At 40.2% G+C, this 117,553-nt stretch overlaps 1 protein-coding gene across 8 annotated transcripts; it reads right to left on the reverse strand.

Moving 5' to 3' along the window:
* Positions 1-3,823: 3,823 nt before the first annotated feature.
* PIK3CB (phosphatidylinositol-4,5-bisphosphate 3-kinase catalytic subunit beta) lies at positions 3,824-95,589 on the reverse strand. Of its 8 annotated transcripts, XM_065074382.1 has the most exons (26): positions 95,437-95,478; positions 92,169-92,388; positions 75,644-75,821; positions 52,989-53,108; positions 39,074-39,259; positions 37,987-38,212; positions 36,190-36,413; positions 33,279-33,461; positions 32,849-33,019; positions 31,877-31,954; positions 30,437-30,688; positions 29,745-29,841; positions 28,927-29,057; positions 25,570-25,623; positions 23,438-23,626; positions 21,757-21,878; positions 19,549-19,692; positions 17,795-17,894; positions 15,264-15,442; positions 14,544-14,653; positions 14,146-14,224; positions 9,226-9,393; positions 8,620-8,743; positions 7,427-7,572; positions 5,781-5,913; positions 3,824-5,354 (listed from the first exon to the last, which is right to left on the reverse strand). In XM_065074382.1, the coding sequence occupies exons 5-26, from the start codon at positions 39,224-39,226 to the stop codon at positions 5,217-5,219; spliced, it is 3,201 nt and encodes a 1,066-aa protein (XP_064930454.1). In that variant the 5' UTR covers positions 39,227-39,259; positions 52,989-53,108; positions 75,644-75,821; positions 92,169-92,388; positions 95,437-95,478; the 3' UTR covers positions 3,824-5,216. The 8 variants fall into 8 exon arrangements, with proteins under 8 accessions (XP_064930454.1, XP_064930451.1, XP_064930450.1 ...); XM_065074379.1 differs by lacking the exon at positions 92,169-92,388 and having other exon boundaries at positions 52,989-53,109; positions 75,649-75,821; positions 95,437-95,589; XM_065074378.1 differs by lacking the exon at positions 92,169-92,388 and having other exon boundaries at positions 95,437-95,589.
* Positions 95,590-117,553: the final 21,964 nt, after the last annotated feature.

Genomic DNA, 117,553 nt, shown 5'->3' on the forward strand with positions numbered 1-117,553 from the left:
GTTTCACATTGACATTAAGAGTTATTTTTTTAAGCCAAGCAGACAGAACACAGGCTGGGAAGTTTGGACCTTTGGTTCATCACTCTTCCTAAGTTCCCAAGCCATTAGTCCATAAGGGAAAGGACTCTGTCCTTCCCACTCCCCTTTTGGAGCTGTTACATTTTTGTTCCACTGCATGTTTGGTAAGGGGACTGGAATCCAGATTTTTTTTTTTCCTGTCCCTAGGGAGTACTTTAACTGGGCTATATCATTCATTCTTGTGTTGTGTGGCCCCCCTGCCCCCATGGAAAAGTTTCAACAAGAGGAATTCAGAGCCATGTATACAGCATTCCCACAATCCAGAGTATCCTGAGCAATACTGCTCAGCTCCTTTTCTGATATGTCAAATGAACACTCAATGCTCCTTATGCAAAGGAGCTAAAGAGACAGTTTCAGAAACTAACTGAGCTGCTTTGCCCACGTCATACAGGTGGTGAGATCACAAATGCACATCCAGAGAATGCTCAAAGGGCAAAGCCTGTTAAGAAAGGTATGTAGGAGAAAACATTAGGTAGGATTCACAAACAGAAATCATGTTTCCATGGTGCTCGATTGTCACTTCCCCTCATTTGCTTCATAAAAGCCAAACAATACCCAGCAAATCAGAATTAACCTTTTACATGTTCTAGAGGTGACATAACAAGTAAAGTTCTATCAGCATCTAACTGGCAGAGTTTCCCTTCGGGTTTGCAGACAGACAGTAAGTTCCTCATGCGGGCTGTTAGGCTGGAAAGGCATCCCAGTAACAGTAGTATGCAAGTCCAGCTCACTGAAGGAAATAGCTTTTGTTGGTTTTTTCTCCTCTCTTCACCAACAGTTAATGCCATTTTGCTAGGCTGTTTGAAGAACAGCTAGTAATATGAGTAGGGTAAATAAATTCCTTGGTCAGCATCGGCAGAAGCACATATCCTCTTCTTGATCAGTCATGAAGTCATGCTTGGAAAGAATAACCACAATATTTTTATTATGCAATGAGGTAGCATGAGCAGCATGGCACTCAAGTTTTCTCAGTACCCTTAACTGGTAAAATTACTGCACCATTCCTGGTTTGGCTACTGAACTCTGCTTCAGAGATCTGCTTGGGACCATGTATTACCAAGACCACATTTGTTCTTTCTGCACGCTCAGGTTTACATGAAAGAGTCCCCAGTGGCCCCATGGAAACATTAGAGAAATCCAGCTCTGCTGACTCCCCCACCCCTGCACTAGCAGACACCTGTGCTAAGCGACCCGCGTGGGCAGGAGGTTGTGCGTGGTTCCCACGGATGTCGTCAGAGGAAGCTTTCACATCCACGCCATCCAAACCAATTTTCTAAGGACAGGCAAAGCTAGTTTTTTGAACTGACCTGTCAAACATATGAAAGATCAGCAATCCCGATGTCTACTTAATCACTTGAGATTTTACAATTGTGATCTTACTGTGACTGACTTGCAAATCTATTCCACTTACAGAAATAATTTCATTACTCACCCAGACTATATCCAACGGTCAGTGGCAAACAGACATGCCTCAAACAAAACGGTTCTGCACTGGAAACAGCAGTCAGTGTGGTATTGTGGCCAGGCAATAAACTCACTACTTTGAGCATAGTCTGACTTTTATCTTGTGAGCCAGGCCAGAATGAGGCACATTTGTCTATAAAAAAAATTCAACAGCCACGTGTAAATTGTGAGGTCCACCAGCAATACAGCATTGCCATCTCATGTGGCAGCACCTGCTAAAATTTGCATTCATCAAGACAGCTCTACTACTTCATCTCTTGACAGTATTAAGTCAGACAACTTATTTTAAAAGTTATTTTAAGAAAACTTGCCAAAACTGGAATGCATTATCTGAGTACAACAGTTTCAGATTTTAAAGCCAGCTCAGACATGTAATTATATTAATACAATATACTGTGAAAGAATAATAGAAATACTGATCACATACATAGAAGATTTAGGCTTGAAACTATTCCTAAAGAATAAAGCTATGGTCATAGCCTGACATATTAGTTATTAAGAGCCTGTACTACTAAATTATCTGATTTCAATAGCTCCAGGAAATTAAAGAGGAATATTGGACTATTAGATGTATGAATAGGCTCTGTCATTTGCTAGGATGTGAATGACTTAACAAATCAACGCACCACTGTCAATAAAACCAATAAAAGCACAAAAGGGAATGAAAGCAACTCCACTGGTGAGGCGCAAATCCCTGTGAGCTCCTTCTATGAAAATCAAATACAGGTTAAGCAAGAGTGTAAAAGTTGCAGCTGTCACCTTTTGTCACAAATCAAATGATACAAGGTAAAGAAAACAAACCCATCAACTAATCATGCAAGCAAAAAAAACCTCATCAGAACAAAAGTGTACAATATACACATCCTATACATACCCTATTTCAGTTGTTGTTTTTAAAGCAGTCTGCATATCTTTTCCCCTGTCAGATACAAGGCAGGTCTTGAGAAGCGGAGCTGGTTTAAGTAATTTTTCCAGTGGAAATGTGTAGACCAGATTAGAAGTCAACTTAGAGAAAAGTAATTAACATGAGACCATCTGAACTGCAGGTGTTTTATACTAAAGTTGTAGCTTATGTTTCTACAGTTGCATAAAATAATATCCTTTCCAAAGCTTCTACACTGTTATGAACAAAATCTTTAAACTCACATATTATAATCTGACCATTTGATGCCTTCTGAATTCTGCAAATGGTCTAAAATAATGGCTCAGAAGAAGAAAAAAATATGATCCCACTCAACCCAAATTAACCTACCATTACTTCAGGAGGTAAGTACAGAAATAATGGACTGACGTGACAAAATTCCACTGTTCTCCTCTTGGATGACAAAATGGGGATGACAGACTGCCTCTCCTACTTTTCACAGAGTGGTTTATTTATTTATGTACTTATTTATTTTGTGAATGAGAATCTGTGTGCCACCAGCTGTAGCATGGATGACAGAAACCCTGGGAAAGTGGTTATCTATTTGCTAATACAATTCAGCAAAACAATACTCCTCTCAAAACTTAACATGAAGGTATCCCAAAATTAACCTGGGTTACCTTATAAACACAGCTCCACACAAGATTCACCTGCAGAGGTCAGCCTGGAAAAGCACTTTTGTGACGTGTGCTATCCTCTCAGCTAACAGAAGACCAAGTTCAATTTCATGAGGAAAATGAATTCTTTTCTTTTGCTGCCAAACACAGAAATACACCATTTAACAAGCCTCTAACTTTCTGTCCTGATTCTTGCTAATAAATTGCAAAGAGTAAATGTAGTGAAGGTAAAGAAAACCAAATACAACATATCCCATTAAAGGGCTATAAACCAACACAAATACTGAGCAGAAGCAGTATTTTCTAATCATCTCTGAGTACTAGCGCTTTTAAAGAAGATGGCAAGGAAATCACCTTGCCTATCTCAAATACTTTTGCAGCCTGCATTAAAGTGACATCCAAAAAACAGAAAATCACATTACAAACCATCTTTACTCTGTGCAGTATCCCAGTGGTAACTGAGGGAAGGTGTTTATGCATCTGCAGATCAGTGCTACTTTCTCCATTTTGTTGATGGGAATCTAAGGCACCCACTGGAATGACTTGTTGAAAGCCTCAGAAGTCTGGGGTGGAACATGGAAGAGACTTGCCTTTTTAGCTACGGACATAAACATTAGCCTAAATGGTGAGGAGAAGAGAACCAAACCACAACATAAAATGCTGTTCTGCGTCCAGACAGGTTCTTGGCCTTTAAAAGAAACAACAAAACACCCAAACAAAACCAAAAAATAATACATCACTCTCAACAAAGTAAAACCACCTTTAATTAAATTCCTACAGAAAACAACATTTCTATGCAAAACAACTGTTTAGTCAAAAAGTAAATATATATAAGTTTAATTCTCTTTCAAATGTCAACAAGAATTGAGCCACCAGTGTTCCTTGGAGAACAAGCAGTAGTTAAAGTCTATCTTGCTGATGTTCAGAAACAGTACGTTACACCTTTTATCAGCAGTTCCCTATTGCACGTAACAAATTTGCTCTCCATTTAAGCACCTAAAAGCCTGGTACCTCACTAAATAAATTAAAACTAATCCAGTTTCTTCAGCAACCATCTTCAACATATATATCTTCGTAAAGCAACATTACCGCAAGCTTTTAATAAATACGGAAAGAAAAGATTAATGACTTCTTATTGGTGTTTTACGGAATGATCTTTTCCCATAAACACTTGCTTTTCCAAACATTTGTGGGTTTTGGTACATATGCTCTAAAAATCACTATGTGTGGTATATTTAATGAAAATTTTCCATACATAAGTCAGTACATTTGCATGGCACAACTAATCTAAGATACGCATTTCCATGTAAGGCTTCTTGCTGAACCTGAAATAAATGTGCCCCTTAAGGAGCTGAAACCAAAGCCCCAGAAGCCCAATGGGAGACCATCCACCAGCGAGGGATTCTCAGACGTGTTCGGAATTGGCCTAACTTTCCTCTTACTGAAGGGCTGCTTCTGTGTGCGTTGTGTCAGAGGAACAAAATTGCACAACCCTGAACATCTGGACACTGCATCATTTTCAAAGGTCCATCCCCCTGCCCCACCTCTCACCCCTCTCCATCTTACGGATACCTGCTCTTCTTTTGGCAGCAGTATAAGACATGAAGCAGCTTCCTGTAATACAATGATACTGTGGTTGCTATTTACAGTAGAATTAATGCATCTGTGCCAGTAGGGCAGAGTTCTTACGAAAAATATACACAATATGGTAATTTTTAGCCAGATTAGGATATAAAAAACCAATTTCCTCTTCAAGTCCCAACTTTAAACAAACACCAGTTCTGTCAGAGGTCTTCAAACCTCCTGAGTATGTTAGGGCACATTACCCCAACGTATAAAATCAAATATTTACACCTCCTTAAAGTACCAAAGAATTTTTAAAACTGCCTAGTAGCTCTCAGCGTGCAAAGTCAGCAGGAACTGATTATCCAGGATGTTCGCTATTTGTAGAGACAGTCTTGGAATCAAGCATTCAGAAGCAGAGTGCAAAAGACTCGGGAATTATTTCAGCACATTTGTTTTTGTTGTTTTGTTTTCTTTCTTGTTTAACGTAAGTTTTGTTGGTCCACGCTACAGGTCCCCTTTAGAAACACTTATCAAGGTAACACTCAGCTTAGTGCAAATGCAAGAATCTTCTAGGATCTGTAATCTTTTCGAACAGTGTGAGCCATCCAGTTCACTTTAGTAGTCCAACTTTCCCGGAGTGCTTCATCAAACTTTTGCTTAAATTGTTTTAGTGCTTCTTCTTCACTCTTCCCTAAGGCGAGAGAGTCCTAAGAAGACAGGAAAACAAGTACTGTCAGGAATTTTAAAAACCACAGTTAAAGCCTCCTTCACCTTTCAACACAAACCACATTGTGTTTGTTTTGACACTTTTTCACTGATTATTCATTAAGCAGTAAATTAGTGGTATTTTCTGCGGTTAAAGATAAAACTAAAGAATTAAGCAAATAATTTTCACCTTTACAGGTCTATGCTTGTGCAAGAGCCAAGACAGAAAACACCCCTGAAATGACTACACTTAAGATGCAGGGATGCTGAGCTCCTTATAGAATGGCTGAGAAGAATGTATACTCATAGTTTCCTTTCACTGTGTGGCAATCTTGAGAGAAATAGGAAACAAAATGTATTCATCTAGAAATCAAAACTCACATACTGGAAAAATGTTAAGTCCCACTGAGCTGTACATCTTACTTTACCTTGAGATACTGGATGTCCTTGACAGAGGTTAGTTCTGGAAGCCCTGCAGTTAACATCAGTGCAAAGAGTGTGATAAATAGGTTTCCATGTTTTCGCAGAATCAAGTATGCTTCTTCACAATACTGGCGGAACCTTCATGTTCAACCACAATGCCCATGCAATGAAGACAACACATGAGAACTTACACTGTTGACGAATATACATAACGATTTCAAAAAAATTGGCCTAACACACATATCCTAGGAACACGGTAACAGAAAGGACAGAGATGTCTACAGAACCTCCAATACATTCTGACAAAAATACCCCATGCCTCTCCAACAAGCCCTTAAAACATTGGTACAAGAGACCAAAAGCTATAAAAAAAAAAATTAAAAAGCATAGTCTTCAGAAAAAGCAAAAAATGCCAAAGGTAATGCCAGTGTTTGACCTTCCTGAGAATTCAGTAGGTGAAATGCCCTGCTGATCCTATATAGTGGACCTATGGTGGAAACAGAACTTCTGTAGCAGTCCCTGCCAATCCAGCCTGTCTGTACAGTAATTCCTTCCTGCAAGTGTGGTCAAAATTGAGCTGTCAGATCTGTCACAAAGACCCCTCGTGCAGACACTTGAGAACTTGCTCAACATTCCCAAATGTGCCACTGTGCAGTGTTCAATCTGGAAGATGGGAAGACCCCTTTGGACTAAGATGACAATTTATACTTCAAAGAATAAATCTCTTCTGAGGCATTTTTCAACAGAAAATGGAATCCTACTGCTATTTAAAGTATTCCATATTCCAGAGCTCTTGCAATAGCACAGTCACTTAACAGTCTTTGCTTAATGGTTTTAAAAATGGAGCTACAGGTTAATTTGCTCACTCTCCAGGAGAGTCATGTTCGCTGGCAGGTGCTTTCCATTCTTCTAGACCCATCACTACAAACATATGCACAGCTGCTTCTACCAGAAGAAGCCAGATTTGTCAAGCCATATGCAGGTACTTAATTTCATGCCTGCCAAAAACTTCTTCCTGTGAAAACTGATAGCAAAGTGAGAGGAAAACATCCAGAATGCCCATTCTGTCAATTGGTGAGAATGATAAATAAATATATCTCAACAGGTAGGATCACAGGATCACACAGGGTAGTTTTCCCTTGTCATGTGCTTTCATGTTCCACCATAGCTCTCTAACCCAAGATGGGAACACGCATGCAACAGTGCTGGATTCTGAGCAGATGGCCGTAGATGCCAGAGCATCTAAGGCCAGGACTGGTCAGCACACCGAGTGTACATGGATGGACAGGAAGGGCAGAAGGGAGCCTGTTTCTAAGTCCAGTGCTTCATCTCACTTGAACAACAGTCTGTGGAAACCCTCCCTAGTGCCCAGTGCTGCTGAAGGTAAAAAGATGAGCCCAGAAGAATCTGCCATCTCCTGCCCAAGATCAAAAGGTAGTGTAGCTTTCTACTGCAGAGCTGTAGTTTCTGAGGTATGAAGTAATGTGTATATATATTCTAGCTTAGGTAGAGTAATAAATAACATTGTAAATGCATGTTAGCACACCTTCATACAAGTGAGCAAACCAAACCCAGACAGGTTCTTGGTGTGCTGGGAATTATCACCAGAGATCATCTCAGTTACAAATTAAGAAATTGAAGTAATACTCACCGACCAAATTTCTCAATGTTCCCTGTTTTTCCTTGTTGAATAACGTGAATGAAATCATAGGTGAGTATGAAAGGTACCCGTTCCCTTTTAATTCCAAACTTGGACTTGAAGTTTCCAAGAATATGCCCAAAATCTATATGAAAGAGCTAAAAAAGCAGAAGTGAAAATTAATTTCTCCAGTTAAATATTTCCCTTATACCTCTACAAAATGCTGGTATCAAGAACAGTTAACTCATAACGCTATTCTCCATGGCCCATGGTTTCAATCCTTTGGAAGTATTTAAATAAATCTTGAAATGTTTTAAAACTAAAACCAGCAATAACATCCACGCTGTTACAAGAGACAACTGCTACAAATCAGTGTGCAAAACATTATCTCAGATCTAAGCTTCTAGTGTCTGCCAATAGACACCTTGTTGGTAATATCAGATAGAGAAATGAGCCCAGCAATGAGCCCATGAGGCTCAACATCATAATATCCAAGGGCTTTCTACATAAAGTCAGGAGCAAAGCTAGTAGAACTTAAATTAATCTCAAGGAATCTGTGACAGTTCTCCTGTTGTAGAATCAAAGATAAGGGCGTTTCAGCTTTCTTCTAGTAGGTAAAAACTTAAAAGAATACTGCAAATATCTGTAAAACTCTCACTTTTATAACCCTTGCTACTTTTATAGTCAGAATAACGTAAATAAAATCAGACAAGTTACAGTGGAAAGTACCAATTAAACAGGAAAAAACATTCTAAGAGTTTGCCAAGGTTCTAGATTTTGAGGCTTCTGGTCACAGCATTATGCTGGTACTGAGTTCTGGACAGAAAATTTCTGCAGGAGGGACTGCAGAGACTAACTTCAGAAAGCTATACTGCTCAAAACTGCAATTCCTGTATTTTTAATGAAGGTCTTTTGCAAGATACTCTAAGACTACTTTCATTCAATGAATCGAAACTATTAGCAGGCTTTTGGATGTTCCAAAGTTGTCTAGAACAGCCTCACTTGATACAGAATTGCGGACTAAACAAGCATTGGTCAGTCCTTTCACTCTTCTTACATTTCCTTTCTTTGAAGCTCTCATCAATTCTCACTAAACATAGACAGCAGTTCTAACAATGCGTGGATTTCGTTTTGCCGAGGCATTGAAGAAATTAACGTTTCTTAAGATAATTCTTGGACAACAGATACACAGAAGAGATTTTTACCTGCCCATTTTTTCTGACCATGATATTATCACTGTGTCTGTCACCAATTCCTAACACATAAGTAGCTACACAGTAGCCAGCACAAGAGAGAGTAAATTCTTCAATGGCTCGATCCAAGTCATCCCTAGAAGCACAAAGACAAATAATGTTAGTGCATACTACTGCTATTTTATGTCATACCTTGACCTCAAAAAAGGATTTTTGCTTGTTTAAACCAGAAGCCCATTAAGATGTTGTAAAACTGTACATATTTGAAAGAAAATACTATAAAAAATAGCTATGGAGAACAGCAGAAGTGCAAATATTATGAAAGGCAACAACACCAAGACTTGAGCCCCATGTAGTTTTCTTGCGTTTGTTTGTTTTGCCAAATCTTGTATGACTTACTCAACAACATGCAGTCAAAATGCTGCAAATCCCAGAATTTCAGCTGGATTGATGTCTGAATTGCAAAAGCATCATGAATCTGAGTCAGAATTCATCACACTAGAAAAATAAGTAGCAACAAACCTGCCAGAAGAGCCACACATCCCTCAACATTGAAATAGAAACTTACAGGAATTTTGTAGCTTACACAATGGATGAGAAGATAACTGTAGAAATTACCCTAAATTGTACTCCTTCAGCCAGTTTAAGAGAGCATCCTTGTTGAAGGCAGCAGCAGCAGCAACGTTGCTACTATTTAACTGAATGTCAGCAATGGTTTCTGAACTAGAAACAGCCTCAATAAGGCCAGAGTGATCTCCAGTTGCTAAACACCCATACGGCAATATCCTGAAACAAAACACAGATTCATGTTCAAACCAAAAATAGTAAGACTGTTTCATTAGTGTATCAATATTTTGAGCAGGTTCAATACTCAGCATTAACTTGAACATTAAACTCTTGAAGATTAACATACAGATATTGCTTGCAAAGTTAAAATACCAGCAATACATTTAAAACATTTTTTCCTATTACATACATATATGTTAAAAAAGAAATTATAAGCAGCCCTAATTTTTCCCTTTTACTAGGGAACACATTTACTTGTAATTTTATAGGAGAAACCATAGAGGGAGCCCTTTGTTTTCATTTGTTAATTTACTGGCTAAACCGAGTTACTCTCATGTTCATTCAACACCACATTATTTGCTTACATGGAAAAGAGGATCTTATCCTTTTTCCTCATTCTTCCTATTTCAACTTAACAATGCTAGGAATAAATTTAAATATAAACATACTATAATGTTTTCCAACTCTTACTAATTTTAAGCATAGAAACCTAATGAAAAACAAGAATACATCTTTTAACCTGCCTGATGTGTAAGAATATACCTGTGCATTCATATACTATGCTTGGCAAAAATATCTACGACATTATCATTGCATTAAAATAAGACAGTTGAAGATATGAATCAAGGACAGATGTGCCTATATAGATAAGTGTATTTTTCCAGAATGTTTCCCCACTCCAAATGCTTGAAATGCTAAATGGAATGGCAACTTAGATGGAAGTTCAACCTATGCTATGGAAACATAAAGGAAACTCTTCAAAGGCATTGCACCACAAACGGACACATCTGTTCTCATGCTGGGCATCTTGTGCCAGGAATATTGTCTCAATTCTTGTCGTGGATCCATGTATAAAAGAACAGATGCCCATGCAAACATAACTGCAGTACACAAAATGTACAGACTAGCAGCCACTAACTTACAAAGCTGTATAAAAAATTGCAGGACATATTAACATACTTGTGTGTGTGTACGTGTGTATATATAGAAAGAAAAAACATTGCTGGTGGAGTTGTCGTCAGTATTTATGTATAAAACAGATACTAAGCTTGACTGGTACAAAGCAGAACCCCATCTCTTAACTGACATAGTCTATTATCCCAAGCCATGGAAGAAAAATAAAATTCTGGATGAAATCAGTTGAAACTCCTTGGCATAACAGCTATTAGATAACCGAGCAGTTTCTCTACCTCAGTAATAACACACAACTCAAGTGGCACAAGTAGTAGTAACTATAGAGTTGGAGACTCTTCTCTAACGGCATCAAAGTGAACTGAAAACCAGATTCAAGAGGTATTTAGAGAACACCCAACTTCAAAACAAAAAAAGAAGTGCAGATTTGGAACCTTCTTCCCGTTTCTATTCTAATCTACTTCCCAGTTAAAACCTCAACTCTAGACCAAGAGGGTTCTCACAATGAACAGATGGGTGTCTGTAATTACTGAACAGCAGCGTTCATGATACAAGGAAGCACTGCCCATCCTTATCACGACACGACAAATGTAAGCCAAATATTGCCAGGTTAAAGTGCACGCTGGCCTTCCTCCACGGCATTTCAACCCACCTTCCTTGCAGCCTAACTGGGCACATGTCCAACAACTTCCCCTTCAAAAGCAAGCAATGATGAAAGCCTTCAGCCCCTTGAGGACTCTGTGCTTACAACTGGAGGAAAAAACATCCTTGTCAGAGAGACAGTTTGACAGGAGTCAAGTTAGGGACAAATCCTCTGGGCCCTTTCCATCCCATCCTGGTCTTTCTAACTTCAACATCTGTCAGCAGGATATGTATGCTCCCTGCTTTTAATGCCAGTAAAGACCACAGACAGATCAATACAGCAATCCTGGGCAGGACAGAAAATTTTCTTCTTCACTCCATTTAATTCTGTTTTTTATTTCAAAAGGTTAATTCTCCAGGGCAGTATCCTTCCAAATACAACACCGAGTTATAGTAATTTATCAACACATCCTCTGTGACTTTGGGTCCAATGGTTTAAAAATAATGACATTCTTTAGCCTTGTTACAAATACATTTTTCAGTATGTTTGTGAACTCTGATTTCATTCATATTCAGGCGCTTAACATCAGACTTCACACACATCAAGGACGGTAAAAATTAAAACTCACTATAAATAGGCAGTGAAATGAAAGAGTAGTTTCGAGAACTCCCTCTATCTGTCCAAAATGTAACCAAGTACCAAATACTTTTATGACAATTTACCACAGCAAAGGTCACTTGATATAGGTCAAACTCCTCAAGCTTAGGTTTTTATCTTGCTCTGTTATGTCATTAGTTTCTCCCTTAACGCAATTCCAATGCTGTAACATAGATAAAGCAGCAGAAATACTTTCTGACACAAGCATTACCCTCCTAAGAGATGCAACACTGCAGAGCCCACAGCATGCTTGGGAAGACAAGTGTTACGCTCCTCTGCTGTGACATGCGTTTGTAATTTTTAAACATTCCTCACAGAAATAATAGAAAGTTATGTCATCTACTATCAGCATGCCCATACATAAGACTTCAGATGTAGAATTTTTTAAAGCAAAATAACTTGTAGGTTTGTAACTCTGAAAGTCTCATTTTGTCATTCTGCAGATGCAACCTGATGTCCGAGGCAAACTGACTCTGAGCCAGACGGTTCTAAATGACAGAGCGGTGTTCGTCTGGTGTGACCATCTTTGCTGTGTAATGGTTGAGTCTGGACTGAGAAGCAGATGCACTTCACAGGTGAAGTTTTGTTCAGCTGTGCACTCACAGCCCGTCCAGTGCCAGCCCAGGCTGAAGGACCACTGCAGCACACTGCTGCATCCTCCCGCCTACACATATTTATTTTTCTGATACAGACCCTGGCCTTCTTGTGGTATTTTGTCAGAATGCACACACAAGAACCTCGAAAACAAAACACATCATGGGTGAAAGAGGCCAGTTTACCCATGAGACAAATTAGTTGACAGTTAAACAAATCAACAAACCAACCAACCTTTCTCCTTCTTCAGCTTTAGAGATCTCAAACCCACACATTTCATGTTCCTCTCAAGAGCTGACAATCCCATCAGGAATATCGTGCTTGCTTCAGACACAGACTGGGCTAAGATTTCATTGGAAATTACTACTGAATAACTGACTGTGGATTGCAGTGCAATTATAAAGAAGCTGTTCCTACCCCAAGCTCCTTGATGGCAGCACATTGGTTGCCACTTGATCCACATTTCTTAGAAGCTGTACAATTTGCTTGTGGCAACATATTATCAATTGGAAGAGAGAGGCAAACAGCAAGTGCTTCTGCTCTTACACTGGTTAAAGAGGTGCAAAGCCCTGCTTCTACCTGAATGGAATTATCGGACTTTCTGTAGTGGAAAAAGTTGAAGAGTGCAAAATCCATCATGCACCCACAAAAGGAAAAAGAGAAGCAACAACTTCAGGGAAACTAAAGCCTCAAAGGACGATAGAGGCCAAGAAGAAAAGACTCCAGTATGAAGTATTTTTCAGGAAAGCAGTTCTGTTTGACACTACTTTTTCTCCTGACACCATGGCTCTTATCCAAGCAAAAGGAAGCAAACCATCAAGTCCTGACTCATGAACAAGGCAACAGAACCCATTACTGCTGCTGCTAATTCATCGCTTTTGGGAGTTCCTCCTCTTGAGAGATGCGTAGAATGCAAACATGGAGATCACAAGGTCTTACCCTCTTAGTTTCATCCTCATGCTCCAGGCATTCAGAGTACTGTTTCTGTCCAATTCTGTTTTCAATTAAGGCCATTTCAGAGCCTTCCCTTGGCAACTGTCTAGCTAATGTCCCTTTGATAGACTTAGGATTGTAACCCTGCCTCAATCCCAGAATTTTATTTTATAATCATAAGTATGAGAGGACGAACGGAAGGAAGATGCTCTCAGTTAGGTAAACAAATGGAAGAGGCCAATTCTAGAACTTCAATTCTCACTAGGAACTTCCTCTTTTTTTTTCTTCTGAGACTTTTAAGAAAAGTCTTGGACATCAGAGCTACTTTTTGGTTTTCCTTTGTCAGGTTAAAAAATGCTTTAGTCAGGAAAAGCATATTTGATAACTCCTAATCACTATTCCTGTTCGCTAGGCACAGTGTGTGGCCCAGGCTGGAACCACAAACTAAGCTTCTGGGAAGGCAGCAACCAAAGAATGCCTCATCTGGGATTCCACAGCTGCCAGCAGTTGTCCTTGCTCTTAAATACTGGATCAGTCTCCTCACAGTCTATTTATAATTACATAAATTATCAAAAGTTTCCTCAGTGTTCAACTTAACACACACTCAGCCACCTCGCTGCAAACATACACTTCCAGAAACAATTTATAATTCACATTCCTACATTAACCCATACTTCACTCAAAGGAATCTTTCCATAAGCAGCATAAGTAACAAGTTTATAATTTTACTTATCTGTGTGGGCTTAGATAAATGACATGAGATATGGTGCACAAGGAAAAATATTCTGCTTGATAATAAACAAAAATTGCAAAGTTTCACTTCTTCACTCACACTTCCATTATTTCTTTTAATGGCTAAATTCTTTTGTAATGTGGGTCATCAAGGGAATGAACTGCTAAGAGAAACCATCTAAGTAGTTAAGGTAACCTTGGCTGTGACAAGTGAAACCTTTGGCTAGCGATATAGATCTTTAAACAGTGGGACAGTGGGAAAGGTACTTAAAAAACAAGAAAGCTTTACTGCTAAAAGTTGACTCTCCATCCAAATAAACTAGCCCTGAAGAGATCTTTACCGGAGATCCAGACCAGCTTCTTTCCAAAGTATGTCCATCAAACGCAAAATCTGGAGTGTCAACATGTCCTGTCGAAGATCTATAACGAGAGGTTGAAACAGCTGCTTCAGTTTCTCAGTGTGTTGTAGGCAAACTTTCTAATGTTTATACGACCTTCAGGAAAAGGTATCTAAAAATACTCATCAAGTTTAAGGGTTGAAGTGGGATTAACCATAATTTTATCATCATGACTGATAAAGTCTATACTTTGAAACCCAGTCAGTGGAAGATGCTTAATTTCTTTATCGATGTTAGAATAAACAACATTTATATTACGGCAATACAGAGCAACAGAGCTCCAGTGCAAGTGCGGGACTGAAGAAGGAAAAGGAAAAATCAAAAATTTTAGCACTTCTTACCATCACCGTTTTTAAAGATGATCCCTACAAGATCTCCTCCAAACATTTTATTATTGTACACTATCCATAAAGGCTTCATTTTAGAATCCATATATCTACACTTCTCAACACTAGAAAAAACACAACAAAAGTTTTAGTCAAGTAAGAGCAATTCAACTGAAAAGGTCTAAACATTGTTCAAAACACAACAGCACACATAGCCTTCCAGTTTGGAAACACCTGAATGTTCTCTCTGCTTTCATTCTGCTACTATGCTGGGAGCACTTACCTGTTATAGATGCCATGTACTGGATACTGTGATTGGCATATGCATATCTAATGTTTAAATTGACCACACACATTTTCAGAGAAAATAGTTTTATATCCTATCTCACAAATTATTTTACTTTATGTTTAAATGCTGCTTAAAGTTTTAATGGGTTTTGCGCTTTTGTTATAAATAGGAACAATCTAATTAACTTTTGGACTTATATTTAAATGTGTTTAGCTATGGTAATGCATTGACTAAGAAAACAAAGTTTCACAGTGGTTTACAAAAATTTTCTAACTTAGCTCAGAAAGATTCTCAACAGACCTTCTCTGTCTATAGAACAAACTCCCTGTGACAGTATATGTCTGCTGAAAATACAGACAAAGGAAGTTAAAATACAGACATGCTTCTGCTTTACTGTTTCCATGCAAAAGCTACGGTGAAATTTTATTCACTCATTCTTAACTTACTGTAGTTCCGAAAGTATAACAGAAGGATTCAGAGGAGACTGGAGGTCAGAAAGCGCTTCTCTGTAAGCATTTTGTTTCAAACATGTATGCATTGCATCTTTTCCTTTTGCTTTGCTTTGTTTCATGGCATTCAGCTTAATTAGACTGTTTAAAGTCTTCATTTTGTTAAGGGCTTCCACCTGAAAGAGGTATTTTATTTTTAAAAGTTATTGCTCTGATTTTACATGTAACACAATGTAAAATCCAGGTTCAAAACAAAACAGTAATGAATAATTCTCGACTTTTAAAAAATGAAAGTAATAGATGGCAATTAAGGTGGCATTCCCAAAAAAAACATTAGAACAGCATTTTTCTAAGTCACTCAAGTCTCCTAAGCTGAGAGTCACTTTTTAAAGCAGAAGTTAACATTTCCAAGAAAAGGAATGAGGCATTGCAATGTATGAAAAGTTTACACAAATTTCTTCTTCAAAATACAATTTTCATCCACTAATTCAACAAAGCACATAACACAGGTGCCTCTACCCATACTGAAGTCAACAGAAACGCTGAGTGCTTCATATCTCTAACAAAATCAAACATTACTTGAGATGAGCTGTGGATGCAGATAGTTCATTGTACCCATTCAGTATGACCACTTGCACACAATTTCCACTACATAACTATGTATGTGGAAATACACACATAAGAGCAGAGTCTTAAATGTTTGTTCATTAAAATCCTGCTCAAGTTAAGCATAAGGTAAATACTCTAATCAAAGTGTTCAAAATCATCATCTCATCTAAGCAATATTGTTACCTTAAAAATGTGTAAAACTGCAAGGCAAATATTTGCAATCAATACAGGTAGGTTTAACCCTTTTTCCTCCTCCTCTTCCTTTGTAAAGTTTTCTACTGGTACATAATTTCTAAGAAAACAGGTAAACTAGTGAGGTAAATACACATAACACTAAGAGAAAAAAGCCCTTTGGTAACAAACCTAGATCGCACATACAACCAATGTAATTTCTACATTACATCTAAACAACTTGTTAACTCAATATAGCACAGTTGATACAACAACCAGCTCTATTCACACTAGCTACATTTAACATGCTCAGTAATACACGTATTCTCTAGCAAACTGCACCAATTTAATAACTACATAATTTGATTTCTATACAAGGAAGCTTCAGTCTAACTTAAAAGGTGCTGAGTCAAAACTTACCACTTCTACAGACAGACTGAGCCCTGTCAGGCAGGATGCTGTGGAAATTGTACGCAGTTTGATTATAAAATTGAGGCAATGGAGACCTGCCAGGTCAGCCATCTGTCAAAACCAAGTGCTCTGCTTATCCACTATTCTAGGAGCTGTACAAATATCAGCAACAAGGGAACAAAATGGAACCTGTGTTGTACAAACAGGAACTTTTTGAAGTATTTCTACTTTGAATTTCTTCCGTGTTTGCACAGTTGGGATTTTTTTTGCCCCTTCTTTGATTGTACTGACATTTGTTTCCTGTGAAGTGCTCAAAAACTTTACTGACCTAAGGTCTATTGCTTAAAGCATTTCATCACCTAATCTTTTTACGATTTTGGTAATACTAACAAGCACTCATGTAAAGACAGCCTTTTCAATGCCCTGTGAACTGCAGTAATAAAGAGCACAACAGTACGTTCCTGTTCCACGTGCCTCTCAAAGCACAGTTTCAAGGTAGACAGCAGCAAAACTGTTAGATATAACACTCATCAGACAAGTACCTACCGAGTTAGGCTTTGTGCCCTGATACAGCAAATACATTAGTTCCAGAGAGAGATCATTTTTCAAAGATTTCTATGGTCGCAATCTAAATTAACTTGCTGAAACTGCTTTAGAGACTTCAAACATGATTTGAGAGTATCTCAATGATCTGCTGATACACTTGTTGGTGTATTTAAAACAAAAGCTCTCACATTTTAAAAGCAAACACCTTATTTTTTTTCCCCCCCAGTAAATGGCACACCTATATTAATGCTAAAAGGAGTGTTTGGTTGCTTCAACACCTCTGTCACCAGGGAGTACTACCATTATATTACCATTTCAGGGTTTTCTGCATCATCTTTTAACAAAAGCAAAGCTGCAGAAAGCTGTTGTTCTGGACTCACCTACATAAAGTTTAGATAGAAAGGAAATAGTTTCTACTGAACAAGCTACCCTTACTGGGGAAAAAACGTCGCAAGTTTTAAGTGCGCACAAACCCTTCTTCAGTTAATAATCTACTACTGTTCTATCCCAAATCCGTGCACACTGCTGAAAGTATCTCGCACATGTCAAACACCACGAAAGCAGCTGCCAACCTCCGCGGCCCCGCAGCGCTACCTGCTTTCTGTGCCAGGGAGCACATGCAGCCATTCAGCCCTTCTCTTCCTCTCTTTCACCGAGGCTTCCTTCTCTTCCCCATTCCCGAACAGACAGGCTTTGTCAAGGTAACCAAATATGCCACATAGGAGCAATGGAGTAAGTATCTGAGTTACAAGCAAGGAGAAGCCAGATTCAAGGAGAAGGGAAGTCTGTACCTGTTTAGCAAGCACTTTCATGTGAGCAACACTTCCTCGGCAGTAAGCTTCAAGTATCAAACCGAACTGTACTGAAACGGCAGGTATGTGAACCTCTGACCTAAACGAAGAAAAGACCATAGCATTTACAGATTAGCAATCTTCAAGTTATTAAAATAAAATTTTAAACCAAAACAGAACGAAACAAAAACCAAACACCAAAACACCTCATGGTCATGTAAATAAAAAGGCAGATTTCTTAAGAAATAACAGAACACTTATGTGCTGAAAACTATGAGGACTGGCTGGTTTCAACACATGCCACTCGTTTCAAGATCTAGAACTGTTCTAGAGGCAGTAATGTTAAGAGGTAGCAACTGTATATTTGTTTTCAGGAACCCCTTTTATTCATGAAAGTAGTACTGATAAATCATGGAAGATACTGATGGTCAGGGCTGATGATAAATCATGTGTTCTCAAATCTTCGTAAGTGAAAAGCCTAAACTTGCCTGAGGGGGAACACTTTGAAACAAACCACTGAATCTTATACCAGAGCAAATTATCCTCCAAAACATTTTCATATAGTACTTGCAGGTGTACAGTCTTGCACCTGGGCAGGAACAACCCCAGGTTCCAGTATAAGTTAGGCAACAACCTGTTAGAGAGCAGCATAGGGGAAAGGCACCTGGGGGTCCTGGTGGACAACAGGATGACCATGAGCCAGCACTGGGCCCTTGTGGCCAGGAAGGCCAATGGTACCTGGGGTGGGTTAGAAGGGGGTGGTCAGTAGGTCAGAGAGGTTCTCCTGCCCCTCTGCTCTGCCCTGGGGAGACCACATCTGGAATATTGTGTCCAGTTGTGGCCCCTCAGTTCCAGAAGGACAGGGAACTGCTGGAGAGGGTCCAGCGTAGGGCAACGAAGATGATTAAGGGAGTGGAGCATCTCCCGTGTGAGGAAAGGCTGAGGGAGCTGGGGCTCTGGAGCTTGGAGGAGTCTGAGGGGTGACTTCATTGATGTTTTTAAATAGTGTCAGGAGGATGGAGCCAGGCTCTTCTCGGTGACAACCAATGACAGGACAAGGGGTAATGGGTTCAAACTGGAACACAAGAAGTTCCACTTAAATATGAGAAGAAACTTCTTCTCAGTGAGAGTGCCAGAGCACTGGAACAGGCTGTCCAGGGGGGTTGTGGAGTATCCTTCTCTGGAGACATTCAAAACCTGACTGGACACCTTCCTGTGCACCCTCAGCTGGGTGTTCCTGCTCCAGCAGGGCGATTCGACTAGATGATCTTTCGAGGTCCCTTCCAATCCCTAACATTCTGTGATTCTGCGAATCTAACCTATAGTACATTCTGCAAGGTTTCTGCCATTCACAGAACTGGTCATCAAAAGTAACAAAAACACATAGAACTGCTTCTGTTTTCTGTTAATACTCTCAACAATAATAGAAATTTTTTCCAACTGTGAGGTATAAATATTGTACCTTTACTGCACACATAGCCAAAACAAACAATACAACTTTATATACAAGCCTAACTTATCAGACAGAGCTGAATGCATTTTGGAATAGTTTTCGTCAAACAGTAGATTACAAACCACCATAATATATTTTTAATTACAGGCTTGTTCTCATCTATAAATGCCAAATTTAAAGAAACAAAGAGGACTTGTAGGAGATTACAATAATGGCTCATTTAGAAAAATTCTCAAGAAATCATATTTAAAAGTCCAAACAGGCTCAGCAGTTTCAGAAAGACATAAGGGAAAACTCCTACCTTAGATGCCAAAACAACATCTGTCCTATTCTCCTGTTAGCGAGTGCTCTCTCTAATAGAAATCTGGAGAGTGCACAATCAAGAAAAGGTTCATATTTCAGGACTTGCACAAGTTGAAGAAGATACTGAGAGAGCTCTTCATCACTAGAATGAGATACATAAAAAGCAGTTAGTAGCAGAGTAACTAGATCAATGATATTCCAGAAATTCAGATGCATATGGCAAATCCAACGCTGTCAGATTTGTTTCAATAGCAAGAATGTCCCCCAGTTTTTCAGTCGCACGGAAGACAATAAAACACAACTTAATGCAACTGTTTGATTGATCAGTTCATCAGTAAGTTATACCTCTAACAGAATTTTATGGCCCTCAAACACATAGAGCAAAAACCTGGTGTTCTGCCATAAGCTTTTACAAGACCGAGATCTGAGGCTTGTGCTAGGTTAAGCATCTGGGACATTAATTATTTCAGACTGGACATTGTCTCCCCCTGACTGAGGAGCTGGACCTTCGGAACCACATAAAGAACCACTGTAACCCACAAGTTAGCAGCAGTGGGCACAGGCAAGGAATAATTGCATATAACCATCAAAGTCACTCAGCTTACAAATGAGGAGGAGAGTATTCATTCCAGTCAATGCAATTCAATTAACATGTCTTTAAAAGTTACTACCTGTCAGTTAACAGGTGTTACTTTATTAAGATACACCTACAAAGAGATCCATTTAGCCAAAATATTTTGTTTTGGGCTTGTTCAGTTTAGGGTTTTTTTGCTTTTGTTCATTTGTTTTAATCATACCAACAACTTGAAGGTTTTTAGAGGATAAGGAAAAAGCACATCATCTTTAAGAAACCAAACAGTGCCCAAATTAGTCCTACTTCGTAAGTGCAAATTTAAGTATTTAGCCACAGTTCATAAATATACCTTTGAAAAGCTCTATGCTAATGAACTATTTCAAGTATTATTGACATAATAAAAATAATTCCAATAATTATTTATAAAATCCTGTATTCCCCCTCCCCCAAAAAACCAATTATGTTACTCTAAAACAAATGTGAATGTTCCTTGGCTAATTACATTTGAGTATCTTTTATCCTATAAAAGGCCCGCAGAATTCAAATTCTCTGCAAAGATGGAAGGAAAAGAGCAGAAATTCTTCTGTCAGTCCCTTGAAGATTCCAGAGATGCACATAGTGAATTATTTCATTCTCTCCATCCTACTCTGAAAAGCTTCAGTAACTTGCTAAAAAAGTTCAATTATGCTGTGTTGTATTCATTTTTGCCTATTTTTTTAATATCAGCTAATAAAATCACCTTTAGGTTACGGTTTTTACCAGCTGCCTTCAGCAGACTTTTTAAAGAAGCTGAAAATTGATTTTTGACAGCCAACTGAACACACTTTTGTTTCAGAGCCAGAACTAAGAATTCTGGAAATAATTCCAGATGTAACAACTCAGTATTATCAGGATAGCCCAGCAGCTAAATTGCTTGTTTGCATTTGAAAGAAGTCAAAATATTCCTTCTTTTTTTTTTTTTTAAGCCCAGAAGGCTGGCCTTGGCCATTAAAAAAATAAATCATTAAGCTATTCACCACAGAGAATTTAGAATTCAAGGACAGGAAATACGCACTAATGCTGCAAATGATAATGCTATAAAATCTTGCCCTAGGTTACAGTGAAGAGCAAAATTACATGAGAGAAAGAAAGAACTGCAGATAGCAAAAGCTACTGTGAAGAACAAATAAAACAGTAACTATTTTTGGTTTTGTTGTTTGTTTGTTTGTTGTACTATGTGCTAGAACTTACATTTCTTCTAAATAACATCGCAAACACCTGACAGAGTGTGAGGTGCCTGGACGGCTATTTTCATAGTATTTGATTACTGTAATATTTTCTGCCTTTGTTATTAAGAAGTTCTCACGCTATCTTGCTCTCCCTTTGTCCGAGAGAGTGGTGAACACACAACCCTCTTTGGGACAAAGGTTCTCTTAGCTACATGGAAAATAATAATCATTGAATACAAGATATCAGAATAAGAAGGTTTTATTTGGCTGCCAACGTGCTTATCTAGAAATTACACTGCTTTATTTGGCCATCTATTGATGGCAGGCAATGTGTTTAAATCTTTCCTCTTTTCTCCGTAAACAAAGAGAATACAGTTTTTCACCCCAGAAATCCTTGCACGGTGAAGTAATACAACATACTCACCTCATTTGCTTTAAACAACCCACTGCATATTCTCTGACGTACTGGTCTGGATAATTGAAATCCAAGAGCTCTAACGCTTCTCTAGGCAGCAGCTTGGGCCATATCTGAAGGAGAGCCTGAAGCTGTTTTAAAAAGAAGACTGTTAGGTTACAAGTAAAGTAACTATTTAAGAAAGCAGATGGGTATAACCGCCTATAAAACATTCACACTGCTAACAGAAGGAGGCTAGAAACTGCTCATAAGTGGGGCGAGAACAGGAAGGAGAGAAAGAATTCTGGGAAAAAATGGGCCCACTTTTAATTAAATTTCTTACCCTTCAAAATGTTCAAGATTATTTTTTCAGTACTAGGTCTCATTTAGTCTGAAAAATCTGTTTCTGCACACACAGACACAATGCACAGTAAACAAAAATTAGATAAGCCCAGATACATATGTTTTAGAAAGAGTTTCAAGAACATTTAGATAAAGTTCCATAAATGCTCTCATAAATACAGAAACATTTTGGGAATGGTTAAAGTTTTTCATAAAAAAAAAAAAGAAATCAAAGAAAGTTTTTGATGATACAGATCTTTACCAAAAATGTTTATCCACCTCAACTGACGGGGCCTTTTCCCATATGCACTATGGATGACAATGAGCGTAAATTGCAAAAGGGATGACTCAGGTTAGATATTTAAAAAAAAAAAAATCCCCAAACTGAAGACAATTATGTGCTGTAAAAAATTACAGAAAACATTAGTGTATTATTTTGGACTACCAAAAAGAACAACAAACTCATATAATTTATCCTATATCAAGGATCCACCTATTCCTAAAAAGCATCGCAAAAGTTGGATTCTGTTGGGGTGAACACAGCAAAAGGCAGCTAGACCAACTTCTTTACAGTATAGGGAAATAACCGTGCACATCTATACAAATAATACAGTTTTACTGAAAATGTAATATTGTATCACAGCCCCGGTCTTCAAGTCCTTGATCACTACTTCAAAGAGATTCTATGTGGTCAAATAGTCAGCACCATGAGCAGGAAGTTTATTCTACCACTAGTGGGTATCGTATCTCTTTGAAAAAAATCATCTGTCTGCCTCAATGAGGTTTAATTACCCAGTCTGACATGTGGATTTTTATAATCTTTGAGCAGTTTAACGATATTTATAAGAAGCCTTATTTCAGATCTTGATTTACAAACTTAAACTTTTTTTAATAACCTTATTCTATAAATACTTACTATGAAGATGGTCAAATGCTGGAACACGTTGCCCAGAGAGACTCCAGAGTCAAAACCCAGCTGGACACGGCCCTGCTCCAGCTGATCATGCTTGAGCCAGACGGATGCTTGGACTAGACGATCTCAAGTGGTCCCTGCCAAACCTAACTGACTTCTGTGATTCTATGGAATTCCTTCCATTTAAGACCAAAGCTGAGCACCAGATTTTTAAATTAGCCTGTATAAATAATTGCTGTGCTCTTCTCTTCATTCAGAGGACCTCTGAAATGCATTTTGGGTTTTGGTTTTTTTAAGGTAGGCTGCTGCGTATGTGTCCAGGCCACAGAAGGTACACAAGGAACTTTGCTTTACACAATAGTACCATTTCAAAATGTTTATACTCGGGAAAGAAAACCTATCTACTCATTATTTGACTCCAGCATTTTTCTCCACTGTCATTGCCTTTTCCCTTACCTGAGCAACATCTTCAAGTTTGTTCCATTTTAAAGAGAGCAGCAGCTTTGGCAACGATTGTGGAAAATTTTCACGACAGTCATATCGCAAAGTCCAAATAAGATCCATTTCATTTTCACAGAGTTGAGATAAAGGATCTCTTTCCATTATTTCTTTTAGTACAATATAAAACTTCTTACCACCTCGACCCTAGAAAATGAAAAATTTGTAATGTTTTGATATATTCAGTATGATTCTTATATTTTAGCTCAAATACTAGAAATCCTACACCGGGAAAAACATCAGATAAAACTCATGAAACACGGGGGAATGACTACTATGCCTTTCTTTCAGATTCAAATTTCTTAAGCTGTAAGAACTGTCACTATGATTCAAAATTCAGCACACAGAAGTTTCTGAAAAAGTAACAAAACTTTAGACTTAATGACACTAGATGGCAATATTTCCATTTTCCAGCTCTAACATGGAGAACTTTGTTTAGGATGCATATACTTTCTCATTATGTTTTTCCAGTAGGTAAATTTAATAGATATACATATAAATTATTTTTAATTAAAAGCCAAAAGATACTTTTCGAACAATAACCAAAGGGAAGTATATTTCCTAAGTATATAAACACGTATTTGTCTTCTAGACCAGACTTGTCATTTCCAGACATTTCGCACCATTTTATCTGTGAAGCATTAACATTGGTATTGATGGTGTAAATCAGCTTGTATGAATGAGTCTTCACACTGTCTCAGTTAACAACTGCAAGGGCAGAAATTAAAGCAGTGATGGCAGCAACAACAGCATTCCACAAATTAATGGGTGGCAAATGAAACTGCTGCTTCTGGATAAGGAGGTAGTAGTAGCTGAAGGGAGTAAGTTACTTTCAAGACATATTTTGAGAAACAATATGGCAAATTTTAAATACCAACGACAACTTTATCTTCGCAAAGCTGAGGAATTTTCCACGTAATTTTAAGAGGTAGGTCAAAGGTCTTTACATTAATGGAAAATAAAAAAAACACAAAACAACAAAGGAAAGGAATGGTAGGTAAAACCAATTAGGATTCATGGCAGAAACAAAGAGCTCTCATGAAATAACATCCCGCACAGGCTTCCCACCTGACAAAAAATACATCTGCTGCACAGAGAATGTAACTTTAGCTCCTTCTAGAAATGATAAATGCCTGAGCCTTGTATTATGCTGAAATGTTTTAAGTAAATATTTTCATGTAAAAATACCACCTAAGTATAAATTCTTTAGGAGACTTTAAAAAGCTGGTTGAATTGCAATGCTTGTTTGGGAAACTAAGCACATTCTCTGATTCTGTATCAAAATAAGTAAACAGTCTTGAAATTAAGGTGATTCTTGTATCTGAAAATGTGAATATTTCAACGTTAAGTCACAATTCTGTCCAGCTGGCCTGCTGCTATTGAAGATTTACAATTATTTGCACACTAAGTTGTTTGCACTGAGTTTTCACTTTTCCTGAGCATTTTAGTCACTTGGTATTGCAACTAACACATTCTTCAATGAACTGCTTTATTCTTATATAAAATGCAGTTATTATTACTGTTGATCCAACTGTGCTTTCCCCATCTTATACTGTGTTTTTCTGTATTTTTGTATATAATACGAAGAAAACACCTTCAGATTTTGGTGATCTTTTCAAAATTTGTCCTTAAATTAGAACTATCCAGTTTCTCAAAAGCAGCATATAATCACCCTATTTAAGAAACATCATCTAGGACCATTTTTGAGAGAGCTTATTTGGAAACATCTGACAACCAGGCAAATCATCATACTTGACAGAACTGAGCCATTTTCCAGCCATATTTCATGTATCCTGGGAACGTATTCCAGATCTAGATGTGATGCGAATCTTAGCTGTGTTCCAAATCCAGAGTATGTGAAGCGATTGTGCTTTCTGACAAAAAACAGCCAAGAAGTCCAAAAACATATCAGAAAAAGTGGATGTATACCTGAATTACATGGCAGTTCACCAAAGTGAATTACATAAGAAAACACAGCCAGCAGAACTGTTGTTATCCAAGCAGTTGACTTATCTCTACATTGATGCAGAAGATAAAAACCACAAAGCCTCAGCAAATTAATTTTAAAATGGTCTTTAGCAGCTGCTTACCGTCATTGCAGCATTGTCACTGTTTCTTGCAATCTCAGCTGCCTTTTCAAGTATCTGCAAAAAGAAGGTTTTAATTAAATTAGATTTAAAAACAAATCTGACTGCATTGAAAGGATAAACATAGAAATTAATTAGATAAGGAAATTTTGCTATCTTTTGGATAATTGCAATACTGTTGTTTTGTATATACAGTGGTATAACATGGACTTCTATGCTGTGTCATAAGCGAAATGGTCTTCCCTATAGCATCTCATTTTCTGTTTCTGTTTGTGTTTCCTCCTTATTTTTCAGCACAGCAAACCAAGTCTTCCACTCTAAATTATCCTTTGCTTTCTCATCTCTACTTCTGCTGTTTTTGGGGGCACTGCTTCCATGACCCATACCTGTTACCCACAGATCCACACTTCTAGCATTCTGTTTCAGTGTGAATCCACGAACAATCCTCTCATATCGCCCACACGATCTCAGTGTTTCCAGTTCTCTAAATTTAGGATCTTCCCTTGTGTAACATCATGAACAACCAGCTTCCAGAGCAAACTCATTTAATGATACAGTGAATGTTCCTTCCACAAGCTCTCAGTGCCAGTTAATATAAAGCAACCTTCAGGAACAAGGATTGCTACTTTTCTTAACAACAAAGCAACATTTCCCCAGAAGTTTAGCTCTGAGTTACGGTTGCTCTTTCTTTTTGTTGTTTGTTTTTTGTTTGTTGGCCTTTTGAACATTCGGCTTGGTTTTTGAAGTTCATGTAATAAATCACAATGCGTAGTTAAAGTACAGATGTAAACACAAACAAACTATTCTGCACCCTTAGTGCAACCAACACAGATGTGTTAGAACGGTGACTGCCTAAGCTGAGCTGGTCAGGTAGGTATATCTTCAGCTGCCAAATGCTGCTGCTTTGAGGAACAATTCATAACATGAAATACCAATTAAGAAAGAACTCTAAGGAACTACACCACCTCTCTTCCCTCAGAGCTCTGCCTCTCCCATCACCCGGGAACGTAACACCAAACCCAGACACAGATGTAGCAAGACTTGTGTTGTCTTTACTCAGGCAATATGAGAAATAACAAAAGACTACCATAATCAGAGCATAAATACTCAGCAGCTAAAAATCCTTTAAAAAGGCATACTAGCTTGTTTTATTTCTTTCCCTGTATGAAATGCTTATTATTATAATGCATTGTCTGCTACTTGGCTACAAAGCTTGTTTCTACAATGCGTAAAAGCACGCATAAACAAAACCACAATGTCCTAACTCCGTGTTTGATGCTTGCATCCTTGTGTGCTTTAGAGTTACTCTGTTTGCTAATAAGCGTTCACCTGAATGACGTGCCACTCTGTGTGTCCGAAGCACCGATCGTTAACCAGCCCCATATATGGCTGGGATAACAGTTTTCTTATCAATTGTCGAGGTACTTTTGCTTTTTCACACAACAGCCCCAAAGAGCTGTTCACTGCTAGTAGAATGATGCTACGATTGAAAAGATCCATCTATTTTTGCACATTATGTTTCTTAAAATAAAAACTTGGCATCCAATTCTCCATTTTCTTGGCAGAAACATACAACAACACTGGGAAAATTAGAAGCAGCCATACAGCAGGCAAGTCTCATTTAGCCGACTTTGAAAAACAGATTTTCAGCTCATATAATTCAAGTAGCTACCAAGATTCATCAGGACCCTCACCAAAAGAATCTTTTAGAGACTGGGTATCTTACTCTCTTTTCCAAGGGAGAAATTGCAGTCTACCCACAGAAATTGATTGCATTGTCAAAGACTCTAGAGCTTTGATTTTCCCAGCAATACTGCAAAGCAGTTTTTTAAGTCTAGGAAATTGCAAGTAACAAAAATTACTGGGGGAAAAAAAATAAACCTGCTGAAAAAGAAAACAAAACCAAAAACATTTTGTAGCATTTTCTCAAAGCTGAGTGTTTTCAATGAGTGTTTCATTACCAACTCTGCAATCACTTTATAAAAATGCTCTGGGGTTTTCCTCTGAGACACAGGATTTCTCAGGTACAGTTCAAGAAGAGGGAAAAGCCACAAAATAAAACAATCCAGCGCTCAACCAAAAGTTACAAGGGATGGTGAAGACCATCAATCCCTCTGGTAACTTGCTCAGTACAATCTTTTGTCTGTATTCACCCCAGCCTTTTAACATACTGAAAACTTGGTATCACAGGTACAAATAGAAGGAATAACCGAGCTAGAACAAATATGTGATTACTGAAGAAATATACTTTTACATAACATGTTTGTAATAGGCACATAAAAGCAGCTTTTTTCTTTATAAATTAAATACATACAGTATAATGAGAAAAAAAAATAAAGCATTGCAAATAAACCAATAACAAAACTGGCTAAAATATTTTCAATATGAAGCATAAACTGGTCAACCATAATTAAGAAGGCAATTAGTCAGTACTGTTTTAGGTCTTGAGATATTTTCAATGCTGTTTTAATACAATAAGGCAGGTGGGATGGGGGTGGCGGGAGGGGAACAAACAACAACAACAACAACAACAACAACAAAGCAACCACTCAACCCAAAAATCAAAAAAACCCATCTTGTTATTTGATTTTATTTTGATGAACCTTAAAACCCAAAATCCCTTTTTCACCAAACTAATAAAGCTTGGTGGTTTCTGCCTTTTTGTTCATTTTCTTTAAGTAATCATTAACTTTCCCCTCAAAAAAATTCAGACTAACGTATGTATGAGTTAAACCTTGTTTTTAAAATGCATCATTAGCCATCTGTTTTAACACTTATTTTATTACTTGTTTCCTGGTCTCAGCTCTATTTGCTGGTTTGTGAACAATTTGCCATCTCATGTTCACACTACAGACATAACCATGTGTATTCCAAAGATGCATTTCTTTTCTAGCCAGACATTCCGTATCTGTAGAAAACTGCAGGGCAACTGAGTGGATTTTGTTCAACAGCAGACCTTGAGAAATCCCTTTTCACACAGTATTTGGAGTCTATTTATCATTAAAGTATTTTAGCTCATAGAGGGAAGTGTCCCAAAGAATGGGTAACATACACCTGTACAAAGAAATAACAGATTTTTATAGATCACAGGAAGCACAGTTTTAAGGTTTCCAGAATGGCACGTAAATTTAGTTTCTTGTAAAATCATTGATATTGGAAACTGATTACGCTTCTGAACCTCAAGAGACTATGTATTTTTAAAAGTATATGTCTTCATTATACTATCTGAAGACCCTGCAGTCAGAGCACAGGCATCCTAATGCAGTGTAAGTTTAAAAAACTCGAGTATGTTAACTAAAATGTGGGAAGTCAGGAATCCAGTAGAAAAGGCAGTGTTGAAAGGAAAGAAATAGTGATTACCTTATCAAAGGGAGGGTAATTAATAGGCTGCTTTGAATATTCTTGAAATCTAATGTGCAAAGCTGTTGCATTTTCAGTGTAAGGATTAGTCTGGACGGTTCCCATTGGATTCAACATTTCTTCAAGTTCATCTGAAACATTAGAACAATTAATATTATAGGCCAGACATGCATTAAAATTAAAAAATCCAAAAGGCAAAGATGCAATAAGAAAATGCTTACCGTCTACAATGGACAACAAAACGCTTTGATGCGCGGCATTTTTATTACAATGCACTGCATTTCCAGCATACACTACCCATACCTCCTACGTTCACCAATTCTCACCCAATGAGAAACTGATTTTCTCTTCCCAAAATAAACATTAACAGTCATGGGAAGCTGATACACCCTTATACTGAGCCAAATCCCAGTAAGATCTGCAGCTTCTCTAAATGAGTATAAACACTGCCTACGTAACAAACTGCATGAAAAAAGAGAGTTTTAAGCCAGATTTCTCTCAGCATTACAGCTGAGTTCACACACGGTTTCTCAGGATAGAATGAAGAGTGACATGGAGATTTCGGACACTATTACAAATCAATCTGAATGTCAGGAAAGGAAGAATGCTATTTCCAAGTAAACTCTTGGCCTTCTCCTTCCTGATACACAATACTTTCAGGAAAGAGATTAAGACATATATTTATTCACATAAAAAATACAAGTAGTAAAGAGATTACGAAAGAAAATTCAACATGCATATAGAAAATGTTCTACAGTTTGATACTACTCTTCTTTGATCTTATAAATAAAGTCCAAATCTTCGAAGTTAAACTTTACCAGGGAATGACGACCAGCTGTGCAGTACCAGTTCTCCATTCTTCAGCTGTCCTTTATAATCAAATACCATGGTATTTACCCAGGCTACAGGATAATGCTGTTAAAGGAAAGAATTTTTACATGGAAACCAAGGTGCCAGTAAACACTACTATGCAGCAAGCACTACAAGTAAAATCAAGAGGGTTGAGGGTTTGTTGTTGGTTTTTTTGTTTGTTCGGTTTTTTAATGGTGATATCTTTCAGAAAAGCAGTTCAGCGCATGCAGAGTTTTCAGTACGAACCCCAGTGCCACTGGGGACAATAAGACTCCATTTTAAGGGCGTCATTCTGTCACTGTAAAATTATACATAAATACACATTTCTCCGAACATGAGCCTAGACGCTAATTTTTTCATCTTTTCCCAATCACAGCTCATCTGGAGTTCAGAACACAACTGACCTTTTAAAACACAATTCTTTAAGCAGCCATTTGTCAACTGGCTTACAACCAAAATTTTCATGCCTTCTTCAGTGTCTGAGAAGTATGAAAAGTTCTTTTTCGTATCAAGATGTGCCCTTCTTAACACATGTTCTTTTTTTTTTTGTCATTTTGCATTCTTGAACATAAAAGTGAAGACAATTAAAGATTTCTGAATACTTATTTCAACATAATTCAGAGGTACACTCAAGAAAAACAACAAATGAAATAATTACCACTTTTCCTGCTTTCCTAATAGTTTGGTATTTGGAAGGATTCATTGCCTTGGTGGACTTCTTTGTTTTCATCTTATCCATCACAGCATAAACTGCAAAGCAGAGCCTTGCCATTCTTGGTAGATCACAGACATTTATTTCAAACTCTAGCACTTCATTCCAAACATGGTCACTTCTCCCAGATATTTCTGTGCTTACAATGGTTTTGCAAAGGAGCTCTGTACCATGGAAAAGACCAGCCCTAACATGAACCTGCAATAAAAAATAACAAGGAATCTTAAGCTTGCCGCAAAACCTACAAATTTCTACATAGAATATTATATGGAACAAACGTAAATGCATTCCATCCATATTTATATCTTAAAGGAAATACTCATTTTGAGGTTTTAAAATGAAACAAACAATCCTTGAGAACAAATTCTTTATATCCTGCTGTTCACATTCCTGGCCAAATTAAAATAGATTTGTTTAAATCATGTTGGTTACCTATTTTTTCAGTACCAAATTACTTACATTACCATATACAACTAATAATAATAACATTTGTAGTAACAAATTTGTAGAAGCAAATACAATATATGGATACACAAATGTTTTTAACTTAACACACACAACATGGAAGGAAATAATGGGAAACAAGCAACTAAGCAGAACGAAAAGTTTAATCTCATTTTCTGAATACAAATTCCAACCTCTTGGTAGAACCAATTTATGCTTCTAATTGAGAAAAGTTTTGGGGTTTTTTTTCAGCTTAAGAAAATATTCGTTTTTTCTTAAACTGTTTATAAAAATGTACAAATTATTGAAATGAATGTTGTTCTACCTCACAGGCAAGTGTCTTGTAAGGTCTTTAAGTACTTGTGCAATAAATTGCCATGTGTTAACAAGTTGTGGTCTGTAAAACAGTCAGTAGCCCAGTCATGGACATTTTCACAGGAAGCGATACTACAGCTTTTCTTTGTGTTCAGCACATTTAGAAAATAAAATACAGATTGCATGGAAGCATGCAGTCCATGTTTAGACACACAGAGAATATATTCTGGACTAAAAGAATACCTTAAGTTCCATTGAAAAATGCTTATTATTTAATGTACTTTAATTTGTCAGATGTTTACAACAGTTTAGTTTGAATAAGTGTATTTCATACCAATATCAGTACTATACAGATACTATCTTAAAAAAATCAAGTACCATATGAACAGTTGCGTCATGCTGTCCATGCTTACTGATAATGTTCTAACGCACATATCTAACTTCATATAATAAAGCAATACTTTAGCAAGAATGCAAGATTTTAACCAATACTACCAACATAACTGGGAATAACTAAAAATTCTTACACTTTTGCTGAACTGAAATCTGTATTATTTTGACTTCACTAAACATCAAAAGTTATTAAAATTATGAAGATAACATCTTATAGTAGGTACAGTTACTTACTTTGGCATTTTCTTCTGTATTTAGTTTATTACCCTTTAACAGAATAATCTTGAAAGGGTTGGAAATATCCCATACACTCTGAGAAGGGAAACAAAGATTACAAGTTCTTTCTTAATCAATGTAACATATTCAGACCTATTTTATAAGCTAAGTATTTTAAGCAAACTCATAAATACAAACTAAAAAGATGCATTTTTAAAAATACAATTTTGAAATCTTCAAATGAATTTATTATCATAACTATAAGACCATACAAGATGTTCTAAAGGGAGAAAAATCAGAAAAAAACACTCAGGTTAAAGAGGAGGTTGGGAGGTTGTAAAACACATTGGGTATTACTTGCTGGCAATCTGGAATAACCTTTCAAATTTATTGATCACTCTGAATATATAAAGTGTGTAACAGAGCAAAGTCTGTCCATATTTCTTAGAATGATAGTACATAAATTCAAATTGTTCTGTAAAGCCATAAGTTTAGCAATAAAGGAAGCACCATATTAAAAGATATTTAGATGTATATTATGGCAAAACTTGCCACCATTGAGGTGGCAACACCAGACAAGTGAATCTGGGCTAATACAAGAGATTGCAGACCACCACTGCCTAAGCTAGTGGAGCCCACACATTGTATTGAAGCTGGAGAATCCAGGTTCTCTGCAACAACTTCTCCAGCTGCTGGTAACAGATCATGACTCACTTTTCTGGGCTCTGATTAAGAGTAGAATCAATAGCAATGGAAAGGAAATCGTGAAGGTGAGGGATGGATGAGGCAAGAGAAGGTAAAAAGTTTCCAGGAAGCATCAAAGTCTGCTATTTCTGCCGTAAATCTTCTCACAAGCAACAGGAGACTCTGAGCAGACCCAGGTGACCTGCACTGGAAAACAACAGCAGAAGCACAAATCCCAGGCACTGTGGTTTTTATTCCACAAGTCACTGTTCCTTTGGGTATCAGATATTCTCCATATCAACTTACAGTTGTTGCTCTTGTTTTTTTTGGTGGCAGAGGAAGAGGAAGGTTGGATGATTTTCGATGTATGGCAGCTTCTACAGCAATCATCTCCTGCTCGCACATTTTCTTTATGGTGCAACACTCAACTAGAGTCAGCTGGGGAAGAGTCCTGTTCATCACACAGTTGCGTATATACTAAAAGTCCATGGAAAACAGTTATCAGCCAGCAGACTACTTCTACAGCAACTTTCAAATCAAAGGAACAAATAATATATTACAAAGATAGAAAGGAAATGGTGCACATGTATTTTACAACTGGAGAGGGCTGCAGACATGAGGAGGAAGCCTATTATTGCTCAGCATAGCTGATCATCCAGTGGCACAAGAAGCAAGGTCAATTTTTGGCAAAGGCACCAGAGAACTGTTACAGCAAGTTCCAAAGAGCTGTACACACCTGAAACTGAATTAATGGATGATCACCAAAAACATATTCTAGCCTTCCGCTAACTTGCAGCACATAGTCAGCAGGATCAACTTCCTCATCTTCTTTTCCATGGATAGTCAAACGTTTTCGGATTGCCAGCTCATTCAGCTTGATGGGATTCATGTTAGGAGACACCTGAAAACTAAACACATCCTAACAAAACACAAACAGGAATACTGAATGTCAAATTTGCCATAGTCAGATGTACAAGGCTTAAACCACAGCATACACAATAAAATAGGCAGAAATACTGAACTGTTAAAACCAGTCTATTATAAGACAGTTATGACTACATCTTCAGTGTAATCAGAGCAACAGTCACCATAAAAGCTGCAAAATGGTCAATTCCCAGACTTGCATAGTATCGGAAGTACTTTTAAGAACACAACTTTATCTAAGGGATTCAGTGATTTAAAGACTTCTAGATCAGGATATTGTTCTAGAAGCTTGTATTTTAGAACGTGAATAAGGGAGGCAATAAATCATGCATATATTTCAAGGTATTTAGCACTACTAGATGTGTTAATTTTTCTTCTGTCTAGCCACTAATAAGTTATCCTCTTTCTAGATACCACTGCACTGAGAAAAAGAAAGCTTCAAGTAATAAAGCAGAAGAAATTGTTAATGTGATTTATGTACAAAAACACCATTTCCTTTGGAGGAGTGTAGAAAAGGGGTAGCAGCCAATACCTGTAGCATTCTGAATGTAACATAGAGGCTCTATGCATTTTCAAAGAAAAATGTTAATCAAACCTTTAGAAGTTGCTTAGGTATTACCAAAGAATCTCTAATATTGATGCGTTATAAAAAGGTTAAACGTTACTTTCTTAAAATTTAAAAGAAAAGAAAAAAAAAGTTTAAGGTAATTTAAAGATCCTAATGTAAAAGGCCGCCTGTGAAATCTTTCCTCTCCCTTAATCTGCCACGCTTACTTGCAAAGGCTGATTCAGTGAGTTCTGGTTTTACTGTTTTGACTTACTTTTTTTTAATTTACACACACAGACTCCTGAAGATTTCTAAAGTATTCCAAAAGCAGCTGAAGTGTTGTCTGGCTAATATTTGTCTGACTTGTGTTTTATTTATATCAAAGTTTACTGGTAAAAAGCCAAGCTGCCCTAATTGAAAAATCTAACTCTGTAAAGTCAGGCAAAACTAATTCAGTATTTTCTCGGTTTCTGCACGGTTCACAATAGCTTTCACTGCTCGGAAAGCTGCCAGACTGTGAAGGCTTTCTGCTCCCATCATAACTGCTATCAAGTAGACAGGCAGTGACACTTTTTCTTCCCGGGAAGCTGGTGCCCTAGGACAGCCACCTTGCTTCCAAATTGTAGGTATTTACACATAGGTCATAGAAAAGAGGATCAGTCTCTTTCTCATGCTCCAGAGATGATGCAAAGATGTAGCTTTTACAGCTCACCCACACATTCTAGAAAGAAAGTTTAATATACCTTTCTCTCAATCTTGCAGCATCCTTACTGAAAGAACACGACAGTTCCCACACTTCCTATTTAATTCTTCGGAGATTATTCTAGCACTCAGTGCAAGTAGTAGAGCCTGGAACAGTTTACTGCTCTAAAAACCAGCTCATATTTGAACTGTTAATAGCTTTGAAGGTCAGAACTGGCAGCAGAAGCATCCAAAACATTCGAAATGTCAGCAGCCTAAGCTATTACAGTGGAAAGCAATAGATTCTGCACCAGCACGACCTTTTGCACTGCTTTGGACTGTTATCATACAGATATATATACACAATACTTTAATTAAAAGCTAACCCACAGGTACTCTCATTCCTGGACAAGACGACCTCTACTAAGCCAAAGAGGATGGAAAACGTTTTGTTATACAAACACCTATACATCCAACATCTGCTAGTGTTACTGGTGATCAAATTTAGTATTCACCTCTGCAATTAGTGTTTCCAAAGTAAAATATTATTTTACCATTTTGGATTTTTTATTTTTGAAGTTAAAAACGATAGTATCAAAAATATGATAGTTTTGTAAGTAAAATCAGCTGAATCATCAGAAAAAATCAGTATCTAGCACCTGGGTCAAAACAAACACCAAATATAGCCTGATATATTGACACACTTGTGAGACTTTATGGTTTCCAATGCTGATCCCTCACTGTTACCCAAAAGAACACAGTGCAAAAAGTGAATGATGGGAATGCTGGACTCAAGTAGAATCATAGCGACTTCAACCTCAAAAAAATGAAGCTAAATCATTTTAGGTGGAAACGAAAGGATTTGGTTTGGGGTGGTGGTTTCTTGTTTGGTTTTGTTTGGTTGGTTTTGTTTGTTTGTTTTGCTTTAAATAAACAACCTACTGATTTGTTAGCTGAAACAAAAAGGTAACTCCAAGTTTCAGCTAGTGGTTTATTTGTCTATATGAATCTCTAGTGTAGGGAATACCAATTCCTCTTTTTTTAAAGGTATCGCTCAACCTAATTACTGGATCAGCCCCAAAGACGTTGAACAGAGAGAAGTGTGTTCAGTATGGTGCCTCCCAATTTGTCCGCATCCCCTGAGCCTAAAATTGAACTCTAGCTGAGCAACACAGTAACAACAGCTGGCCAAAACAAGTCCTGACAACCGTGAATTATGTTTTACATTTAAATGAACATGAAATAATATAGAATATACAAGTTGTACATTTTTACTTTGGAAGCAGAACTGTAATTTGACCTTAGACGTTCAGTTCACAACTACAGGTTCACATCCTCACTTACTTTCAAGAGTCAAGGATCCCGGTGAAAAAATTTACATTTTAAGGCCAACATCATAACGCTAGTATTCTATTTCATTTATATCCTTAATCACAAGCTAGTTGAGATCAGGATCAAGAACAGTACATAAAATGTGGTCAACAACCATTCCTACCTGGCAGTTATCAAAATGAACAGCCACTACAATATTTCCATTATAAAGCTTATCTTGGAAGCTCTCCGGGATAACAGGTTCCTGTTCTGGTGGGTAGGTGTGCTTTAACCAGTCCATCCAGGAGAGACCCACAAGCGACTGAATCTTTTCCTCACTGATTTTCCGCATTTTAGCTCGGAAGTCATTCACTTCAGGATCTTGTAATGCATCAAACTCATGGAGACCTGAAAGAATTCAAGCAAGCAAAAGGATATACACCTCTACAAATGCTGCTCATCTATTTACCAGCCCACTCAAACTTCTATTAAGTTAAGGTTACATAAGTGGTTTTCTTCAGACATCCCACCCAAACTGGGTGCTCAAAAGTGGGTTGAGTTCTATGTTGCCCTGTACATCAGTGGACTTCCAAAGTTACCTACACAACTCCCATGCAACCCGGCATGAGAGTTTAGTTTAAACAGCAAGAACTAATGTCTCTCTTAGGTACTATTAAATGGAAAAGCCAACCCCACCATGAGCTCAAGAGAGTTTGGAAGGTTTTAAGTCTCTCCTCACAAGAGCAAATGCAAAGAAAGCACAGCAACGGGGGGAAGAAGTGTTTGCAAACTATTTTTTTTAAATCCCACAGAAAGATAATATACTTTTAAAATTTTGTTTGGAAGTCATAAAGAAGGCTACTCTAACTAGATCCATTTATTCTTGAATTTTCCTTCTTCCATTCAAGTCAAAATGACAACACTAAAATTTTAACCAATCCAAGACCAGTAAAATCTCTTTTCCAAAATATGTAAGGAGAGAATACACAGTGGAGAGTCCATATAACTGGACTCGGTACTTGAGGAAGTACAGGGCCTGCAAGTGTTTCTTTCTTTTCTCCTGAGCTTTGAAGGACACTGTCCAAATTACACAAAGCACTGAACACCTCTTGAGAACAAACCACTAAGTTTAGAAGCTTAGACAGGAACACATTTTTTCCACTGCTAAGGTGCAGAATAGGGGCTGCATAAGGAAGGATCTTGTACAGCTATAATACAGAAAATATTTAATCAAAGAACGTGAATCTCTCGGAACCTGTCAGAATATGTCTGAATGGTTAAACTGGCTAACTGTTTCCATTGTCAGTTTTAACAAATAGGCAGACAGAAATCTAAACAAAACCTGCACTCTTTATAAAAGAGCTAACAATGGTTCATTGTTTTAAAACAAGAGGTATGACCTCACGCAACCCTGTCAATCTTGATTGTATAACCAAGCAGAGTCGATTTAAAAGCTGAAAATTCTGAAATAACATCAAGAACAAGTTTCTATGAAACCTTTAAAAATAGCTGTTCATTGTTCACTGAAAATCAGTGCCACAATTGAGAGCAAAAACAAGAATCATATTGTTAACCAACTCAGAACCCATGTATAACAAATCCGCAATAATTTCTAGTTCCTCTGTGTCTGTTAGGCTATGGTAACACTTTTCATGGATTATGCTTTCCTTTACTTAGTAATAATACTATAATTTTTTCCCTCATCTAGTAAGATAAAATTTGCTCTTGATTGATGGAGTAATACAATACACTGCTGAAACATAATACAGAAAGTGGCTTTCAACAACTTTCAAATGCTTCATCTTGAGTATTTGATTTTTTTTAAACTACGTCACTATTATAATAGTTTGAGAAAGGGAAATTCTGTCAGGGAAATACTTAGGTTTTGATACTTTTTATTTTTCTACTGTTACCTGCTCAGTTAGACCCTCAAAAACCATAGCTTAGCCTTGTTTTTCAAAAAAAAGTTAAACATAATTACCTTTGCCTATAAGGACACCTATTTTGGAATCCAACTTTTCTCCTGGATCACAATTCCTTGTCACTAGTTTAAGGACAGGAAGAAAGGGTCTAACATCACAAAGTCTCCGTGTTTCATCTTCTAATTCTTCATGTACAGCAGTCTGATTCACACAGGAGAACATGTAAGAATCAATCTCCATGAGGAGATGAAAGAGTGGATAGGAGTGTGCCTGCTTCCATAACAGCTGCAAAGAAAACACATAAACAAACTAAACAGTAAAGCACGAACATAACTTATGGCACTGAAAGTAACATTAATTTCCATTTATATTCCAGAAAGAACATAAGAGTAACATATCTGGTAATCTGGTTCATTTTCATCTCTATACGTTGTTACATATCTACTTTGTCTTGTTTGTAGTCTCTATCTTGAGGTTATCTTTAAGCAGAAGTCGTGTGCTTAAATATCCCAGGGGTAAAAAACCCCACAAGGACAAGTACTACGAGCTGATGAGAGGGCAGCACTAACCCTCATCCTGGCGCTTATCCTGGGATTGACCCAATATCGTCCTATTTGCGGTCAAGTTGCAGGACCGCGGCTGTCACTACAGTAACAAAGCACTTGCTGATTTTGCAGGCAGATGTTCTTGACACCAACCAGCACACTGTCACTCTCCTCCACTCATTCCTGTAGCTTCCTATCAAAACTCTTCTCCCTCAAGACACATCTATACTTTCTTTTTCAAGTGATTATTGTGATATATAGGCAGCAAGTTCCCACTATGGAAACAATTGCTGAATTTTAAAAAAGTCATGGTTTTCTGGAAAATTCTGTTGCGATACACTATTAATGTAGAGCTATTAGAACAGTCTCTGATGAAGTGTAACCATGATGAAGAAGTAATTTCTATGAACCTTGCCATCTGCCCCAAAACATTCCGAATCTTCAAACACATACACATCTTTATTAATCAATATGCTTTGCCTGGGCCCTCAGTAAGTTATTGTTATGACTGCTCAAATCCATTAATAGATTTGCAAAAAGGTACATAAAAATCAGACACAGCACTAATTAACTTTTAAGTTAATTGACCATTTGGTATTACCTGTTTAATATGAGATATGGTGGCATCTCGAGGGACATCCAAGTTGATGTAGATTCCAGTGGGCAACAGGAAGTCCACAGATATTGAGCCATCAGCACCAATCTGTGAATCCACTGCCCAGATGTCAAGGCTGTCTGTCACGGCAGGAGGCATTATGGAACCTCAATAAAATCATAACCACATGGCCTTGGGGGAGGAAAAAAGAGAAAATTCAGTATACTTAACCTTCTATAATTAGACACACATTTTAAAGCCTTTGGAAAGTTTACATAAGCCTGCTTGTACAGCTCAGCTTGCAAGTCTGAGGTCTCAAATGCCAGTATTGCAAACACATAAGCATAGTTTTAGTCATTAATTCCATTTAGTATAAAAAAAACACTTGTCTGGTAAAGCACTACTGCTGAGATGTTTAAATCATTAAAACAAAGTAACAGGAGAAAAAACTAACTAATTAAAGGCTGGTTTAAAAGAAAGGTAGAAATTCATTTTTGATTTTTCTAAAATTATTTACCTGCATAAAATACAATCAAAGTAAACCTCTTGGACAGAGCATGGCAATATTCAATATGAAAACACACGATCCATTTCATAATTTGTTTTTGCAAATTTCCTGTTAGGTGGCCAGAGTAACATATTAAACTTGGAAGACTATACTAATAGTAGGAAAATCAACTTCAGCTCTATTAGAAAGTGACTTTCCCCCTAAATACATTTATCTCAATTTGCTTTCACCCTCCAAAAAAGATAATCTCTCAGGAATCCAACCCACTGTGTAAACTACATCCACTGCAGGGTGGGGGAAACCCTTGGTGTGATCTGCTTCAGCTCACTACACTGGCTTTCTGATTACTTGTCCTTCGTATTTCAAGACTCTTACTTACTCTTAATGCTACCAACTGTTTTTTCTGACCTTCCAGGTCCTGTGTTTTGATTACCACTCTCAAAAGACACATTTTCCCTTCAATCACTATTCACTGAAGTATTTATCTTCCTCTTCATCCAGGTGATGCTCTTCAGCTGTCAAAGGGATGGGACGTGTTGTAAAACACTAATGTAATGTGCTACTCTGACAAAGAAAGTTACTCCCACACCTTTCTAATTCTTGTTGGACATCACAAAATGTGGGAAATCACCATTTGTAGAAAAATAAGCCAGAATGTGCAACTCCACTACAACTTTCCACTACTTTTATCACTCCTTCCCTTCTCTTCTCGATCCATTCCCTGCTCTGAAATCAGGCCTGTTCTGCTTAACTGAAGGTATTTCCCATATTACAGCACCAGTAAAAAAAGCAGGAGGGAACCAATCCGCAGCACTGCTGTTCTTTATACATCACAGTGCAGGTTCAAACAAGCTCATCAGCAAATGAAAAACAAAAATTAGCACAACAGCTTCCCAAAATTCAGTCACTACCGCTGACTACATGGCAAAAAAGTCTGACACATATTTTCCACCTTGTTAAGACATTAGGCAAAATCCATTATCCAAAGGTAACCCTTTCTACACGTGCTATAAGTATGGAGGTATACCTAGATACAGTACAGATTGCTTAAATTGGTCATGCCAATGACCAATCCATAATTATCACACTGTACAAACTTTCCAAATGCATTTGCATTTATTAATACAGTTTTTTAATCCCAAAGCAATTTATTACTATTTTTCACCAAAACAAGCAACCAGGAAAACTTTTTAAAATGCACTATAATTGAACCCACCACAAAACTCCAGGATACCAACTACAACACCATGAAAGTGCCCCTCCTCCCCCAACCCCTGCCTCCAGCTTTTTTCTTTACAAATCAGCTTAGTTTAGGAGAAGTCACACCACCAGATACTAAATCCAAACTTTACAATACGCAGGAGTTAGCACTTCATTTATAGCAAGTTAAATTTGTTTGATACTCCTATTTTACAGAAATTCAACCTTTAAAATTGATAGGCTTTTAAATCAAACAATCCATTGTCATATGCATCATTGTCCCTAACTGACAACAGAAATGCAAAAGTCAGACTTCAGAAAGTCTCTTTGTAATCCCTTGCTTGCCACAGGCAGCTTACAATGAAATAAATGAGCAAGCAAGCACAGGGGAAAGCTGAATCTGCCTACTATGGATAAGAGAATATGTCAGCAGCACAAAAATCAACTACTACATAAGCCTGACTTCTTATTGACAAACAAACTATGAATATTTTGTACATATTATAAAGGGCTGTTCAGTGCTAACTTTTACTGATCATCATTGTTAAACAAATAGTACCATTTAAAGCATCACTGTAAAATACACACAATCCATCTCTGCCTCAGTACTGGTGTCTACCCCTCCAGTTACCATAAGTGTATAAAATTACTCATCTGATATTTGGAAAACTTAAGGAGATTAAAATCTCCAGCAGAGAAAGAGGGTTGGCTAGGAAGAACTGAAATCTCCTAGAGCTTACCAGTGATCAGTGGAACAGCAAGTCCAAACCCCACACGGAGCCCAGCTAAACACTCAAAGCAGGTATTTGGCAGCACAGCTATACTACTATTAGCTTGCCAGTCCAAAGCTGCCTTAGATATGAGACAACACACTTAAGTCTCACCTCTAACTGCCATATAAATACACTAAATAATGAGACCCAAGTCATCTCAAAACCTTTCCATCCAGCCTTAGCAAACTTGTGAGGACCCACGCAAGCATGATTGCTGCCAATACATCTTGTTACCAAACTAAATGTGTGGATCATTTAGTATATTGCTTGTACTAGATAAAAATAAAGTAGAATTTTCGTTAAAGGCAAATAAAAATCCTCTAACTTTCAAAAAGCACAAATACGTAAGGAAAAATACTTTTCCCCAATGGAAGCAACCCTTAGGGAGCTCCTATCATCTTCATTATCGAATAATAGCTTATAAGCATCGGGTCCTGATTCCCCCCAAAAATATGCTACACTGCACCAGACTGAATCAAAACAAAAAGAACTGGAGGTCAGGGTGTAGACCTGGTGACAAAAGCAAATGAGGTGTGAAAACATTTTATCGTAATTACCAGATTCATCCATTCACTCATCAATGGGAGTGGAAAGTTTAGCACAGTGTGTAATCTCTTAAATTGTCTAAAGGAACAAAATAAAGTATAACCCCATCACACAACACAGACTACGCTATCAGGAAAACACAGCATCTACCAAAAAAAATCTAGAGAAAATCTGGTGTTTCTCATTACCAATCAGTATATATTTAACAAGCTACTATTTAAACAGGATATTCTTTCTTTTCCTCCATCTACTTCTACCTGTAAAATCGTGGCTGAAATTCTGTTGCAACTGACAACAGTAGTCACAGAAAAATCATTTGAATTATGTAAAACCAATGATTTTTCATACTTGGGCACAGACCGGCTATATTTTCAGTCATTTTCCACGGGCATCACAGTAAAATAAAGTGATATCACTTTAACAGATACAGCAGCAAGGAAAACATTAATCTGTTCTATATAGTTATTTTGTTCAAAATTCCTATTTTAATTCAGCATAAGATCTTCTCTATTTTCATCCTCTTTTGCGTGTTTTTCCACAAGATGTGCAATTATTGAAACCACTTTAGTGCATCAACAAGAGTTTAAAATGATCAAAGCAGCAACACTTCAAAATGCTGTTACATACCAATAACCTAGACACCAGAGAGTTATGATGTTCTCGTAAGAGAATCGGAGACTTTCAACACGGGCATCAGAATATTTTAAAATTCCACTTCCATTTTCAGTTAAAAAAGGACAAGCAATCACCACGCCAATCTGAGCATGCTGGGAAGCTATTCTTGCTTTCAGGCACTTACTCAATATTTCCTTCCTCAAGGCACCAGGTTAGTGTCTTATACAGCCAGCACCCAGCTTCCACCAATAGCTGACATCACAGGGGTCAAGAAAGAACGAGTATTTATGCTGAGAATAACACTGCCAACATAAGACGGCTGTGAGAATGAGTCATGGGCTAAACTGTAAAATGTGTGGTGGCACTAGTGACTAACAATATCACATCTAGTAACTGAAACAAAGGCAGAAAGCCATCTGGATTGGGAGCAATAACACCAGAAACCTTTTAAACAACTTCCAGCTAAAGGAAAAAAACAACAATCAAAATAATAATAAAAAGGTATTTCAGGCTGTTAACCTCATAGCTATTCTTGCCTACTGTCAGGTTAAAAACAACCTCTCATATAAAAGAAGGAAGTAATTAAAGCAGTACTTAAACTTCGCTACTCAAGTATCTAATCAATGATTGTTTAAATTTAATAGCAACAAAGCCCAATATTAAACGCTTTTCTGAGTCACAGGTACATAGTATTGATAGACAGCATTCCAACCTTCCCATGTAAGGTGTAAATTCTCTCTGAACTTTGATTTATGCATTTCAGATTTGTATGTATGCGTATATATATATATATATATACACACACACACACTCACTCAATCTCAGAAACACTCAATTTGTATTTTAATACACCAGCAGTTCTGAAAAAGCTGTTTAGACTAATGGAAAGAAATGGAACACAGATTAGTAGAACATCTGCAGAATGAGGAAAAGAGAAAGAAAATTTAACACTCATCTTCACATTTAAAGTACACAGACAAGAAGCCATACAACAAGATTTCTCAAACCAAGACAACTGCCTGCAATTTTTTTATCTATGAATCTGTACATCTGGTATGTCACACCAAGCATTAGCACTGAAGTGGAACAACCACCACTGCAAGCTGTTGACACACAGGTTGGACACCTCCATGATAGCTTTTCCATTGGACAGTGCAAGCGCAGCTGTGCAAGGCAGCGTCAGGCTCAGGGACAGCCAGCAGGGAGCCTGCATCCCCACTCCTGCCCCCCTGCTCCGGGCTGCCCCATCCTGCTCCAGCACACCTCGAGTCTCCTCACCAACCACTTCACCTTATCATCCAGCTGGAATCGATGAGTAATTTTCTTTCACATTGTCTACTTGAATCAAATCACAAAAGGATCTAAAGAGTGCCAGAGCCTCTGAAAGGAGGAGAACGAAAGCAGGATCTTCCCTTTTCATCAGCAGCAAGCCTCCAGATTGTGTCTCAACCTCACAATGCAGTTTACAACTGGCTAAAACTGATGGAAAATTATTCTGCCCTTTCTGTCAGCAAGATCAGAGCACTGATCCAACTGAGATTTTACGTATTTCTCTCAAGTTAGTTTTCAGTGAAAACAGCTTTCTAAGCAGGCACACTGCATGAACACAGGGAGAAGGTGGTAGTAACCCTTGGCTGGGAACAGGGCAAGGCCATCCCTTCTGACAGCAGCTCAGATTTTGAGCAACTTAAGCAAAGTAACACTTTCATTTGCTTTCAACAGGGAGAAAGAATTCCCAAATAAAAGACAATTAACATTCTAAATGCCTGAAGCAAAATGCCTTCACACTAACACAGTTCCAGCTAGGTAAAAGGGGAGGAACGAATCTAGTGAACTATACAGTAAGTTATACAGATTTCCATCACTGATGTCTTCCATAAACATTCACTTGTCTTGACACTGCTACACCAACACACCAGACCATTTCACCAGAGAAGCGATGTAAGCTATTTTTGTCTTCATTATGGATTCCTGCAGAGGGTGAGAATTTCCTCCGTGAAATTGATATGAAAGTTACAGAATTTAATTTTCTGTCTTTCCTCTGTTTTGTAACCTCGATCACAAGATAATCAGACATTTTAAGCAGGAGAGACCAGCCACAGACTACAATTCCTGAACAGCTATTGACAACAGCTGCGTTCCCAGACACAGGATTCTTAGTTGTTGCTCTTGTCCTGTTGCGGGGTTAGGGGTGTGTGTTTTATTTTCTTTTTTGAAGGACTTACCACTTCTAGACAGACAGAAGAATTTGCTCTAGTGCTAACAGCCTATTCCAGAAGCCAAGACTTTGTAGCTTCTACCTCACCCTGACAAAAGAATATCTCATCATCTAACCAGAGAGACCACTAGGAAAGTGAAAAACAAACACACAAAACCCAAACAAAAACACACACAAAATTAAACAAACAAAACCACCACACAAACAAACAAAACGGGGCTATCAGAAGCAGGCTGCTTCCTTACTGTTTCCTAAAAGGGTTTCAGGAAAGATGACGGTCAGAAGTAAACTACATTTCTTTTTCTGTGAATTGCAGCCCACCTCTTTTATATTTTTTTTTCCCCTCTAACCAAACCATGGAACCAGAACCACGCGTGCCTGGGCTATCCAGTGCAGGTAAAAAGCAGTCTGCAAAAACAACACAGGCAATGCCTCCAGCAAGTGTCAATCACCACCAGAGCCACTGGAACATTGTATTATATCAATTAACAAAACCCAGGCATTCAGAACATCCCCAAGAATTATAAGACCTATCTTTTAGACTGGAGACCAGTAGGATTCCAGAAGTTGTGGTTACAAGTTGGGGTTGTGTTCCCTTACTCAGCCATCCACTCAGAAGCTAATCCTGTTTTGCTGAGAAGGCAGGCAAGACCAGTTTGTGGCAAACTCAATTCCACCGTGACTACTTCAGGAGAAGAGAGCACTGAGATCCCAGGACCACCCAGCTGCAAAGGCTTCACACCACTGCTGTAAGACTTGGTGAACTCAGTTCTACCTGTGTTGAGTAGTTAACTCGCTCATGTAAAGGAATTAAATTCAGAAAGTACAGATAACTGACATAAAACAGTGCTGACCACAGAAAAAAGCGAAGCATGAGAGGGAACAAGAACATGCTCAGAGAGAGTGAGCCTGTCTAGAGGGACTACAAAAAATTAGACCTGGAGTAACAATGCAATGAAGTTTCATTTGAAAATAGTTTATCATATCAGCAAAAGACTCAGCCATTAAAAAGTACTCACAAATCCACATGGATTGCTATGAACATCCAACATTAATCTGTGTCAGGTGAGTTCTTCTAAACCAATATTTTGAGGAATCCACCAATTATGAAATTTCATGTTATGTCATTAAGTCAGAAATTCTCCTTTATTTGTGAACTCGCCACAAATCCCCTAACACTCATACTTTGAGGTGTATTTTTTGGTTATCAGAAGAATACCACTGCAAAATCTAATGCAACATTCAATCTATTATCTTGAAGCATAATAAAAAAGAATTATTAATAAAAGACAACAAGCTGCAGGGAAGCTGGTAAATATAAATACCCACACAACACAGCGCTAGAGGAAAACTCTTACGCCCCATTATCCCTCACAGCATTTACTCTCCTGGGCTGCCTCGTAGCACCAAGAAAATATAGTCTTCAGACAGTTATTTAGAAGAAATACCATACATTTGAAATGATGTCACCTACCCCTGGGATGTGGTCACAGTTCTCTCGGGATTAAATAAGCATGCTATCCCAAATAGATACAAGAAGAGTAGTGGGGGGAGGAGTGGGAGAAGAAATCACTTGTGTATTAAAAAGTCAGTTTCCTTAAGAAATAAATTTATTTTACACCACCTCTTTGAAACAAGTGCGCATTTTAAGGGCACATAAGTACCTACAACTCTTCAGGTTCAACATAAACCTGGATTTATTTTTCTTTTCAGTAAAAACATTACTATTTACATAAAGGATAAATATCAGAAACTAGCTTAATTTGATTATGCAAAGACTAAGAGCACTCTGCTTATTCATATTTTTGCTTTATATAATAAGATATCACAACTGTTAAGCACCACATTCACAGCACCACTGTGATCAATACAGCTATTTATCTGCTGCTTGTCCCGTCATATGGTAGTCAAGGGGCTAAAAAAACCCCAAAAGTCTCGCAGCAGTGAAAGCAGTTGAAAAGGGCCACCCTGTCCAGCCAGACACACAAGAGCAGTGTTTAAACAATATCTTACTGTCCAGAAGAGGCTAGATGACAATCTGTCCACAGTGATTTTCTAGCAAACAGCGGCAGCATATCACGTCGTCTAAGTAGGAGAAACACTAAGCCCTTACACAATGTAATCATTGTAATCGTTTTTCTAACTACGTAAACATCTAGTTATAAAAACATGAGCAAGCTATAAAGGAAATATTTGAGAACAAATAAAGGAAAATAATCTAGCAGCAAAGATGGAAAAGGAGTCAGAATATACAGGAAGGTTTATATCCTATGAAACTTAGAATTCTGATTTCTTCGAAAGTTCTGAAGTCAAATATAAACATCAGATCAGTGTGCCAGTTCACGGCTCTATAAAACTACATCCTCTTCTGTTCCTAAAATTGTAGCAAATTCGCAGCTGCCCTCACAGCCCATGAGTCGCAGGCCCAAGGCGACGGTTCTGCAGGCAATGCACTGGCAGCAGTCTCAGAGCGCTGCGTGGGACTCCAGCCTGCTGACTGACTTCCACAAGGGTGGGGTGAAAACACTGTAGTTACGTTCCAGTAGTAGCCACAGGGAGGAAATCAGGTGTAACATGGAAGTGCAACCTAGTTTTGCTTAAAGGTTTCATGTGACAGAAGAAGGTACGTGTGCTAACCAACGCACATACTACTAAGAACTGTATTTTCCGTTCAATAGACCTCACAGCTCACACGGGATCACTAATGACTCTTTTTTTGTACCATGCCACTGAAATTCCTGTTTTGCCCAAAAGAGCGAATCTATTCTAGGTTCTGGCCTTCTACAGCTGCACAGGTGAATTTCAGCCTCAAATTGTTTACAAATTTAGAAAGAAAATACAAACAATGTGATTATAAATACAAATGCCTAAATCAGCAAAGCTAAGATTTTTCGGCTAGCTACAATAGCAAAGACTTAAAGAATTCAAGATATCTACAGTGTGGCCTGGGAAGTTATTTTTAAAGATCACATGGTACTATAAATATTTCCCAGCAGGTTGGTTCAACTGCCAGACGAACTGGCCCTATGGAATGGAAAATTAAGTGTCCATTTCATCAGGATTCCTCTAGAAATCAGAATAAAAATATCACCATTTCATTTTCTAAAAATATCCACGTATAGAAAACATTAAAGGCCTTATTTAAATGCCATTCCCTCACAGTGCTCAGACTGATACCAAGAGTGGTGTCTCAGCTATTTGAATCTAGATTCTCTCATTCTCCTCACGAAATATATTTAGTTTTCCACATAGAGAATTTAAATAGGTTTTTTCTTTTTTCCCATGGTCCCTGATTACTTTATCTGTTCACCTTCTGCAACTTTATTCCTTTGCTGTACCTATAGGAATATGCATTAAGTTTTAAAAACTGAAGCTAGGATTTTAAAACCACAATGAATGGAGTTTCTACTTTGATATTAATGCCTCTAAAAGTGGCCCAGTTTTCAAAAAATGCTGAGCACCTGAATTTGTAATTGACTTCTACATGACTTAGAAATATGTGAAAAAAAAAAAAGATGCCAACACGTTAACTTGTTTCCAATTAAAATTAAATTTAATTTTATGCAACCTGATTTGAGCAGACAGGTTAGATTACCTCTGGTGGTCCCCTCTTATGAAAATTATTCTATGATTCAATTAAAGTGTAATTTTAAAACTAGCATGTGAGATTGTCATCTTCAGAAACTTACTCCTTCAAAACAAGTCTACAGGCAGAGAGTATTGCTATTAAATTGGTATTCCAGACTAAGAACACTTATCAGAACTGTTTTGAATAATGAGGAGAAAAGGAAATTCTTACTCCTCCTTACTTTATTCTCAGGCAACTAAACACAGTTCCTGCTCCCTCCGAAGATTATTCATGACAAAATAAATGAATAAAACTGAAGTCTCAGGCAAGTCAAGACTTCGGACAACTCACAGGCAGCACATCTTTCATAATGAACACAAAATATAAGAAGTAGCATCACAGTTTGTCACAGCTAGTTCATGCCTATCCTTTGCTCTATCTTGAAATCACTAGATAGATACATGAAATATAGATACATAAATAAGGAGTTTCAGGTAATCTTTTTGTGTTGTACAGTTAAAGTAACTTGCAGGGAGAAGAAAAACTTTCACATTTAAGTGCTACTGTCTGAAATTGGCTGTAAAAGTATTTGATCACTGGATCACACTGAAGCTGGTGCCACTGTAAGAAAACATCCCCTTTACCCCATGGGAATTCAGTTCTGCAAGGTCGAGATAAGAGGGAATATAAAGAAATGGAAGAAAACAGTGGATTAGAAAAGCATTGTCATATAAATAACAGTTAATTTGGCACCTGGAGCAACAGAGTCAGGGAGGCAAGAAGAAAAGCTTAAATGAAGCCAAAAGCCCAGTCAAATAATTCAGTATTGTGTGTCAACTGAGTAATACATTCACCTTTAGGAAAATCTGTAAACATCTCTCTTAGAGACTTCTAGTAAGTTTTAAATAGCAGCAGGCAGAGTGGGACCAGCATGGAGAGCAATCCATTCTGTATAGCATGCTCCAGGATAGTAAGACAAGACTAGAGATTTGGCAGAAGATTAGACCTGAAGTTAGAAGTTAGTTCACAATCTCAATAATTTGCTTTTGATAATCCAGATCACTGTGGATATTTTATGTACTAGGGGAAGGTTAGCATGAAATATTAGGATATGCTGAATTCTGTTATTAAATATTCTACTAAACATTTAAATGATGGGATGCTCGCATGGATATTAAAAAAAATATATACAATAAAATAAAAATCAAGCTTACCAAAAGAGGTGAATGGAGATGGCACAAGGGAAGAAAGGACTGGACAGTCAGACTGAAGAGGAAAGCAGGAGAAAGAGCCAAACTTTAACCCAGAACAAAGCTGTCATTTTAACACAGGTGAGTCAGACAGTTCCTTAGGAAGCTTACTCTTACAAATAACTCCTTGTGCCAATAAAGTGGAGATGTGAACAGAAGCAAGATGAGTAGCAGAGGTAAAGGGACGGCTTCTTCCAGCCCCAGGGCTGGCTTGCTACTCTACAGTTCTTAAGCTCGTTTTAAAAATTGTAGATAAAACCAGAGCCTGAAGGTCTGGCTTTATAACAACCCAAGCTATTATTCAACGGATTACATAATGCATGTGTCATGAATCGGAAAAGACGCATTAAAAACTTGGGAGTTGGGATTTGATTGATTTATTGTAGTAAATAAACTCTAAGTACCCCATTCCCTCATTGCTATACAAGAATTGTACAAAAAGTCTTAATAGTCTAACAACAAAACTAGGAAGTAGTAAATCAATACTAATTCTGCTCTCTGGTGTTTTCTAGCCTGTTCTACCATACAGAGTAATTAATTGTTCCACTGTAAACAGAGAGGAAAGGAGGAGTAAACATTCCACTTGCAAGACATTGAATATTAACAGTTTATATATTTAAATCTCTTTTCAAATTGTACAAATGGACCTAGACCATCAAATTTCACCAGCAGACAACTGTTCCCTTCAGCTATTAAAATGTTACATCTCTAAGTCATGAGCTAGATTACTTTCTACCATAAAGAGTTAAGACCAGAAACTGAGGTTTTCCTAAATATAGATACCTCTTCACACAGGGACTAGAAGATTCACTTTTCAATTATTTCTGGTGTTTCAATCAAAACCCTTAGGAGAGAGGGTTATTCTTCAGCAGACAAATTGTATGCATCTAGACAGAGGTAAAAAAGTGAACTAATCAAAAACAACAGAGAATTAATTAGGAGTGAATTTTTCTCCTAAACAGAAGGCACACAGACCAAAACACAGAGCTATCACATAAAGAGACTGTGCTTAAGTCTCATATATAGAGATGCCATGGATATTAAAAGTTAGAAAGATGCTTTTTAAGGCAACAAAAAAATGTACATGCTTCATCAGGTTTGACATTCTACCCGATTGGGTGAGTTTCTTACACTGAGCCATCTAGTCTGGATTTCTGATCTGCACCAAGATGTGCAGTTAGTTTTCTTCCAACACCAGTTTGTCACCCACTACACAGATCCAGAGGTGGCTGTTCACAGCTGTTTGTTACACAAACAGGACTGTTCAATGCTGAACAACTACTGAAAGAAATCCAACAATTCCAGTCTAATGTAAATATTTAGATGTATTGTATCCAACTTTTCATGACACTTACTTACGAAGCTAATTTGAAATATAATGCCATTTGGTAGAATATAAAAATCCTAAAAATTGCACACAATCAAGACTTTGGTCATGAAGTTAATAGTAATAAAGCCAAAAGTAGTCCTGGCCATTCAACACAAGGACCAAAAAATAACTAAGATTATATAAAAATCAAAGTTAGGTTGGAAGGGATGTCTGGGAGTCATCTGGTCCCAAGACTGGTTCCAACATTGACGTTAAAGCATGTTGCTTAGGGGTTTGTACAGATAATTTTGAAATTCTCCATGGGTGGAAACTATACAGCCAGTTCATTGGTTTGGAAAGCTTAGTTTCAAATTTATTACCAATCTGTTTCAGTAACTTGATTACTGGAGTCAAGAATTAACTTGTCAAAATAAGTGTGTAAGCAGCAAACTGGTATTATTTTATCTGGACATTGTGACAGGTCCCTGTATTTCTACTGTGTTGTCTATTAACAGTAAGTTAGTAAGAGACAAATTGCTTCATACAACACAGTTTCTACAAACCTCAAGTCAGAATTCAAGTATCAGGTGCTGTAAGAACATTTTGCAAGCATGTTTACTGGCCACTTGACATATGCCCTAGATCAGGAACTGATACAAATTTACATATGCTGACTTAAAGCTGTAGCATTTGTTTCAAGTACTTACTGAGAGGGAACTAACACACACATTAGCCTCTCTAAATACATGTTTTATAACAATTTGTTTCCCGTGTTTAAAAGAAAAAAAACATCAATCCCTGTGTTACTCCGACAGTTAAAAACACTTGGGGAAAAAATACCAAGTCGGAAAAATTTAGCTTGTCTGAGTAGGTTTCACAGACATTTTTCTAGTTTAATTACGACACCATGTACACATCCCTTTTTGAAGAAGCAGCTAAGAGTCATTTCCTCTTGGCAATAAAGCAATATGTCAAAATACACTTGTTGTAAAATAAAACCATTTTCCATCCCCTTTCGGTTCTTATGGCCAGATTTTTTTCATTCCTAACTATGTATTGAAGTGTATTTTCAATGACTCCAGTGGGATTACATTCACATATCACATAGCATGAGTAAAATCTGCATCAGACAGAAAATTACACAGATTTTTCCCAGTTTCTAACCTCTACAAGAATATGTTTAAACATCTTACAATCTGATGCAAACAAGGTGACAGAAAAATTACAACATTTCCCATCTGAATTAAGTGAAGCACAAGAAATGAAGAATTATACTGTGTCAGTATATAAATATTTAGGTATCCAGTACCAAATGATGCAACCCACAGTCCCCAACCTAGGTAGCTAAGCTTCTCATATCATATATGAGACACACATCTCAGCCTAGGATTCACAAAAGTTAGACATTAACTACCGTGCAGAAAACACATATTAGAGATAAACTGAAGACTTATGCTAGTTTGATGGATGATGGAACTGCAATTCAAGACAAATATTATAATACTGACAACAAAAATATCAAAGGCATACAGAAAATACCAGGAGTGAAAAGTTAAGCCAAAAACCCAATTACATTTTCAAATTCCCTGGAAGATACAGGCAGGCTTTAACTTTTGCCAGCAAATTGGGGGCTATATGTAATTACATCTATACTAAGGCACGTCCTGCTCAAAACCATACCCAGAATACACAGGAGACAAGAAAAATCTGAAACATCTAAATTTCATAAGACACAATTGCTTCCAAGATGAGAGATATCTCAGTAAGAGTCCAGAAGAGTGGCCATTACCAGCCAATCAACTGAAATAAGTATGAAACCACTCATATTTTTTATTGCAACTTCAACAAGCTTAAATACAATTATAGGCTGATAAGCATGCTACTGACTTTACAAGAAAAACAAAACAAAACATACCACTCTGTAAAATACTTACTCCACAGAACCTGTTCCTGTTTCACTCTGACTGTGTAGTGAAGATACGTTCATTAAATACCATTTTCTTATTATTACCCTTGTTTTCTCGTAAAGTTCCACCAGGTGACCTAAATGAGACCTAAAAAAAGCAAAACAAAGGAGAAAAAAGAGGAGAAAATCAGAAATTTATAGTTGGTTTAATAGCTCCATAAACTTTTTGTGCAGGAATATCTGACCACAGACTTCAATTCTTGTCAAATACTACAGTACCATATTCGCATTACACAATCCAATACTTAAATGAATGTCAAATCCTCAAATGTCAGGTTAACAGAAAAAGGAAAAATATATGTAGAAGATGTCATTTATTTTAACAACGCAGGTATCATAATAACAAATTACATAGTCAAAAACATTTTTTAGCTGCTACAAGTATTTCTAAATTTTTGTATACTCAGTTCGGATCAGATGAACAGATGTCCATTGTAAGTAAAGACAAAAAAAGGGACAGTGGCTTCACTCTCCTAACCATATCTTCTCATTTACACTTGGCTATAAGCTTATTTTGTTGTTTGTTGTTCTGTTTGGGTTTGTCTGGTGTTGGTTTTTTGGGTTTTTTTGGTGTTTTTTGTTTTTTTAAAGAGTGTAATGTCATCTGTAGTTCTATCACGGAGAATCTGAGTTGATGACACAAGTGACCCCATCATCCTATTCGTCTTTCAACTTGTGAAACAGCAGGAGAAAGGTTCAGGTCTCCTCTTGCCAACATCCTGCAGATGTACAGGACAAAATATCTCCGCAGAGCAAACACATCATCTCCGTTCAGCTTCACCTCGCAAAACAGGCTCTCAGCAAAGTGAAATAAAGAAAAACAAAAAAACAAACAAAAAAAATCACATAAAATTAAAACCCCCTTGAGAACAAAGCAGTGCTATCAGCTTGTACTGATATTATCTCCAGGTTTGTAGGCCAAGCCACAAAACACAAGCGTGTAACTACACTCCTCCTGCCATAAACAATTCTTTTCCTACAGCACACTAGGCAGTCCACACTTGCTTGTAGGAACTCAACGCAGCACAGAGATCAGAACAAGAGCTGTTACTCCCTCACCCACACAGAGCAGAACCTCTCTAGAGATCAGCATGATGAGCACAGGGAAGCAACTTAAGAGTTCTTCAGTGGCTTTGAGAGAAAAATGGTTGCTGCCCCATCTGCTTAAGTCTGGAAAAAAACAAGTTACTGCTCTATGCACAACTTTTTGAAAACAGCCTTGTGGTGCATAAAAGTACGAACTTGTCCAGGAATCTCTCATGACTAAAACCTACGAGCCTACAGCAGGCAACAGCCAAAATGGAAGACTAGAGAAAAATGAAGGCAGCCGTACACTATTTAGAAATTGTAAGGACAAAGGAAGCACGAATCTCTTATAACCGACGCTAAAGCACCAGTTTGGCATTAATGTTTTATAGCCATGTCAATACCTGTGTTTATGGAGTCAGAAAAAACAGAAACAAAAGCCAGGGGCCGGAAGGCAGGAGCTTGGGAGAGGCTGTGAAATGCATCATACTGTAGATACAAAATATTCATTACTTCCACCCGAGGAAGCAATCTTTCATGATGTGTGGCCTCTCAAAAGGGGGAAAACAATCTGCATCTGAAGTACCATACCCTGGGCAGAGGCAGGTTGTTATTTTAACTAAAAACTGGATATCTCAACCTTCTCAAGGTATCTGCCAACTAGTCAGGTCATGACAAATCAGATGGTGGGAACCTAACACACCACCCCAAATTCACGGGAAACCTATCAGCACCAACATAGCCAAGACCAGTGTTTTGAAATTGCACATATGCCACTGCTGGTGCATATGATATAAATTTACCCTAACAAGTGCCACCATTTCCACAGAGGTTCACAAACTACAGAGAAGTCTCCCAAATGCAACAGCGGAACCACAGGCAAAATGCACAGTACTAATTTTCTAGTATCAGCACTGATACCCTGGAAAAAACGGTGACGCTATTTGTTCTCTATACCACACTCTCTACCCATATTAAATGGGAACAAAGCATAACACAGATGTGTTGCCAGATTTGTTGACTAAGAGTACATTTGGGAAAAAACAAATAAACAAACCAACCCACCAAAAAGCCACAACACCAAACAAGGCTGACACCAAAAAAGGAAAAAATAAAAATGCACTTTGTAAAATAACTCAAGTACCAGAATACAAAGCAGGCAGTCATATTAGTGCTGCAATTTCTGCCTCAAGACTCCTTCTATCTCATTCTTTCCTTTCTGTTCACACCACATAGTGCAAACTGTGACCAGGAACAGGAGACGGCTGCTTGGCTCCTATCATGCTTCAAATCATTCCTATCTCAGACAGAGTCAACCTCCTGCACTGCATTCACCTCTAAGGCACTGGTGAGGCAAGGAGAGCAAATGCTTCCTACACCTTATTCAGAATTTGGTGAGAAATAAATGTGTATTAGCACACTAGGCCACACACTAGCATTCAATTTGAGGGTTAGGCACACACATAAATCCCCCCAAATATCTAGGGTCCACAAATCGTACACATTTAACAAGCCAGCACATTGTGAATGGCTCCTGTCACAGTTCCTGTGTTCTCCACAGTCTCTTGCTTGCTAGACTTCTGCTCACTTCCCTACAGACCTGTTGTTTTTCCCCTTTGTTCTCACAGCAGTTTGCATCTCCACTGCAATTCAGACATGACATTGACAATAGGCTTCCTGTTGGCCCTCTGCAACCAACTGTACACAGCATAGCCAGGGGAATGGCTAGCTCTTCAGACCCTAACACATTTCTGATATATACAGACAAACTACTTGTTACTGGGGGTCCTGGTGGACAACAGGATGACCATGAGCCAGCACTGTGCCCTTGTGGCCAGGAAGGCCAATGGCATCCTGGGGTGTATTAGAAGGGGGGTGGTTAGTAGATCGAGAGAGGTTCTCCTTCCCCTCTACTCCGTCCTGGTGAGACCACATCTGGAATATTGTGTCCAGTTCTGGGCCCCTCAGTTCAAGAAGGACAGGGAACTGCTGGAGAGGGTCCAGCACAGGGCAACCAAGATGATTAAGGGAGTGGAGCATCTCCCTTATGAAGAAAGGCTGAGGGAGCTGGGGCTCTTTAGTTTGGAGAAGAGGAGACTAAGGGGGGACCTCATTAATGTTTATAAATTATATATAAAGGGTGAGTGCCATGAGGATGGAGCCAGGCTCTTCTCGGTGGCCAACAATGATAGGACAAGGGGTAATGGGATCAAGCTGGAACACAAGAGGTTCCGCTTAAATTTGAGAAGAAACTTCTTCTCAGTGAGGGTGACAGACACTGGAACAGGCTGCCCAGGGGGGTTGTGGAGTCTCCTTCTCTGGAGACATTCAAAACCCGCCTGGACATGTTCCTGTGCGACCTCACCTGGGCGTTCCTGCTCCAGCAGGGGGATTGGACTGGATGATCTTTTGAGGTCCCTTCCAATCCCAAACATACTGTGATACTGTGATACTATAAGCATTAGAAACAAATCCTTCATCACAGGATGACAGTGTGCAACTTTTTTTTTCTAGCTAACCAACCTTTCTCATTTTTCAGAACAGCAGCACAAAGGTTGCAGAGTAACTGCAGATCAGGTCATGGTCAGCCTTTCCTATGACAGTACACTTTCTACCTTTAAAGCATGAGTGGAAAAGTTTTCAAATGCTAGTAACTATATTACCTAACAGACGAAGGTACAAACTCCGCTGGCCTTCTAACTACTATAAACAGCTAGTGAGAACTCCAACAACATAAGAAACCTGCAAGCGTAATCTCTAGGGACAGAGTAAAGATCACAAAGATTTGCAGCAACTGCTTCAAGCAGTGAACACAAGCTGGACTCCACAACGAGCACACATCCTTTCCCCACTGCATCTCTGTGGGAACATAGGAAAAATAGAACTGTCACCTGGATGTCACCAGCAGGACCTCCTTCATGGGTCTCTGCGGACTGTGAGCTCAGCCAAAAACACAATGCCAAACCACTCTGAGCACCTGCACCACTTCTACAGAAAATACCACCAGGGATCTCACAGAAATCCTATTTTGCTTCAGCTTGCAACTTCTACACAAGAAGTTGTATTTTGCAAAGTAACAATTTTTGTGAATCCTTTCATTACACCTTTACTACATAGATACTTCTCTTACGTGAATCACAACTGTTTTAAAAAAACATTAGCAATCTCACCAATTCAGGAACTATGAAATTATGTGGTGGCTATCAGAATGCCTGTGACAGTACAGTAGAACCTTCTACAGTTTTATAGCTGCCCTCTATATGCTTTATGGTCACAGAAACACTTATGAATGTATGACCAAAAAAACAAGGACCACATATATGTATGTATGTATGTATGTATGTATAACAGAAACAATGATAAGCCAGGGAACTAGGCTGCTCACAAAAGAGAGGGAAAAAAAATTCATAAGCTATGTAAGATGCCACATAGAAATTACTGGACTAATTGTGGCCCTACGGTCTTCTACTCTATAACAATTTCTAGACTCAGCAGACAGACTCCTCTGTGAATTCAGCCAGAGCACACAAAGAAACCGTTTGTTACAGAGGACACTCCGGGTTTGCTTTAGGATAAGGAACTGTGATGGGGTTGAATGACATGATATAGCAGTTTATTGAGTATCTTTTTCTCTGCAAATAAATCTCCGACTCTGGAAGAATGCTCTGAGGAAGGCATCAGGACAAGCGCTGAGAGCACTAGCAGATGCTTTGGACAGCGATACATAGAGAAACATACAGCCAGGGTATTTTATAGCTTTTGGCTCATATCTTTAGCTATCTCAAAGCTGTCTCCTGCATTTCATGCTCTCAATAGCACTGAAGAATGCACAAGTGAATGTCAAGCTGAATTAGCTGCTGTAGCATCCACTCAGCAACAAAGAAACTCAACATTTCATCGACTCCAAGACAAGAGGATTAACCATCAGTAAATACACTAAATATCTTCAAATGAAAAAAATACTGAGAAATACAAAGAAACATTCTTTTCCCTCCTTCATCAGCCCTAAGTTTCAACAATAACAGGCACAAAATTCTTCAAGAACTTTTGCTATCAGTAATTAAGCCATTACAACCCAAGTTCAGGAATTAAAACAGTGAGAAAAAGAACCTGCAGCAGCACGTGTTTGGCTAAAACACGGCAACTTCCAACTTCTAACCACACATCTTAATGCAAATGTTGAAAATGCAAATTAAAGCCTGAATATGAAAAAATAATTTCTATATATTGCATAGCACTACACACAGACCGATCCAAACAGCAGATCTGTACAGAAGCATCACCCTAACTATGCAGTGCCCACGGTCACTTCAGCAGCAGGCACCAGTTTTGACCTTTTAAAGGTGGCATTTATTTCTGCACTAATATCAAGAAACAAAATATTTCATTGATATGGGCAGCATACTGTTATACACACAGCATTGTTCTTCCTCGTGTTCTACTTTCACAGATGTTGGTGGTTGGTCAAAAACCAACAGTATCCTTTAAAAAAAAAAAAGCCTCAACCTTTTCTGAAATGTGACACGTTAAAATGCAGAAAACAATTGTTCATGAAACCAGCCTATCTCATACAAAATCTTTTTAACCAAAACAAAACAGGCATATAGCTACAAGCTCTCATCACATGAAAATAACCCACAGAAAAAAAAAAAAATCCACCACACAAAAACAAACACCACACAAGCAGAGACAGAACTGTAAAACACCAAACTCTATGCCAAATCAGTTGCAAAAAGAGATCTATCAGTTTACAAGCTTTCTTTTTCCTCTCTTAAAATGAAGAAAGACCACAAAGAATTTTCATGAATAACTAAAAAATGTAGGTCAGTGTTTAATTTAAATGGGTAACAGTTCAAAACATGATTTGAAGCTAAATACAGTTACGTGTCTTCATTAAGAAGAACTCGATACCATAATTACATTTATCCAGTAGGTGATTCAGAGCAGGAGCTCTGTACTCAACTGCTATGAATCACCCTCCAGTGAAGCCACGTTCACTCTGCCCAGAGCGAACCTCTGTGAAACCCCCTTCAGTGCCCAACAGGCTTATTTAACAGAAACTTATACTCACACAAGCACATACTAATACGCTTTACAATAAATTGGGCTAGGGGAGGTTTAGATTGGGTATTAGGAAAAAATTCTTCACGGAAAGGGCTGTCGGGCGTTGGAACAGGCTGCCCAGGGAAGTGATGGAGTCACCATCCCTGGAGGAGTTTAAAAGGTGTTTGGACGAGGTTCCCAGGGACATGGTTTAGTGCCAGAGTTGGGTTACGGTTGGACTTGATGACCCTGAGGGTCTCTTCCAACTGAAATGATTCTATGATTTTTTTTTTCCTTGGTTACACACACCGCTGAATTCCTTTCAGCTTAGAACTGTAGGACAATACTAAAAAGATCCTGCAAGCTTTCATCAACTCTTGATTTTGAAAATACTGTTTTCTAATAGGGTATCAGTTACTGACATTTAAATTTAATTTGGGGAGGGGGAGATGATCCCTCCTTCATAGTGATCTCTCCTGATGGCATTCAGGGTTAAGTCACCCAGTAATCCTCCTACTCGCTGTAGTTTAGAAGTCAATATGATTGAAGTTGTGAGGCAAATTACAAACTTTTGTGTTTACAATACAGTCAATAAAAGAGCAAAAGGCTTAGGATTCTTACTGGCACTGGAAAATGAAGGACCTCCAACTAAAGGAGCAAAGGACAGATGGTTCCACATGACAAGGGATCACCTGCACAATTTAGGATCGACAAACAAAAACCTTGTTTGTTTTTATTGTCCCACAATGATTCAACTGTTTTTCTTCTGCTCTGCCACCTTCAAAAGAAATGCTCCTGGGCAAAACAGAGGGGAACACACCACTGATACTGAAGCTTAACAAACAAAAAATACTATAGTAGATGGCAATTTTTTCCACTCTCATTCTGCTAGGCAGCCAATCATTCTGTGATGTCAATATGCTGAAATCAACATTAGCAAAGTCTGTGTAAGTGGGAGACCCTACAAATGAGCTCAGTATTACACAGGGCTGGTTGCCAGTGCCAATAACTTATAACAACAGCTGCAGAATACCAAAACATCCTAGGAGAGATTCTGGGCTGGAGAATGTACTAGATCTGAGAGCATTCTCTAGTTCAAAAGCACAAAGTTCTAGGCTGAGTGTGATCATTTTATAAGAACAGCAGTGTTTTTATGACTTCAGATGACTCACGAACAAGTGCTTATATTTGCTTTATATTGATGCATAAACAGAGTCAAATGAGTAATGCTTTCCAGCTCATCTCCAGTTCCAATCCAGTTTAGGCCACAAGTGATTACCCCATTGGCTCAGTAGCTCCAAAGCTGGTGACAAGAAGAGGAATAGTTCAGATTGAACACACTCAGCCAAGTGAAGATGTAAGTTCCCCCATCTCCTCCCAGAGCCCACAGATCACTTACACCTCCAGGCCAGTGTAGCAGCTTTTCTAAATCTGGTTCACTAAATCTGGTTTACACAAGTGAAGAGTCAGAAGCCATAGTCACAGAGCAGTGCTCCTCTCCCAAGAAATCCATAACTATATGCGTACACACATGCAGACACACACAGGGTATGAAGCTCAAAGGCTTGAGGCTGAGCTAACTTAACCACCGAGCAGTAGTTCAGGCTGGTGCAAACAAATCCGCCACCCTGTACAAGCCCTTGTGACATCTACAGAGATGTCTGCAAGAGCTAATGAACTGCCAGTCAACTGGTCTGCAATCATACCACTAAAATTAATCCTTCAGAATAGTAGTAGAAATTGCAAGCAAGAATTTTAAAAAAGGGTCTGCATGGATTTTCATTACATTTAAAGCAGTATTTGAAAGCAGAAGTCTTGAAGAAGGGGGCATTAATTGTTAGCAGCACAGCAATCCCTGTACCAATGAGATGTCAGTGTAGCACCGGCTTTTTCAGTCCTGTATCACACCACAATTATGCCTCCTACTTTTGTTTTAAAACCTACTTTTGAAGCTAAGTTAATTTTGGGTATAACACAGAACACAAGGACTCGTTATGGAGCAAAACCACCTCCACGCCATTTTTTCATAAAGAAATCTTACATTCATTTAACAAGCTCATAGTCATTTTTCAGACGTTCTAAAGTTTATGTAAAGTTCTTCTCCATTATTTCCCTCTGATTGGCTTGAACTCTGAAAGACTTAAGGTGCATAGCTCTCGCTGACTAGACATTTCCTCCCAGTTCAGGATACCTGAATACGGCCCTTATTGTTGATGCATTTTCTACTCACCAGTGTGTCATAGATACAAAAATGCTGCAAAACCCCCTACTGATGGCACCCAAAAGTTACTAAATTAATAAACATTTACTTGCATTTTAAACAGAGAAATAAAGTACTGTGTCTTCATCTTGTCTCTCCAAAGATCTTATCACAATTATTTAGTTACTTGAAACATTATTAATAGGACTACTCATTACTTCTGTTTCTTGTTATCTCTTCTGTGTAGTCTGGTTTCTTCACTGCTTTCACATGCTGATGTTTCACTTCCCATTCACACTGTTAAATGCCATATATGGTGAAACTATGCACATTTACTTCTCTACTTAGTTCCCAAATTCTACTTTTTGTTGTGTGCTTATTTAATTTTATGTAAATGAGAACACATTAGTAGAGTTAAGCAAGACTAAACAATTTTTCAGTAATGGTTATGAGCCCTTTTGTGAAGCGACTTCCCACTATGTTCCAGATACCTACGTCTGTGTTCTTTATGATTAAAACAAACTCCAAAGGGTGGATAAATATCAACACTATTTCATCACCAGTAAAATATAATAAATGTAGTAAATACTAAATATAGTATTATAAATATTGTAAAGTAATCACTAACAATATTTCTTGTGATGAAAGAAGAATTCAAGCATCTAACAAACAGAGTTTACCTTCAGCTACACCCCACACTCAGGAGCAAATCTATCAGGCTTTTTAGGTAATGAAACACTTTGCATTTTAATTTGCTCTTACTCTCTCCTCTGTCACGTAGTGAGACTTCTGTTGCCTCCTACTCTAGTGCTGAAAACTCAGGGTATTATCAAAGGACTTGCATGCTCTATGCCAGAATGTGCAAATTCAGATTCTCAGTGTGCGTATGGAAACCCTGCAAGAACCTCAGCTGCGTTTCAGAACAGAGATGGAGAGCATCACTAGTGGAATGTGGAAGCAAGATGAGCAGAGTTTGAAGAAAGCAAGGACAGCCACCCTCCTGCTCCTATTAGCTGCTCAACAGCAAACCTGATATGCATTTAAAGGGGTGAGGAAACACAGGCAAAACTGAACAGAAAACTTAATAGCAAGCCTGAATGCAAATCTGGGGTTTGAGTTTTATTCTTGCACTACCTCTGAAACACTGAAATGACAGAAGCTTTATGATACCCCTATTCCTTCTAGCCCTTATGTATGAATTTCAGATTGGCAATACAATGGCAATCCATGCACAGTTTGAAATATAGAATGTATCTGGGAGTGATTTTGAAACCAAATTTTCTATATAAAATTAAAAAATCAAGTTCCCAGGTTCTAATATAATCTTTTGCATTAATATTATATTTATAGCAAGATTATTTTACCCCTTCCATTAAATATTTTTTCATTAGTATCATAAAAGCTGCAATGCAATATATATTGGTAGACTGTCTCCCGTAATGCCTCTTTACATAAAAGTTCTATAATCTTCTCATTCATGTGGTACATCCATTATTTAAAAAGAAAAAAGTGTGTGTCTACCAAAGCTTCTGTCTTCTTAGAGCTGATAAATAATTCCTAGCATCACCAACATATTTTTTTAAATTCCCCTCCACGTTAATAAACTTACTTAGGTTTCATTATGACTATTACTACGTATCAATACTAGGAAGAATAACTTAACACGTGTGTGGCTACCAGGCTCTACTCATGGAAGATTGCTTGCGTTTTGGGTGGGTATTTTGAGGATTGGGTTTTTTTTCAGAAACATACAAACAAAAAAAAAACACACCCCAAAAAACCCAAACATAATTTCAGCATGACAACACATAATATGATATAATTTAAGAACCTTAAACTTGTAGAACTCTTGGACTAGAAGCAAGGGAGTGCTTGGTTTAAAGAGAGGGAGAACAAAAAAAAAACTCACCACCCTCTTCTCATCAAATCAACAGTTTAAATCTGTATTTGGATCTAAAAGTCAGATTTGAATAGTATTCAGAAGTTTTACACCGCTTTTAGACATACCACCTAAAATTACAGAACACTTGATGTAGAAAAATAAACAAACAAAACCCCCACACCCCCAAACTCTCAATTTTCATCAGCTTCAATGCTTAGCATAGTCATTCAGACTATATGGCATCTTTCAGCTTCCTTCATTAATTAAAAGGTTACATTAAATGAAGAGCTTTCCTATAGCCTTATTTCTGACAGAAGTAAAAGCTTTGCATGGCAGCAGGGAAGAGAAGCAGAAGAGCTACAGCAGTACTAGAGCCCTAAGTACCCTTTTCAGTGACTGCCATGTGTATTCCCCTCAGCAAATTTCACACTACGAGTAGCAACAACTATGACCCCGTGTGACAGCAGCATTAGGAGAGCAGCGAAATACTTGGGGAATAAGCTACTTCCATGAAGACAGCGGGCTGCTTGGCGAATGCCAAGGCGAATGCCTTCTGACCCTTAGCATCGTAGATGCTGTGGTGAATAGAACTGCTCTAACCAGATTAAGAATAATTCTGTATTCAAGATAATCAAATTGCAAAGCAGTTCCTCATACTGAGATGAGCCATGAACAGCAAGGTGGAAAGAAACTCCAAACAGTAATAGTGGTAGTAGTATACAAGCTATATAAATCTGGGCACATAGGAGAGCACTGGAGCAGCAGCATTTGTACTTAAGAAAGCAGTTCTTCAAATGTGCCAAGAAATCAGAAATAAAAAACTGACTTTTGCAAATTGAAAGCAAAGGCTTTTCAGTTTTCACACAAACGATAGTGGTTTGACCATGATAAAAATTTCACACCATCACACTTGACAGGACAAGTGTGGTTTACCAACGGGTACAAGTCTTGAGGAAAGACTTGAAAAATATTTGCCCTAACTTCTTTCAAATTCTCTCCCATGATAAGTCAGAAAGAAAGCAAAGCCCCTCTATAATCCTATTTTACTTCTCACAAGTAAATCACAGGGGAAAAAAAGATACATCACAGTACAATAGAAAATTAACCACCACATCATTTCGTTTGCCACTGCACCCTAAGAAATCTTTCTACAGATTAACTGGGTCTGTTAATCACCAAAATGTAGAAGCTTGAGCTGAAATTTTCAGGAATGCTGCTGTTTCTGAAAACTCCTTCTCATATAAGGGGTCTAACCAACCATACTGTCTGTTTTTCAAGAAAACTGTCGTTAAACAGGTAGAAATCCTTCGTTACTCCACAAATAGAGTTAAAAAGCACAGTAAAAGTAGCATGCTACTTTCCTGGTCAACAAGCCCCCATTAAATTGACAATGAAGAAGCAACTTTGGGCATCAAGTGAGTGGAAAACTTTCATAATAATTGGTATACATTAGGTTTGGCCCTTTCCAGCTTTATCAGTATAGCACACGCAGCCTGCAGATTTCATTCTCATGAGCCAGTAACCCCAGAAGATGAGTCTTAACCAGTGATATAACACTACTTTAACAATCGTCAAGTACTGATGGAAAGATAAAAGGAACCAACAAATGCTGAAGGCCTCTTTAAATTCTGTAGTTGCATGCAATAAAAGTTGACAAGCTATCAAAGTACAAATAAATCTGAAAATACAGCAACATGACGTGTGAAATTCACATTAAAAAGAAGGTAACTTGAGGACACTGAAATGATTGGCCGCAGTGACACGCTAAGGCAAGAATTGCTTTGCGTTCTCATAAAATTTACCTAGAAGTTAACTGGAACAGGAACATTAACTCAAAGGAAACAGCTATAAATAGAAGGGGGTTAATCACTTGAATTTCTATTCCCATGACAACAATACACTAAGGATTCTAACTTTTTAATCTTTTAATATGATACTTTAAAAATACTTTAGCTGTTGTACTACAGTGTTTCTACCTACTTTTATTAATAATTCCTCCTTTTTTTAATACAATAAAGGAGATTTTCTTTCAACAAAAGCATTCTCGCAGATACAAGGCAAAGTAAGGCTGCACAGAAGCTGAGATGATCATATGTGGCCACCCAAATGGATTTTTTTTAAATGGGACCACTTAAAAATACATTTACCTTCTCTCTATCCTAATACAAAGCACATAAAACCTATTTGCTGTCCATTTCAACTCCCAGAGCTGCTACAAAGTATTTTTTAATTAAGTGTTTGCATTTATCCTGAAATAGCATCTCACATACTTCAAGGTCCAAGCCAGCTGACATTACGTATGTTCAAGGACATAAACACAAGAAAAGTTTACCAAGAAAAGACAACAAAGAAAGAAAAAAGTAATCACCTCATCCCCAATGCACAGATGAAAACAGACTTGGAAACAGAATCTAATTATTACAAATCCCTAGCCAGTGTATTTTCTCACCCAAGTGAATGAATGTTGAAGCTTTCAAGTCAAACAAAATGGAGTAAAGGAAAAAACTGAGAGTGAAAAGTTCTTAATTTTAAAAGTGCAAACAGGTAAGGACTTTTGTCATCTTGCGGTTAACAGCAAATTGAATACAAAGTGAGTTGGAATTCAGTATATTTCCAGTGACAGAAACTATGAAAGCACCCAATATGCGCATTTGATTTCAAAAAATACAGAGCTGCTACAAATCTTGATGAAACTACTACAAATTTGGATGAGAACGGATGAGGAAAACACTTGACTGCGGTCTTAACATTACTTCTAACTTCTTAAGTTACATCTTCATATTCATGCAAATCTTGTTTTTGCTGAAGAATTCAATTCCTACTAAATAACCTTTCCTTTTATGCAGTACTTTCCTGCTACTCTTAATCACTGTAGCTCTTCATGCACCAGATTTATTTACAGCACCCAAAGGAAGCAGAAATTACCGTAGTTATCAAAACAGACTGCCATATAAAAATAAACAATTTTTATGTACTTATGTTAGCTGAACTCTAAGAGCTTAGGCAGAATCACATTGGGTATTAAAATACAGGACCCTAACACCTGAAGTAACAAGTCTGTAAAGAAAAATGCTTTTATTATTACCCAGGTAAAAATAAATTGCAATCATCATGTTGAGCTTACTAAAATTTTCAGCATAGCTAGATATTACCTAATTCAACTGCAAATAGACATTTTTAATTAAAAAATAGGACTTCCTTATATTACTACCACTAGTAGTAGATGTAAAACAGTGCTTCTGAAGTGCTAGGGAAGTAAAACTAGCCTAGGATGGAGACTCGCCATATTCCATACAATTTAATACACATCTTTAAACTGGTATATCTTCCATCTTTAAATAACATTTGAAATTTTGCAATAGATAGAGTTTGCAATCATAATATAATTATTAAAGAACAGTCGGTTATGTACATGGATGCAGATCGTTAGGATATCAGAAAGTATGTTTTTATTTTTAATAAAATATAAAAGCACTTTTGTCAAAAGCATTGAGTTTGTTTTACGTGGATATTGAAAAGAAGCTGAACAATATCAGCCTGCTGAGAGCAGATAATCAGTCCCTCCCCATTTTTATTATTAACAACAGAAAGGAAAGCTTCTTTTTTTGCTAGCAGGAGTTCTGTGCCAAAAATTAATGTACCATTTGCTGCTGACAATCTGCCAGACTAACGATGCTTTTCTTCACTCCAGAGGGTTCAGCAACTACTACTAGTCACTTTCCAGTCAGCATTTATCACAGATTCCCAAACACAGTCCTCCCATTAAAAGAAAAAAAAGACAGCTCCTCTCCGCACACATACACACACCTCTTCACACTTCAATTATTACTGTGAGTACATAACTTAAAATACTTCAGCAGATGCAGACAAGCACTCTTCACCTCCTGATATTATGTCTCAATCCTAACGTCATGGTGCACATAAGACTCACATGAAACTCCCACTCAAACCTGACATAAGAAAACTGAAAGAATAAAATCATAGAATCCCTTAGGCTAGAAAAGATCTACAAGATCTTCAGTTCCGACAGTTAACCTTACACTGCAAAGTCAATCACAGAGCACCACATCTACATGTCTTTTAAACACCTTCAGGGATGGTGACTCCACCACTTCCCTGGCAGCCTGTTCCAATGTCTGACAAACTTCTCCATGAATAAATCGTTCCCAATATGCAATCTAAACCTTCACAGCACAACCTGGGGCCATTTCCTTTTGTCCTACAGCTTGTTACTTGATTTTCAGATCACCATACACAATGGAGAATCCCAAAGGCCTTGCCCCCATTAGCAACACCCATTTAAGTCCCAAAGGCATGTGAAAAATATAAATCCACATCCCAACACCAGCAGAAAACAAACAATATCGTGAGCCTTCTTCGAGCACCGAAACACAGAGTACTGAAAAGCAGCCCCCACATCTCCCCCATGTCCCTCTGGTCCCAGAGCACTGAGCCCTCAACACGGCAGTCTGCCCATTTCCCAGCCTGGACCTCATCTGTCACTGCTGGTTTCCTTTCCTCACACAGCTGTCACCAGAGACTCCTTTCTTCTGCAGATTCCATTTTACAGAATAGAATACTTTGTCAAACACAAGTTAGTTCTAATACACATCCTCGGGACAGGGCTCCCCAGGGCACTGTAAGGAACTAGCCTGTGCTCCCAAGAACCAGCAGTCCAAAAAGACAAGACACTTAACAGAGTGAAAACTCACACATAGTTAACATACAGGTCCTTAATTTCTTAGGGTTGGGAAGGAAATAACTGGGGATCTGGGGAGAAGGAATAAGCCAAGAGTAGTAAATGTAAAGACAAATTATAAGATGAAAAAAAAACAAACCAAAACAAAACAACACGGGAATACTGAAAGGTGGGTGAAGTGGAAAAAAGTACAGCCATAAAGATCAAAGTGCTTTTCAGAAACAGAGGAAGGAATTTGAGGCATGAAGCCAGTCAGGAAGGGGATACAGCAGCCAATATGATTTTTAAAGAACATTTTATGTGCGTCTTTCTACCACACCAACTTTGTACTTAGCTTTGAGTTTCTACTAACAACATTTACTCTTGTTTACCTGTTCTCCTCTGTGTCTGTGCCCATGTGTGTATACACAAACCACAAGCTAACTCACAACTGGCTGGAGGACACACAACGCTCAATAGCAATATTCGTATCACCAACAGAAAACCAACGTACTGCACTGCCTGAAAGCAGTCTTTGAGGATTATTTGCAGTGACACAAATGTAATCAGTTTTTAAAATCAGGTATGCTCTATATCGTTCTCTTATTAGTATTCTATATTCACGTACATCAATTTCTTAACTCAAAATAATACAGCACATTTCAAAATATTACCTTTCATTCTTAGAAAATTAAATAATGCAATGTTATCAAAATCCATCTCTCAACAACCTTATTTATAAAATATAAAACAGACGTTGCTCAATAGATCACTACCACAAGAACTTCAAGCACTACAAATGTTACCAGTTATTTTATTTTCTAGAGACTTTTTACAATATTCTCCAAACCATCTACCTACTCTGATTTTCAAACAGCTTCTAGTACTCTGTAGCTGTTGACAAGCACAAGTCTTCCTCATTAAATCTGTCACAAACCCACTTGACAGCAGAACTGTGAGCCTTTTAAAATGTCAGGTCGATCCTACAGAATGACAGCTATTGCACATTCCAAACAAAAGCGTAGCAACTATTCTTATGCTTATTTTAAGAATATTTCATTGCTTCATTGACGATATCTTCTGTGCAGTCAAGAAAAGGCTTTCAGAAACTCTGAAAATCAGCAAATGCCTCGTAACAATAGTGTCCTAAAACCAAAGACGCACTAATATTCTTATTAATTCTTGTTAACTGACAACACAAACCACGAACACTCCCATGACTTCCACAGAACTATTTAGCTGTCTCTACTATCCAAACAAGCTATTGCACACACATGCTGCCAGTTGATGCAAACTCAGAACTTTCCTCGTTTAACTCATCTTTGAATCCTCTTACAGTTTGTTGTCGTGGCTTTGTTTGTTTGGTGTTTTGATTTGGTTTTTGGGTTTTGTTGTTGGTTTGTTTGGGTTCCGTTTGTTTGGTGTTTTGCATTTTAAATCCAGTGGAGATATAGTGCCTGGGGCAAGGGGAGGACAGGAATGACCCAAAGTGAGACCAAACGTTCAAGCTCCTCAGGGACTCCACATCACTTGCAAATGTTCATCAGTTCCAAATCAATGCCTGAACAAAAGCCTCTGCTTTCTCCTCTGGATCCAAAACATCTGGGAACAAAAGCCTCAGAAGAATATGGTGAAAAGAAGTTTAGACTCCTCAGTCAAAACCTTCGGTAGTCCCCAAAAGCAAACTTCAAAAGACAGTAATGAGAACACACCACTTACTTGGGTTTCATGAAAAAAGAAACTAGAAATCATAGCATTGTCACCTCCTCCCCTGTTACAAGTAAACTCATGGAAAGAAGCAAGATACGATCACATGCAGGCACAAAAATTGAACTGACGACACATTTTTTCTTCTATTACAGGGCATTTCTTTCTGAATCAAATGTCAGTTTCTGAAAAAAGTTTATTTATAGAGCTATTTTATGTGCAATATTCACAATTCTTCATGATCTCTTAGAAGTGCTTTATTTTTAGGGGTAAATCTATCTGATCAGTTCAACTCACTCCTCCCTGTCCCAAGGAACTATACCTCCCTTGTTCAAATTTACTGTTTAAAAAAAAAAAATTAAGAAAAGGGGGGGGGGGGGGGGGGGGGGGAATAAATAAATAAATAAAAAGAAACAGAAAGAAAAAGAAAAAAGAAAAAAGCAAAGCAGCAAAAATCTGGGGATCATTTATCAACTTAAGATGGGAAGTAAAACTGTTCAGCATTACAGCAACACAGAATAAGTTACACAAGCATAAAACTAGATACCGATATCTCTAATAGAGTTCCTTTCAGATATTTTGATATAGAATTCACAAAGCTATTCTAAAAATCAGAATAGCTATTGCAAATAATAGCAAGATTTTCTGGAAACAGGAGAGTACCCTTTACAATTCGGTTTCACAGTGAAAATTTCATGCAACATTATCAAAAATCCATGTTTAACAATTTTGAAAGAAACAGAAGCAAGCTCTAAGTAACAAATTTACATTAAGTATACTTTGAATCAAGAGAAAAATTACAGTACTCATCATTCTTATACTCTTTTTGAAATAGAAAAAATATTTCTATATATGTAGATTTAGCTCCGAAGACACAAAATTACTCCTGAGTTCAATTAATTCACAATTTTAAGTCAAGAGTATCTAAGAGAAGAAAGTGAATAATCAAAATTCTCACAGCTTCTCCCTTCCCCTCCAAACTCCCGCCCCCTTCTTTTCCCTTTTTATTACAACTGAAAAATATTTGTGTCATTTTCCTCTCCCATGGCCAAAGAGTCAAAGCCTTGAAGTAGAAGTAGCAAAGACTGTACCTGAGGACAGCCTGGGTCCTCTATTTGCATACAAGCAATTTAACCAGAGGTCATATTCTGTACCATGCTAGCAATTAAACTTCGGTTACATAAAACTGCCAAAACCAAAACAAATAAACCATGTGCATGCCCCAGTGAGATACAGTATAATTACTCCAATCCTAATTCTCAAAGGAAGCTTTTTTTTGACACATCAGCATCACTATTTGTTTCTTTAATCTTCTGAAGCCACTATGTAAATTCAATTATTTTGGTAGCTACATATCCGCAAGCATTTGCATATGAGGGCCTCACTCTGTAACCTTAACATATGTAAATGGAACCACATTCCTGAATTTATTTCCACCAAAGGTTGAGATATAAAGATTTATCCATGTAAATCTGATAGATTGTAAAACAGATTTGTCAACCTTGCACATGAACTAACTGGTACTTCAGGCATTATACAAACAGATGTAACCTTAACCTTGCAGGATCTCTGATTTGCGATAGCTGACAGAACCACGACTTTGTTACCTGCTGTTAATTTTGGACCATAATTTTGGACCACCTTGCCAACCCAAAGCAAAACTACCTGCTTAAAAGTTACAACTCCAATTTCTGAAAATTAATTTTAGAAAACTATTAAATTTCTAATGCAAGATTATTTTTGCCACCAGATCTGATTTAGTTATCAAAATAAAACACACTGAAACTTGCATTTGGTTAGTGACCGTGAGGACTGACAGCACTGCCACAAAACAAATTGTTTAACACACTCGGCCACTAATACTGAACATTTTTTAGCCTCCTGTGATTTGAAGTCCTCCTATTCTGAGGCAGGAACTGCGATTTGAGATGTAGTCTGTAACACCATAATGATGGTTATTTCAGATTTTTCTATGCAGGACTGACTGCTTTCACAGAAAGTGCCAGTTGTGAAAAAGGGTTAACTTCATCATTTAACCGTCTGCTGCTACCAAGTGTGGCAAGTCAGAAAGTCCATCTCAAACTGCAGCAGCCCCATGGACTTTGCATAAAATACAATGTCACATTCCACAGCCCAACAACCTAGTATTTATTTTCAGATAAGTTAACCAGTGGCACCTTTTAGAGAACCAAGCTTGCATATGTATCTCTAGATCTATGAAAAAGCACTTATGCTACTTAAACTCTCTGCCTTTGGTCACTGAAACAGACTCTCGGCTTTCTAGCCAAATAGCCAAAACACCAACATGCATTTCCACCCAGCCTCTAAACAATAACAGTATTTTTCCTGTACAACATCTTGACAGCTTGTATTTTTACTGCATTTTGGTTTTAAATTTCACATTTGTGAAACAGAGCATACTGCAGACACATAAACTTTAAAAAAGCATGCAACATCTCACAAGCCTATTGACTCTAGGTTCAACTTCCAAGAACAGGAAAGGAGTAGCAGAGTGGTGAAATCAGGCAGAAGAGACAGGGTACCTTCTCTCTTTACTATATTACAAGAACCAAAGTAAGATTTATTTTTTTTTAAGCCTTTCCTACACTAGAATTTGGAGTTCTGCCAAAAGTCTATAGACAATTGAAAACCAACAGATTTATGACATCAGATATTCCAAGGAAGTGAAACCTGACTTAACGGAAGTGATTTTTATTGAAGAAAACCAGATATTTAAATAGACATCGACAAAAATATTTTAAGACCATGTATGGAGGAAGTTCCTTTAAAAAATATATATAAAATGTTTATTTGCAAGCTGAAAACCCACCCAAACGTGTTTCCAAATCAATTCACAACAAAACATTCTTGATATTACCAATATCCCTGATATTCTTTTTAAAAAGGTCAAAAAAACAGTTACCAAAGAATTTTTGTTCAATAATTCTTTTATTTCTCTAACTCTTATGAAAAACACTGCTTCCTGGCATGACTCTTCCAAAGCCCAGAAAACCATCGTCAGTGTGAAGCTTCTAGATTACAGTTTCCAGTGGGCCTGGTGATTGATTCCCTGGCCACCTTAATGCATTCCACTAGACTTCGCAACCCTTTGACAAGTGTACGAATGTTCAATATTTCTTCATATGCAATTTTCCTAAAAGCAAGTTTTACCTCACCTTTCACCAATTTTTGAAGGCCCACAGCTGTGGGATGCTCTAGCTAACACTGCAAACCGCAGGCTGACCGAATTTTTATGACATCCTTCACAGATCCAGTGAAGGATGAAAACTTCAGTGAAGTCCTGAAAACATAAATAATGTGTTACTGAGGTTTCTAGTAACGCCAGCTTCAAAAACTTCCTAAACCCAAACAAAGTTCAATATCAACAGTGTAACGGCAACACTGACTTAGTACATAACATTTACTTTGGCTACACTTATCAGCTCCCAATGAAACAAACTCATCAATGTACCCGGTGACAAGAAAAGTTGGTAAACGCAGAAAAGTTCTGGCAAAAAAAACCCTAAGCTTTCTTAAGTTTGGAATGTATCCAGCATCAGTGTGTAAGCACACGCGAGACAGACGAGCGATTCTGGTGTGAAAGGTTTCTGTTTCTATTTTAGGAACTCTTTAGGACTAATCAAGATTTATTCCTCCCTTACACAGAAACAAGTCCTCATCTGCGGAAGAGTTCAGTTGTCACTTGGGACAGCACACTGCCAGTGATGGGCTGCGCAGAGTGAGCATCTGACTGGAAATACACTTCACAAACGCTGCTTTCCATGCAAATTCCTGTGGTTCAAAAGGGAAAACAGTGCTCGGAAACTTAGCTCAAAACAGACAGGAGGATCGAGTAACCTAACCGTCACGTTAAAAACTGCAAAGCAAGCACTAAGAGCTCTCAGTGGGGAAAGACGCATTTAAAAAATCACCGGGCTTAAGGCGAAGACCAATCTCGTCCGGCGGGACCTCGCAGAGGAGAAGGCGCCCAGCGCCTCAGGGGCCGCCGGGTGCAAGCGGAGCCGCCGCGGCGGGGGAAGGGCCGCACGGGCGCTGCCCCGCGGTCCGCACCGGAGGTGGCACAAGGCGGCGCCGCCCGCGCCCGGCACGCGGGAGCGCGGAGGCCGCGCGGGACCCCGAGCCGGCGCGCGGCGCAGCGACCCGCGGGACCGGGGCGCGCGGGATGCGCGCGAGCCACTTGTTGCGGCGGCCGTTACCGCCGCGCGCTCCCGCGCCGCGCCGGCTCGCGGCACGGCAGCGCACAAAGGCGCCCGCGCGCCCCGCGAGGCGGCCCGTGACCGGCGCGAGGCCGCCGCCGCCCGCCCCGGGCCCCGCACCCCCCCCGAAACCTTCCCCCGCTCGGTTGAGCAACTGCCGTGTCGCAACGAGCGGCAGCCGAGCAGCGGTCTCCTCCTCCGGAGCCCGGCGCCGCGGGGCGGGGAGGGGAGGGGAGGGACCGAAACGAGCCGGCAGCGGTGGCAGAGGGGAAGCCCCGCCGCACCCCCACTGCCACGCAGACCTGCCCGCCCGCGGGTGCCCCACCGGCCCGGCCCGTCACCCCCGGAGCGCGGCGCGCACCCCGCGGCACAGCCAACTCGGGCCGCCCAAGTCTCCCGGCCCGCGTTGTCCGCGCACACCCACCTGTCCGGGCAGCGGCCGGTGCCGTCCCCTGCGCCGCGCCCCAGCCAGCGCGGCGGCGCTGTCGCCAGCGGGAGCCCGCTCACTCACGCCGCCACCGGTAGCTGCCGCCGCCTCCTCCGCGGGCACAGGGGTGGCGCCGGGGTTACCGTGGCAATCGCTTCGCCCTCGGGCCGGGCCCGGCCACGCCCCCTGGGCGCGGGCCGCCAACCCGGGCGCAGCTTTCGGTATCAAACTGCTGGCGGCGGCCAATGGCGCGGCGCGGCCCCGCCCCTTCTGGGCCCTCCCAGGCCCATTTTCCCGTGGGGACCGGAGGTGACCGCGGCGCGACGGCGAGGGGCCCCACGGCCCGGCGCCGGGGATCGGCCGCACCTCTGGTAGGCGCCGGCCAGTGCTGCGGGGCTGGCAGCGAGGGGGACTCTCCTGCCTTGCCCATCCCGGGGAGCGCCCGGCGGGCGTCCCGTCGCGGAGCCCCGCGCGAAAACCCCACTTGCGAGGTACAGCAGGACTCGCCCGCTCCCGCCGCCTCCCAGCCCCGCTTACTCACGAGGAGTTTCATTCTCCCTCTTGTTCGGCACTCCCGCACCGCCCTTCCCACGCGTGGTCGCGAACACGGCAGGCGCCCGGCAGGGCAAGGGACGCGCGCCCTGCACCGCGTCCTGCGACTCCACAGCCCCCGCCGGCTGGCAGCGACCGAGCCGCCTGTGCTCACACTGGAAAGGGCTCATCAAAGAGCAGCTCTCCCGTAGCAGCTTTTGGAAATCTGCAGGGAAGACCTCATTATAGCAGCTTATCGCCTTGCCAGTGATTTCCGTGATACATCCTCATTTTAAGAGTCTTGGTGCTGAGCTCTTAATTGCATTGAAGCTAGTACATTAAAAAAAATAGGTCGTTTTCTAAGGCTTAAAGACACAATCAAAGAAAAACAAGGTGGAATGTAACCAGTAATGAAACAACTTTTGCATGCAGCTTGCACTGTTCCCACCCACTGAAATCAGCAGCAACATTCCTACTGCCTTTAAAGAAAATAGGGCGAGGCATAGCATGTCCTTGTCCACATTCAAAAATAGTATGATCATATTATGCATATTTTAACATCCCTATGTTAATAATCATGCTGTACTATTAGTCTTGTCTATTTTTTCTCTGGTCATTTTTCCTGTTATTCCAGTTTTGAAAATAGAAAGATGGATTTACTTCCTCATCAACTTCACTTACCAGTTCTCAAGTATCTAAAAATTCATTAAATTTGGATTAGAAAACATCTAGGGGATGTTTAATTGTTTGTCCCAAAGAAACAAATGAACCACAATATGGATTAACAGGAAATTTATGGGAAGGACGATGATCTCCCCACTTGTTTCAGCAAAGAGGGGTTGTGCATGAGCGGTGAGCACACCATGCCAAATCTTGGTGGAAGGGCTAAAGTTAATGAGAAACCTTGCCTACCGCGTGCGTGTCAGTTGCCTTCCCAACCCGTCTGTTGTGTGTATCAATCAATAGTTCCACTTCTTGCTTTTAAACCAGCTCTGCTAAGGCCGCTCAGCACTACAGGCATTGTTTCTGAACGTCATGTTCCTTCTTCATACCGCAGGAGTGTGGTAACTTCACTTGACTTCCCTTCTTCCTGAGGAGGGAGAAAAAAAAGTCAATCGATTTCAAAGGAAAGTAACTGGTTTAATCAAGCGACCCTACAGATCATGCAAAGGCAGTATCATCTCCACTGATTGTGTCCTGTATAATAAAGTTTACTTCAGCACATTGAGCCACTTGTCTATTTTGTTTACATTGCTGCTGGAGTACAGTTCTGAAAAATAAGGTATTAATGAAATCCAGCAGTGCAAAAAGTCCCAGATATGTAGCTTTTCAAACCATTGTAATACTTGTGGTTTTGACATTAAATATTCCAGATAGTCTTGGCCTAGATATTCAAACTTTGGCTCACTAGTTGCACTCACTGATGACAAATGGTTTTGTGCCTGGAAAGGCTAGATAATGTTTTTTAGAAAAGAGCTATTCACTCTGGATCTTGCAACATTAGTTTGTTGTTCTACAGGATCCAGTGCGGTATTTGTAAAGTGTAAATCAACTGTGATGCGAGTGATTTACTAGATTGGGCAGAGAGCTACAATGCAGAAACTTCAAAATCTGTTTCCTGTGCTGCCATCTTTTCAATTGAATAATGATGCCTTGAGGTGTCTGTCACGCACAAAGTCCCAAGCACTTAAGAATTGTCTTGTATAGTCAATTTCTCCTATATCTATGAACATACTTCAATGAAATCTGCTAACAGAGATTTTTTTTCTGTAGGGCTGTAATCTCTGACTTCAAATTTCCTTTGCATTTTGTGTTTTAATGCCTCTAAATACAACATCAGTATTTAGCAGATGGAGTAAAGAGCTCTCAATCAGTAGTTATCAACATATTTCAGACTGTAGTTTATCAACTTGCATGATATTCATGTTCTTGGCACACGCGGAGTTGTTATGGACAGTGTGTGCAATACGGATACGGAACTTGTGTTGAAACATCTTAAAGAGATGTTTTCATACCCCATGTGACAGTGGAAAAAACCCTCAGACTTAAATATAAGGAAATTGAACATTAAAATTATCTTTTGATTCTCTTCCTACCCCCTTTACAAAACAACAAATGTTCTATTATTCTCACCTCCCCCAGGCTATTGTTACATGTGTTCTCAGTATAACAAAAGGGTTTTGTCTGAAAAGGCTGTATCTGAGTCATGTCTTTGCATGTGAAACAGCTGTACACCTAGGGCACATTCTTGGTCACTTGACAATGTGTCATTTTCAGCATTCTGGGTTTACATTATTTTAGCCCGGTGTCACTGCAGTAATCAGAAGTAAGGAACTAACGCACAAGCTGTCTGCATATCTGCAGACATCACAGAACTGTGGCAGCAGACCTGGACAGAGGGAGAAAGAACATGCAAGTGGAAATGGCACGTGAAGGATGTTTGGCCCAATGTAGAAAAAGCTGGTGTGAAAAAAATTCAAGTTAGTAAATCTAAAGGACAATGATCCAGAACACAGCTGAATACTGGGCAGGAGGTGCTTAGAAATCATTTATTACAAACCTTAAATGCTTATAGAAACATGCTTTGTGTCTGACACTGTGATACAATGGCAACATCTACCAACCAAATCAGCTTTGGGTAGTTCATGCACAGGAACATTTTGTGTCAAATACAGAATAAGATGAGAATCTATCATGAGTATTTCTTTCATAGAAGAAGAAAAAACCCAACAACTTGTACTCAAAAACTGCATGAGCAATAGTAGAGAGAATAACGGTCACTCTACACCGCATGGTCTCATTCCTTTGTCAGTGTGCTGTCTGCTGTCATCCAAATAAAAGACTTTAGAATATCTCATGTATGAAAAATAACATGAAAACCCCCTAAGTAGTCACTAGAGGAAATCCAGTTTGGATTATAACATTCAAAAAATAGCTTATCTGGATTCAACAAACCTTTCCATTTTAAGTCCCTCCATCATCTATACTAGGCAACAAAAAATGTTCCCTGTTGCCTAAGGTAGTAGGGCTGTTAACATTTGGGGGACAGAATCTCTCATTAGTCACGGAAATTTAAGAGGTGTCAATAAGCAAAAGCCAACAACTTTGGCATGACTATCTCAAGCCAGAGATAATCACATAGATGTTTAGAAAAAATAAATCACGAGAATCAGGTTTAACTGTCAATGTCTATATTTAAGCTTCTAAAAGGGAAATACTCAGAGATTCCCAAGGAATTCCGTATGTTAAAAGTATGTTTACCTAAGTCTATACATGATTGCATGTACTAGGTTAGAGTACTACAACACATACAAATGATGCCATAGCGAAGGTACAGTATGTGGGTAGCACGATATCATAACAGTCTCAGCTGATAAATAAGAGCTGGCCTGGAGCTTCCCCACCCATCTCTGCAGAGATCAAAGCTGATGGTTGCCATTAGGGCCTCTCTGAGTATACTAATACAGTGCTAGTGACACAGCGACATGGTGAAAAACTCAGCATAACAAATAAACTCAATTTTGGAAGCTTAACATTCCTTCAAAGGTGTTCTGTACAGTCCATTGGTCTCTTTTCCTGCTCTTGCACCCACGTGTGCGTCTATAATAAGCTTCTCTTTGTTTCTCACAGTGACTCCGGTGAAGGGGGAGCAGCAGCAAATAATGGACTGTGACATTCAGTACCAGACTGCAAATGCAGATGTCAGACAAAACGGATGCTGAATTTGGCCAGTGAAGCTACAGCCTGCAGCAAGAGCAAGCAGCTTTTAGCAGTGCTTTGCTAAGCCAAGTTATTTAATATGTGCAATATTCAGTGAAGAAGTTCTCTGAGAACTTACAGCGTATGTATGGGAGCCAAAGAGGCAAACCTACAGCAGCACCTCAAACAGCCAGCAGCACTGATACCCAAATGTCCAGCATCCTGGCACTTCACTGTTCAGTTCTGTCTACTGAATTCCGTGTTTGAGGCCTCTCAAAGTACCAGAGGGGCAGCTGGTGGACACAGCAGGCATGAGGGGGCTCAGCTCCTGCCCCTCTGCCCCACTCAGACAAGCTGCCTGAGCTGGCATGCGGCCACAGGTGCCAGCGGGAAAGAGGCCTTAACCCAAAGTTCTGGAGTACTGGCTTTGGTTGTGATCCCACAGAGCACAACTGCTGCTCTCGGGCTTCCTAAATCTGGGTTGTGGACCAGGGAATTGGAGAGTCCCTCTGCACTGAGGCTGCAAGCATGCCAGGGAGAGCTGGGAGCTGAAACCTCCTCCCCTATCCTGCAAACCCACCCCTAGAAGGTACATCATCATATTGCTTCCAAATCACATGAACTCCACGATCAGGAGCTCTTAGGCAGATATCTTTAAATGGTGGCATTCTTGATCAATCTGTGCCAACTCTACTGTAATAAATCAGCACTTTTAAAATACCACTTATCTGTAGAGAAAGTGGTTGAAAGTACTTAGTTGTCACTAATTCTATACAATAGTAAATGTATGTGTAGCCGCTTATTTTCTGCATCTGCTCACAGCAAACAGAGGTTTCTGGGTATGGCTGTACTTCACAAGACAGCTTGTTCATGAGGTATGTGGACATCCACCTTATATCAGCCTGTGAAGATCAAAAAAACTGCTCAGAATTGGGAAGAATAAGGTCTGACTTTTTCTAAGCTGTCTGACTTTGCTGCTGCTTTCTCTCTTTATATATAATTATCTCTAAATAGTTTTTCATTTTTCTAGTTTCCTCACACAGATTTTGAAAAAATAGTTCCATTAATCAATACAAAATAACTTCTTTTGTCAAAAGCATCTTGAATAGCTAGTGCCTAATAGAACCAGGACTTCTGTTCACACATAACCTCACACAACACAGGCGAGTCTCCCACCAGCTGTCATCTCCTCTGCCCACTTTATAGGTCTGACCTCATACCCAATATTAACGTATTTTTGTAATAAAGAGAAGCACAGGATTGTTAGAATTGCCAGTTTTTAGATGAGGCACTGAGTTCCCTTGTGTTATTTCTGCTGACTTTTCTAATCAAATATAAAGATCCCATGACACATTTTAACAAAAAGTAGGGCACAGCCGGCTTATTTATTCTTTTACTAAAAATAGGCTTCAATGTCCAGCAGCTTGTAATGTGTCAGATAGCACTTCAAGTGCAATAGCTGTTATACCTGCCTTGATACAGCTATGTTACCAGTTCATCTTTGCAATATGCTGATTATGAAAATCAAACATCAGGCTTCACAATTACTTTAGTAGTTCCATTTTGCTAAAATGCTCACTAGGATTAGACTGTCCAACAATTGAAAAGGCAATAAAAGACCTTCTCATCCTTACAGGAGGAATTTCTGACACCCTTCCAAGCACAGCACAGCATGTTTTACATCTCTTGGGTTAATGGTGTATTATTGTTCTCAGACAGAGGCAAAGACTAGGAAGAGATTCATTATGGGAACTGGAACACAAATGGTTTAAAGAAATCCCTATCTCTCCAACCTTCTTTATGTATTTATTTTCTAGCTGGCCTTTTTGTTAAGGCTATTCTGAGAACAGATGTAACAACCTTGAAAATGAATAATGATCACAAATGCTATTGAATCTATCACACTTTTTTATAACTATGGGTAAGAAATATGCTATATTAGTTCTGAATTTGACCTTGCAGAAGACTTTCAACTGATGTTTTGTCAAGTTTTCTTAAAGAAGATAATTGTTCAATCACAATGGTTAAGTCAGGGTTAGCAAACCTTCGTTTTGTGTAGACCTGCCATGAGCCAGAAACCACGGAGTCTTTAGCCCCTAAATTACACCAATCTAGTTATCCTTTGAGTCAAATACATTTACTGACCAGCAGTACACAGTGAACACCACTTCTGAATTTGGTCATGTGCCATTTTCGTGCCATGAAAGACTTGCTCAAACACAAATCTTTCTTTTTCTCACACAAGATCCATGTCACGCGCAAACCAAAGAAAGAGATAAAAGCAAATGTGATATACTAATGCTACTGTAAAACACATGTACTGCATTAATGTTTCACTAGCCCATGGAAAAACATGATCAGTTTAATCTCATTGTTTATTACACACTATTAGAAAGCTAGTACATCTATACCTATTGATACCTACATATCAGAGCAAACTGAAAAAGTTCATGTAAAATTTTCAAAATCACAAGAAAAAAAGCACAAGAAAAATAACAAATTTTTACATGTAACATGCACGCAACATAATTCCTCTAAAAATGTACATTCTCAGCTGCAAATGGACTGTTATTTTGAAACTCTATTTAAAAGTCTCAGATTCTAACTTCTCCCTGGTGAATATGTTACAATTTTAACACTACTTATGAGTTTCTATTTTTGAAAGAACTAACAAAAATACATATGTATATGCATATAGGCATTTAAAAGGCATTTATACATTTCTTATTAAGGATGTTTCAAGTGTGTAGAAGCCTTCCATACTAATTCATGTGCGTCTAATCATATCAAACATTGTTTTGCTATAAAGCTGCTCTTCTACACTAAGATCAGTGCAAAAAGAGTCACTAAGACACACTTAAGTCAGTGGGAACCAAGAATATTCAGTGCTCTGCTGGAACAAACAGAAACACTTTAACCTCATAGTTTTGTTAATTTTACTTCCTGTGATCACAAACCATGAGACCTTCTCTCAGAAAAACCAACACTGACACATTTCAGAACAGCACCCACTAAGTGTTACTGACACCCCCTAAACAACCAACAAAGGAGAGATTCTGGAATACTCCTAAAATGCCAGTACATCTTCCCCAGCAATGCTCCGCACAGCCTTTTGTTGCTAGATCCTCCAGTCATGCTGAATCAGAAAGACTTGCGTTATTTCTAGGAATTATATTTTAGACAGTTTCTTCGAGATACATATGCATCATCTCAATTTTTTAGTCCTTAATAGCTAATGTTACTAAATCTGGCTGGGTGCCACCAAATAAAAACAAATTTTAAAAAGCTGCAGCATAAGAGGAAAAGTGTATTATTACTTTCAAAACTAAGAAATTAAGCCTGCCTTCCTCTTTTGGAAACTCCAGGCTTTGTGCTATATCACTTTTTACAACGTTTCCATGTATTGATTAACCATATCAAAATATGTGTGTGTTTCTCCCACTCTGTCTGGCAATCTATCACAACAAGTCTGAAAGCTTCATTTATATGATGACTCATACGCCTTTAGATTAAACAACTATACAGATGATGCCAAGTCTCTATTTATCGCAGCTTTGTCAGCAAAACAAATCATTCAGCAGGTGAATCATGAAATTACTGTCTGTGTGAATGCTAAGTAAACACAGAGGGAAGCAGAGAGATCCCAGCTTAGCTTCACGCTTCCCCATCTATTTCTCCTTTACTGTATCACTGAGACGTTGCTACTATGAACAGATAAACTCTTGCCTTTTTTCCCCACGGGCAGCCCATTTGGCTGCAGTTCAGAAAGTCCTTCAGATGCATGAGGAAAACTGAAGCAAACGCTAAGTAGTTTGCTCAGGAGAGAGCACTTGCTGGACACACCTCTGAGAGGGAAAGTGGGCTTTCATTATGAGAAGTGCATCCATTTAAATGGCTTCACCATTTAGTATGTAGCTCCCCTGCTTGGAGGGGGCCCTACAGGGGGCTTTTGTTGCAATTCTGCTCTACAATTAAGACAGACTGACAGGATATCACTGCTCAGAGAAAGGGGAGCCATCTGGACAAGGTTAGGTCACCTCTGCAAGAGAACACATTCCAGCACTTCATAAAAGTGTGGCTGAAGAGCATTTTTTTAATTCCTGGAAAGTACCTCATTGCCAAAGAAGGCAACTATGCTCAGGAAAATATTCCATGGGGAGCAAACAAGCTCTTCTGCAAAGCCATTCCTCCTTGCTCCACCTCGGCTGATATTACACAAGTTGAATAATGCATGTCAAAGTATTAAGTAACATGTAAACATTTCCAGTAAATGTTTCTGCTGCAGGCCTTGGCTTAACTGGTATTACTTCCCTCTGTGATAGTAGAAAAATAACTTCCTCTGTTTTTCTGCACGTAAAACTTAATATTAATGGAGCATTTCCTACCAATCAGTGACTGGAATCTCCCTCCTCCCCTATCTCCCAATACAGATTTTAAACCCCTTGGAAACTTACCTAATGAAGCCTTACTTAGGTATGTCCTTCCCTGAAGATCTCTGATTGGCCTCATAGTCTACGCAATGGGGTAACATGATGTCCCCAGAATAATACAATTCTGGTAATAAGTTTAGAGCCAACTAACAAATTCCAATCGGAAACAAGTTGGGTTCTTCTCATGCCACCCTGGCTTCCCATCATGAATTGTCTGGTTATATTTTCCCTTCCCCCAGTTTTGATATTAAGTATTTTCATATGTTTTTCCCAAGGGTGTGAGAGCACAGTGTTGGGAAGCTACAGTTCTTGTCAATCTGTTAGAGGAAATTCCCTTGGAATTTAGTATTGCTTTAGACCTGCACGCTGTTTGCACAGCATATGCCAGTAATTCCTCTTCCTTTACTGTCTATGACACTCCACAACAGGGGCAAACGCAGTTCTGAGCCAACTAACCAAAAGGGGATGTGCTTAAAAGCTAAAACATCACTGGGGCAAAGATGGGTTCTTGAATCACCTCAGTGAGACTGAGAACCATTAGTCCCAAGGGAGAACTGCCCAAGGAAATTTCTGGGATTTTCCACTGGAATGTATACTTTCTCAAAGGGTTTTCTGTAGCAGAGACTGACCTAGGGCCAAGTATCTCAGGAACGCCCAGGAAACATCACCAAATTCCACTCTGAAAAGTGCTTGGGCAAAAACTTTGAACAGAGCTGTTGAGTAGGAAAGTAAGTCATGCATTTTCTATAACTTTTTCCAAGTATAAATTATTTATTCTAATTTCTGCTAACTGCACAGGGCTGAGAGTTGTGGGGTGAGCTGGACTGTTCTCCTTTGTGTAAATGAATCGTTTTCCTGGCAATCAAACTTGCAGCCCAACTGAGGGCATGACACCGGCAGCACTAGACATTACTTAGAGCTAAGGGTCTCACTGACTCTGAAACATCTTTCACAGTACACAAAGACGCTTGAAAAGGAAAAAGTTCAGCTGATCTTCCAAGCTGAAAGTAGGGCAAACTAACACTGGGTTTTTATGGGGTTTTGATAGGGTTCATTAGCAATATGGAATAACAAAGCACAAGAACATCCAAAGAACAGGAGATTAATCACCTGTTTTGATGCTTCCTGATGATTTGGCTCCAATAAAACTTTTGGAAGACCGTCTTAAAGTGAAATTAGTTTCCCTTGGTTTTGTTATTTAGTTGCAACAAGACTGCTCCCATAGACAAACTGCAACTAGTAAGAAATGAGGTCCTCTTTTGGGCAATACATGGAAGTCAGAAATACCAGAGGACAACCTCCTCCAAGCCCTTTCTTTTCCCCTGCTTACAGCAGCCTTTTTTGCCTGATCTCCCACGTCTATGTGAGATCTGGATGAGTAATGGATTAGTGGTACTGAATATCACAGCTCCCGAGGCCACCAGCTCTCGGTAGGCCTCCCGCCTCTGTGTAACTGCAGCACCAGTATCAGTCACTGTTCAAAGAAAACAAAGCATAGGAAAACATGAATTACGGCCACCATGGCAAAATCAGATCACAATAACATGACAACTATTGTGCACACCTCAGTAACTGATGTGGGCCTGTTTTTATGTCGGGGCTTATCAGGACGGGCACAAAGCAAAAACCATGCCAGAACGAGCCTGTCCTGCTCATAAAATTGTTTCCAGCAATGCAGCAATGAGTTAATGATTGCCTCACAGCTATCACAGGAATGCCAGGGCTCAGTAAGGACTTTTCTGAAGAAAAGTTTTTGAATGTGACTTCCCTGCTGCTTTTAGTTCACCCAGAGAAGAGGAACTATTGGAAAGACCAAACCAACCGCAAACACCTTTGGAAAAAGCTTTGGGTAGCCACTCCTGCTTTCCTAAGAAAGAGTTACTCACTGCATTCTTAACTCTTCTATATACTGTGAAATAACTTTTTTTGGTGAAAGACCAATAAAACTACTGATTTCCAAACTTCTAAGAACATTACTGCTCAGGCTACGTGGACTCTCAGAAAGACCAGCGACTTCTGGACTTTCGAAGAAATCATATTCAACTGAAAAGCTGTTTATTTTCACTCAGGGCACCAAAGTTCAGGTATAAACTCCCTATGCAGTGAGGAATGTGATGACAGCAACAGAAATGCATTTGCACTCTCCTTTTTCTCCTCCACCCACCCAGGACCAGATGCTAACAGCAGCGTGTCCCCTGCCCAGACACGTCTCTCCAGGCCCTGGGGAAGGGGCTGGTGTCTGCTCCAGCCTCCACACCAGCAACCCACGGGGTAACGCAGGATGCGGTGCTGCAGACAGAGAAGAGGGGCTTTGCTGAGGGGGCTTAATACTGTGCACATTGCATACACGTATAGATGTATACAATCCACAGCCCCCTGCAACTTCACAGCAATTTGGCCTTCTATCTTTTAACGCATGCAAGAAATGAGAGACCTCAGTCTGACATCCACTGGAACGTTGTTGTTCCAAAGCTGGGTCTGGCAGGACCACAGCAGCCCCTGCGCAGCCTCACAGCCTTCTTTGCGTGAGTCCTGTATACCACATCCCACCAGGCAGCTGGAAGCAGACTCGTTATCTGGCAGATAATGATAACTAGGGAAGGCCAAGTCTGGATGGTAATGAGAGCCTGTACACATTTGGCATATGGAAACGTTTACATATCTGTCTACCCTAGGTCTGTATCCTTTCTACTGTACACTAACTCACAGAGCTTCGAGCAGAGGACTTTGGCAAGCCTATATCAGCTGCAGTCATCCATATTTTGAACTACCGTGAGCTACTAAAGCAAAGCAGGGATGTAATACCATTAAACGAGAGCACACCACCTTTAACTATCCCATGCACATCCAACAGCACTTTTCATGCCACCATACGACTAGTACAAACATAGGATTATTTAAACTGAAGCTTCAAACACATCCTTACCTTGTCATTACATGATATTTAAAACTTCTTTTGCCAAGTACAACTTCCAGGTAGAGTCAATCAATTATAGTGTGGACTAGAGGGGCATTTCATGATGGCAAAAAGTGTCAAGTATAATATCATCTCTCATGCACCTTAAAAGTGCCATGTTTGTTCTCAAGCACCATTAACAACAAATGGATCCAGTACCTAGAACGGCCACAATACTGAAAAAGAAATCTCCCTACTGTAGTGAAAAAGTCTCTATTTGTAAAATATTGCCTGTTAACCTTACAAAAACCATCCCGTGCCAACCTCTTCTTGCAACATATCCAAAATAACCTCTTAATACACTATAATCTAACATTAGTGCTTTCCTCCAATAATTTAACTGAAAAAATGTATGCTTAACTTTAATGCTAAATATGCCTTTGTGAAAAAATCTTGAGTGAAGTATTAGAGATGCATACCTCATCTCTTCTAATCTTAGTCACAACTCAAACTACCATCTTTCAGAGATATATGTTAAAAAAAGAAATACACATAGATATGGAAAATGAGGCCCTGTTACAGGATGTCAGGTTTTCTATCAAAGAATATGCCATTACGCTTTGTATCTCAGTCATTTTACACAAAGCTGTGAATTGATGATGCTCAGCTAAATTATTATTTACCATAAACACACCTTGAAAAACTGAGCATGATTTTCTTTTGTTGTTTTCTCTCCTCCCACCATGACGACAGCTGAGGGAATAGACATGCAGTTCTATAGTGGCTTGGCCATATGAACTCTATTAAAAATGTGATTATTTTGAGTTGTTAAAGTTCAGATGATAACCTCCCTCAAAAGATGAAAACATATGAATAGATCCTAATTAGTATCTGATAAAGAAGTGAGGCTGTTGCAGTGTGTAAACTCAATTAGAATAACAATGCAGGGAGACTCAACAAAAGATGCTCTGTTTTTCTCATTACAGCGGGTAATAGATGCTCCAGGACACTGTCCCTCTCAGCGCTGTCAGCACACAGAATATTGTCATCCTGTCACACTGTTTTTCTACTCCCTGCTAAGATATACCTGAAAGGTGCTTTTGTAGTGTAGCTTAAAAGGACAAACCAGTATCCCGTACTACCATACTACACACCTTGCCTGAAACAAAGTATTTTGAAATAAGTCCTTCTGGGCAAATTCTGCATATATCACACCCTTAATAAGATGAGTCTTAACATAACATTCAAGCACACGTGTTCAGTGAGCACATGTAAGTGTTACCACACACCTGCACCTGTGGCATGGCCTGCAGACCATCAGAAACCTCAGCTATCACAACATTGCTCCTCTCAGTCTTTACACTAAACATGAGTTTTCTGCCTGTATTTCGTACTGATGGGAACAACATGCTGTCGCAGCTGATACACATGACCAGTACCAAACACACAGTACCAAAAAACTCATCTGCATATTAGCACAGTGCTTTGCACTTAGCAAATGATGGCACATAAATACATTGGGATTAGATTCAAGGCTACTAAAGTCAGAAGGCTATAAATGAATGCCTGCATAGCAAGTTTATTGCCAGTTCTGCATCACTGCAGTTGCTTCATTCGAGTTCTTTGACAGACACTGAGATACTGAATATGTAAATTAACATTCTGCCTTTTTAATGCATAGAAAAACACCATTTGCTTTGCACTCTGGGTCTGCACTGATCGATTCCACATATCCACACATGTAACCTTACACACACGAGCAATCCTGCCAAGTTCAACTGTCTTTCCAAACCAGTCTGTGCTCAGCATGTCAGGTTCTGTACATTTTGCCCTTTTCCAATTCATCCCATCTGTTTATAGCCTTTCCATCCAGTTGACTGTGATTTTCCAGGGTTTCAAATTCACCTTTTTCCTTTCAGTTTTTCCTATCTAATGTACACTGTAATGATATTAAGGGGAAACTTATTTAAGAACTAGCTTAACTAAATTTCTTTCCACAGTGTTTCTCCAAATTGTCTAGCTGAGTGTGACTTATTCAAAGGTATTTGGCAGAAGACTGTCATTTGTCAAGTTATTTTTCCAATTTTTGTCAGTGTGAGTTTTAAAATCAGTATAAAATGATTTTATCAGATTAAATTAAAAAAAAAAAAAAAAAAAGCTCTCTAGCAGACCTGACATCTTTTAGTCTAACTCCTTAAAACTGCATGAGACGAATGAAGTACACAGTGGAAAAAACACACAGAAGTCTGGTTTGTGGCCAAAAGTCCACGTGGACATACAACAGGAGGGGGAAAAAATTACATATTTTGAACAGTATTTCCCAACTGTTTCTTAGGAACTTCTTTCTTAATTTCAAATCAACAGTAGTCTCAAATCAACAAGGCTTAATGAGTTCCAGTGAAAAAAAAAAATGGGACAACATCTCCTTGTGCTGCCTTGCCATCTCCAATAAGTGATGTGTTCACGGCACACATAGACCAGGTTGCTTATTTCTTACAGCTTTTATTAACCACTGATTGGTGTGTTGGTTCTGGATGCTAGGGTGGAATCAGGAGACCAGTTCCAATATCTTCTTACAGTTGCTGGTAAATTGTAGCTATTTTAAAAGATTGAGTATGACAGGTCAGAGAGAGAGGAACAAAGAGTTTCATTCATGGAAAAATCTTACTAGACTTCAAAGCAAGTCATATGAGAGATATATGAACACATATTTTTATAGTTTGTGCCTAAATTAGAAACAAGATTAAAAAATCTCAATGTCCCTCATGAACTCCTTCCCTTCTCTCCACATTCTCCTATTCATTTTGGATGATACACTGTCCCCTTTATTTTTTTCCTAGCTTTGTCTCTCCACTATTCCCATCGTTCTGCATCTTGGCTTCATGTTCACTTGTAACTATGTTAGATTCAGAGATGCGATGCACCAAGTTCTGGCACTTAGGAAATCTGGGAATTCCCAGCTATGAAGAGACCTTCTGCACACAAGGCTTTAGTAAAAAAGCATAGGAAGAAAGAACAAACAGCAAAACCTAAGACTGCTTAAAATTATGGAGTTATGTGTCCCAAATGTTCCCAGTTTAAAGCAAGGCAATCAAACTTAAATTGTCTAGGATTATTTTTAGTATTTTAGTTCTAGGAAGTACACAGAAACCATAAGTACACGACTGTGTGAAATCCCAAGAAATGGGGCTGCCTTCTCAGGGCATATACAAGCACATCAGCCCTGCTGTATGTTCTGGCTCGGTTATTTTATCTCAACCAACCTGCCTATGCCTCCCAGTAACTGCCTAAAAATAACTGTAGCAACAGAGTATTCAATAGTGAGACTTAAAATTGCTTGTATTTTAGAGGTGAGTAAAATAAGAACATGCCACATATGCCATGTGCTTTTGTTACTACAGCATGGTTTCACAAACCTGTAGGGCTTCAAGGAGAGAAAGTACTTTTGGTCAGCAGCCTGAGCACTGGCTGCCTGCACACAGAACCTCCGCACCCACCACTGCTTGAGGAGGTGGACTTTGCTGTGAAGCTCAGCCTAGCAAAGGCAGACAACAGAGCCTTGGGCAGAAACACGTGGAAAGACTCTTCTTTCTGGTTCACTTATCACCTTGACATATTTCAGAAAACAATCTCCGCGTACCACCCCACAGCGTACCACCCCACTGCTTCACTTCACAGGTGTCTCATCTGTCTGCTAGGTCCTGTTTTGGATCAGAAAGCTTTGGTGCTGCCTCATGTACATATTTTGTCCTCCTCCCACTACAAAGGGTGGAGAGTCTTATGAGAACAATCACTATCAGCCCCTTCAGCTTCCTCAGCCCCGGTACACCAAGGCTTCACTGTATTGCGGCTCTGACTGTGCAGCTCTGGGGGATGAAGACAAACAGTGCACCTGCACCCAGATGTCAGTATTCCAACCTAATGGTACCACACATATCAAATGATATCCCAACAAAATTAGTACAAAGCCAGAATATAGCTCTCCTAATAAGCAATGTACAAATGCACTTCATAACAAGGTAAGAAATGTGCCAGTATGTCAGAGGCAAAAATCAGTAGGAAAAAGGCCATTTCCTCACACTCTGACTTTTGGAACTCGGCCAGAACAAGCTCACTGGGTGAGACAGAAGCACTAGCCAGTTAACCAGCTGAACAGGAGGGAAAGAAAAAAAGGGGAGGGGAAAAAAAAGAAAGAATGAAAATGGGTGAAAACTGTTACCACATGAATACTTTCCACATTAATATACAGGGCCAGCAAAACTGGGCAGCTACATTAGAAACCGCTTTTGCACACCTGCAGAATTGAAGTTTTGAAGTAATCCAAGGCAGTCATTTTCTGAGACGTAGTAAAATACAGATAGTGACTTTTGACTTTGAAAGAAGAAATAATAAGAGCAAAAGGCAAACTTCTAGTTGGATTAAAAACTCTGGCTGCACAGAAAACAACCTCTAAAAGACATAAAGGAAGCCACAGCAGTTACTTGGATTTACATCTGTGTAACAGAACGAGACAGTGAGGTATCCCTACATGGTAGCAACTGCTTTACTGATAGGTATAAACAAGTTTATAGCCTCAGAAGACTGCAGTCGCCCTTGCCATACAGGAAAAGAAAATCGTTTCTTTTAGAGGAACTCAGAGTTACTCAACAAAATTAATCTTCTAAAACAGGAAATCCCTGCCAAGACAGGTGGAACTATAATACGCTGGTTGTGCAGCTGGGGAACAAGAAAAATGGGATTTCCGTGTTCCCATCTCGCTCACCAAAAACAGAGCGCAAATACTGTAGATAAAACACGCAGCTGAAAAATCGGGTTGCAGGGGGAGGATGGGGAAAGGCAAGTTAAAAAGTTGAAAGGAAGACTGTAAAAATCCCTTAGGTCATTCACAAGAAAGTTCCCTATGGTATTAACTATGGTTTGAGCCCTTCTGAGGAAGTTACCATCACTTTGCAAGCTTAGTTATAGCACAAAGAGAATTCATCTGCATCATATGAAACAAAGTTGAGAGGACACTTTGCTGACTTCCGATGCCACCTGCACTCCTGAAGGAGCCCTGTCATGGGTACTGACAACACCAGCTTTTCTCAGTCATTGCTTTGTTCTCTATAATTGTATTTTTAAGTATAGTTTACACTGTTACTCATTGGATCATGTCACAAAAGATGAATGGCAAGACAGAAATTTCCTTGCCATTGAAATAATATTTGGGTTAAAAGTCAAGACAGAAATAGACATTCCTTTTTAATGCTTACTTGTCTGCAGCATTTTAATTGGGGAGGCATGTAGGGAAAAGGGATATAAGCAGTTATTTACATTGCCTCACATTTATGTGTTTGTAATAGGAAGCAAAAAGTCTTAGGGACACATGTTACTGTCTCATTAACTTGTATTTTACTGCTCCATTTTCAAAAGTCATTGAGCCCACAAGACACTTTAGTAGTCAATGTAATGCAGTACCGCACAACAAATGCACACTTGCAATACATGCAATGGAAGCAGTAAAATGAGTAAGATTACATAGCTTGTCTTTCATTTCAACCTGGATACTAGTTCCAGCAAGAAAATAACATATATTCACCAAAACAGATGTCCATCAAGGCCACAAAAGCAATTTAATGCTTACATGTATGCTGACAATATTATGTCAGAGCTGTGAGTAACCTGACAGAGGAGGCTGTTGGTAGGAGTGCAAGCTGGTCCCAAATGTCCATATCCTCTTCACCACCATTGAGTCCATTCTCAGTCTGGCCTCTGTGACCCAGGCTGCTACACTCAATATTGAAAGTAAACACATAGGAACAATGGAAAACTATTTTCCTCCTGGCCATATTGGTGAGGTAAGGTGTTTAATTCAATGAGAAGACAAAAATAATCCTGTGATTTAGCAGACATGTTCCTCCTCTTAAAATGGATTGGTAAAACACAGAATTTAATCTAAGGCAACTTTGCAATGCTGAGATAATGTCACCATGTTTTGCTTTCTAGAAGACAAAATGAAAGTCCTGGTTTTGGTTGCTACGTTAAGTAAGGGGGGAAACTACTTTACTTAAAAAGCTATCCTAAATTTCTGGCAAATTACAAGGTTTAGGTTGGCTGTAAAAGGAATTTGTGTCAGCTGGAAAAGGGCATCTTTGTGAAAGTTTAATAATAACGAACACCAAACTCTCTAAAAAGTAGAAGTAATGCTTGTCGAATTTATCATCACCTGCAAGACTGGTTATGTTAATAATCCTTCACATTAGGCCAAGTACACTGAAAATAATTAATAGTTCGCAACCTTCCCACAGAAGTTTCAGTGCCAATGTTTTGACTGATTACAATAAATAAAAAAAATATAATCCCAAATATTCAGGCCTTGAACACAAACTCCTTATATATGAAAAACTTCCATGAAAACTAATACTAAACCTACCTCTCACAGCATTACCCTGTGAAGGGTAATTGAGTTCCTGAATCAGAGTGACACTGGGGAGTTCCGGTCTCACTGCTCACAACTCTTTATTTAAAGTCCGTTCTGTACAAGAAATGGCGAGACTGACTTGATGTTTATGCACAGAGGCCCCAGCACTGAGTTCCGTTGGGCTGCCACAACGCTCAGGACTCAAAGGGTGAGAACCAGGGTACTGTGATGCCTTCAGAAAAAAATTCAGAGCTTAGCTGATGTGATATTTAGGGGGTGCTCATGAAATCCTGGAGTCTACCTGTCCCACTGAGCAAGCTCTTTCCTCCTCTTGTCTGAAGTAGCTGTGAAACAATGGTCAACTGGTAACATGTCTCAAGCCAACAGTGAGGTACATCTGCAAGGACACAGGACTGTGAGAGAGAACGAAGAGGAAGAGAAGGAAATGGTGAAGAAAGCAAAAGATGGAAGTGAGGAAGGTCAGAAGGTTGTTTATACATTTACAATATCTCTAAAATGAAGTCACACCCCAGAGAGATGCAGGTGGCAAACTAATTCCATTAGAAAAACCACAATAGCTCAGAGACAAGGTTCATTTTTGCCAAGTATCCTGTTTCCAGCACTGCCCGTGTCCAGATGCTGCAGAGGAAGGTTCCCAGCCACACTGTTTGACAAGCTTGAATGTAATTCCTGCAGGATAGGCCAGAAAAGTTTTGCTGAAATTCACCACCAAGTTAGAGAAACATGATGCAAGGCAGAAAATAAGATCCACTACTTGGAACGTGGCATCCCCAGTCATAAAGTTTAGAACCTGCTCATGACATTTTTCCCTGAAAACAGCACTTGGTACAGCAAACAGCATCCCAGCAGAACTCCCAGGTCCTAATAACTTTCATGTATGGCTCATAAGTGTGGGAAATAAACTTGGCTACTCACTGCTCTGTTAGGCTAGGAAATAGGAAACTAGCACACAAAAATCCACCAAGGCATGAAAGGGACTAGTATTGCCACATACACCACGTAGGCTTTTGCACCAAAGCGAAAAGATTTATACAAGCCACCTACTCTCTGAGAAGAAAGTGCCACACCAGGATGACGTGGCAGTTGGGGTTTCATTCATGGATGCTGTCAAGGCGAGAAACAGACAAGACTGACTGCATTCATTTCTCATCCCTCCATTAATACCGAATCTTAATAACTGCTGCCTGGGGCTGCTGAAAACACTCCCTTCATGATGTTTTCTTACTGAAAATTGTGGCTTTCTCTAGGAGAAAAAAAAAAAAAAAAAAAAAGCTTTCCGCTAAAAACACTCTGTCTGGTATTTCAGTGTTTTATTTCTAAAACCACCAGATCTACTATGTTTTTCAACAAAAACTTGGTTTTGAAGCAGTGCCTCACTGGAGCTGTGGTTCAGTCACCCCGGATGCGCTCGCCAGAGCACAGCTCCCACCAGGCGGGGGGAGATCACCCAAAGGGGAGATGACGACACATCTGGGGACATACAGCCCGGCCAGGGAAGCCCGTCTGCAGTTGAGCCAAAGCTGTCAATCAAAAGTATTCAAAACTTTAAAAAAAAATATACTGCAAGTGTTGGCAAAAGTAATACGCTTCGCTTTAAAATTTTCAGCAAAATAATGCATTTGGTGATCAGGTCTGCTCTTCTCCGCTTCTGGGGACCCTTGAGGCTGTCACTGCTAAAGATGAAGCCAATTAAATCAGGAGACAGGAGGCCCCAGTAACAGAAGCCCCAGCCCAGCACTGCCAGACTCTTCCCATGCTTGGGAATTGCATGTATTTGACTGTTCCTTCCCCTTTCTTCCCCTCCTCAAGCAGCCCAACTCCACTACCTGTCCACTGTTATTGCCAAAAGGGACTAAGCTCACCAGGGAATGTTGCGCAACAGCCAGATAACATCAAAGATTAACTGGCTGATCTTTGTATTTAACGTACAAAAACTATTACTGGAACATCACTTTCAAATGTTTAACAGATCTGATCTGGGGGCAATGGATCACCCATAGTGGCTCAGTAGTTCTCTGAACTCTCTTACAGGACGTAAAGGCTGCAAGAAGCCAAGTACACGAATGCATGTGCAATCAAGGCTCTGCTCTTATCAGACCCCTCCCAGTCTGCCCATGCATTAACAGGTCGTTGACTCAAGTAACCTCCTACATGTTACAATTGCCAGCAAAATATAATAACCCGAAACTGAAAATAAAAAATCCAATCTGACAGACAAACTTGCTGATAATTCCGAGACGAGCTCATACGATGAGACACTGGTTGTCTCAGTGCTCCAAGAGAGCAGCTTAATTGGAAAAGAAAAACAGGGTGATTAATCACAGCTAAGGAAAACACCTTACTGCAGAGGACAGGCAACATTAATGCATCACATTATTAAAAAATTTGAGGTTACAGTTCAGGACAGCACATTTGGAAAACATTAAAGGAAAAAGGAATGAAATGTTGCTTAATTGGTGAATTCTTCTCATTAGCACCCTAAACGGTTTGACACATGCTGGCAGGCAGGAGGTGTTGGCTTCAGACACACTGCCAGCCACACTTCCCCACTCCCCGCAGCTGCCAGACCTTCCTGGGGTTTGGAAGTTTCTCTCCTGGAGGCCCTGTTCCATTGCTCTCTGCTAAATTAGCCTCTGTAGTCACAGCTCCTTGGCAGGATTGATTTTTTTTTTCCTCCTTGTTTTCTTTTTGATGCAGCAGCATCTGATCTTTTTCAATCGCAACCCCTCTTCTCATCGCGTCCTCTCAAAAAGTGGAAAGAGACCCCAGAAGCACCTCCAGGGAGGGAGGATTCACCTCCTGGAGACGCACCACCGTGAAGGACTGGGAAGCCGCTCAACCAGCATCCACTGAAGTGGGACAGAGGAGCTTCTCATAAAATCAAAAAGCCCTAGGCGCTAGCAAGAGGGAGGGGACTACACCAGAGTCCCCACAGCCAGGAAGGAGCGGCTGTTAGTAAATTGGAGCTAGGACGAGCTCAACTCTGCCGCCGCAGAAGCCGATGCCCGGCCGGGCGCTGCCACGGCAGAGGACCAGGCAACACCAGGCAGTCCCGGTCCCTCAGTCCGGGCTGTTCCGTAGCGCCCAGCGCAGAGCGGCGCCGTCCCCGCGATCCTCTGCCGAGGAGCGCTCAGCGGCAATTCAACAACACAGCCCAGCCGGGAAGGAAAGCCGCCCGCCGCGCCCCGGGCTCTCCGTCCCGGGAGGGGGTCGGGGGAAAGGTAAAAAGTGAAATAAAGAACAAGACCCGCTGTCCTACCCGGCTCTGCTGGCGAGGGCCCGTCTCCCGCAGGCTCGCACCGACACGGCGTCCCCGGCCCGGGCTGCGCGCCCCACCCCGGGGCCGACCGGCCGCCTCCGCCTCCTTCGCCTCTTCCTCCTCCTCTTCCTCGGCCCTGCCCCGGAGCAAAGGCACGTTTACTCATAAAGGTTATTTGGCACGGGGTATTCCAGGCTGCGGCGGAGCTGCCGGCACCCTGCTCCCCCCAAGGGCTCTTGGATAGTTCCTGTTCTTTCCCTGTTGGTCCTTCGGGAGCACCTCGGGGCGAGAGGGAGCCCAGCGATGGCCCTGCCGGCGTGTCACCACCGTGCCCAGCCCTGCCCGTGCCCCGGGACAGCAACTCACCTTCACCCTGCGTGGGACAGCAGGCCAGCCCCCAAAGTTTACAAGCAGGATTTTTTTCAGTGATGGCTTTGCACTTGGTAGTAAAATATTGATTCATGCTAAATGCTATCCAGACATTCCTTACTTTCTCCCCCTTTGTCTCTTTTTATTGCAGTAAAATCTGCTGGTTCATTGAGTGCCAGCCTCCGATTCCCCCCAGAGGAACTGGCTGGAAAGGACCAGACAATATGTGACACCGATGGGTGATGCAGTTAGCCACGGCTAACTGAGGGCACTGCACCCTGCCATCTCACACCTCCTCCTCCCAGCCAGGTCTCACAGTGGTGAACTGAGCTGCCCATCCACAGTGCCTGCCTTTCCCACAAAAGTCGTGTGTGCCACAGCCATCTGCCCACCGCAAAATTCACACAGGAGCCCCTTGTCAGCCCCTTAGGCTGACACATGCCATCCCACAGGCACCACCCTACAAGACGAGGGACACTCCGGCCTGCCTGAGCCAGCACAGCACTGCTGCACGTTTCACAGGCAGCAAGCAGCAACCAGCTACCCAGACACCTCACTAACCTCCAGCCAGCCATCAAAACAGCTTCACCCAAAGCACTGTCCTCTGCACTTCAGTAGCATCTTGTGCCAACCTTCACTTGGCACAGGCACCAAGTTTTGGGCCACTGTGGGAGATGGTGCAAAACCTGTAACTTCAGGTGTAAGTGTTCACAGATGTGCAAATCCAGTCATCACATTTGGCAACATGTCAGACGGTAGCTCTGCCACTGCAGGCTATGTTTGGTGGAAAGACCAGGGGGTGTCTTCTAGGAGACAGAAGGCGACTATGAGAGCTGAGAGAGGGACAGTAAGCAGCCCCCACAGAAGGGATGGCCTCAATCATGGAGACCAAAGACAAAGGTGGCTTCTAATAAAAGCCTGAATCTAAAAAATGCCCTTGTAGGAGGATTGGGACATCCCACAGAGCGAGTTGAACCTTGTATTCCTGTTTTATTGACTGTCATAAGCAGCAAGAATGGTGTTTGTCAGCAGAAGAACGTGGGTTAATGGTCTCTTGTAAATTACAGTACTTGGAGGAAGGTTTAATGAGAATTTTCAAGCATACAAGGTTGAAAAGTATGTTAAAAATGCAGCAACATCGTATTTTTGAAGCCTGACATTCTTTTAATGCTTTGCATGAGCAATAGCTTGCAATGAACAATAGCAATTACAAACCCCATCTTACAGCTGTGCTGGTCACAAACTGGTCTGAGCAGGGCCAGTGTCACAGAACAAAGGAACCCAAAGCTGCCTCCACCTGGAGCTTCCTTTCCCAGGCTCCTCTGGAGCCCATGCTCATGGGTTTGCTTTGCAGATGCGCAGTGCCAGAGCTCTTCCCTCTCCCTGTCTCCTGGTATGAGCAGAGCCCTCCCTCTCCACTGACAGAGAACAAAATACAGCCAGCAGTAGCTTCCTTGCCATTTCTTGCAGCATGTTGGTTCCCCTCCCCTGAACAAACATCCCTGCCTACCACTTGTACAGTACCACACTGCAACATCACCTTCCCACAGGGAGAAGGGCTTTGGGGCACTCTGTACATGCAGCTTCTACCTGGAATTGTAGAAATAATAAAGCCAGAGTTGAAACAAAAATGTATCTGGCTTAAAGCCACATCACAAGAAGACACCACCTTCACCTGCCCGCTGCTTGTGTCCTCTGCATTGCCCCCTCCCTACCACAGCTGCAAGCTTCTTCCCCACCAGATGAGTGGGATGAGTGAACTAATCCAGACTAAACCGGAGCTTTCTGCTTCTTTTCCCAATGTACTCGTGACTTCTTAACAAACAACTTCTTAAAGGAAAAAGAAGATAACCTGTTGGTTTCTTTCAGCACAGAAGAACCAGTACTCACTTCTGTACCTGGCAGTGGTTGTTTAATAATCTAAATTCAGGCACCTATTCTAATGCCTGTATAAATCAACAGCAGATGTGATAAAAGCCCTGTAAGCAGCTGAGAAGGAATAATTAGGAGAAACAATTTCAGACAGGACCTTCTGACGTGTTCTCCACCAGTAAGTCTCAAAGACTGCTGGTGCTTTTGAGTTTATATCAGAACTGACAGACTTTGATTGAGGTATTGCTCTCCATGAAGGACTTTTGACAGCACCTTACCAGCAGCTTTCATGGCAACTGTAGGTTAAACCATGCTTTGAAAGGATTCTACTTCCTTTCAACATCCCGGTGTGAACTAGAATAATTCCACCTACACGAAGAGAGCTAATGTGTTGACTTAAAAATCCCAGAGAACCAACCAATGCAAAGGCACTGCTTCCTCTAATTCTCTACTGAGTATCCCTAACACAGTTCCTTGATCCAAACTTCCAGTTTCCTTCCACAGAGCATGGCTAATACTACTTCCACCCTCCACGCTCTCCAACTAAAGCTGCTCCCCATGCACTGCACACAGCACTTAAGCTCGCCTGAAAGGAGGAAAAGAAGCACTAAGGTACTGCAGAGACAAGTCTTTTTCAGTTTCTTGCCCTTGCTGTGAAGAAATCTTATTTTGAATGTTCACTAGCATAGTTGGATTTTTCAGTCTGCAGACAGCTTGTCTGCCCAGCCTAACTTACATACTCCTAAGCACAGTTTCATCTCACCTAGTTGTCACTTATCAGCGTATTTAGCATTCCTCAGATCCTGACAATCCATGCCTCTCCCTCATCACTTCCCAGAATCTTTTGTATTCTTGTCACTATCTAGTGCTGCCTTTTATTCTTCTTGCTTTTTCTTTTTACTGTCACCTCATTACACTCGTTACACACCTTGAGAACAGCAAGTTTCCTGGAAGAAGGCTTGCAGAAGAAGATCTTGCCTCACTCCCCGAGTAAGTAATGGAGCCAGAAGCTATTTGCATATTTTTTGATAAGCAATAACAATGTCCTCATGGTCCTGTAAAGTCCACAAGGAACTGGGTTTATGTTGTTCCATATTTCTTGCTTGTCTATGCTTGCCCAGTTCTAATCAAGTAACAGTATTAAACATACTTTTCCATATTGTTATAACATTATTTGGAAGAAAAAGCAGTATAATACTCTTGAATTTAGCTGTTAAAGAGATTATATTGCCAATACTTAGCATTTAAAACTTATGCAAATGACTTGAAAAGTATGATGATTTCATATTAATTATCAGTTAATTTCTGCCTGAACTATTCGGTTACAGCTGCATTTCATTTCTAAGTTTTTTTTATGCAATCATTAGGGCAAAAATATATTTTTATAATGTATTATTAATTTAAATTATTTACTTTTTTATAAGGATGACAATTGAGATTTTGGTGGATTTATTTTTCAAGGTTGATATTTTCTCTTATAAACATAACTTTAAAGATCTGGGCTCTCACAAGAAAACTCAAAACCAGAAAACACCTGCCTCTCCTTCACACACCCAGCAGCAGACGTGCTAAGAGTAGTGTCTGGCCATACCACCGAGAGCTCTGACTCCCCTGGCACACACGGCAGCTCCGTGAATGGGGAGTGGGAACGCTCAGCACTTTGCTTTTGCTGTGGGAAGAGGAGAAGGCAGCCAAAACCAACCGTTCCCATAAAGCAGCAGCACAGGAGCAATCCCCAGGTAGTGAGCAGGCCTGTAGGAAGCCCCAGCAGAGGGAAGATGGTGGCAGGTTGAGAAACTGGCATGTTCCTCACAGACATTTCCCTTTCAGTAAGTGATCTTTGCATATCATGAACACAGCAGATTTCTTACTCTTTAGCTAAGAAGTATGAAAGTAAGATTAGGCTATGAAATGACTGACTACTGGTAGAGAACCATTTGCTGTTAGCAACGTGCATGACTACTCCTGAAAAAAATAGCCAAAACTCTCTCAGAGGCAGATCCTGCAATTTGAATTGTTTTTACTCAGACTATATTCACATCGGCCTGTGCTGACCACAAAGGCCAAACTAAGCTAAACCACAGTCTTGGGAGAAGATTCAAGCAGCTGTGAGAAGAGAGCACGCTAACTGCCTCTGCAGGGGCTGCCGGCTGCTTTCAGGGACTGGGTTATTGCTCTGGTTATTGCTCTCTTGTTCCTGCTAATTTCGTTCTTTCATTTTTCATTAGACACTCAACCTGTAATGACTTTCAAAGTGCCTAATTTCAAGTTTCATCTTATTAACAGCACTTACCAAGCCCTAGCACTTAGTAAATAAATACCTCTAACACACCTGCTGTGAAACTCAGTTTAGATTACATTATAAAAACTTGCAATTCGGTCAGCTACAGTTGGTTGGTCACCTGTCAGTCCTTAACAGTCCTATTTATCCTTTCTCTGACACTCACGTGGTACAGTGCCTGTTGCAGTCTATTAGTTTTTGGTTCTTCTAACTGTTAAAATCAAATCCTGCTACATTTCCTGACTTATCTAGGTGCAGTTTGAGCACAAACACCGACTTTAAAGCACTACAGATACACTATATGCACACAAAAATATCCACACAGAAAGTAATCAGATGGCAATCTTACTGCGAAGGAGCAAATTCCCACCATCGCTAACCAGATGAGACAGCCACTAATACGATACTTTGAAGACAGTAAAGTAGAGGCCTGAAACGTGACTCCACAGGTCCATCTGGTGCCATAACACATCTCAGTTCAAATGTTTACATGAGAAAATCCTTCTTACCTTGTTTTTTGAACAATTGTACTCATTCATATCCTGGTAAGCTGCTGATGGAAACCGTGTGAGTTCTGTGCAGCTCTACATGTGATATTTCATTTGGCTAAACATTACCAAGCTGTTCCTTCAGCTTGCTGTGCCTGACTCAGGTAGTGCTGGAAAGGAAACACCCAGCTCCTCAGAACAGGGCAAAGAGGGCTGGGGAAGTGGTGGTGCATCCTCTGCTGCAGGGGCAGGAGACAAGGGGATAAACAACGGAGAAAGAGGTGCTGACAGAGAGACCTCAGGAACAGGTAATTTTGACAAAAGTGTTTCGGGGTGCTGGCACCACTGCAAGGTGGGTGCTTGCTTGCTGAAGGGAGTCCCAGAAGCTGGCCCAGCACCAATCGCTCCAGCTGCTCCCTGCAAACAGTATTTGGGGTGAGAGCCCCAAGGCTCAGGTAGCCCAGCTGCCCACTTGGAGACTCCGGGGCACAGGCAGTGGGGCTGACAGATGCACAAAGGGCACATGAACGGTGAGGCTCCTAGGCAGGTTGCAAGTGCTGAGGAAAGTAACATTTCAGCGCACTAGGTACTGCACAAGTGTATTGTAAATAATCAGCCCTGTAGTGTGGACCTCACAGTCTGAGTGTAAGGATTGCGCTCACAGCCTGCTTAACAGCCTTGACCTTGAAATAGTCCTGCAAGCAGCGCTGCGGAGGAACGAAGCAGGAGAATATTTGCAAGTGGCTGCATTCAAGTGGAAAGAGAACCCTCCGGCACGTCTGATGCGAGTTCGCCTACCGCTGCACAATTCTGCTGCGCCGCGCAGCCAAGCGTGGTACCCCTGGGAGGGCAGCTCGCGTGGGGCTGTCTAGCGTGGCAGCTCACCTCGGCGTGACCCTGAGGCTCAGCCAAGCAGCACTGTGAATTCGAAAACACATTGAATTTGCTCTACAGAAAGAGCCAGCTGGCTGACTCACCTATGAGCTTTCTGCAGACACTACACAGACTGTTCCATGAGCAGCGTTTTCTCGATGCAAAGTGGCATCCATGCTGACAGGTGCTTACAGGATGTTTCCCTATGAAAAAGCAAGTATACTTGTGGGGTTTGCTTCAAAACTGTCATTGTCTGCAAAGTCACTTTAATGCTTTCTAGAGTCCCTGTGATATTTTTATACTTGTTCATTACAAGGTCTACCAACTGCTACAAAATAGCAAGGGATGTACTAACACCATTTCACATTAAGAATGGCTTTAATTACATATACAATATCTATGAAAATGCCAGATAACATCTTCTGCATGAAAGGCAGGGTTGGTTTCTTCGGTTCTTATCTTCACGGTATGGAATCTTATTCCTTCTCATGATGCAATATTCATTTGGTTAGGTTTAATTTAATTTATTTGGTTGGTAATTGATTTAACCTTGCTTAAATTAAGAAAAACAGTATCATCATGAAGTGTTTCTGTCATGGTGACTCCTAAAATATCTCTGTCAGGACTAGATCACTGTGGTTGAAGAGGCTTTAAAAAGTACACAAGAAAACCAGGGCCAAACAACCCCATCTGCCTTATAATGCAAATAAGCCAGTGATGAGTGACAGGTGCCTGACATCTCTGGAAATTAAGTACAGGTGCCTGTTTTGCCCTAAACCAAAATTTTTTCTCAATCAGATATTAGTTTGAAAACCTTGGCCCGAGTGTCATGCCTAACAGTACACCATAACTCCCTAAAGCCGCTGTTCTCTCACAGCTTTTCTTAAGTTATTTCAGTCTGTTTGGTTAAATTCTCAGGCACTGGGGAGTAAGTTCATAGTGATGATACTCTCACGTTACCCAAGAGGTAAAGTAAGCTTGGCCAGGGTAGTGGCTGACGGAGTGGTTTACTCTTAACTGTACTGCAGTCATAACTGTGCTAAGTAGTTGAGCTGCTGTTGAGTAAACAGATCAGGCCCCTGCTGAGTCACTGGCATAGTCAGAACAGCTCCAACATCCCGCCACTGACAGTGATGCTTAAGTCACAGCACACAGGGAAATAGGGCTTTTTGACATTTCTACAGGTGCAGTTTCCCCTAACATGGACTGGCCTGGTTTAACTGTGGTTTGAGGCAAAAATCAAGCACTAACTCCAGATGAACACAGCAATCATTGAATGAAACTGTTGCTTGATCATGACCATCCCAGAATATCACGTGTAAGGTACAATGTTAACACGCACACTGAAGAAACAGAACCAGCCCCACAGATTGCCAGGACTAAAGTTACCAACACAACTTCAGCTTAGTCCTCTACTTGCTGCATGACACGGTCTTGATTCCTTATTTCTCCTACGTGAATTTCAGTGAAACTTGAGCACAGACTCTCCCTTGCAGTTCTCAGGAAAAGATTTCTCCCAGACTCTCTCTTCCAGGTAAATAACAAGGGAAACATTCAGCGTGGGCCAGGAGAGCACATACCCAGCAGTGAGTTACACAAGCATTTGTGAGACAGCACTGGAATGTCAGCAAACAGGATCTTTGGGTCTGGTCCCAACTCTGGAGGCAGAGAGCAGCCTAAGTCATCATAAACAAGAGGCCAAATCACACCAGCAGGTAGGTTTGTTTTGAAAGGTGATATAGCAAAGCAGATGAACCTCACTGCTTTAGAAGCCACGTCTCTATTCCCAACTTTCCATGCAGCCCATTTGCTAGCAGTTTACCTGCAAAGTAGGTGCATGACTCTTGCTTCCCTGTAGGAGGGAGAACTGGCTTTGGAGAGTATCTACTGACACCAGCAGTGGAACATGTGAGATTGGACATCATGGATTTCTGGGCAGCTGTAACGAGCATTACGAGTATATCATACTTCTCCCCCCACACTTGCTGTTTCCTTGTCATTCTGTGGGCTGGCAGGAGACCTGCCAAATGTGTCAGAGCCACATGAAATGCATGACTCTTGTGAGCCATGACCTTGTGGCCCCTAAGCTTATGGTCAAGTCTAAGACACAGAACAACCCAAAAGGAAATGATGAAGGTCCTACCCAGACCATACAGAATGGCAGGACTAGTCCCAGTGTGTTTGTTTATTCTGTGATTTTAAGTTGGGGAAAAACCCCTGTGACAACAACAAAGCTTTTGAATTCTCTGCTATGTATAGTAATTCTCTTATATCTGCGCGCTGCATGTGCTTGTTGATGTCAACGCCCTGTAACTGAGAGCTGTTGCCGACTACCACACACAAGTCCTCATTATGTTGCATAACAAATTACCTTTGTTGCCTAACAGAATGGCACAGTAGATTTTGTTGTTGCCTCATGTAAACTTTAGTCTTGCGAATTCCATTTTGCACTGACGCACTGCTTCTGCCTGACAAGTGCTTTATTTCTGTTGTTAAGCAGCGAGCTTCACGATACGCAGGCAGCCACAGATCCTGAAAAACAAGTTTAGAGATACGTAAATACACAACCATTATGGGTGCAAAACAATTGGCCACGTGGATCCTGGCTGCTGCTGTAACACTGGGCTTAGAGGCTGCAGCTACATATCCTGGGAGGCAGCACCGCTGCGTATTCATTGCTACTGGTCATCTGATGTTTTCAGTTACAAGAAAAAACAGTAGCATAAAGAAACAAAGAAAAGGGGAGAATAGCAAAGGCATTTTAAACCAACAAGGATTTCACGGTGTTGGCATTTTAATGTTATACTATTGCTTTTTTTTTTTTCTGGAATTATCCAACTGCATTACATTATCTATTGTTTCCAGTGTCTAATAACACTGAATATCTGAATATCTGAATAGTGTTAACCACAGTGCTCATCTTTAAAGAACAAAGAGTGACAAATATTGACAAATCCATCCTGACGATTAAAAAATGCTAAACCTCACTGGACACTTCTTCTGAGACTTCTTTGTATATGTTCAGTACATATTTCAGGGGAAGGAAAGCATTTATTGCCAGGCTTCAAACAGTGTTTCCTTTCTTAAAATGTTTCGGTTGGCAACTTTTTCTATTGGCATATGATCAACACTTTGTATAAGTGGAAAAATAGTGGTGATATCTACAGGCCAGATTTTGCCCTTTCTTATAGTGAGTAATGCTATCCTATTTTCATATGTGCTGGCCATACCCTCTACTCAGAACACTACTGGAAACTCACTGACAGCTTCTCTCTGGACAAAGTCTGAAGAGGAAAAAAACTCCAGACAATATATAAGCAAACTTCAGTAAAGTCTGGGAGTTGGTCTGTTTAGATAACCTTAGACACAGGTAACAAGATCTGGGTGCCAGCTTATTTAAAGATGCACATATTTTGATGTTCCCTCCTACTGCTTTGAGAAACATATAGTTTATATCCAATATACGGTCATCTCTGATGCACTCCCCAAATCATTCAGCAACCTGCTTTTTCATCAGTGTTCCTATCTGTCCTGATGAATGTAATTTTCACTGCTCACCCCATCTTGTACATGGCCAAGCAACAGCCACCAAATAAATCACCGGAGACATTGTTGGGCCATGGGTGAATGAGTTGCTGCTGAGGGGCTGGGTTTTGTCTCTATTTACTGGCTGTAGATAGAAACAGTTCAAGCCAAATTTCAACTACAGGAGATAAAATAAAGGCTAGCCCAGCCTAGGCTTTTTAAGAAATAACTGTACTTCAGTGAATTAATAAGGCATGGCTGTTTTCAGACATTGCTGCTCACAGCTAATGGTGCCAATACAAAATCTATCTGGGTATTGCTGCAAACAGCTCAGGAAAGCCTTCATGGGAACACACAGCTATGGCCAAAGAAGGCAACAAGGTGTTTGGATACTTGAGGTAGCGGACAGTGAAAAAATGAAATATCTTTGTGGGAACTTGAGATATGTGGGCACTCTACGGCAGTGATTATGTGAAATTGCATAGCTACTCTTTCAGTTTGCAGAAAAAAAACATGAGCCATGCTAAAAGGTACTGGGAAAGAAGGGAAATTAAAGCCCTGCCTGCTTTATGGTGAAACACTAACTAACCCTCAAGCTGTTGGCTACTTGGTCTTCACAAAGATGATGATGATATAAGGCCTGGGAAAATTCACATCAAGATTGAAAGACCAGGACTTTTCCGGACAGAGAAGTTAATGAGAGAAGACTTGATCTAAGTACACCCTGGAATTAACAGGATCAATATGGGAGACAGGAGCTTGGCTCTTTCCTGTCTTGATGTCTGAACACAGGAAAAGGCAAGGAAATAGAAAGGGTGGAGAACTCAAATCTGAAGAAGGGAAATACTTTTTCACACTGGAATTCACAGGGAGTCTAGAGAGAGCCTGGACATTAACAGGAGGAGATAGTAACCTGTTTATGCTTAACATGTTTTGACACTAGCACATATTGTTTAAATCCCTGTTGTCAGCTCTAGGCTGACTGGTTACCCCTTTTTAATAATACAAGAACAAGACAACTTCAATACAATTCGAAAGGCAACATTTTAAATTATAAAATCCCTTTCCCTACGGCACATAGTTAACCTATGGAACTCATTCCCACATGATTTAAATTGAGCTGAGAAACCTCTGTATCCAGAAAAGACTGGATGTGTATTTATAAATATATTTATAAAATAACAATATTTATTCCACTTGTGCCAAGGGTAGTAAACATTTAGTCAGATATTTGTAAATTGTCATTTTAAATCCCCTTGGAGAACATGCCAGAAAGCCTAAGGACCTCAGCAATGGACAAAACCAGCATCACATACCCAAGAAGCAGTAATTCACAAGTGCTGTACATTAACACTTGATTTTTCTTCAACAAAAGATGTAGCTGAAATTTCAGCTCCATCGAAGTTGGCAGCAACGCCCTCAGGACTTCACCTGCAATTCTGACTAGCGCGTATGTGCCAAGTGTGACACAGTAACGCACAACTGCATACTTGCCTGTTACTGAGATTTTCATACACCTGCTGACCTCATGGAATGTTAAGATTCTGAGTATTTTTATTGTCTGGCAGCTCCGAGTCAGGGCCCCTCTATACCAGACACTTTGCAAATACTCATTAGGTTAAGTCTAAAATCCTGAATATTTATTTACTTGTCTAGTTGTTTTTGTTACCGGGGACATGAGCAAAGACACCGCTGCACCTGTCTGGCGCGGCGGGATCCGGACCCGCCCGGCCGTGGCCGATCCGCCCTAAGAGCGGCTGCGGGCAGCCGGTGCGAGTGGGCGGGCGCGCTCCCCCTGGAGCCCCCTGCCGGTGCCGGCAGCGGCGGGTGGGGCGGCAGCGCCACCTGGCGGCCGGGAGCGGCAGCGCCGCGCGGCCCACAGAGCCAACACACGACACTCTTAACACGAATCACTTCGGTAATGAAATAAACCACGACAAACCAGCCTAAACGGCAAGACAACGGTGGAACATGACAGAAAGCATGCTCAGTCCGAGACAGCTACTCGGTCTGGAAACAAAATGATTTTTCAGGGGAGCCTTCACCAAATGTTCATTAACACAGAGCAGATGACTGTGGAAGATTCTCCTGTACTAATATTAATACAAACACGGACATGGTGAAGTCCTGCCTGAGAGGGTTAAGGCATCATGCTGCGTCCAATGAAGGCTCCCAAGCAGCTCGCTAATGCAGAGGTAAAGGCACAGAGTTTCGCTCTTTTGCTAGATCCCACTATCACCTGCCTCTGTGCCTTCAAATGAACATCTATAACACCCAAATGGTCCAAAAGCAGAGGCACTGCAGGATGTGACCACTCTCTGGTGGGCAGCTGCTAACAGCCCAAGGCTCTGCTCTCTGGTCAAATGGCCCACTTCTTAACATTCAAGATGCAAATCTGTGCTCAGCACTAGATCTCCAGGTCTACCAAGAAAGGAATTTATCATGCCTGGGGTAAAAAACAAGTTTCTATTAACATAAAACAAGGTATATCTACCTATCTGTTCCTTAAAAAAAAGAGACATATTAAATATTCTTACAATACTTGGACTCCAGCAGCATCCAAAGCCTTTCCCTGTGTATCTATGTTTTCACCTGCATGTGCTACAGCCTTTCCTGGCACAAGCTCACTCTCCATGTGGGGAGGCCAGGTTGGCTGCAATTTCTCTGCAGCACTGCCCTGATTTGCCTCTGTAGCTCAGATGGAGGGGAGGATGAAGGTGATGGGACCGGACTACAGGAGGGAAGGGACACTTCTTCCTGTAGCTTGGCCATGGGGCAGGGTATCCTGGGAAGTGGCTGAATTGCAACGGAAAACCCCTGAGAGCTGTTCATTTCAGCTTTTCACATCACAGGGAAAAGTCTAGAGGCCTTCTAGAAGGAGAAAAAGCAGTGTGCCCTTGCACTCCTCAGAACTTGACCAACTGTAAAGGCAGCCTTAGCAGGCTCTGCTGGAAACAAAGTAGATGATCAGCAGAGCACAGGTGATTGAAGGAGAAGCACAGGAGACCTGAAAGCTGATATTTCTCTTTAAAAAGACAAAGCAGAGTCTAGGTAGGAGCAGAAAAGGGAATGTAGAAGGGAGAAGCAACACTCAAGCTAACTGAGGAGAAGTATTAGAAAATGAGGGAAGACAGACAGGAGCTCTGCAGCTTGTGCCTCTGCAATTCACCTCCACATTCTAGAATACACTGACCCTCCCGCACAAAGCTACCAGGAAGGAGTTTCTGCACCTTATGCAGATGGGTTCCTTCACCCCTGGACAGAACTTGCTTTCTCTTCACAAGGATGGAGGAGTTACTCTAATGTTTAACTGGAGTCCACCTCCCATATAAAAATGCAGCAAAGGCTGCTTGTTCCTCACCACTCAAACAGCACATCTGTCCCCTGCAGGTCTCCAAGGCAGTCCCATGGTGACAAGGCAGGTCTGAGGCCAGGCTGCGGCACCAGTCTGTAGGTTGGGGTCCAGATCAACAGGGTCCACGTCCAGACACAGGTATGACCATGGCTGGAGAGCCACACTCCTCTCATGTAGCTCAGGTCAAGACTGAAAGCTCCAGGATGAGCTGAAAGAGGCTCCTGGGCCATGGGTAGGGGGGTGGGCGGAGACCCCAGGTGAGGCTGTTCAGGCTCTTTGGGACCTATTAGTGCCCTAAGGGCCCTGACTCATCAAGAGGGTAGTTTTGCTGATGGCAGACTTGTGGTGACTCCAGAGACCTCACTAACAGGGAAGAGGGGATCTAACAGGAAACTCTTGATAGAAGCACAGGAGAGATTGTGCTGATGCACAGTACCATGGCTGCAGTGAGACAGTGCTGTCTCCACCAGCTCTCAGCAGTGAAAGCCCAGCTTCCCTAAAGATGACACTTGTGACTATGACAGCTCCCTTCTGAAGTGACCAAAGGGCCATCATTGGTATCCTAGGAGACAAGATGAAGAAACAACACATTTTGAGAGTAACTGCAAAATTCAAACACATTCATTCAGTATTTTATAATTAAGCAGGGTTTGGAGAAGCAGCTACAAGTTTCAAGAGTTTTCAGTTCCAGTTCAAAACCAACATGTGTTCTGCTTCCCTGCATTTGCAGCCTGAAGCTTCAAGGCAGCTCAAACTTTGCTGTGCTGGATTTCCTCAGCCTCAGTCCCTCTGGAAAACATTCCATGTGCACATTGCATCTCTCCAGATTTTATTCTCATTCCAAATATGCAAGTACAAATATAGCAACATTCCACTCTCCTAATGCACACTTACAAGATGTGCTGAAATGTCAGATGCTAAACGGTACAAAAAAGCACTTTACCACGTTTCTGTTGATGTGCAGTCTAACAGAGAAGGCAGAAACTGCTTTAACATCTGTTGATTTATAAGATCTGAACGCTCTCCTCCTTTCATCTGGCAGCAATAGAGCTATTAACGCGGCATCAGCTTCTCCAGAGCCTGCAGCAGTGCACTGCTAAATACATACCTAGAGAACAACCTAATTTCTGCTGGGTTTTGAAGGTGACTCCCTCTATCTAGAACTGTCGGAGCAGGGGAACGATAGGAAGGTGAACCCAGCAGAGAAGAGCGGAGAAGCAGGTAATACCCCTGCTGCCAGGAGGAAGCAGGGGTGAGGCTAGAAAGCTTCCTACGGCTGTAGCTATTGTCTCACTGCTTCCTCTGCCTCAACAGCTAGGGAAACCATCCGTGACGCAGCCGCTGGGATGGAACTAAGCAGCAGTTGCAAGACTCTGCCAACCTGATTGGAATCTGTTCTTGACAATCAGTTTTGCTGAGTCATTCAAATGAAAGCAATGTGGGGTCATTCTCCATGGTTGGTATTGTTTCTCATGTTGCTAAAAACAGTTAGTTGGCAATATTCCTTCTGCACATTTGTATCACCAAGAAAACCCAACTCTGCCAGAAATTGAGAGATAACAAGATTCCCTCCTTCTGGATGGGAAACAGAATATTTTGACATATTAAGAGTCTTCAAAATGGGAAAAAAAAGAAGAAGGTTTTGTTCCAATAAATTTGCATTTTCTCAGGGAGTGGAGGGCCAGGGAATCACTTTGTTAAAAATTCCCAGTCGGCTTGAATAATAAGGATATGACTTTGAAGAAATCAACCGTGACATGAGCACTTTCTCATAACAGAAGATATGACACAATCACTGCCTTACTGTGGGTCTTAAGCAATGCGAGTGATATGTCGAGCACTGTCCAGAGGAGCAAATGTGTGTTCAAACGGAAGCACCTTGTCCAAAACCAGAACTCAGCGTAAAAGCAGCTCTGATGGGAGGCCATGTGGCCTTGCACCTCCACAGGTCCTGCCCTGACACAAGGTATCTAAGAAGACAGTTAGAGCTTTCTGCCAATTAGGGATGCAGCCTACCTTCTCTTAGAGGAGATCTGAGAAGGGAAATAGCTGTCATGGGCTGCTGTGTTGTTAGCACAGGTTCCTGGCCTGTTGGCTTTTGTGAAGGTGTCTGTAACATCCCCCGTATTGGTTCTTTGCTCCCTTCCCTTCCAAGGGCATGGGCACAAATCCCCTCTGGCCATTGATCAGTCAGCTGCAGTGGCTGTCAAAACCCTTAGGCTGAAAAAGCTGTGAGGACAAATTTGTCTGGAATCAAATTAGAACATCACCATGGGATAAGCACCAGGTTAAGCTGAAGCACCTCAGAAGCATCCTTTAAACAAGCAGTCCTCAGTTCTCCTTCTCTACTGGCAGGAAGCCTCTTGACTTCAGTGTATCACTTTTCTCAAATGCTCTCACATTTTCCTAATGTTGAAATTAAAAACTGCCAGAGCAGCTAAATATAGGAACAAAATAAATGAGCTGTTCACTTACTTTGTGTCTCTTCTGATTTTATTAGTAATATTTCTTCCCTTTTTCTAGAGTTCCTCGCTGAGTTGGAAGAAAATACCTTGTTTTCAAATCTGTACTTAATCTGATGTTTCTTTCTATATATTTGTTATATTTTTTTTTCCTTTTTTTTAGTCAAGGTTCTTCTATAAACGCAAGTTCTCCACTCTGTCCTAGCCAAAATATATGCTATATTAATGGCAACTAACCTCTTTCGTACTCAAGGAGTGAGTCTCAAGAGATTTTTCTTCAAGCAGAAGGTCTGCAATACTGTGAGCAGTAACAAACACCGCAATCCACGTCTCTTGTATTTTGTGTACAAAATTTAAACTTCTCGCACCTGCATTTCTGGCCGTGATCTCTGCGAGATGTCACAGACATTTTCGCTCCTGACAAAGGGAAATGTCGGATCTAAGCTGGGAGTTGTGTGTCTCCCAGATGCACACATGCCACAGCCAAGAGCCCCTTCAGCTGCCTGGAGCACAGCACCTCACCTGGCACACACAGGGCGGCCACGCTGGAGGTGCTGTGGCCAATCGCTCCAAATAACCGCTTATCTCAGTGGGTTTGGGATCAATCCTTCCGTCTGGAGCATTAAACCAGTGGTGTCCTGAAACTGGAGTATAGCACAGTCCTGAAACAGTTTTCTCCATCTGTCTGTGTTAAGTCCAGCTGACTTTTGCCATCTTCTGGAGGAAGGGAATAAAATTGGGATGCTCAATTATATTTGTGCTTTATGAAACTCAAGGCATTAAGTAATCTATTACAACCCCTTTCTCTAGTCAAGCTGATATTGCAGGTATCTCCAAGAAAGCTCATTCTGTTACTCACTTGAGGCTCTAAACTGAGGATATGACTAATTTTCTGCCTCATGCTGTAATGACCACAATGCTGTACTTCACTTAGCCCTTTGCTGTTTATTTGCTATTTTCACAAAGATCACTAAGTTTGTAAACTTTTTCCAGGGAGCTTTTTAACCATTTCATCCCCAGTTCTCCAATTGTTTTGATTCTGCCTCAGACTCTATAAGCAGCTTTTATCTGGTTGGTTTGTTTCATTCTGTCACCTTTTTTCTCTTATTCTATTAAAACACAGGGAATTTTTTTACACCATCCCTCCATTTAATCACCTCAGAAGTTCTAGCTTCCACTATTTTTACTATATGTAGTGATGACAGCCGTGATCTCCAGTGGCTTGAGAATGCCTTGCCCTTGGACCTTGCTGAGTCTCTAGGTCATTATAATGCACAGATGCAGGTCAGGGATGAGGACAAGATGAAGGAACATCGAAGACATAGAAAGGCATGGGATTCTAGAGAGAACAAGAGTTGGAAAGCAACAACTGGGGAGGCACTCAGGACAAAAGAGGTCAGACTCGAGTGGACACTAGAAATGACACCTCTGGAAAAGGCGGGATATGTTTTTTCTTTCTCCCTAGCAAGCCCAAGTGTACAACACTGGACTCAATATGAATTTGCCATTGACTTCACACTGGTAGACTATGAGCTGCTTTCATCACCATCTTCAGCAGAAATGCTCCCAAGGCACACAGACCACATTTGGGATTTCCTGACAAGTTTTGCAGCATTACAGCCTGCTGAAAAGAACTGCTCAGTACCGGAGCAGTGGTGCATTTCCCCTCAACCAAAATACAAATCTCCTTCGTGGGAGAGCTGTGCTTTCCCGTGGATAGTGACCTCACTTCCTTCTGTTTTGTTTATAACCATATGGGAGTTTTTTCCTCTTCCATTCCCTTTTCCAAAAGCAATCAGACAATAAGACATTGTTAAGTGTTAAACATCCACGTTTCAGTTTCTTGTCTTCATAATGGGACTATTAGAATCATGAGAAATGAAACAGGGAAATTATGAGGGAGAATGGCAAAAATTAACTCAGATTTTTATCTGAAACAGCAGAAAATACATTCAGAAATGGTCCAGCAATGGCTGGAAGCCTTATTTTTTTTCCAGAAAATATACAGATTAACCATGTAATGCTTAATGAACCTGTGAACCATGCTTTAACTAGAAAACTTTGTACGCTAGAAAAGGTATTTTGACCAATGCCAGCTGTAACAGGGCATAGGAATGAAGCATATAGGTCACTAACAAATTGCAGAGATGCCATTTCTAACAGCAACAGAAAAGAAAGCATTCCTTGCTGAACTACATACGTACTGATCTCTTGGAGTCCTCAAAGAGGTGCCCTCCCTGGAGGAACAAGCGACAAATGCAGTCATGGGAGGACCTGAAGATGCTTTTGGAGAAGAGGAAGCTCTCCAGTGTGTGGAAAAAAAAACTAATAAAGGAGTCTGACCCTGCTCACAGCCTGGGAGGAACCTCTCAGGTAAGATGAAATGGAGCTGGAATGGCTCACACACAACCAGGAATCAGTGCAAGCCCAGGAGCCAGCTGTGTGGGTACGCTCATCCACGCAGACATCCAGCAACAAATAAATGACTGTGCAAGATGAGGAAACTTTCCACTTTCCTCAACATCCTGGGTGTGGTGGGTGTGACAGTTTGACCTCAAGCAAGAGAAGAACACACACAGGGACAACAGGCAGCTTTTGAATGAATCTTGTTATCTGCTAAGACGATCCAGAAAATGCGGATTTGGTTTTGCTGAGAAGAGTCAGCCCAGCACATGAGCAGGTAGATGGCAGGGAGGTTCAGCAGCTCACCTGCTCCAGCAGGCAGCAGAAATCCCTTGGGATGCTCAGCTGCCTGGAGGAATGTGTGTCACACCAATCTGCCCAAGCCAGAAACCTCTTCTATTGCTCCCCGCTCCCTGAGACAGTGTTCCTAAGGCCAGATGAATGATCACATCCAATCCATTTTTGCTCGCCAAGTGTTTTATTCTTCATATAGCAACAGACCCCAGTTTAGTGGACATGAGTATAAATAGTCTTACTCAAAACCACGTAACTGATGGTCCCAGTAGTCCTCAAACTAAAGGCAGAAAATGATGTTAAAATAAGAAAAGGACTGTTCTAAAGGAGGCAGATATATTCTGATTGATATTTAGTATTGCTAAAGCATCAAGTAAATAGATAGATTAAAATATCACCCAATTACTTTTGTAGCTGAAAAATGTTTGGTAAGTGATGCCATTTTACTAGCAGCTTGCATGTAGAGGGACAGACAAGGCAAAAACAATAAAATAAAATTTTAAAAAATTAAATAAAAAAAAATCAAGAATAAAACGTTTGATGCGACTTGGATCAGCCAGTGTGAAATGAAAATGTTGCCATGAATATCAACACAAGGAACCAGCAACTGCAAACAACAATGATATCTCAGCAGACAGCCCCATGGTAGGATCAGGTTGTCACCTCACTGGGGGCTGCAGAACGGGGGAGCCAGAAGCACGGTTTCCATTCTCTGAGGAGGCAGGACAGAAACAAACAGCAAACCGAAACAGAAAGCCCTGGCTCACAGCACGGGGAGCACAAAGGGCATTACTGCTGCAGGGTGGGGAAACTCCAATTCCAGGGAACGGTGTGAGATCTCCAAAAAGACTGCAATTTCTATGTAATTTTATGTATATAATGATATACATCTGTATATATATGATCATCAAAGAAAAGCCCTCCCACATACTTTCAATATGTAAGTAGTAGCCTTTAGGTCTGCTCCAGGCTTTGTTCTCCTAAAGTGAAAGCTGCCAGCTTACACAATAAAATGTCATTATTATTCTTGCTGCTCTCCTTCTCTTTCATATCTCATATCCTTCCTTAATTTTCTTCTCTCTCCTTTTTTTCCACTTCTTTCTTTCCCCCCTTCTATTCCTGGTTCTCCCTAACCCTTCTTAGCATTTCATCCCTCCACTCATTATTGCTCTTTCCTGCTGCTTCTGCTCTTCTCTCTCATTCCCAGTCACTCATTTCTTTCATACTGAATTAACTCTACCCCTGGTCTATGCATCCTGACAATCTATCTGTTTTTAATTGCTTCACTAAACTTAGCTGGACGTTTCAGAGAGCCGTGTACATTTAAACTGAGGACCTTTTCAAAGTCTTCATAATTCAACTTGATTCCATGTATTTGATACAAGAGCCATATGTCTCTGTGGATCACGTATTGTTTCACACATGTGAATACTTAGAGAGCAGACGTGGGATCAATTGCTTTTGCTTTCTGAACTGTCAATTAATTTTCTGCTATGTAATACCATTGATACTGCAAAACGTGCAGAGATTTTCTCCATACTTCTAAAAATACCCTGTAAAATGTAACAAGTGCTGAGTGGGCTTTGCCTGGTGTCCTTTCACAGGTGAAGAAGGACAGGACTCGCTGGCAGCTCCTTTTCAGGGCTAATAGGGTGGTAGAGTTTGAGCAGCATTGAGGCCACGTTCCTTCTCCATCACCATCAGACTTGTTCACAACTCTTCATAGATGCCACCAGTATTTCTAAGGTTAATTGGTTCATCCCAACAAACTCCCTAGAAATTATTACTTAATCTGTTGTGTTCTCAGAGCAGATCTGGTAGCCTTTACTCAGTCAAAATTCTCCTGCATCACACCCTGGTGCTATAAAGAGTCTATGAAGAAGGGGCAACAAGAGGGAGAATATCATAATGGATTCTGGCAAAGGCATGTAAGAGCTGACATTTTCTTTTCAGTGGTTAAAGCATTAAAGCAAACGTTAAAACTCCACCCTAGGTGTGGGTGTCCCTGGCACATCTTTGTATCAAATGTGTGCATCTCCAGGGACAAATGGACAGAGACTAGCACTGATGTAAATGGAGGGGAAAGGTTCTCACACTGATTCAATTAGAGTAGTATATGTTGTAATATAGCTTCAAGGGATAACTGAAACTTTTGGAGAGTGCTGCTTCTTTTTTTCTTTCCCCTTTTCCTTCCTTTGGCAGCTGCCACATGGAGCTCATTTCACATTTCAACTATAATGTAAGTGATACAGAAAAACAGTTCTCACATTGTGTCAGATCCACTGGTGCCAAATCCACATACACCCTCTCACAAACAGTCTGAGAATATAGCCACGCACAGTGCTTTATCTTTTCTATCCTACTCCTGCCCCACCTGGGTTTCAGGTGCATGAGCTTTCTTTCTGACTACTAGACAGAAAATGCTAAGTGACCACCAGAAAATGATCTTTTTCAGTTATCTGGGAAAAAGCACAAGAACTAAATCATGGCAGTTGTTCTGTACTACAGTCACACAAAGCACAGGATAAAGAAAAAAAGTATTATTAACCAAATATGTCAATAGAAGTAGAAATCCACACCTCATACAAGGCTGCACTGATTTTATTACTATGGTGCTGATCGCACCAGTAACTATGAGGCCTGGCAAGTTCTCTGTGAGCAGGGCACCCTTCCACCTGAGGGAGCCAACAGCCTGAAAACATCACAGAAATATTCTTACTGAGGGTTCTCAGGAGCTGGGGCTGCTTTGTATACTGTGGTATTGCAGCAACGCACCTCTCTTGCTTGAACAGTAAACAAATATCACAATAGCTATGAAGATAGAACGAAAAAAAATCCTACTCTTGGAATTCCCAATGGGAGGTGAGTGTCTTCCTCTCAGAAACAGCCTGGACCCCATCTTCCCACTGCACTGGCTCAAGCTGTGGGCACTCAAGGAGTCTACGATTCAGCTCTGCTCTACTCTTTATCTATCACTTGAAAGACGAAAGATCTAAAAAAAAAACAATCCTGGAAAGTTAGGCATATATATTTGCTCATTGTGGAGAGCTCCCCTAGCTCAGTCCTCCCATTGCAAAATACCATCACACCATCAGAGCAGTGATGTTCACACTGCACCGCTAAAAGGGACGGTGACATCACCCGTGTCAGGTCTAGGCAGCCAAGGACTTGGAGGATTCAGTTGCAGTTTGTGTTTCTGTGCTGGTGGTGAAGGCAACGACACCGCAGCTCACCCGCCAGCCTTGGTTAGACCAGACAAGGGGAACGCGGGGAACCCCTGGCAGTCATGCTGCCAGTGCACAAATCCCCCAGCGCAGAACCGAAACGGGGAAGGGCCGCTGCCAGGCCCCAGTGAGAGAACTTGCGTCAACACAGATCAAACTGGGACTTCCTTCTCACTTGGGTATAAATAGTTTCACTGAGCCTTGTGTTTCTCTAGAATGCACTGCATTTGATTCTCTTGAGCAGATTCTATTTCTCCTAATATTTTACAAATATTCCGTTCTTTTTTTCAAATAAATGGCAATATGGGCAATATGATCACATAATTAATATTAGAATTAATGTAGGATCTAATAAACTGTGAGTGCCTTAAACACTCCTATACTCACAACTGCAGCACTTTTGTTGTATAAATTACAAACTGCTGCTATAAGCTAGCAGCTATCCTGTGTCTCTGTATTACTGAATGTGAGTAATGTATGGAAAGGGATATTTCCTCAGCCCATTTTTTTTTTCTTTTTCATTTCATATTTTGCAATCACGAATGTGCTCATTTGCTCAAGATCAATGGACCACACAGTGATTTTGGGGGTCTAAGGAGTATAAAATGAAGGCTTATCACCAAAAATTTCAGCACATGCATACGAAGATGTTGTCTATAGTTATAAGGCCTCAGTTGCCAAAGGAGGGTTTTCTATAAACATGTATTGTATCCTGCATGTATTTACAAGAAAATTGGGCTATGAAGATTATTTGATACCTTGTAACTCTCTCACAAAGCACTGCCCAGCACAATGCATTGCTAGTATTTGTACAGGGCTACACTCCAAAGCAAAAGAATTAAATGTCTTGTTACATAACGGGGATTTTCCTTAAAGGAGAGACTAGTGGTTAAAAACATGGAACAACAGAGCAACAGTAAAAGCCTGCTGTCAGGATGGAATGCTGTAACCCCCGTAATATAACCCCAACC

Source organism: Columba livia, chromosome 9, assembly GCF_036013475.1.
Source record: "Columba livia isolate bColLiv1 breed racing homer chromosome 9, bColLiv1.pat.W.v2, whole genome shotgun sequence".
Classification (NCBI taxonomy): domain Eukaryota; kingdom Metazoa; phylum Chordata; class Aves; order Columbiformes; family Columbidae; genus Columba; species Columba livia.

Coding starts and splice junctions, on each gene's coding strand:
- PIK3CB (XM_065074379.1), bottom strand. CDS start 39,226: ATGCCTCCTGCCGTGACAGACAGCCTTGACATCTGGGCAGTGGATTCA. Junction 17,895..19,548: donor ATGTTGTTTTGGCATCTAAG/GTAGGAGTTTTC, acceptor TTCTTCGTTTAG/GTCAGAGGTTCACATACCTG. Junction 5,914..7,426: donor AACATTGAGAAATTTGGTCG/GTGAGTATTACT, acceptor TTGAACATGAAG/GTTCCGCCAGTATTGTGAAG.